Here is a 121,896-nt window from a genome sequence, read left to right as displayed (position 1 = left end):
GAAATAGTAAAATTGAACTAATGAATTATAGAGTTTCAGATCTTTTTTAAGTTGAAAATGTTTTGATTTTATATATTCAAGTGTTAATATATAAGCTATCATCTTTTTTTTTCAAAAAAAAAAGAAAGAAGAAACAAAATAATAAAGCGTACAATTGCAAGATATCTCCCTTTAAATCTACTTGTTAGGAATCAACGAGTGAGATGGAAGATCGAGCCGCGCTGCATAGAATTTCAGATGTAGCAGATCCCCTAACATAAAAAACAAGCTGGCACACTTGTGCTACACTCGTCCAGCGAAGAAGGGCCCACCAACTCCTCTACCGGATCTTAAAGGCCACCACTGTCATACAATCCATCCCACGTCATCCTCTTACCATCGCCCTCGCATTCTAATGTTTACGTGTCGGTCTCTGAAGGGCAGACTACCATCTAAATGTCTTCCCAACTCAACTCGGGATCCAATCCAATCATGTTGGTTTTTGGCGACCGGCCCCAATTATTATAACAATTCATTTACAACACCGCAGGTCCAAGTCCACCGCCACCAAGGCACACCAATTCCATCATCCTCCGCCGTCTCGCGTTCCTCCGCCGTCATGCCTTCCGAGGCCGTTTGTTTCCTCCTCCTCCTATTACTCTCCCTCCTCACCCCGCCCTCCCATGGCCGGAGCATCCCTCGCCGGAGCATCCCTCGTCGCCACTGGATCCCCTCCACTAACGATTCCCCTGTCTACCTCTGGCCCCTTCCCAAGCAATTCAACCACGGCGATGGTATCCTCTGCGTGGATCCTGACCTATCGCTCGACCTCCAGGTACCCGGAGACTACTTAGAAATCGTATCTGATGCGTTCGAGAGGTATAAAGATCTGATTTTTACGCACTGGGAGAGGTCCGCTCGCCGGAGCTCCGCAGAGTACGATGTCGCGAAGATGACGGTGATCGTTTCTTCAACTAATGATACGGTGGGGGTTGGTTGGTTCTGCAATTGTTTGTTGGTTGTTTTGTTTATTTATTTCGTTGTTTTGGTGGATGGGATTGATCTGTTTGTAAGCAGCTTCAATTCGGTGTCGATGAGAGCTATATGCTATACGTGGGTAGAGGAGATGGGCTTTCAGTTGTTAAAGGAGCTACGATCGAGGTAATGATAATGCTTTATGTCATGCTGTCTCCAACGGTAGAACTGCATTCATAGTCCACAGTATTTTTTTTTTTCAAAAACTCCATACTGATTTATTCTGAGTAGGGTTATTAGTGTGGTTAAGCGAAGTACAATGCTTAATTCAATCACCATTTCGAAAGTAAATAATCTTAATGCTCATTGTCATAATGCACTGTATAATGCTAGTAAGATTTTATTCTTTTCAACGAAATTGATATAAAAAGTCAAACATTGTCTCTGGTTTTGTTGATAGCGCTGGTTAATTTATGAGCTTGGTAATCTTGTATAAATCATGACATACAGGATAATCGAACATCTTATTAGTTGTAACACATAATTGAATAAAAGTAGTCAACTAAAGTTTCTCCTCTGGAAAAGCAAACTGGGATTCCTAATCACGACTCTTCAACATGACATGACACAATATTTTCAACCTCACTCTTTGCCAACTTCATCACAGGACAGTTTTACCTTTTCATATGTATGAATTTTTACTAACATAAAGAACTAAGTTTTTGGGAAGATACTAGATGCACATATGTTAACTAGATCTAGTATTGTGTGTAATTACACATATGTTGTACTTTAAGTTTTCGATTTTAATTTTGTGAGTTCCGGTGATTAATAAAGGTATTAGATGTTTATGAATAAATGGAGAAATTAATTCTGGGAGCATTTTGTAACCTTAGAGATTTATGGATTTAATCCAATTAGGATGCTACAATCATTTAGTCAAGATGGTCAGAATGAGTAAAATTTGTTACTCCAAACTTTTAATTTTATTAAATTTCTAGTTGCTATTGGATTATATTTGGAGGTAAGGAAGTTAACTGGAAGAAGATTATTTATTAAACATCAGTTGATCTTGGAATGCTTTTAAACATGCCAAAACTTGTCAAGTGCTGGCTTGGTATGGTACCAAAACAAAACCATTCCAGCAGAATACTGAACTCCGAAGTAGAGTGATATTTTAAAACTTGATTAAAAATATTTAAACTTGCAAATAAATATTTAAGGTAGCACTTACAAGTAATAAACTATTTAATAGTGTCCTTTAAGGTTTTAAGTCACTTTAGTTGATTTTAAATACATCTCAATGAACCAAACAATTTTTCTTAAACTTATGTATAATGCATATGCAATAGGCTACCATAAGCAGTCACTATGCTACCACCACTTTGAAATCCTCCTAAACAGCAGAATGTGCTATTCCATATTCATCTAATTGTTTCATTTCTTTTCTTATTATTGAAATCACATTTCTTATATGCATCATTTTTCTCCATATTCAGGTTTCTAATTTAATCTAGTAAAATCTCATTAACTAACACAATATTGTCTACACATAATGACACCACAAACAGGTTTGCTTTTAATATGATTAGCGTGCTCATCTAGTACTAATATAAGAGAATAGGGACTAAAGTTGTAGGCGGGATCCTCTGGACCGCGACCGCCCGCTCCTGGACTAGGGGCCGCTCATAGGTGGGGTTCTATGGACCCCACCTGTATGAATTGGTCCATCCTTTGGATCAGAAAGTGCAGTCCAGAGGATCCACACTACTAAAGTTGGCCCTTTATATAACCTACAGTTACAAGAAGATCAAATGTCACACTCCCAGTAGCTTTAGTACTACATAGGTGCATTATGATGTCCTTTATCATATCAATCTAATTAATAAATATTCTTTTCTTCTCTACAACTTATCACAATGTTTATTTAGGGAGTATGATGAAATTAAATTAATGAAATTCATATAAATAACACCATTTTTCTATATTTTCCCATCAATTTTAATTGGAAGCAATGTCAAAAATCTATATATTATTTATCCTTGTATGCAGTTAGTTCAATGGCAAGATAAAATCCTTGTAGCCACGGTTGTCAAGATTGCAAACCAAACCTTAGGATCTTATTATCCTGTCATCCAAACTAACCTAAACAATCTATATCCCTAGTGGGATTTAAATTGGGTAAGAATTTACAAATCTATGACCCGTTCCTATTTTGCTTACCGTTCATATGTAGAATTTTGTTCCTAACAACCTTAACTAGAGACAATATAAATTCCCTTTAACTCATTACAGGTATCCTTTTTAGTTATTGCCATTATCATACATCATATATTTATTTATAGAAGTTGTTATTTGCTATATAAAGATTGAATGTATCTTTGTTTTTGCCAAATATGCATCCCAAATATAGTTTTAAAAATTAATTAAATTATAGGATCTCATGATCCCATGCCCTAATTTTACGATATGAACTTATGAACCTCTTTTGGTTGCTAAGTAGTATCTGGATCTTGACTACCTTACTTGTGTGCCACCCATGTCAACCGTGCGATGAAATATTATGCCGCATTGACACTTGGTACATATTTTGGCCGACATCGTCATCTGTTAAGATGAATTCAAGTACTCTTTGTTCTTTTTATCTATTTTTTTTTCTAAATTTCTAATTCAACTGATTATTTAATTGTATTATCTTATATTTCAAATTAAACAATTTAAATTGAATAAATTATAGGAGTAAGCTTATAAGTATTCATCTCAACATGTGAATAAAAAATCAGTATTTATTTTTTAAGTCCACTATATAATTGATATAGTCTTATTAGAAGTAGAAAATCTAAGTGAAGGAAGCCCATCTAAATTTATGTCATCAATTTTTAACACATGCCGAAGCGTGTCATGTATCAATACAATATAACAAAACTTTAATTCAATTCACTATCTAATTGCTATAATATCTCTCTGGAAAGAAAATAAACTGAAAGAGTATTAAAATGAGTAAAACCCATCTAAATTCATCTAGGCATATGATTTAGTGTGTGTCAAGAGTCGGCACAACACCATGCCAAAGCTATACCATAAATGTACTGATGATTCCTTAAGCCTCATCTCTTTCATATAGTTCTCTCTTTTGTTTGTTACAATCATGCACTCGAAGAGTTGCATTTCATCAAATATTTTGTTTGTCTACTCTAACTACTCTTTAGTGAGCTGATAATCATGCATATCAAAAGATTACTGTGATCTTTCTTCCATAATTGATGAAGTTCTTTATATTTTTGAAATTGACTTTTTTTCTCCAGCTTGCTATAATTGTTAAATGTTTCATATCTTTGCAGGCTAATACTATTTACGGGGCTCTGCGAGGCTTAGAGGTATTGTTGAGATGCTAGTCAACTTAGTTAAAGCTTCAATATATTGACAACTTTTGTATGCTGTGGTCCTCTTATTTAACCTTTATTGATATATTTTAACTCTTCTTAGTGTTACTAATGCCTTCATTGAGAATATATGATAATATATCAAATAATACAGACAATAACAGACCCTTGATCTTGTTAGTCCTAACCAATGCATGCCATTTTCAACTTTCTGCATCTAGGTATTGGAAACTCGAGCTAAATTTGTAGAGTAAATACAACAAAAGTTGTAACACTCTAGTTTGTTGAGTACAATAACTTATTTTTTACATTTTATCAAAAATAGAACATAATTTTCTTTAATCTAGAACTTTTCTTTTGCCCTAGTCACTTAATCATCGAAGAGAGCATGAATACCACTAGTTTCCTGGGTGCTTTTGTCTGAGGCAAACATTCACCATCATCATTTTTTTTTTGTCCACCTGTCCTATGCATGTTGAGGTCTAATAATGTGTAGCTAAGCATGCAATTTTTTTTCTATGCATATGCCAAGTCAATAATATGTGGATCTAAGTATTCTACACAATAGCTTCTAAAATTTTTGGTACATGAACAACAGTATCAAGTGTCCACTTAGAATATCAGATTCAAGTGTCAAGTGTTTGAGTCTGACATGCTTTCATAAGGTATAAATGGTAAGTCTAAGTATTAGTGGTACTCTTTGGCCTTTTAGGTCACTTGAACAGTGCTGAAATGATGGATGCTCTGAAGTAATAAGGCTACTTGTCTATTAAGGCACATCAGCATTCACTATTTTAATACACTAAATGTTGTTTCCTGAATGTAACATGATGTAAAAGGATAAATAAAGGATACAAGAGGAATAACTTTTTTTCACACCAGATTGATAGTCCAAAATATGTATGAGCATCTGTATAGTGCAAACTCACGCTCATTGATGGTGTTGAGGATAAAGGAAAAAATTGAGTCTTTTGACAATCATATACACATATAAACATCAACTTAGTACATATTTACTGGTTCTGGTATACAAGCTCATGGAATTTGAAACTTCAATCCTATGCCATCATGTGGCATACACATCTTGGACAAACAACATTTTGGAATTCCCGAAGTGTTAAAAAATGTTCCTGTACAACCCTTCCTATTTCCTAAATCCTCTTAGAACTTCCCTCTCTCATAGAGCCCCTAGAAGTGTCAATCAGCTCTTTGCTGCAAACTATTGGCAATATATATGGCATAGAACATACTTGAATTAAGATGAAAAATCATGTCCAATTTCCAAGCCATTAGGGTATATTATATGGATCCCACCGTTTCTGTTCAAAGTCATTTTATATTTTTTAATTGTGTTTAGTAGAATTTTTGTAGTCTTCCTTCATCCCTCACACTTTCACGCTGTTGATTCAACTAGTGTCTTTTGACATATATTGGTATGGAGTTTGAAGAGGAGAGTTGGATGAGAAGAGAAGAAGAGAGAGAAGGTTGAGAGAGGGAGAGTAAGAGTTCCAAGAATCAATTTTCTATCATAATTCATAACAACAAATTTCCTTAATATATACGTCTTCATCTATATTTTGGTTATAGTCACAATTTAGCTCACCGAATAACAATTTATTTTATTCTCTGAATACCTATTTGTTTGTTGATTGCAAATCATTTCGTGTTTTCTAGGATAGCATAATTGTATTGCAAGTCTACACCTGTTACATTTCATTCATGGCAAGGTTTTCCTTCTCTCCAAAACATTTATTTGTAATGAGTGCTTGAATGTTTAAAATATGCTTGGTGTTATCTCAGTTTTTATGCTATTGAACCGGTGAACTCATATTTTTCATGTTACAAATTGCCTAACATTTCCATTCATATCAACCAACAGAAAACCATGCTCTTCATCTGCTCTTTTGCAAGAACCGGAAGTTTTTTCATGAAAGTTCACGTTCTGTTTTATCCAGATACGTGAAAATGACTAAGATTCTTGCTGATTAAACTAATTCAATCTAGACTTTCAGTCAATTATGCATACCCAACTACGAAAATAAAAGTGTTGAAATTCAGAAAGCGCCATGGTCCATCAAAGACGAACCTCGATTTAACTTCCGAGGGCTTCTAATCGGTAAGGAGGTTATGTATCTATTCAACTTTGCGAAGCTCAATTTTCATACTTCCCATGTCAATACTGATGTTTTCTTCATATATCAATGTGGTAGACACCTCACGGCATTACTTACCTGTGAATGTGATTAAGCAAGTGATTGATGCTATGTCCTATGCTAAACTTGTAAGGAACATTCATTTTAGAAATTTATGGCTTCTATTTCACTTATTCATTCATTTGAACATTTCTGTATCATATATTGTAATTTCTAACACTGAGAATGGCATTCAGTAGAATGTTCTTCATTGGCACATTTTAGATGAAGAATCATTCCCTTTAGAGGTACCTTCATATCCAAATTTGTGGAAAGGTTCTTACTCAAAGTTGGAGCGATACACAATTGAAGATGCTTATGAAGTTGTTGAGTAAGTTACTATGATCTGCATATGTCCACTAATTGCAATATTGGCTGTGAATATGGTTCCATGATTCCATCAATGCTAATAGCGGGAATAAGCACAAAGCTTCCGATTTAGTTAGTATGATCCTTTGTAGTGCTTGCAAAGGTCTTGTTATCAAATCCTTCATCAGCTTGGTGGGGTTTCTCCTTTTCTTTCTCTTCAAAATAGCTGGAATAAGCATCCACTTGATTCTTTGTTGAATCTGGTTCATCAAATTAGTTCTTATCTAATGGGTTCACGACACAAAGTTGTTGTCTAATATGGAACACTGCATTTGCTTGTTGGTCTCGTCCTAAATTTTATCTATTTCTTTTTCTGAAAAAAATATGTAGTTAGTTTCCCGACGTGCAGCATGTTGTTCATGTTTCTGAGTGGCAGTGGTATTTTTTTATTAAATTCATTGTATACTGGTTACATGACATCTACGATTCATGAAATTTCAAGGGATGAGATCAGATGGGATGTTACTAAATTTGATAAAAACTTCTCAGCTTTTTTAGGATCACATTTCTTTCACTTAGACCATTATGATTTGAGGAAATTAAACTTTATAACTAATCTTTTTTGCATTTATTCCATCCTTATGTCCATGCAGGGTACACACTCATAGAAACCGTCATGTTATGTTCCTACTATCCTAATTTCAGTGGTCTAGCCTTTATATTGTTATGTTTGTTCCTAACTTTCTATCTGATTTAGATACATTCAACAACTCTAGTCACATTATAAGTTATCCTATAATGATAATTACTTTGGATGAAACATGTACTAAGAAGGGATGAATAATAACACCCAGGACTACTTGATGTGATTGATTGGTTGAGTGACCTGGTTCGCAATTTGGCAGACTCCACATATCATGGTTTGAAATATTGTGTCATATCGCTCGAAACTGATGAAATTTACTTGTCTAGCATGGGACCGACACTATCGGTGCGTCATCGCGCAACCTCACGAGGTCATTGCAAGTGCAGAGGGTGTCGTGACTCCGCGGTTGCCCTCTCTGGGGTGGCGGGGGTGGCAAGGGGCGTGATGACCCTTTGTTGGGGGCACGGAGGTGTCGTGACCCTCCATGTAGGATCGAGGAGTGTGATGGAGGGGGGAATATCACTCATTTAAAACTTTCTTCTTCTTTTTCAAAACTAATCAGAATGCAACGGAATAAAAATAATACATAAGAGATACATTGTTTTCTTGGTTCACAGTCTACAAGATTGCTACTGTAAGGCCTATGATTCATTGGATCATTTTCCGAATATGCAACCTCTAATTTTCTACTTCCGAAAAATCTTTCGGAGACGAAGAAACCTCTCACAATTGAAGCAGTATAGTAACACTTTACTATACCTCTATTATAAATGAGAAGCAATACAAATGAAAATGTTACTAACAACTTTTAAATGTAGAACTTCGGCATTATCAGAGAGAATCGACGTGTAAACGGGCAGAACTTGCTCGAATGAAGAGATGAATGAAAGAATTGAATGAATGTTTATTTTTAGCCTCTACCATCGAGCTTCTTTTATCAGAGGTTATCAATCGACTGGACACCATTTCTGGTCGACTAATCCAGATTGGATTGCGCCAAATCAACACTTGAATTTTGCTTTTTTCGGTCGACTAATCGCCTGGAATGGTTGACCAATCGCCTGGAACGGTCGACCAATCCCTAGCTTTCCTTACTGCTTCGATCCGATCTGCTTTTTCGGTCGCCTGATCCTCCAAAATGCTCCACTGATCCCGAACTTCCTTTCTAGGGTTTGATCGCATCCTGCTCATCTGCTTGTCTAGTCGCCCGATTTATTAGTCACTTTTGAAGTCGGATCATATCCGTTCGATCTTATCTCAAGTACTTAGTCTACCAAACCTTCTTGTTCGGTCACTCGAATCGCCCGGTCGCTTGAACTATCTAGTCATCCGAAAGTACTATTTAGTTGACTGAAACTTTTGTTTCTTACAAAAACAAAGTTAGTCCAACAAGTATAGTAATTATGCAAAATAAAGTTAAACTAACCCAATTTATAATTTTATGCATGTTCTAATGATGACAGTTAAGCAACTGTTTTGGCTTCGAAATTCAGGTTGGTTTTTTAGTCAGATCAATGCCTAAGATTTGTTCCAAGATTGGGACACGTTCTCACTGTCTTCTTCTCATAAGGATTTCTCTAGGACTTTCCGTTTTTACCTTTATGCCAAACATCCGATCTTCCTTTTTGATCAACCCATCAAGGTTTCCCCTACTTGATGTCTGGTCTTGCTAACCCATCAAGTGTGTTCAATTAGATGTTCAGTTTATCAACCTATCTAGTTTGCCTAGTGTTTGGTGCTCCTGATCCACTAAGACCTTCTTAGTTAGTGCCCAATTCTCCTGACCCATTAGGACTTTGCTGCCTAGTGTCTGGTCCTCATGAGGTCTTTCTCTGTCAGCACATTCAACACTTGGGTATCAAAACGTGAGTTTGATTATCTGGTGCTGCCCAACATTTTGCCTGCATCAACACTTTGTGCCCGAGGTCACTTGTTAAGGGTGCTGCGACCATGCAACGACCTCCTTAGGACATGGAGGGTGTTGTAACCTTCGACGACCTCCATTGAGTCACAACTCGCGATTGTTTCTGTGATATTTTGTTTAAAGTTATTTTATTTTTTATAAAGATATTTTTTATTATATAAATAAATATAATATATTATTAATAATAGTTATAAAATATTAAAAATTATTTGACTTTTTAAATAATTTTAAAAATTAATAAAATAATTAATTTTTTAATATATATTGAAAATTTAATATGAATTTAAAATAATCTATTTTTTTCAAAATATAATTCTTAAATATCTTAAATCTATAAATACATTCAAAAATTAATTTAAGATTTTCAAATAATTTTATTTCATCTCTTAGCTTTTTAAATAAAAAAAAGGGCAGTCCGGTGCACGAAACTCCCGCTATACGGGGTCCCGAGGAAGGATCCATTGTACTCAGCCTTACCTTGCTTTTTGCAAGAGGTTGTTTCTAGGATTCGAACCTGTGACCTTTTAGTCACAAAGCAACAACTTTACCGTTGTGCCAAGACTCCCCTTCTTTTAAAAAAGGGTAGTCCGGTGCATGAAGCTCCCGCTATGCGGGTCCCGAGAAGGATCCATTGTACACTGGCACCGCAACCGCGAGGTTGTCGCGACCTCAAGGCAACCCCGCGAGGTCGCCATGAGATCGTCGAGGGTGTTGTTACTTCACGGTTGTTCTTTGCAAGGGCGCAGAGGGTGCGACGAACCATGGACGGCGCAATGCCCTCTATGGGATCGTAGCTCATGGCTGTTGTCATGATTTTTGAAGGTTATTTTTAGATATTTTTTATTATAAATAAACTGCTTATTATTATATAAATAAATATAATATATTATTAATAATATTTATAAAATATTAAAAATTATTTTTAAAATTTTAAATAATTTTAAAATTAATAAAATAATTTAAATTTTTAATATATATTGAAAATTTGAATGTGAATTTAAAATAATTAAAATTTTTAATATATATTTTGAAGATTGAATGTGAATTTAAAATAATTTTTTTTTTCAAAATATAGTACTTAAATATTTCAAATAAATTTTTAAAAATTAAAAATTTACAAATATATTAAAAAATAATTTAAGATTTTCAAATGATTTTATAATTATCTTTGAGATTTTCAAATAATTTTATAATTTTAAATTTAATTTTGAATTTTGAGAATTGCTTAATTTTTTAAATAATATTTATAAAAATTTAATAAGTATGATCTTATAAGAAAATATTGAAATATAAACATAACAACTCAAAATATAACATCAATAGTGAGCATATTTAATAATAAAATATTAATAAAATTAATATACACATATTTAAAAATTAAATAAAATTCTGAAATTGTATTGGCACAACACAGATACTGAGACCGTATCATTCCGTTCCAAGATCAAAACTCTGGCACGGGTTGAAATTTTAAACCATAGGTAACATTATACTAATAAATAAAAATCTTATTTGACTAGTGGCGTAAAAACAATTCTTATAATACTATTACGAAGACTATCTTGGTTATCCTTCATAGTTAAATAATTTTAATATTACTAATTTTTATGTTGCACAACTTTGTAGAAGGTCTAATTAATTTTAAATATGTATAATTATTTTTAAAAATGTAGATTTGGTTCTGCCTTCCAAGGAAATTCCAAGTTATATAAGGAGAGGAGATCTAACATTTTTAGTTGATCCTTTTACCATCAAGTGACTCTCTTCAAATTCTTTCTGCATAGTTTTTTTTCTTTACTATGCTAGCCCTCCACCATGTAACCTCTTTTTGCTCTTGCACGACAAGGCAAATGCATTTCAGTCACTCACTAGATCCACCAGATATTGAAGACCAAGTCATCTGCCTTATTGATAGTTAGCCTGTCCAAGGAGATCTTATAACCCAAGTTGAAGTTCTATCTAGACCATCCCAATGTTATTAGCGAGGTTCCTCTCATGTACTTTTGCTGAACTCTTCGTGTTTCTTTCCATTATATATTGTTTTGAATACGCTCTCTTTTGGGAAGATGAATATCTCTCTTTCCTTACTAATTTCGTCCAATATATTTCCATCCCTTTACTAAGCTGTTCTTGTCTCTGTACCTTCCTACAGTGTCTTCTATCTTTCTTTATCTCTTAATCTGTTGTTATCCTTTGGAAATCAACTCTATTCTATATGGATATTTTGTTCTCAGTTTGCTAATTCTAGCAAAGAGTCAACTGTGTTATCCATCTCCCAGGAAGACTTGGAGAATATAATTGTCTCAATTTGTTACTTCAACAAAAGGTTAAATCAAGGTTCAAAATCTTGAGGTTGAAGTGGTTATTAGTATGTGTTCTTTTAACTCCTTAAGTTATGTTTTCATTTCATTATGGTTGTATCTTAAAGTTTGGATTAACTTTTCTAGTTCATGTAACAAATTGGTAACTAGTATCTATGCTTCATCTTAAAGGGAAGTGTTAGAGGAGTTGAGTAATATGATTATTGGTGTAGTAGATTTTGTCCCACATTAATATTTTGTGATTAGGATTTCTATATTGAATCCTTAATGTACATATTATTATCCCTTTCTGGCATATGCAATACAATATTTTCCTTTGACCAAAGTTTATAACATGAAAGTAGTGCAAGAATTCCACAAGATGATTCTAAAATATGGATAGTCACTATAGATCGCAAAGATGGATAGATTACAACAACAACAACAACAACCAAGCCTTTTCCCACTAAGTGGGGTCGGCTGTATGAATCCTTTTACGCCATTGAGCTCTATCTCCTATTATATCATCATCTATATTTAAATAAATTTTATCTTGTTTTATTGTTGCTAACCAAGTCTTTTTTGGTCTTCCTCTTCCTCGTTTTATATGCATGTTTATCATAGTTTCACATCGCCTAACTGGAGCATTTATTGGTCGTCTATCTTAAACGTGTCTCTCTGAGTTTTTCCTCAATAGATGCAACTCCTACTTTCTCTCTAATGCTCTCATTTCTTATTTTGTCCATCCTCGTATGTCCACACATCCACCTTAACATCCTCATCTCTGCAACTCTCATCTTCTGCTCATGTGCTCGAGTCATAGCCCAACATTCAGCTCCATATAACATTCAGCTCGAGTCATACCAGGATAGATTAAAAGTAAGATATATAGGAGATGCCAGAAGTAAGTGACATATCAATGAATATGGATTCAGATTACTATTGGATCATAGCTAATTTTTTGTTACTTCCTATTAGATTGCAAGAATATTTTTTTGCCAATACATACTCATGAAACTTTTTTGCATATTGTTCTTCTAGGCGAACATTGTTTCTCGTATTCTTATTATCATTTACTTTCAATCCCATATTTTGTTTCCTTAGCTTTTATACTGATATATTTTTTTTCTCACTTCCTGCGTGCAAATATTGTGGTTGAAAGCTTTGCAAAGAAAAGAGGTATGCTTGCTTTGCTTTTGCCATTTTCCAATTTAAACTTCTTGATACTTATTCATTCTCTCTGCAAGCTAGGAATGGCATATATTATTTATTTTATTATTGTTATTTGTTGACAATATGTGCTTGCACAATTGAACTTGTAGTTAAGGATATAGAAATGACTCATTTTCCCCTTTCAGGAATCCACATTATGGCTGAAGTTGATGTCCCTGGGCACGCTGAATCCTGGTATGTGTACTACTTGAGCATCCAATATTATAACTTGTGATTTGTGATCTTAATACGTAGTACAGATTTTATAATTTCAATCCTTAGCATGAGTTTTCAAGTTATACGAGTCATAGCAGTGTGGTGTTTAGGATTTTTTAAACCATTACAGTTTGGTGGTATCACCCCATACATACTTTTCCAACAAGGAAGTGCATCAAAATCAAGTTGTTCTCTCTATATTAAATATTCTAGATACAATGTTAGTAATGATATAAACACACCCTACACCTATTGTTTACACAATTACATATGGGTTCAAAATACTCCACCCTCAAATTGATTCATAGAAACCCAACTTGTAATAAACATATGCTACTATAGACCTCAGCAATTTAGTCAATAGACCTACCTGCTGTGACTTATTGTTGGAATTAACAAAAGTGATGATGATTTCATTTGTTTTCACTTTCTCTCTAATAAAGTGACAATCAATTTCTTATGCTCTTATCAAATACTTTGATATGATTTGAGGTTATATGTGTTGCAACTTAATTGTCACTAATGTTACTAAGGCCATGATTTGGTTTTTGAGAATAAGGTTATCCCATAATAAGACATAATAAGCAAATGTAGATTGTGTGTTTGTACGGGAACTTGCCCAATTTGCATTGGAGTATCTCACAATCTCATCACAAAATAACTAGCTTTTCTTGGCGTAGTTTTCAAGGAATGTAGATTCCTCATAAATGCTACTTAATGGTCATAACATGAAGTCTCTAGAAATCGATGGATCATACTAACAATAAATAAAATGTCATTTTTGTGACTTTAAGATAATTCAATTTTCCTATGATCCTATCAAGCTTCTAAATTTTCTAAGGTCACTCGGTGATTCCCCTTGTAGGATCTATGGGAATATCTACTAGTTTAGCCCCTAACACGTTAAGCCCTTCAAGCATATATTAAGTATATAATTGTATTATAAAATGTAGATATTTTTGCTTGAGCGAACAACTTATACATCCTCATAAAGTACTTGTGATTATTTAAATCTTCAAAGTGTGTTTGTTTTGTAGGAAATATTTTCTAAATTTTTAGTGTCTGCTGCAATAGAAAATATGGTCAATGGGAAATTTCTTTTAGTCAATGGAAAACTTTCTTTTGGCCAAAAACATCATTTGAGGAAAATGACTTTCTTTGAAAATGAGCAGAAGTCATTTTCCTTTCGCACCCACAAGCCCTTCAATCTATCATTAAAGCCTTATTCTTCCTCCACTCGCTTCCCTCATCTATAAAGTCTATTAATTCAGATTGATTGGTAGATCATGTAGGATAAGATAGTTGGACTAAGTGGTTTAGCCAATTTGGACACAGGTTGTTTGGGTGTTGGTGGATTTGAGTGTGTCTATTGGTCTAGGTAAGCCTAGTTACTAGTTGAATTGGACAAGCTAGATGAGCTAGGTTGGTGTAGCCAGATACGTTGGTTGGTTAGACTTGGGAAATTAGTCTAAGTGTGTCTATCCAGTTGGGCTTGTTAGTCTAGGTGAGCCTAACAATTTAAGTGAACCTGATGATTTGGTTTGTTTGAGAGGGTTGGTTAGCTGATCGATCCAATCTGATCAGGCAATGGTTTATATGGGTTATTAATGCTTGTTGGTCTGATTTGGTCAACTCAAGTAGGGGTTCAAGAGCAGTGGTCAAGTTGGCTAGGCCGATCAGCGGTGAGTTGGCCAATCAATCGGTCCGGGTGGATTAATTGGTCATAGCAGGAGGGTCATGCATGACAAACTTAAAAGTTGTCAAATTGTCTAGGACAAGTGACAAGTTAGACAAGTTGGCTTGATCGATTGTTTCGGCCAAAATTTACTAATGGACCTAGAGAGCTCAAAATGATATGAAATCGGGTCTTATGTGTTCGTCTGAACACGAATAAAATTTTTTTAGTGTAGCAATCGATTCCAGACATTATAGTGTTGATTAATACTGTCCAAATCGATTGCTATATTGTAGCAATTGATTGGGGTAGGCGTGAGCGAATGCGGAGGGGCCAAAAACAAAATTGGGTACATGATTTGGTAATTTTGAAACTTCCCTATGTGATTTGGGTATTTGGCAACTTTGACTACGTGGTTCAGTAATTTGTCGTATGAAGATTGATGGAGAATGCCATGGAAAGATAAAAATGACTAAAAGCTATTAGAGAATTAGTCTTGATCGAGATGTTAATAAAAGAAAAAAGTTCAGAACTATCTTTAAGTAGAAAACATCATGTTATTCTAAAATAGTCAATGATGAAGGGTATAAAGGATTTGAACTTTAAAAGTATAGTTGACATGACTTGGGCCTTAGACATCCGAATGCACCAAAGAAAAAGGTTCAGAGGTACATTTATGGACGCTCATAAGGAAAGGAGACTTAAAAATTCAGAGATCTGATAATTCCACTAATAGAAAATAAGTTGAATAGAAACTCGAGAATATAGAAGATAAATGACCAATATCCTTAACTAATGAGTGTGCTTTACTGGTTATATCGACATTATTCAGACCCAGAGAGCATGAGACTAGTGAAAACAATGTGTTACTAGAAGCGTGCTTAGAAGTTGCTCGGTCTAGGTTTGAAGTGGACGATGTAGATGTATGCAATAGATTATTAGTAGAGGGACCTCCTTAGACCAATGAGGTAACTAGCTGAGATGATGCACTGATAGTCACCTGGAGTTATAGAAGTTAAGAGTATTCCTCAACAGAAAATGTAATTTTAGAGAACCTGACATGCTTAAGCCTGCCACAGTAGTACACTTAGGTCTCTTCTATCCTCGTGGACGACCACCTCTACCTCATCATTGGCCACCATGACTACCCTATGATTCTGTAAGAGGTGAATAAACTATCAAGGCATATTTATCTATTGCAGGATCAAAAGAGGGAGTAATAGTTGAGACACGTTATATTCACATATGCACATTGAATAAAGGAGGAATTGGAAAAATACCTAGGATCTAAGATTTCATAAACTCTAATTCATAGCGAATAATGTGAACCATGATGGTAAGTAGTCAATCTAAGTGATCCCACATTTTCGAGCATTTAAAGTGATCAGATGGATATCTCTAGAAGTGACCTATGAGTGGTCATCCTCTTGTCATCCCGATGTAACTTAAATAGATTACTAATGGCATTATATGCTCATAGATCCCACCCATATAAAGAATCCTCACCTATATTCACATCTTATTATAGGAAAAACAAAAGTTCAAGATGCTTATAAGACTTGGGTCAATCAACTTCCATAGAATAGCCAGTAATTGGGCATCCATCCACTCCCACGAAGAGCGAGTGGACTTAGGGATCTCGACAACTCAAGTAGTAAGGTGCTCTAGTTGGCTTTGACCTTCAAAACCATACTCGAATTACTATGACTAAGTACAATTCCTTCATTGAATTTTCCCATCATGATGATTCCATGCCTTAACATAGTGGAACAATCCCCACAAGAGGCATTGAAATAGTTGTAGAGGACTCTGACATGCTGAAACGTGTATTGTTGTTCACAAAAGAAGAAATTAGGCTAGCCCAAACAAAAGAAAACCAAAATGCTGGATTCATGGCTGGGATGGGCTCTAATTGCCTCTATTGTACATAGTAGGGTTAGTCTTGTCGAAACTGGGCTAGTGGTAGCATAGAAAGAAACATATGGCTAGTTGATTGCATGATGGCAGACATTGGTAGCGGCACGTTGACATTAATTGCATGATGGTGCATGCAAGTTAGCGTGTTCTCCAAAAGGGTGAGAAAACAATCATTGGTGGGTCGACACTCACATGAACCCAACAACGTCAGCGTGAAGAAATGAGACACGATTGACGACATGCACACAAAAATTGGAATGGTTTGTAAAAGCTGGAAGGGTTGTCAATGCTCTAAGGATGGTGCGAACGACACCTAGTGTTTCAAAGATGGGGAACTTGGTAGGGTGACATGCAAAAGTTGGATAACTCCACAAAATGACACATTCGTAGTTGGTTTTAGGTTGAATGACATTGGAAGATTTGTAGAAGTGGATTGGAGGGCTGTTGGCGCGTAGAGATTTAGTTGATTATTAGTAGCAATGACACGATGAAGAGATAGCTTTGATAGCATGTTAAGTGGCAGTTATTTTTATGGGTCCAAAATAAAAGTCAACACAGACATCACCTCACTTGTATGGGGTAGAAACTGACCTCATGTGATTGGCATTGGGTATTATAGGCATGTCTTGAATTGCATTAGGTAAGATCAACTTGAGAACCAATTGCCCCAAGAATGATCCAAAAAAACATACACATTTCATAATTTAAAATAACACCAAAAACAAGAAAAACATCATTGATGTTCTATCAGACATTTTCAATAACTAGTTTTCTTTAGAAAATCACATGAATTTTTCCATAATAATATACAATTATCAATGTCAAGAAATCTAGAACTGGTCCTACACAGTAAAGCATAATCATGTTGTTTTGACCTACTCCTATTAGTGATATATAGCTATTCAAGTTGCCTTTAAATAGTCGAAATCAATGTTAGTTGGGTTACTAAAAACATTCTATGTTGGTGAAATAATAGATGATAAAGTCAACTGAAGGAATATTATATGCATGTGTCACTATATAGGTTAATAGGTTAATCAACAACGCAGAGAGATTAATTTCCAACAATGGTACAAATGCCTTCTCTTGCAAGAAAAATAAGGTAATACACTAAGAGAGTAAATAAATTAGGATTACACAGCCCTACCAAGGTTGTTTTGTAATGTATTTGTATACCTTGACATAGATACCATAAAATTCTGTCCTATAGATCCAAAATTGGTACCAGTACTGAAATCTTAACTTGGCCGGAATTATTTTTTGTTGGTTTGAAGCCTTGAAAGCACCTTTCATAGCAAACTACCGTTTACTGAGATATCAGGTGTACATCATCTAAGTGAGAAGGTTGGGATTAAATAGAATGCAGCTCACTAATCAATTATTCTAAAATGAACCTAGTTTTTTAATCATATTGACATAATATGTTTAAAACAAGAAGTTTAAATTCATGTCACAACTAAATTGACTGAATTTAACCATAATTAAATTTCTAATTTGTGTCTAGTAAACGACTTTTGAATGGGAAGCATTATATGCTTGAACTCTAATCTAGCGTTCATTGCATGTTGTATGTTATGCATAAGTTATAAGCATGTAAAGTTGTCTGTTAGTTTGTATGTATTGGCTAGTGATAGGTTTTGACTATTCCATGCAGGGGTTCTGGTTATCCTGATCTATGGCCTTCTGCTAATTGTACAGAGCCCCTGGATGTGAGCAAAAATTTTACTTTCGAAGTAATTTCTGGAATTTTGTCTGGTGAGTTATATATATATATATATATATGTTCCCTTATATTATCTCTCAACAATTGTCTGTTTTTTTTTTTTTTTGAATGATCTTACTTTATATAGCTTGAAGTTGCAACTTATTTGTATTCCAATTCCAGTTAGTGAGTACTTCTGTGTTGAAAAACCAAATTTTCACCCAATAGTTCAAATAATGCTCGGTGAACTATGGTTAGGGTGATGCTCTGAGTGAGCTCCTCTTGGTTGCAGACAATTCTATTGGCACACCTAGTTATAGGACCATGTTGACAAGATGCTAGGCAATGCTTATAGTTTGTCCTCGCATAGTATCATTGGCAAACATAGATGGTGATACACAATAAAAAGTCAGTAAGAATCTCAACAATTCATATGATTCATACTGTGACAGTTCACAATATCTCATAAATATAGTTATGGAATAATAAGTTCACAACAAACCAATGAAAGACAAAATTCCAATTGCAATAGTTGAGATGACATAGAGTAACAATAGTGATAGTAACCCCTAATGAAATGAAGGAACAAGGTTGGACAAGAAATAAGGTGAATAAAATTTACCACCTCTTAAGTGTAGCCATTTTTACATGAATACAGCTCTTTTTCATTAATCTTTGTCATTTGGCATGTATACTTAGGCTCTACACACAAAGTTGGCTGAATCAAGGGATCACCTTCGGTGTAAATCCAAATTATCTTGCTAAATGTGATAGGCGTAATGATCATGAAATTGTAGTGTTGTTCGGACCGTTAAGGAATCTACTGGAGAGGGGTGAATTACAATTCTCCAGCAAATATAAACTTATACTCTTGCTAATGCAATAGCAAGGATGCACACATAGATAAAACTTAGCGGAATCGATAAAGAAAGCAAGTCAATTGATACTAACACTAACAAGACGACAAACATGGTTCAGAACCCTTATTCCTTCTCCACAGCCTTTAATTCATTAGTGAGTCACTTTTGAAAGCCTATTATCTTTTTCTTATTGCGGATAACTTTCAGAGGTAGAGAAACCTTTTACAGCAGCAAACTTTACAATAGAGCAATGCATAGAAGATTATGCTAAGAGTACAAGAGAAAGGCACAAAAGATTTAAACAATTAGTATTTTGCTAGTCTTCAAATGCTCCTCTTGGTCCTTTTATAGCCTTCAATCTTCTTCAATTTCACTTATTGTTCTGATTTTCTATTGCTGCCAATTAGTCTACTGGATCCACCATTAGTTGATTGTTCTCAATTGCTTTAGCCTGCAATTTATCAACGACTACCTCAATAGACTAGATTTCACCATTAATTGTCTAATCTCTTGTAGACACTAGGTCATCCGACCATTGCAACCCAATTTTGTCATATCAATGACCACTGGCTTTGTTGAAGCATTTTGTTCACGGGCCATCAATCCTATTTCGATTTAGTTTACTAGTCAACTGGAACCCATAATTAGTCGAGTGAAACTCACAATCACTTACATGAACTCAATTTGACAATCAACTAAATTCAATTAGTCGACTGAGCTCCGATTAAAAAAATATTGTTTGTGAGCCATCAAATCTGAGTCGACTCCTTGGTGAACTCAACTCACTAATCGACTAGAATCACCTCAAGGCTAACTCCTACACTACTACTATCATTTTGATCGAGTCTTCACCTAAGCTGAGATCTACCCTCTCTTGAGGATTCATGTCTCTCAACTCTCACAACTTACCGCGCTTGACTTCATCATCAAAATCATCTATGTTAGGTTCTCAAGTCCCTTGTACACCAAGCCTACAACTTGTTCCACGTGCCATTCTCCGCTCTTCCACTATCTAATTTTCCTTTTTTGGACTACCATTAATGTTGCACCTCGATGCTCCTCATCTTGCAGTCCCTCAGATGCCTCAACTTTCCTTTTTCAATCTCTAGCGGACCTCGAGTCACCGAGCCAACCAATTTCATCATGCTAAGTCAATCTCCATGAGTTTCTCTAACACCCTTCAATGCTTCTCATCTTGTGGTTCCTCGGATGCCTCATACAGCCTTTTTGGAATTCCATCGAACCTCTAAGCCATTCAACGTGTTGTCTTAGTCGCACCAAGTTCCACACTTGATCTCATTGAGTTACAATCTCCACAAGTTCCATGTGTGTTTTGCCAAGCTCCCGCAGAATTTACAAGTTCCATGTGTGTTTTGCCAAGCTCCTGCAGAATTTAACACGCATACCAAATACAAATGCAACACCTAATTTAAACTCTTTGCACAAACAAACTTAGGCTCCCCTAACATCTAACCTAATATCCTAGAGCCAGGAAGAGGAGAATAAGATTCCCAACTTAAACCTTTTCTTTTTTTCTCCCTTAACACATAAAAAAGATGCACCAATAATCTCCTTTTTACGGCTTAATACATCTAAAATGATCACCAATTATTCAAAGTCCCCATATGGATTATAACATGAATATCCAAGTTATCATGATCAACCATATTAGAATATTCCTGTTCTAAACATTCTGCACTATTCTAGTTGATTGCCTATCAGGCACTAGACGACTGAATTCAAAGTGAGTCGATTAGTTACTGATGTAGAAACTTAAAAAATTCCAATTCTTTGCAGAGAGGTTTGTTTCACCTATATCTAGATGGGAAAATAGATTTTTTTACCAAAAATGCCACATTTCTCAAGCTTGATACATTCTCAAAACTAGCTAAAAGGTTTAAATTTTCTTAAGTCATAGTTTTGACCCCATTTAACTTATATGCCAAATACATACTGAAATGCCCCCATGCATTAATTTATTTGACATCAAATATAATTAAATCCATTTCATGCTATTTACACATAACTCTAATGTTCTCTTGCTTGAAAACTACTCTAAGGTGCCAATCATCAAGCATAAAGCTTTTCATTCATTCCAAAATCTATTAGCACACCCTAGAATCCTTTAATATGCCAAACATCCTTTCTTTGGGATCCAAAATCTATTAGTCCTAATAGGGTTCAAAAAGCACCTACTAAAGGTAGCCTCTCGAGTCACCCTTCTAAGTTCAAATGCATTCCCAACATTTCCAAACTTAGATGGCTCACTTGTACTATAATCAATGCTACCCTAACACATAATGATATGTTGGCCCTTGATGATAATAGTTTGTACCCCAAACTGAACCTATGATACTTTTAAGTCCTTAGACCAATTTGTAAGCCTCTAAAGGATCCATTCTAGAAGTCTTGCCTTGACCATAAGGCTAGATTTTCTAACTCTGAACTCCTTAATGTTGAATTCTCATGCTTTCCTTGCATGTTCTTGGACCTAAACATGTGTCTATCCTTCTTGGGTTATTTTCCTAGTTTTTATCTATTGCCCTAATTTTAGGTAAAATATAATCATGATACGTAAAATCAAAGTTATGGTTAGACAATTGAACATATGAATTATGCATCGGTACCTTTCAAATTAGGATTTGACATTGATAGTTTGGTTTTACCTTTAGACCTCCCCTTGATTTGAGCTTCCAACTTGTCTCTATTATTTTATGGTCTTTTTCTTCTTCACTACCTCCTTTAGGCACTTATGTAGTAGTGACCTGGTGTCTTGCATAGCATGTGAAACAAATAATGTGATCTTTGTTCTTTGTTTTCTTCTTCCTACCACTTGGATTAGTAAAATAATTTAATTCACCAAGCTTATGTTTTTTTACCTTTATCTCCTCGGCTAGTCAACATTTATTTTTGGAATGTCCTCCTCTCATTGCATCCAAAGTACATATATAATATGCTCCTTAGACTTGAACTGAGGAGCTTGAAGGATTATCTTCCGTATCACTTCTTCCAATGACTTTGAGTCATCCTTATTCCTTGAAGAGGATGAAGGTTCTCCACTTGAATCTTGCAATGAAGGTCTTCTATCCTCATTGATTACCTTAATGAATGGAGCTTGAATTTCTTCCTCTTCTTTAGTTTTTTCTTGCACTTTCACTTTTTGGATTTATTTCTCTTGCTTAAGATTCCCATGATTCATTCTAAAACTCTATGGAGTTTTTGCATTTTCCAATATCATCCAAGATATTTTTGGCCATAACCAAAATCATTGAGATCATGGTCTCCATATTTCCTTCACAGAGTTCGGCTTGAAGTTTTGTCCATTTTCTTCTCTTGATTCATTTTTCATATTCATCTCTCGGTGTTCCATACCCCCATAATATGGCAAGACATCTTCTAAAATTGATTTAAAAACTAATATTCCATCTTGTCTTTCTTCATACGGTGGAATGCGAAGAGCTATCTTCTCCATGTCTTGGCTTCCAATAGCAAATCCATTTGTTTATATAGTCTTGGCTCCATTTTACTTGTTGATACTATTTATCAGGGTGGTAATTCTAGGGGTGTTAATTCGGGTGGGTCAGGTGGGTTCGGGTTAGGTCGAAGCAAGAATATTATAAAAAATTCCAACCCGAATCCAAACTCAATCCGAAATCGTAAACCCGAACTCAGATAACGTGACCAACCCGAATAGCCCACTCAACCCAAAAAAACCTTTTTTAAAATTATTTTTTCTATAATTCTTCACTTTTATCTCAAAATTTCATTATTGTTATACTAACATTCAACTATTTATGTACATAAAACATCTTAATTTTTAAAATCAAAATTTGATTTAACCTAAAAAAAAACCCTCTAAATCTTAAATCCGAGTCGACCCGAATCCAACTCGAACCTAAACCAACCCAAAAAAACTCCAACTCCCAACTCCCAACTCCCAACTTAAACCCAAAAACCCCCTAATCCAAACCCGATATTTTTCTGGTCAACTAGGGTCAGGTCCATTTTTGACACCCCTAGGTAATTAAATACTTTTTCCCTTAAATTGGCAGTAAAATGTGAAACACCCTCTTGGTGGCCCCTCCAAGGTGACCCCCTGTCTAGAAGGGAGGTAAATCATGGGGGGGCTTCGCCTAATAACGGTAGCGCATGTAAGGAGGGGTTGAGGAAACCAACGGAGCATTCCGCACCCGTTGGAAATCGACCCAGCAACACCCCTGTATAAACAACTGCGCGAGCCCGTGGGGGCGCTTTTCCCTTAAATTGATTTTACAGTAAGTGGTTAGTCCTTCCGAGTTGTTGGAACTTTTGACACTACTTTGTGGGAATCAGCTGGGGGTGAATAACAATTGACTTGCAAATACAAACTTATACTCTTTCCAATGCTTTAGCAAGGTCAAACACATAGATTAAATGCCGCAAAAACTATAAAGAAAGCAAGTCAATTAGTACCAACTGTAATGTCATTCAGAATCATTGTTCCTACTCCACGACCTATAACTCGTTGGTGAATTACTCCCAAAAGTCTATTGTCTTTCTCCTTTAGAGATAACTTTTAGAGATGGAGAAACCTTTTACAACAAACTTTATAATAAGAACTTAGAGGATTAGGATAAGAGTACAAAAGAAAGCCTCAAAAGATTTAGACATTCAGTATTTTGCTAGCCTTCCAAGTGCTCCTCTTGGCCCTCCTTTTGTGGGCTTCAAGATTCTTTAGATTTACTTATTGTTTTGTTGTTCTATCACCATCGATGAGTCGTCTGGGTCCACCATCAGTCAACTAGTTACTGATCGCTTTAGCCTACAACATGCCAATGACTATCATAGTCGATTAAAATCCACCATCAATTGGCTTGGACTCCACCATTAATCGGCTCCACCATCGATCGACCGATTTCCTTTAGACCCTAGGACATTCAATTGTTGCAACTCAGCTTTCTTGCATCAGTCGATTGAAATCCAACATCTACAAACAAAAGAACCAAACTTAATCAGTTGATTGCTTAGTCGACTAGGCTAGGCTTCGAATAAAAACATTTGGAAGTCATAGGCTCGAGTCGATTCCTTAAACGATTCAACTCATTAATCGATTGGAACCACTTTTAGTTGACTGCATACAACATCTTCTCTCATGAATACACGTCTTTCAACTCTTAAGCACGCACAAGAGGTTACCTCCACAGCTTGAGTTCGCCACCAAGGTCATCTCCCTTACTGTCCTCAAGTCCCTTGGATGCATTGAGTCCACGACTCAATCCATATACCATCATTGACTCTTCCCCTACATTGCTTATCTTTTTATAGTGGTTGTCAACATTGTGCCTCAATGTTTTTCATTTTGTTTTCCCTCAAATGTCTCGTATATCTAGTGGACCTCGAGCCACCAAACTAACTAACTTGACCGCAAGTCAAGCTCCACGAGTTGCTCCAACACACACCTTAATGCTTTTTATCCTAATCCCTCTAATGAATATGCATCCTTCTTGGAACTCCATGGACCTCTAAGCCATTAAGTATGTTTCCTTGGTTACGCCAAGTCATTATCCACACTAAACTTTCGTCGAGTCATGAGCTCCTTGTGTGTCTTGCCATGTTCCTACAAAACTTAATACACAAATCAAATATAAATGCAAGGCATAACTTAAACCCTTTGCTCAAACATTAAAATCCAAAGTCGAAACAGACCACTTAGAACATGATTACTACAGCAAGTGTCCTAGCCATGCTTAGTTAGAACCTGACTTTTATAAACCCACAACATTTGTAAGGTAATTTGATTACAAGTTAAGTATTAGCAAATACCAAAACCCCACATTTTATAATATCCCTAAAAATTAGTGACTAATTGTTAGGCATTAGTGGAACCTCACACAATCAAGAAAAGTGTGAATCATATTAATTGGAAATTGATTAATATATAAAATCACAACACTTTTGTAGGCTTAATATCAACTAAACAAATATCCTTAATTAGGAAGCACAATTATGGTTTGAAGTATGGGACCATGTAGATCAACTCTAGCGAAATTTATCATTCCACTTGTCAACCAGCATATGAAATGCTTAGCACTAGCAAGAAGAGAGGAATAAGCTATTATCCTTTTAAGCTATTTTAAAACATGGCAAAGTCGTAGCCATGCTTTAAAATTTTAAACTATCAGGCGGCACAAGCGAAATTTGTTGTTTCGCCCGTTGCTTGTGCCGCCATCCTACGGTGACCTCTACGAGGTCATGGAGGCTACCGTGATCCCATGGTGACCTCCGCTCGCTCTCAAGGGCGCTTGATCTTGCAATTTTTTTAAAAAAATATTTTATTTTTTAATATTTAGGTTAAAAATTTTATTTTAAAAATATTTTTAATTAATATATTTTATATTTAAAAAATACTAAAATCATATCGACATGACAAGATACCGAAATTGTATCGTTCTGGTCTGATATGACTAGAAATTATAAATGACATAACGAGTGCTTTGGCAGTTATTACTATAGGCGATAACGCATGGGAACTGTAGTTGGTCATGTATGACAATTGCGGGTCAGGAAGGGTAGACAAAGGATACTTTAAAAAGAGGGAAAAAATAATACTTTAATTAGGAAATCCTAATTAAATTGACTAATTGATCCTTAACCTTATAAAAACACACTAATTCTAATTAAATACTCTTCTATATAACTTGCTTTAGTTTTAAATAGATCAAAAGAAATCCAAATCGAGTTCGGTTTAATCCACTTAATCTTAATCATCATTTCTACTTGATTAGCTTTATTTGACCTTGAACCAAATTCCACTCGACTATAAAACTCAAAATATTTATTTCATTTATCTTAGTTACATATCTAAAAACTTTTAAAAAATAATTTGGAATACACAAATTTAGGGGGCATTTGGTTTAGGGGAATAAGAGTAGGGAATGAGAATAGCAATCATTGATTGTCATTGTTGATGTTTGGATTATAAGAATAGAAATACAAATAAGGGAATGAATCCTTATTATTGGGTAATGACTCATTCCCATGTCTCCTCCCTTCAATGAGTCATTACTCTATTTTCAACAATCAAAATATTCCTTACACCAAAAATACCCTTGACCCAAAACTAAAATTTTCCCCTTTAATATCAAATATCAAAATATATATTTTTTCACATCACTTTCTCTCTCCTTGTTCTCTCATTATATTTTCTCTCTCCTCATTTTATCACCCACTTTCTCTCTCCTTAATCTCTCTCATCACATTTTCTTTCCTCTTTTTTTCTCATGACACTTTCTCTCCTTAATATCTTCCATATTATTGGGTAATGACTCATTCCCATGTCTCCTCCCTTCAATGAGTCATTACTCTATTTTCAACAATCAAAATATTCCTTGTATCAAAAACACCCTTGACCCAAAACTAAAATTTTCCCCTTTAATATCAAATATCAAAATATATATTTTTTCATATCACTTTCTCTCTCCTTGTTCTCTCTCATAATATTTTCTCTCTCCTCATTTTATCACCCACTTTCTCTCTCCTTAATATCTCTCATCACATTTTTTTTCCTCTTTTTTTCTCATGACACTTTCTCTCCTTAATATCTTCCATCACACTCTCTTCCCTCTTTTTTTCTCATTACACTTTCTCTCTCATCGTACTTTCCCTCTCCTCAATCTCTCACATAACACTCTCTTTTCTCTTTCTTCTCATCACACTTTCTCTCTCATCATGCTTTCTATCTCATCACACTTTCTCTCTCCTCAATCTCTCCCATCACACTCTCTCCCTTTTTTTCTCAACACACTTTCTCTCTCATCATGCTTTCTCTCTTATCATACTTTCTCTCTCATCATACTCTCCCATCATATTCGCTTTCCTATTTTTTCTCATCACACTTTCTCTCTTATCATACTTTCTCTCTCATCATACTTTCTCTTTTTTTTTTTCATTACACTCTCTCTCTTCATCTTCTCATCATATTTTTTCTCTCATCATACTTTCTCTCATCTTCTATCATCATACTCTCCCATCACACTCTTTTTCTTCATTTTCTCTCATCGCACTTTCTCTCTCTCCATTTTTTTCCATCATACTTTCTCTCTCATCATATTTTTCTCTCACATCTAATTTTTTCTCTTATTTTTCTTTAAGGGTAAAAAATGAAATTTTAATTTATTCCGATAGAAAATATTCAACTAATCAAACATTGCTTTTAAAAGTGATATTCATGCTCATACCTATTTCCATTCTACAATATTATGATTCCCATTCCAATTCCTATTCCTAGGAAAGAACCAAACGCCCCCTTAAATGGGATAAACTTAGTATCCAACAGTGGTGAAGTTATTTTTTATAACAGTGGAAGAGACCAAGAGAAATTATATGAGTAAGCAATAAGAAAACTATAGTTTGATGAGATCCTATCGAGCTTCTTGTCCTTCTTTATTTTTTTTCTCAGTTTTGATTCGAGCATTAACAACATGGTTCACATAACACTTTGATTAAATAAAAATGTAATTAAATAAATTTAAAATTATTTATTTATTTATTTTTAATATTCATTTTATTGGAATCCTGGAAACAGCCTCTTGCAAAAAAGCAGGGTAAGGTTACGTACAATGGATCCTTCCCCGGGATCCCGCATAACGGGAGCTTCGTGCACCGGACTACCCTTTATTCATTTTATTGGAATATTTTATGATTGCAAGATACATGAACTTCTTAAACAAAATTATTTTTTTTAAAAGTAACTCTGTTCTCAAATTTATATGTATTTTATTAAAAGATTCTTAATTTTTAATTTAATTCAGTCAAGTACAAATTGAGTTTTATATATTTAAATTTTGAAAAATTTCATAATTATAAAATTAAGAAAATTTAATTATAAAATTTAAAATGTAGTTTAAACTTAAAATATAATATTTTAGGTTTTAAAATGTGGAAAATTTTAAATCTCCTTATTTTTCGTCTACTAATAATTATAATTATATAGACTAAATAAAAATCAAATTAAAATTAAATGATAGAATTGTAAATATAAAAAATGACATAATACTTGTAATTGTAAGCATGGTTTAAAATTTTATACTAGACCGAGTGAGATAGTCAAAACATATGGTTCTGGTAGATTGCCGATAATCGATATCACTTGATATAAATAATGTCTCCTTACTATGCTTCTTCTCTTTCCTCCTAGAATTTGCATTACATCACTAAAACCATACATTATAATGTCGACTAATACTGAAATATCATTCTCGTCAAAGTCTGAAACTCCAGCATAACTTAAATTTTTGATAATTAAAGATAAAAATTAAAAGTAAATGATTACAAGCTTTTTTTAATTCTAAAAACTGTGATCAAATTAATCCAAAAAAGAGACTAAACATGTATTAACAATCTAATTAATTATCAACTAAATAATAAATAAATTATAACTTATGTTAAGTAAGAATTAATTGTATTATTATTATTAATTCAATTACCTAGGAATAAAAAACGTACCGACATGACACAATAAGTAAAAAAACTATATTGTTCCGGTTAAAAATTGAAATTCTCGTGTGGCTCAAGAGTTAAACCTAAAACACAATAATCATAAAATGTCTTACCAAATCAAAAGCACTTTTGAACTAAAATTAGAACAATTAGCCAAAATTCAATTACAATTTAAAATTGAAAATTTTATTTCTTTTTGTTTCATTTTCTCCCTTTAAGAAGAATTTGATTCACTGTGTAGTGAGATCAAACCTTCCAAATCATGCATTCTGATGCCACGTGACTGGTGAGTGATACTCCATTTTTCAAGTAGCTAACATTCAATGCGTCTTTGGTAATCAATATGTATCTATTTTAAAAGTCCTCTCCAGTGAACCAAGTATCTCTAGAAGCTTCCATGAGAAGACAACCTGGTCTAAGTATTTACTATGTGTTCAATTTAATAAACAGGCTGTGTGGCGGAGGGGAGCACTTGTACTAGAATTACAGGAGTCTGACCTTTAGGGAAACTAATAGACGAGGAAGGCTTGAATTTCTCTTGGTATGGTAGTGAGTCTTCGATATTAAAAATAGTTTAATCTTTAAATTACATGGCAAGTTAATAACATGTATTAGCGCCAATCTTTTTCACAATGCAAAAGACACTAGAGGAATGAGATGATGCTTTTTGAAGCAGATTTTAGGAGCATGATACAGTAAAGTCATAGTAGTACTAAGCCTATATTATGATTGTTTTTCTATTTACTACTTTTCCCTGTTTCCTGGAACTGTGTTTCTTTTGCTGTTATACACTCCACTTGCTGCTGCAAGTGAAAGTTACTCTGTTCCTCTGAGAACAGAGATTGTGTAGTTCAAATCATTCACATCAAGAATACACTTTTTCAAGTTTAGCATAGCAAATACTAATTAAGGGAATTCTGGAGATCCTTATGTAAAGGATCATGGTAGCATGCATGGACACACTAGTCTGTCCATAGTCCATGCTGGACATTTGGTCGCTTACTTGAATGCTACTGGTATATCATACCTACCTAATTTTTATTATTATCTTCTAGTTCCTGAACGAGGAGTGTCTTACATGGATTCAAAATATTACAAAGTTGAAGATTTTCAATTTTATTTCTGACCATTTGATTGATGTTCTGTTGCAGATATGAGAAAGATCTTTCCATTTGAACTTTTTCACTTGGGGGGAGATGAAGTCCATACTGGTCAGTTTGCTTGTTGTGTATCTTTTGATAGCTTTTGCACTTTTATGAAACGTTTTACTATCATACTTAGTTAAACAAATGATTTGGAAGAAATTTTAGCATTATAGAGGATCTCGTTATTTTGTTCTCGTATTGCTTTCTTCAAGGAACAATTGCTTGAGCATAAGTAAACAGTTCAAGGCTTCTATTTGATTTATCCACAATTCTTTGTCCATTAGAAATTATCTTATTATTGTCTTAAGATGTAAAATGGAAAGAAAATATAATCACCATTAGACAAATCTTAAATTGTTTGGCATAGTTGAAGTGAAAACCATAAAAATTAAATTATTAAAAGAAAGAAAACTAGGGTCGTAATAAGCAGCAAAAGATGAAAACTTAAAGAGCTTGGAGCAGAAAAATTTCCCCTCTATTCGAGGAGAATTCTCCTTATATCCCCATCATACAAGCTGATTTTTTGCTCTTAAAATAGCTAAATTATTATATACAAATCTGCAAAAGATAGCCTACAACCGTATCCTAATTAATAAAAGATTTATAATCATAAAAGTTGTACATTGCATGGTTTAAAATCTCCAGCCGTATCAAAGTTTTGATTTATGATAGGAGCAATACGGTTTTGGTACTGTATCGTGTATCGTGTCGTGCTGATATAATTTCGATATTTTTTTAATATAAAATATATTAATTAAAAATAAAAAAAATTAATCTAATTATTTGAAAATTAAAAACACAAATATAATTTTTTTTTTTAAAAAAAGGAAAAATATGGGATGGTTTGTTAATATGGTAAATAAATAAATAAATATTTTATTATATATTTTTATAATTAAAATAAATAAAAAATATATATTAAATTAATAGAATATTATTAGGCTTCCACTCCACGATATTGGTTGTGCTGATGCCGAGTGGCTAGCGGAATGGTAAATTGTCTATTTTGTCTGGCATAAAATGAAATTTTAATCCATGGTACAATGCATAGATTAAAATCTCATTTCGTTTTGTTTCGTTTGATACGGGCAAAATATTTCATTTCGCTCATGGACTTGCACCGACATAGGAACACCTCTAGTGCTGGTGCACCCCTTGGACGCATCGCGCTGCTTTGGCAATGTGTTTGGAGGCATCACTAGGGCACGGTGATGCATCCGAAGGCGTCGCGTGCGCCCGACAACACCTTTGGAGGCAACGTGCGGGCCCAACAATGAGTCTAGACATGTCACACTAGCCGGAATAGGGTGGGGGTCGAGGGAAGGTTTTAATTTAATTAACTTATATAAATAGTTTTAATCAGCTCCTACCATTAGGATAATTCAAATAGGCTTAATTAAAGTCTAATAAAATTATCATATTAATTATATATATATATATATATATATATATTAAAAAATATTTTATTTTTTATTTTAAAAGATGTAGATTAAATTTTATATTTAAAAACTATCGAAACTATGTCGGTACGATACGATACCGAAACCATATTGTTCCGATCAGGGATCGATACCTCGGTGCGGCTCAAGATTTTAAATCATGGCACAATGTATATAATTTATTGGCTTTAAATAACCAGCTAATGCATAAAATGTGTTGTCATTGTGCAACTAATGCATATAATCTGCACTTTAAATGACTACTTAATTCCTTTGACATCCCCTCAAATTGATCTATAAGTATAAATTTGTTGACAAAGGAATTTATGGCATTGACATGTTATGGATTTGGTGAAAATATCCACGATCTGTAGAGTTGTAGAGATATGTGGTAGAGTGACAACTTGGCAATCACATGCCTCCTGGATAGAGCGGTAGTTGGCCTCTATGGGCTTCATGTGTCTGTGGCAGACATAGTTGGCAACAATTTAGATGGCACTAGTGTTGTCAACATGTAGTGGAGTAGGTTGAACTTGGGAGAAACCAAGCAGTGCAAGGAGACCACACAACCAAATGTTCTCACAGCTTGTAATAGACATGCCATGGTACTTGCCTTAGTAGATGATTTAGAGACAATGTCTTGCTTCTTGCATTTATAAGAGATAAGAGCATCACCAAGGAATGCATACCATCTTGCAGTAGATTTCCTAGTGTTTGGGCAGCTGGCCTAATCAACATCATTATAGGCTTGTAGTTGGAGTAAAGAACTAGTAGGAAAGCATAGGCCATGACTAGGTGTGCCAAAGATATATCTAATGATGCGTTGGACATGGATAGGTGAAGATGCGAGGTGCTTGTATGAACTTGCTAATGGTATGAACAACATGAGATATTGTTTGAGTGATGGTTAGATGGATAAGATTACCAACCAACTTCGAATATAAAGAAGGGTCCTCAAGGAGCTTACCTTTGTCACGTTGATATTTTACATTAATTTCCTTAAGTGTGTCAAGTGTCAACAGATATAGTGTTCGTGAGTCCAGCTAACTAAAACCAAATCCAAGATATACTTGTGTTGATTCAAGAAGATATCTTGAGGCTGATGATGCACTTCTAACCCTAAGAAGTAGGCGAGTTGACTAATGTCTTTCATGTGGAAAGTAGTATGCAACAAATTATGAATTTCAAAGATAGCCTCCATATTGGAACCAGTGTTAACTGTGTCGTCAACATAAACAAGTAGGAAAACTATTCTCTTAGATTTTATTTTGTAGAAAAGGGAGAGATACTGACTTTTAGTAAATGAAAAGTCAAGGAGAGTGGACCGAAATGTTTCCCTACAAAGAGCGTTTATTTTGCAAACTTCATTTGGTAAGGAAGCAGCATGCCATAGGGAAGTTTCATGTAAACTTCTTCCTTGAGATCAACATGTAAGAATGCATTCTTGACATCCATTCGATATAAAGACTATGCAACAAGGGCTAGTAATGTTCATACGGTGGTCATCTTGCCGACTGGTGTGAAGGTCTCATTGTAGTCTAGGTCATACTCTTGCATGTTGTCAAGGACTTCTAACCGAGCCTCGTAGCTATTTATGAATCCATTGGAACTAAGCTTGATAGAAAGCACAAACTTACTACCAAGAGGTTTCACTGATAGGGGGCATGGAATAATACCCAGCTCTAATTCTCTTTTGTTTCAATAGCTTTTTGCCAACACTCATGTTCCATTGCCTGTTTATCAGATGTGGGAATAGGAATACAAGACAAGGTGGCTATCGAGGATAAAGAAGGGGTGATACCATACCTATCTGGCGTTCTACGAAGTATTGTGTCTGAGTGGATGACGTGTGGTTGCTGGATATGTAGAAGTGTCATTTGATGTGTTGGACTTGTGTCGTTGATATAGTATGATAGACTTCAAGCTGCGGGATCTGCAGAGAGTGAGTTAACAATGACAAAACCAAGAAAAACTGGAGATAAAGGAGAAAGTGGGTCACAGTAAGTGAAAAAATTATATACTGATTTAAAAAAACACATTTTGAGAAACCTGAATACTACACAAATTGGGATCACAGCAAAGAAAACCTTCTGGTGTTCTAGAAAAGAAAATTGAATGGATTTTAGCTACGAGAGAAAGATGAACATAAGACACAACCAAAGGTATGAAGGTTAGAATAATTTGGGATATGACCAAATAATTGAAGTGAAAGGAGAACATGATTGAATGAAGGAGAAGACAATCTGTTGATGTGGTGGAGAGAGCTTCACATCAAAATCAAGAGGGCACAAGTGGCTCTAATAAAAGGTTGTGGACAACATCGAGAAGGTGGCGATTCTTTCTTTCAACTACCTCATTTTGTTGTGAGGTTGAAGGGCAAAATTGTTGAGAAATTATGCTATTGGTTTGCAGAAATTCTGAATAAATGAAACATGTACTCATACCCATTTTCAAACCAAATAATTTTGATATTGACAGAAATTGAGTTTGTATATGTGCATGAAAAGGCTGAAAATTGAAAATACTTCATCTTTAGAATACAATAACAACAAATAAGTATTTATCTCATTAAATATGGTTGGTTATATAGATCCTCTTCCTCCATTGAGCTCAATCCCCTACTATATCTACATCTATATTTAAATGAATTTTATCTTGTTTTATTGTTGCTAACCAAGTTTTCTATGATCTCCCTCTTCCTCTATTAATGTGTGTATTTGTCACGATCTCACATCATCTGGTGCATTTATTGGACGCTAAGTATGCGGCCATACCATTTTAAAAGCATCTTTCATAGCCTTTCATAAATATGCACAACCTCGACTTTCTCTCTAACGTTCTCATTTCTTATCATGTTTATCCTCGTATGTCTGCACACCCACCTTAACATTCTCATCTTTGCAACTCTAATCCTTTGTTTGTGTGTTAATTTCATAACGCAACATTCAACCCCATATAACATATTAAATCTAACTTCATTTTGTAAAACTTCCCTTTAATCTTTAGAAGTACCTTATGATCACAAAGAGAACACTTCCATGTCTATCATCTTACTTGTATCTTATGTAAAATATCTCTATCAACTCCTCTATTCTTTTGTAAAAACGATTATTTCATATATTCTATTTTTACTCTACTATACCCAACACCTTTACTTCTGGTGTTTTGTACCAAGATTTGAGCTTAACATTTACACATTCACATGTCTTATTGACTAAACCAATGTTATATGCAAACAATATGTATCATGATAATGTGTCTTGGATGTGTCTAGTGAGTCCATCCATGACTAGTGTAAAAAGATATGAACTTAAAGTTGATCTTTGATATAACCTATGAAACACTTCAATTAACCCTTACCATTACATTCTCATACATATCTTGAATTGTTTCAATATACACTACGATAATATCTTTCCTTTTTAAAATTCTTCACATAATTTTCCTCTGGACTCATCTTTAATTATTTCAATATATACTATACTAATATTTTTTTTTCTAGAATTCTTCCCATAAATTTCTTCGAGATTGACATAAGTTTTTTCTAAGTCAATGAATACTATATTTAAGTCTTGCTTCTTTTCTTTATACTTTTCAATCAATAATGCAAGAAGATGTATAACTTCTATCGTTAACCTTTTAGGCATGAGTCCAATTGATTTTCAGTCATCTTGATCTTCTTCTTTAATTTTTTTTCCATCTCTTTTTCTAAAGTTTGACAAGGAGCCTTGGCGCCATACTCAAGTTGATGTAGTGTGACCTTGTGGTCACAAGTTCGAGTTGCGAAAATAATGAGGGTAGGATACTCAAGTCTAGATGCTATCAGGTGGTGATTTTGTGTAACCCCTTTCCCACCACCTTCCATGGCGAATGGATTAGTCCATTCAGATTTTGCGTCATCTTCATAGGAGTCTCACTTGGGAACATCAGCGTCATCTTCTGCATCCTGCTCCGACGTCTATTCCGAGTTTATATGCTGCTCCAGATCTTGTGGCTATGCGCCCATAAGTTCCCCGGCCCCAAGGGAGACTAAGGCTCGCCCTCTAGGCTCTATGACGCATGTTCTGTCAGCAGCCAGGTCGAAGCCGGCTGCACCAGAAGTTTTTCTTCGGAGCATAGTTGCTGTCTCTGATAGTTGGTGCACTAAGATATAAGGAAATTCTTCAGAGGTTGAGGCTTCCTTCTCTTCTTGATCATCATCCTGATAAGAGAATACGCCAAGTTGCTTTTCAATTAATACAACAAGAGTGTGGAAAGAGCGGACTTCCTCTTCATCACTTTGGATCTCTTCATCCTTTTGATTATAATGAGGAGGCCGGCTAGTACTTGCTGCCATATAGTTAGAAAAGCTTCTATCGTTAACCTTTTAGGCATGAGTCCAATTGATTTTCAGTCATCTTGATCTTCTTCTTTAATTTTTTTTCCATCTCTTTTTCTAAAGTTTGACAAGGAGCCTTGGCGCCATACTCAAGTTGATGTAGTGTGACCTTGTGGTCACAAGTTCGAGTTGCGAAAATAACCTTTTGTAATACAGGATAAGATTATACCCGTATTGGCGAAAGTTTCGTGCACTAGACTGTCATTTTTTTACTTTTTTTTTTAAGTTTCGTGATCATAACTTAATACCCTTGTAATTTGCAAAATCTTGTACGTCTCCTTTATTTTATATAGGGCCTAGAGTACTTATCATCCACTGAACATATTTTTTGAATTTTTAATATTAGGTTGAATAACTTCATAAGCTATTTGATATCCTACTTTCCTAAGAATTTCAATATCTCTATTGGAATATCATCTAACCTAATCGCTTTCTCGTTTAGCGACTATTCTACTTTTCAAATTTGAATTCTCTAATAAAATTTAAGTTTTTAATACTCCTCTAACCTACTTATGTTTCCTAAGCTAAGTTGATCACCTAAAAATTCATTAAAAAGGTGATAAAAATACTTCTTTCATTGTTCCTTTATTTCTTCATCTTTAACTAGTATTCTATTAGATTCATCTTTAATGCATCTTGTTTGAGTAAGATTTATTATTTTTCTCTCTTTCACTTAAGCTATTCTGTAGATATCTCTTTTCCCTTCTTTTGTATCAAGTTGTCGATACAAGCATTCAAAAGCCTCATTCTTTGCTTCACTCATTGTTAACATGGCCTCTTTTGCCCTTGATTTTTATAGTAACCAGTTATAGGTATCTGACTGCAGAAAGACAAATTCTTCAAGGCTCGTTTGAAGGCCGCATCCTTGCATTCCTGTTCCAGGAATTTATAAGCGAATTAGACTCTAGGGATTATTCCTACTGTTAATCCTGGATATTTTTCGTCAAAAGATGCTTTGACCTTGTTTCCAAGGTCGCTTGGCATTTTAAGCCAGAACTTCTCAGATAGTTCTGGCCCTGCGTACATTCTTCCTGTCTTTGCCGCAACTCTCATGTAGTCATTCATGTATTGAATAATATTTTTGACGTTGTCGCACGAGAGTTTTTCCAAATACCTATAGGCGGCATCTTGAATTGCTGTGGATCCTTAGGCAGGATCCTCCGACGAGAAAACCCTTCGCATTTAGGATATTATGTTTTGGGTTCCTTATCTGCCATCACCAATATTGACTAGGGCTTCATATTCTGCTGGATAGCTCATACGCCATTGGATCCACGTGATCTTCTCAATTTCTCCAAGTAAATTTTCCATATATTCTATCTTATCCCTTGGATCCGTAAAGGCTTGCCTTGCAATGTGGTTTTTTGTGATAGATTCCCACCCTGAAAGCACATCGTCAAAGAGGCCTAATTGTTCTGGTATAATAAACATAGCTCCTCCTTGTTGTTGTGCGGGTGGGCGTGCCCATAGTTCATTATTATATCCGCTCTTGAACTTTGTTTTAGGTGGTTGCTGCTCATATATAGGTTGTAGCCTGGACAGTTGGGGATCCACACTTGTAGGAGGGTACCCGGGTGGTCCCATAGCAGTATATTCCGGAGGCCTGTAGGGAGACATTACTGTGCTTGTTGAGTAAATTTGTTGTTGCTCTTCAGTTTGCATAGCTTCTTCCAAACGCCTGAGGGTAGGATACTCAAGTCTAGATGCTATCAGGTGGTGATTTTGTGTAACCCCTTTCCCACCACCTTCCATGGCGAATGGATTAGTCCATTCAGATTTTGCGTCATCTTCATAGGAGTCTCACTTGGGAACATCAGCGTCATCTTCTGCAGATTCTGGGTAAGGCTCCGTAAGACTTGCAAGGTATTGTATTTGTTCGAGAAAGTCGTCCTCGGGCACAGAATCATCTATGGAAAGGTCCTTGGACCGGACTGTAGAAGCCCATGGACGTGCATCTCCTGCAAGGTTTTCCAGAGGATCATCTGGCGAGGATTCCTTCTCTACAAGTACTGCAATGGCGTGCTTTTCCTTTGGTAATAATTTATCAAATATTGTAGAGTTTTGTGAGGGTGTTGCATCCGTTGAGCCAAATCCTGCTATACTTCGTCGAGTCCGGGATAAAATTGGGACTGGTATAACATCTGGGAGAATAATTTTTTCAAAGATTATTTGAGCGACGCAGTCTCCTTGATTAATGTAGACCTTTTGGTCTGAATGGTTAAAAATAAGAATTTTGATTTCTCCTCGGTAATCACAATTAATGACTCCTGCTCCGACGTCTATTCCGAGTTTATATGCTGCTCCAGATCTTGTGGCTATGCGCCCATAAGTTCCCCGGCCCCAAGGGAGACTAAGGCTCGCCCTCTAGGCTCTATGACGCATGTTCTGTCAGCAGCCAGGTCGAAGCCGGCTGCACCAGAAGTTTTTCTTCGGAGCATAGTTGCTGTCTCTGATAGTTGGTGCACTAAGATATAAGGAAATTCTTCAGAGGTTGAGGCTTCCTTCTCTTCTTGATCATCATCCTGATAAGAGAATACGCCAAGTTGCTTTTCAATTAATACAACAAGAGTGTGGAAAGAGCGGACTTCCTCTTCATCACTTTGGATCTCTTCATCCTTTTGATTATAATGAGGAGGCCGGCTAGTACTTGCTGCCATATAGTTAGAAAAGCTTAGGGAAATTCTTCCATCCATAAGATTGCGGCTATTTACTTCAGATAGTTGCATAGGAATGGAGATTCGAGGGGGGCGTAAAATCCAGTTTAATCCTTGGGATGTTGTTGTGGAATAACGCCTTCCCTGGAGAGCTCAAACACCATGGCTTGTGAAGTAGTCGACAACTCCTTGTACTTCATATGTGAAGCCTACGTTTGGTGTGTTAGAAAGTCTCCCCACCAGGACTTAACTAGGGTTAAGTTCAACTTGAGAGCAAGAGGCATGTTAGGATTCATAATTGATGCTTTGATACTATAGAGCTGAAAAACATGAAAAACTTGAGTAGAGAGAGTCTCCCCTCTCTTTGAGGAGATTTGCGCTTACATTGCCATCATGCAAGCTGATGGCCTTTAAAATAATTAGACTATCATACACAAATCTGCAAAAGGTAATCTACATCTATATTCTAATTAATAAAAGATTTACAAAATCATAAAAGCTGTACAATGTATGTAATTTGTCAGCTTTAAAATGGAGCTAATGCATAAAATCCGTTGGCTTTAATTGACCATATGATACATAAAATTAGCCTGCTTTTAATGTGCAAATGACCTGATAATTCCTTTGACAAATATGACAACTATCTAACACACTACTAAATAAATGTCTTGTGCGAGTATAGATATTGAGCAATGTTTAGCTTTTACAAAATAAAGAAATCACACAATTAGAAAAGAAAGGTACGACTCTCTAAGATGCACAACAAGAATAAAGAAGATGAAGGTTTTAAATCTTGTTCTGAGCTAGGTGTCCAGGTTTCAGTTCCTAGCTGGAACAAGATATTTCAATGTCGTGCTGTCCCAACATTGCTGCATGGTGCCGAAAACACAAACACCTAAGAGGAAGGAATTGATGAGGAGTGGAAAGAAAAGGAAGAAGATTAGTAGGAGAAAACAAACATAACATTCTAATGACCTAACCTCATTCAGCAGTCACCTTGGGGAACTTGTTGATTTTCAGATAGCTCGAGGAAGTCTTGTGCAACTTCATTGTCTCAAACAGGTCGTGGAAGTTTCATCAACATCTTAGATAGTTTGCAAAAGTATCAACGCCGTCTAGAGGTCCTGGAAGCTTCGTTGTTGTCTTGGACAAGTTGTGGAACCTCCACCATCATTTGAACAAGTCGAGCTTTGTCGTCATCTCAGATAGGTTAGGGAAACTTCATTGTCATCTCAGACATGACATAACTAGAGGACAGATTGAAGAGCGTTATTGTTCTTGATGGTCGAATAAAAGTCATCTCATGAAAAGCAATTAGCTCATAGTTTATTTCATGAATTGAGCAAAACTCAAAATCTTCGAATTTTTTTGTAAGAATGAATTTGATAACATCTTGCTGACTTGAAATTTATATGGTGCTGCATCCTTAAATTTCTTTTATATTGCCACTGAGTTGTCTCAAACGGTTAACTAGATGAAATCCCAAATGTCTAGGGATCCTTTCCAACCAAAAAAAAACCTTTATATTTGAAAGGATGCATTTTTATTAATTTTATTTTTATTTCCTTTGAACCACAGTTATTAGTTGAAACTAACGTATCTGACATGAATTCTACTACCTGACTCGTATTTGTATATGCCTTACAGATTGTTGGTCTTCAACTCCTCATGTCAAGCAATGGTATGTCAGTCTTTTCTGTAATTAATTTAGGATACTTGTTTTGTGATATACTTTTGTTCTGTCAGAACTATAAATGATGTGTATACGTAGTCTTTCTATTTTCTCAGTATATATATTTTAAAATTTGAAAAAGGCTGGTATATCGACTGAAAACACTATCATGCAAACACAAGAAGAAACTTTGTACTCGTTATTGTATGCTATTCTTTTATTTTTCATTTCACCTTTTTCTTCTCAAAAGTCAATAACTTTCTATGATGTTTTAGTACTTATTTGTTGATTTTGTCTTCCTTAATTTTCCAAATTGGCCAATTCCAATCGAGATTGGCCGAGCTCAATCGATATCAGACTTTGCAACTCCAATTTCATCTCAGACATCATCTATGATGAAGAGACTGTTCAGCAAAATCATATAGATTTAAAAGAGAAGGTAAAGAAGTGACATTAAAGTTATGTAACTTTGGAATCATTTAATTATAAGAGAAATCATTTGGTTCTGATGAAACTCTTGTTCTTCAAGGTATTGTTTGACTTAATGAGCGATCACTAGATTTGTCTTTTCGGTGAAATCCTTTTGAAAATATTAAGAATGCTAGAATTAGACAGAGGGAAAAGGAAAATTAATTGTAAGTGAGAGGTGGAAATGAATGATTGACCGATTTTCCTTCTATCCAAGGAAGTTATATAATGTATTTGTGCTAAGGTGTTTTAGTGTATGTGTGGTGTGACTCCTAAGTGAGGCACATGAACCACTAAAGTCTAAATATAATAGATTTTAATTTAATTAACTATTTAATTACTAGTTTTATTTTATAAATAAATAGACTAAGTTAAATGGTATTAAAGGAATATAATAGATCTAAATTCATCTTGGCACATTTTGATGCATGCTGAAGCATGTTGAGTGTATAATATCATGTCGAAACCATATTATCTTGTTAGAGTACCAAAACTTATAGAATAAATGATACGATACTTTAAATGTTACTTCATCCCATTCGTGACACTTATTTTGGAATTAGTAAAGGTGTATTCAATAGTACAAAAAGTACAAATGCTTGTAATATTTTATAAATTATTGCTTCAAAATTTAAATTGAAATGATATGAATTTGTATTTAGAAGTAAACAAGCTAAGTGGGTGAGGATTATAGGATTAAAACGCATTTGAATGCATGCTTGGAAGCCTGCTGAATGTTGGCACAAGACAACATTGTAACCACATTATTCTATATGAAGATTGAAACTTTGACATAGTATAAAATTTTAAGCCTTGTTCATCAACTCAAATTTTGTATCGAGCTGAGTGGTAAAGTTGAAATGTAACTTTTCAGTCGACTATAAAAAACTCTGGGTGACATGTTTAAATGATACAAATATATATTTAGACGACCAATAAATGTTCCAGTTAGGCGATGTTGAACTATGACAAATGTGTATATCAAACAAGGAAGAGGAGGATCAAAAAAAGACTTGGTTAATAAGAATAAAACAAGATAAAATTTATTTAAATATAAATAATCATATAGTAGGGGATAGAGTCCAATGGCGTAGAAGGATCTATCCTAGTGGGATAAGACTTTATTGTTGTTGTATAAAAATCAATATTGATCGACATTGGTTATCTCTACTCTACCAATTAAGTTGATACTTAACATTCATTGACACACTTCAGTATGCAGTAATATTAATATTTGTGCTCCTGGGGCAAGGTTGAGTTGGCTAGTGCGAGGTAGAGTTGCTACAATAGGGCAAGAGTTAGAATCTCGATAAAGCCGAGGAAAAAGCCCTCCCCGCACTAGCCAACTACAGCTTCCCGATTTACCTTCTCACAGATGGTCGTGGGGTCGACCGTGTGGAGCCGCTGGGGTGGCAGATTCCACCTTTTGCTACAATATTAATATTTGTTACTTTTTGTTGTAGCTTTGCTTTGTTTTTTCTAAATTCTAATTCAATTAATTATAGCATTCTTATACTTTTAGTTTAAGGGGAGCTTAGCGCAATGGTAAAATTGTTGCCATGTGATCAGGTGGTCGTGGGTTTGAGTCACGGAAACCTCTTACAATATAGGATAAGACTGCGTATAATAGACCTAGTCCAACCTTTTCTCGGGACCCATATTAGTAGAAACCTCTACCCTTTTTTTATACCTGTAGTTTTGTAAATAAACAAGTTATTTAGAAGATAATTATAGGAGGAAAACTTAAATGAATTCATCTTGACTCACTTTAAAGTAAAAAATTAGTAAAATCATTTATAATTCAAACTTATTAATGTATAAAGTTTAAGTGATTGATGATTAAGTAAAACTCATTTAATTTTTTTCTGGCATGTTTTGATAGTTGCTGAAGTGTGTCTAATTTCAATAATATGGTATAATATGTTTAAATTTATTTGATTATCTAATAGTTATATTATTATTGTATAAACTGAGAAGAAGATGATTAAAGGAATACAACCTATTTAAATTCATCTATTTTGATGCATTTTCAACATAATACGATGCTAAAATCGTCCTATACTTGCAAGGATCAAAGTGTTAACATCAAGGTTTAAAATCTTGAGCTGTGTCAAAACAAGTCTTTGACTCGAATGATACTTTTTTGGTATCGTGTTCATGTTTCGATGCATGGTGCTGGTAATGGATTGAAGTTGAAGAATGGAGATGAAGCATAGAAAGGAAACATTGTCTGTGTTAGTATGATTTTAAATCTGATACCATATCAAGTGAAACAGTCGAAACATATATTTCCGTTCTTTCTAGTAAATTATTGAAACTTGATATTGCTCAACACACACTGGAAAGATAAATTATTGAAACTCAATATCACTTGGCATGGATAATGTCTCATTCCTTTGCTTTATCTTTGACCTCCTTTAACCTCCAATCAATCATTGACGCCATGCATTGGACCATTGGTACGATATTGGAACAACATTTTCTAGCAAAGACTGGAATTATGACACAACTCGAGATTTTGAATCTTGATGCTGAGCGGTATTGAGTTTCAATAATTTACTAACGATATGTTTCGATTTGTATGATACGCGATTTCAAATCATGGTTGACATGTTTAAACGTTGCCCCTAAATATGCGGTTACCATTGTCTTCTTCTTCCTCCATCCACATCCCATTTTCCACCTGCACTGTCTATCATCATTTTGGCAAGGCCGCCATACTCCAACTTGAAATGAGATTTTAAATTTTATTTCCAATCAAAACCCAATCCTCAAGTGAGAATTTTCTATTTGTTTAGGACACCCTTTGATTGCTGACTTCTTATATCTGCCTCGGAAAGATGCCATCTTGATTTTCAATTTATTCACTTGGTGGGATCACTATTTTGTTGGTGGGAGAGAATGAGGCAAAATAAAATAAACTAATTAAAATTAAGAAATTGATCAAGGGTGTGAAATACATTATAAATTTTATTTGACTTTCTTAACTGAACTTAGTTTATTTTGTCCAGATCATAATTAGACTTGGATTATTGTGAAGGCTTATATGAATGGCTTCAACCTATTGTTTGAGACCTATTGTTCTTCAATGAAGTTATTGTATCTCCTCGCTCTTGTCATGTGAGTGTCCACTGAAACACACTACTTCAATTGGAACTTTTGAATGCTAGAAACAACATATTCCATAACTTGTGGATGTTAAACTAGCTTTCCTCTCTTCATTAATTCACTTTTTCATCTTTTCATAAGCAAAAAGTTCTAGAGTAGGCACAAGATTTTCCTGTTACAACACTGCTAGTCTGTCCAACTCTATCGTCCATCTGTTAGAGTTTTACCTTTCCAACCGTTTATTCATGTTCATTTCAAATGGAAAATGACATCCATCATATTGATTATTCACAAATTTAAATTAACAGCACTTTTACCTCTTTGTACAGGCTTCAGGAGCGAAACATGACTAATAAGGAAGCATACCAATATTTTGTATTGAGGGCTCAGAAGATAGCTGCAGATCTTGGTTGGATTCCTGTTAACTGGTACGTTTGTTATTCTTTCTTAATTCATTTTATTCCACCTATAATATAGAAGGTGATGGGCAATAACATTTCAATATTAATCACAGTTTTTTGATTCACTTTTTTTTCATAATCAGGGAAGAGACATTCAATACATTCAACAAAAGCCTCAATCCACAGACTGTTGTACATAATTGGTTTGTTGCTTTACCACACAGTTTTCCCATTCTTGTGTATCTAGTTTATGCCTGTTCATTCTTGTTAAGGTCTGTACATGATTGGTTTCTTACAGGTGGGGTCCTGGAGTCTGTCCAGAAGTGGTTGAGAAGGGTTTTAGATGTATTGTAAGCAACCAAGGTGTCTGGTATCTTGATCATCTTGATATCCCATGGGAGGACTTCTACACCAATGAGCCATTAGAAGGGATAAACAATACGGCACAACAGAATCTTGTGCTTGGTGGTGAAGTTTGCATGTGGGGAGAGATGGCTGATACATCTGTTGTTCAGCAAACAATCTGGCCTCGTGCTGCTGCAGCTGCAGGTATGTAGAATAGTAATTGATATGTCACTTAGGAACTCCAACTAAATATTCTCACTAGATAAAAGTATTCATAAAACACAGCTAGTAGGCTTATTCCTGAGTTTTAGATAGGGTTAGTTTTGTTTAAGAACTAAGAAATACAAAACCTATAACCCATAACAGTATCATAATAAAATATTCTCTCTCTCAACTTAGTTTTGAATATGATTCCTCTTCTACACAGTTAGATTAGGCCAACCTTCCCTGTACCATCATAACTCCTAATTTTCCTTCTCTATGGAAATTTTACTCTCTCACTCCATCTTCCTAATTCTCCTTCTCTATAAAAGTTTATGATAACGTTGCAAGGTATTGAACAATAAGAAATATCTTCTTGAAGATAAGTTATCGCACGGAACATCCTTCTGCAAAATGAGAATGGATCTTTTGCAAGAAATTATTATGTATGGATGTAAACCTATAGAGGCTTAATAAGCTATGATTTTAGGATGATGCCTTTAAAAACCTCCTGATGTTGAAGACTAGTAAGCGAGAACATTTTCATAGTACTAAGTGATATATATTTCGCAGTCAATGTTGTGAGTTTTCTCATGCAACAATCTATGAAGTGTCATGACAAGGTTGTGTCAAAAATCTTCAATATCTTAATGGAACTCGATGTAATGGGTTATTTTACAAGAAGCATGGACACCTAAATATTATCAACTTTTATAATTTTGATTTTGTTGGATCGGATATTACTAGAACATTGACCTTAGGATTCTATACTATATTGAAGGCAAACGTGTAATGTGAAAAAAATAAAAAACCAAATGTGGTAAGCATGATCTAATGTTGGAGATAAATAAAGGTATTGCAAATAGAATATGTGGATAATGTGTATAGTCTACTTTGGCTTTAGCATTACAAAACTAAATGATATGCCTTGTTCAATAAGAGCATCTACAACAACATCAAATATTTCTCACAAATATTTGTGGTCCCCACGTCCATATCATCAATCAAATATCTTACTCCTCAAATATCCTAAATTCCACAATCAAATATTCTTCCAACTAAATATTTATAGGTCTCACCTACTAAATATCCCACGCTCAAATATTTCAAATTCCGCAATCAAATATCTCATCAACTAAATATTTATAAGTCCCACTATCATTTTATTAATTTACATCTAATTTTATTGAAGGGGAGCCTTGGGGCAATGGTAAAGTTGTTGCTTTGTGACCTAAAGGTTACGGATTCGAATCCTAGAAACAGTCTCTTGCAAAAAGCAAAGTAAAGCTGCATACAATGGATCCTTTCCCGTGACCCTGCATGGCGGGAGCTCTGTGCACCAGACTGCCCCTTTTAGCTAACCCCACCTAGTGGGATAAGGCTTGGTTGTTGTTGTACATCTAATGTTATATTTAAAGAAAATTAATTATACTTATCAATTTTTAATTTAATATATTTTAATATTTATTTATATTTTGATAATTATTAAATATAATTAATTTAATAATAATATTTTATTTAAATATAAGGAGACATAAATTTTTTAAAAATAATACAATATACACGAATATAAATATTTCATAGATTCAAAATTGAAATATTGAAGTACAAACCATAAATAAAATATAGAATGATAAACCATAGAAATTAAAAACCATAATTAGTTAATAAAATAAATAAAAATTCACTACATATTCAATCTTTTCTTCAGTTGCTCACATATCGCTAGATGGTTCTGAAGTTGTTCATTTGTCATGCCTCGTGTGCCCTTACGAGGAGTTGATATGCTTAGATGAGTTGGTCCACTTTCTTACTGTTATTATACTCCTCCAAATGTGCTACTGACTATTGCATAGTCTTATTCAATTCATTAATTAGGCATACTCTTTCTTTACCTTTCCTCTTTGCTGATTTTTGTCCCATTGGAAGAGATCGGGTTTCTCTATCATCCACATCAATAGTTGTGTTAGGATTTGAAGAGTCAATATATGCACCTGATGATTCTAATGTTCTGATTGAGGAGCGTACATCGGACTATCTTTTACAATCATCCACACATGTTCATGTTGGAAAGTAGATTTAAAAGTACTTTGTATTCTTCATGAGCCCACACCATTAAATCCTTGTCACTTCATCTGCTTGGTCGATCATTGTTCCATTTATTGTAGATTTCATTATATCTATCCATGATCTTTTTCACCGAAGCTCAATGCGATTTTGCTTTATTCACAGTTATCTTTTTAGCTCCCTTATCTCGATTGGTATTATAGTATGTCATCACCCGTTTCCAAAAAGACTCACTCTTCTGGGCATTACCAACTATTGAATCTTCGCTCATGATTGTGTAGGTTGTTGCAAGGAGCTTATCATCTGCTATTGTCGACATTGTTTGTTTGCTGTGATCTCCATCTGATTCGTTGCTCGTCTCAGCTGTTTGATTGACTATTTGAGATGAGAATGAAGGAAATTGTGAATCGGGGGTTGCATGAGATGTTTCTATACCTTTATCACTATCACTTGCATCAACAGTAGCTCTTCGCGATTCATTCGATTGAATCCTCAGTGATTGAAGCGAATTAATTCCATGAGATGGAGTTTGCATGAAATATTGGGTATTCTACCAATATTCTCGGGGACGTGTATAAAAAGATGCTCGAGGGGCGCTACTCGAAAAATTTGGATAACTTTAAAAATTATGATAATATGGTGGTGGGTTTGGAAAAGGTTGGAAATTTTGTGGGTGTTGTGTGGGAAATGGAAATAGAGGAAGTTGTAGATTGGGAAGAACTTGAGAATTTTCTCCACTTGAATTTTCGTCAATATATGGAGAATTCAATAAATCCCCGAAAATAATGATCGGAATTTCTATCCATTTTTCTCTAAATTTTGGATACTCGATGGTTTTTTGGGTTGAAAGATGAATAAAAAAATGAGATATATATAGAAGAAAAAAAATACCGTTATCCAACGTTCTAAAAATTGAATGTTGAATTAAATTGACCGTTACAACGTTTACCTTCAACATTCAACTTTTAAAAAAATTAAAAAAAAAAAACAACTGCTACCGCAGCTGTAGGCGTGTGGGAGGGCCCACCACCTGTTGCAGCAACAGCTCAATTTACTACTTTTTTTTTGTTTTTTATTTTTTTTAATGCCACGTAGGATACGCCCAGTGATTTCTAAATATCCCCATCTCTATCCATCGGAATGGGGGATATTTGAGATCAGGGATATTTGGAGAAATATCCCCTCCAAATATCCCCTATTGTGGTTGCCCTAAGAGAACTATCTATGTTGCCAATGATTTGGCGCTCCACAAATTCGCTAAATTAGGAACTAAGAAGATTAGCATGCCATACACTTTTTCCATGCACATTTTTCAAAGAATAAATTTTTGACACTATTTTTACCAAATCTCTTCTTAAAAAGACTGGGTGCAAATAACCTAATCCACTTTTGTAATTTAGATTTATTAGATATTATAGTCTATTAGTACATGGATTGTAATTTTAGTTTAGACAATAAAAATGATATCAAGTGTTCTTTTAGCTAGATTAGGAGAGGTAGAATTAACAGAAAAAAATAATGAAGGTTGAATTAAGAAAAACAAATGTCAATGTGATGACTTAAATATCTATACCATTTTTCAAAAAGATATAACAACAATCAAGCTTTTGTCCTACTAAGTGGGGTCGTCTATATGGTCCTAAATCAGAATGATACGAGTGTTGTGCTAATATAATTTCGATTTTTTTAAAAAAAATTAAATATAGGTATATATTAATTTTATTAAATTTAATTATTAAATAGGCTCACTATTAATGTTATATTTTAGTATCATCTTATAAGAAAGTCTATTAAATTTTTATAAAAATTATTTAACAAATAAGTAATTTTTAAAATTCAAAACTAAATCTACAATTATAAAATTATTTGAAAGACAAAGATAATTATAAAATTAGTTGAAGGTCTTAAATTATTTTTTGAATGTATTTGTAATTTTTTTAAAAAAATTATTTAAAATGTTTAAGAATTATATTTTGAGAAATTATTTTTAGATTATTTTAAATTCACATTCAATTTTCAATATTTATTAAAAATTTAAATTATTTTATAAAATAATTTATTAATTTTTAAAATTATTTAAAAATTTAAAAATAATTCTTAATATTTTATAACTATTATTAATTTTATATTATATTTATTACTATTATATAATAATTAATTGTTTATTTATAATAAAAATAGTTATTTAAAAAAAAAAATGTAACCTTAAAAGAAAATTCATTACAACCCAACATCAGGTCCTTTATAACTTGACTTCTCTTCATATGTCTAACATTCAATCCTCCTTGACCTGTCAAGACTTCCCTTCTTATCTCTAATATCATATTTTTCATAATTTATTAGGACTTAATTCATTGTCAAATATTTAGTCCACTATGATCTACTTGGATTTCACTCATGCCGACTCCCTATTGAACTTTCATCTACTAACTATCTAGTGTATCATGATCCATTTGAACTTTTCCCCTGACAAGGATCTTGCTCAACTATCAAATATATTGATCAAATATTAAAACTCAATTAAAGCTCGATCAACCTTGATTAGTGGTCAATTGCACTAACATAGCTTACATGGATAGATGCGTGTTTATTTGTGACTTTATTCCCTTCAATATACTCAACAAATAATCTTTGAACATTTCTTTAAAAGGATGTTTGAAATAAATCTAAAAACCTTCTTTTTGTTTAGTTGTCCTATTCTAGTATTTCTTAAAATTTTTTTTTAGTTGTTTCTAAAAGCCGTTGAGGATTTTTAGTTTAGTTGCCAGTTTTATTTCGCATCTTTGGTTCGTGAACACAATTATGTTTTCCTTCAGAGCGCTTGTGGAGCCCCTTGGAGTCAACCTCCACCGGTAACCTCAACACCACCGTGTTGCCGCGCTTACATTACTTCAGATGTTTGTTGAACCGCCGAGGAATAGCTGCTGCTCCAGTGACCAACAAGTATGCTCGAAGCCCCCCTTATGGTCCTGATTCCTGCTATGTTCAATAATTATCAATCTACATACATATGTCTGTTCACTCGTAAATATTGCCAGCTCTGTTGTTTATGTGGCTTTTACTTTTCTTTTTTGTGTTTTTTCTTATTATGCAAGTTGATTGGAATGCGCAATAAAAGTGGTTGATCTTCTACGCTGTTCAATTTGATTCATAACGGAATAAGTCATTTGTCTTCTTGGACCTTTAGCTTTGCTGATTTCTTATTTGCATTGCATTTTTATTGTTTTTTAGTGATCTTACTTTCTTCTAGACACCACCAAAGTCCAAATCAGTATTCCTGGTTGAATAAATACGAATGGCGGCCGCTATTACGTTCCTGTCCGATCTTCCAGATTCTTTAAAGTACACAATCATCAATTTTATCTACAAATACAAACTTTGGTATTTGATATGCTGAGTGAAAGTTGACCAAAGTCATCGACTTGGAATTTCATTCTTGTTTTTTTTTTTTTTCAATTTGGTGGGATCAGTTCACGCCCATGCTGATTTGAAAACCACCCTGCTGCAGGTAGAGATGTAGAGATGTCGGAGATACATGGAGTGACTTGGCCTGTGGCAGCAGAACTTTGAGCGTTGGTGCGATCATTGCAGGCAGTTGTCATCTGGATTCAGCATAAGTAGCCAGATTAAGCCGGGAACAGTTGTTGAAGTGGTGGTGATGATGATGATGATGGCGAGGTGATGATGCTAAGGTGGGGGTGTTGTCCAATCCTTGGGGACGGGTTGTGAGAGATGTCTGAGGTGAGTATAATCATCTTTTATTATAATCATCTTTGTCCGATCCATGCCATGTGTTCCAACTTGAACGGCGTGGCTTGACCTATGCATACTAGAGGAAAATGTTAGAGGATGTCAGAATTATTCAACAATGTGCGAGTAGTGATAAAGTTGGGAAAGCAAAACTGACTAAAAATTGTGAAGAGAGATTCTAAACTATTAGATGATACATGCACTTACTTAGGTACTTATAGGTGTAGATCATGACTACCCTCGTCGAGGTGTTTGAGAAAATAGAAACTGTTTTGACTATTTCTCAACTTAATTATCATTAATTATGTTAACCTTGATCTTGATCCGACTTACCCAGATCGCTAGATAACATCTTCTATCAGTTGTCTAGAAGCAGCTTCGGTCACCTGCATGCTTCGGTCTTCCTGACCTAGCTATGGTCGTGCCTAGAACTATCGAACTTTGCTTCCCTGCAATAGTTGCACGTAATGAGTATGATATAAGATCTTAAATTACTCGTACTTACTTTGGGTCTAAATATTCGACTCCCAGCTGACCCATCCAAATTGACTTGTCAAGCTATAGCTCCTAGTTGATTCCATTTGAAATTTTTTGTCAAGCATTTAGCTTCCAGCTGACTCCACTTGGACTTTTGTGTCAAACCTTTAACTTCTAGCTAAGTCCACTTGAACTTAATCCACCTTGTTCTCAACTAAGATTTTCTTGTTGGTTCCCAACTAAGATTTAGTTCATTCTTGATTTCCAATCAGGACTTCGGTCATTACCTAGTTCCACTAGGACTTAGTCACATGTTCATGCACATTTGATATCAACTTGTTAGATCTTAACAAACTTATTTTTAACCTTAGTCGTACATTAAAACTTTGGGTTTAATATTGTACTCCCAGCACCTACAAAACCTTGGCTTTGGGACATCATTAGCTTACCTCAGTTCTTCTTGACCTACTAGGACATAAGTCAAAGTATTTAATTTCTAATTTACTTAGCTTCATATTTGTTTCTTAACCTACTTTGACTTCCGTATGTTAAGTATTCAATCCTCGACCTACTATGTAGTCCAGTTGCTCAGTATTCAATCCTTGATCTACTATCATTATTGAACCTACTATACATGTTAAATTCACTTGGGGCCCTGGGGTTATGGTGCAGTGGATGGGCGTCTAATTGTCACCCAGACATCCATGATTTGATTCCTAGCTACGACGTATTTACAAAGATTTTTTCTCTAAATAAGACTTGCAATCAAGGGATGTTGGGCTTTTGGGTTGCTCGTCGCGAGCACCGATTTATCCTTGAGGTCTGTGGGAAACTTCCGTGAGATCAGATCGATCATCTTGGATTCGACATTACATGACCTGATTAATTATTTTAAATTCACTTGGGTACTTGACACATAAAATCATGACATCAACTTAAAGTTTGCTCAAACACCAAAATCATATGCTTAGGAGTATGATCACACCAACAATTAGTACAATAACGCTTATCTATAGATCATGTACCTTTGGATGTTTTTGCCCACAATTAACCTAAATTGAACAATTTTAGAGAACTAAAAAGTTTTAGTTTTATTCATTTGTCTAAAATTGACACTTTAAGCTTGTATCTACAACAGCTTTGAAACACTTGTAATTTAGTGCAAATACTAATTATGTGCAGATCCACATTGAGATGCTTTCACCTTTAATCGATAAAAATTGGATTCTTCAAGTTCATTTTGTTTAATTTATCTAAAATCAACCTTTCCTATTATTTTTGGACAAATATTGTTAAAAAAAAAAGTCATTTGTACAATATTACTTATTTGTTGATCCGAGTAGCTTAGGAATGTTTCTGCCAAGAACCAAAATAAATAAATAAATGATTATAAAAGTAAATTGTTTAATTTTAATCTGTTCGATTTATTATAAATCCATATGATTTATTTTTTATCCGCAAATATAGTTTAAACATGTAATTAGAGTAATGATACTTGAGTACAAATTCAATACCTTAGCATATGCTTTTGCCCACAATTAAAAAATGTAAAAGTAATTTTAGCTAAAATTGCTATAAAATGTTGAATCAGTTTTGAAAAGAAGATTTGAGAAAAAGACATAATCTAGCAAGGTCATTTTCAAGGATGATATTTTTACTGGGAGTGGCGCATCCTCTCATATGAGGATGGATCTATAATAATAGTCTCCTCGGATGAGTCTACTGGTTAGTATATGAGGTGTTGTCACAATGAAGTCTGGGATTTGAATCTCGACAAAGCCGAGGTAAATACCTCCCTTATGTGCTAGTCATTATTCTAAAAGCTAGTAGTCGCCCGTAATTTACCTCCTCCGTGTTGACCTTGGGATGGGTTGACGAGGGCGTTGGGGGTGATCGTATTCGCCTTTTGCCACAATGGATCTATAATAATACTCTTCCATGTTGGTCCTAGAACGGATTGACGGGGACACTGAAGGTGAGTGCAATCATCTTTTACTATCATTGTGGCAAAAGGCGAATACGCTCGCCCCCAACGCCCCCGTCAACTCGTCCCAAGGCCAACACGGAGGAGGTAAATCACGGGCGGCCATTAGCCTTTGGAATAGTGACTAGCACATAAGGGAGGTATTTATCTCGGCTTTGTCGAAATTCGAACCCCAGACCTCATTGTGGTAACACTTCATGCGCTAGCCACTAGACCCATCCGAGGGGACATCTTTTACTATCATGGATCTATAATAATAATGCCTAAAAGCTTATAATCTTAGTAATAAATCAATGATGGGCAAAATTCCATCATTTATGTTTTTATCAGATTGATGCTAAAAAAAAGTTAAATAAGCATATTTGTACTTCTTTTAAAGTGATATATCCAAAATACTTTTATATTATTTGATTATTCGATCATGTAAAAGCTAATTACTAGCTTCTACAATTGTAAAATCTAACATCTAATTTCTACAACATGTAAAAACTAACAAATAACTTTAAATACATTATCAGATATTTGGTCATCTAGTAACTAACTTCTACAACGTGCAAAAGCTAGCAGCTAACTTCTATAAGCATTTAGCTTCTACACATTGCAGATACTAGTTGTTAGCTTCTACAATGATGATTTTATATCATTTTGACTTTGATATTATGAATGATAACCTGATTAAAACAATATTTCAACGAGCAAACCAAACAATGAAAACTCATTACATTTCAAATGAACATAATTTAATCATAATCAAATGTGTAGAAACTAGCATGTAACTTTTACAACTTGTAACAACTATCGACTATCTTTTATAATGTATAGAAGCTAGCCGATAGCTTCTACACATTGCAGAATCTAGCCGATAACTTCTACAATTTGAATCCAAGAGTATTTTCGTTTATACTCATTTTTTTTAGAGGAGTGCTCATTATAAAAAAAAAAGGCAAAATAACTTTAAGCCCCTCTGTGTTTTCTGTCAAGTTATAGTTTGCCCCCTTATATTTAAAAATGAACACTTCACCCCTTTTACCTCAAGTTAAAATGAAAAAATTGGCAATAACTAAAATAACCCTGAAAGAGAATAAAGAGAATAAACTCTGATTTTGAATGTTGAAAATTTACATGTTGGCCTAAACCCTAATTCTGAACGTTGAAAAAAAATGGTAATGACCAAAATAACCTATTACTTTTGATCCTGTCTGAAAGCTGAAAAGACGGCTAGTTGGGAACGTGGCTCTGGTGTTGATTGGAAGAAGACTCCAGGTTGTCTTGTAAAACCAAGAGTGTTAGTGCCAGGTCAGGGAAGGGGCCCCTGACATTAGCCTCTGATGCTCAAGTTAGTCTTCGGTTCAGGAGGAAAGAGTAGTAGTAGTGAACAGTAGCAGAGAGCGTGTAGAATAATGAAGCATCGCATACCTTTGCCTGTAGATGAAGATCTCCTTTTATAGTGTCATTGTAGCGTCTGTGCATGCATCCCAAAGCATATGTATGTTTTCCAAAACTTCCTAAGAAAAGACAAGTCAAAAAGTATCTCTGATACCTTTCTTTAAACGAGCACGCAAATATCTGATGTGATAGGCTAGAAGCTTCTAAAGAATGATTTACCTACAGAACATTCTCTGTTGTCGGCGGTACAGACTTTCAAAAGAGTATGATAAGACGTGGGTCCCGCTATAGGCCAACCGAGGGCCACTCGGTTGGAACGTCATCAACTCGATCATGTTGAATAGAGCTATCGACCTATTCTTCACTCGATCTTACTGTTGCTGGAGAGATGTATTGCGTCCGATCAAACCTAAGGTCTGATCGACCAGGGCGGTGGATCGAATAACTTAGCATTTGGTAACCTCGACTACAAGTGCGAAGGACAGCCGCTCGGATGGTTTGGTCAATCCTTCACGTCTGACCGACTCTCAAGGCCCGTTCAGCCAACTTTGCCTGATCCGCACTCCACAGTCTCATAGTCCATCTAAACCTGCAACTTTTATCATTTGACTTTGACTTCCACGTCAGCTGATCCTTACTACTTTGATATCCATTAGATGGTAATGATTTTGGATTTATGTGGTATATTAAAATGTTTGAGCACTACCCTTATAGCCACAATAGATTATAAACTTCCTTCCTAGATTTTATAATGTCTTTGGTGTGCGTATTGGTATAATTTTATCATATCAACATTTCACTCAAATTTCATTATATGCCACATTTGATTATGAGCAAAAGATTTTTAATGATGAATTTTATTTTATCTTCATTTAATTTTGATTCATCAATTTAAAATTTTAACTCATTTTTAATTGAGTGAGGATGGTGGAATGATTTTTTTTTTTTTATGATGATTATCCATTTTTGAATTTTCTGTTATTTATGGTGTTTTTTTACATATAATAGATGCATGGATGAAAAGGACGTCTTCATAATTTTTACGCAATAAATACTAGTTCGGATCCTCTGTCCCGAAATTTCTTTGTCTCCATGTCCCACTATCGATCAGATGGTCCAGATTACATCTCAAGGCATCATGACATCTTTAAGATGTGTACACTATCCTTATGATGTGCAAAATATTCTTGAAATATAATCTGGATCATCCGATCTACAGAGAAATATGGAGACAGATAGATTTCGGAACAGAGGATCCGAACTACATAAATACATTCCAAAATTCAAATGTCCAATAGAACAACAGATCTCTTTCTCCGAGCCGCCGTCGCATTGCCGTTACTTAATTTAATTATAAATTTCAAAATTAGAATTCATAGCCCTCGACGACTGGTCAATTTCTCTCCGTCAAACTGGGACCACCCCCGACCGTTCCAAAGTCCAGTCAAATGCCGTTCCACTCGCCACCTGTCGCTCTCGATCCTTCGTCCACATTAGTCCAGCGCATCATCGCCTTTCCAAAACTACTGTCCCCCCACCCCCACCCCCACCCCCACCCGACGAGGGTTCCTCTTCCTCTTCCTCTTCCTCTTCCTCTTCCTCCTCCTCCGCGCTCTCGCTCTCTCTCTCTCACTCTCTCTCTCTCACTCTCTCTCTCTCACTTTCTTCCGTGGTCGGAGGTCTCTTGATGCAAGATCGGTGGGTGTTCGGATGAATTACTGCTGCTTTTGCTTGCCAGCGTTGGAGGCATCGAGAAAATAGCTACAATTCAATATTGTTTAATCAGAATATCCTTTTGTTTTGGTATGCTGCAGTTTTGCGGTACCACTTCGATCGGCATCACTCGGCGATTGTGAAGAATGAGTACTTGATTCAGAGCGGCAATTGCGCAATGGGTAGCGAACGAGGTGCCTCCGGCTCGATGCCCGATGGTATGAGCTTTACGAGGTCAGCATCATGGTCCGCTTCCCGGACGTTGGCGCAGGATCCTGCCTTGGACTACTCTTCCTGTGACAATAGCTCTGGATATGGCTCACACCGCTGCTTCCCTCTTCCCCACACGCCCAGATCTCAGAGCCAAAAGGCTAGACAGGGTCTCCCGCCCCTTGCCATCGTTCGCCGGCGCTTGGACGAGTGGCCTAAGCCTGGCTCTGATGATCTTGAAGAATGGCCTCAGCCACCTACCCCCAGCGCAAAGGCGGAAACCCACAAGCCGGTGGTTAATGTCATGAAATTGGAGCTTCCTTCCCCGTGTTCAAAAGGTAGGAGAGATCAGCTGGCCTTCTATGATAAGGAATGCTCCAAGGTCGCGGACCATATCTACTTCGGTGGAGATTATGTAGCTAGAAACCTAGAAATTCTTCAAAAGCATGAGATCACCCATGTTTTGAACTGTGTTGGCTTTGTTTGTCCAGAATACTTCAAGACCGACTTTGTTTACAGGACTCTTTGGTTGCAGGACAGCCCAACAGAGGACATAACAAGTATTTTGTATGATGTGTTTGATTACTTCGAGGATGTTCGGCAGCAAGGTGGGAGGGTGTTTGTCCATTGCTGTCAGGGTGTGTCGCGATCTACTTCTCTGGTTATAGCTTATTTGATGTGGAGAGAAGGGCAGAGTTTTGACAACGCCTTCCAATTCGTAAAGGCTGCAAGGGGGATTGCTAATCCCAACATGGGCTTTGCTTGTCAATTGCTACAATGCCAGAAGAGGGTCCATGCGATCCCATTGAGCCCCACTTCAGTGCTCAGGATGTACCGAATGGCTCCACATTCCCCCTACGATCCTTTGCATCTTGTTCCTAAATTGCTAAATAATCCTTCTCCTGCAGCTTTGGATTCTAGGGGAGCTTTCATCGTGCATGCTCTTTCATCCATCTACGTATGGATTGGTAGTAACTGTGAATCTGTAATGGAGAAGGATGCACAAGCTTCTGCCTTTCAAGTGGTAAGGTATGAGCGGGTTCAAGGGGAAATTATGGCAATTGAAGAAGGGGAGGAGCCCTTTGAATTCTGGGAGGCCTTGTCCAGTCCACAACTTTCAGAACATGGAGGCAGAAAGGTCAGTGAGGACCTGATGAAATCAGCTGCTAAGATGATAGTCGGTGCAAGGAGAGTTGAATCCTATGATGTTGACTTTGGGCTTTTTTATAGGGCTCTCACTGGAGGTGTCATCCCACCATTCTCTTCTTCAAGTAATGGTCAGGAGACCCAACTCCCTGCCAGAGAAAATAGCTGGAACATATTGAGGCATAAGTTCCTCTCAAGAGACGTCTTCAGAGTCTATTCAGATACTGCATCAGTCAGAGATATTGATCCACATGGAATCAGAAAATAAATTTTAGCTGTAGATGCTTTAGCATCTCCTTCATTCCGGTCTCCTAGTTCTGTTTCTTCTGGCTCCATTAGTTCCAAGTGTAGTTCAGAGTCTCCTTCAGTTTCACCATCTACATGCTATTCCCCTTCCCCTACTCTGTCACCTGCTTCACATAACATTCCCAATAATTTTTTGTCAATCAGTATCCATTCTTTCCAGCACTCCAGGACTGTGGAACCACTGAAACCATGCACAGAACAAGTTTATTCTTTGCCAAAACGTCTTTGTAGTTCAATTTCTGAAAGAAGGGGACGTTTTATTTCTCTGATATTGCCTGTATTACATAGTGGTGCTCCACCGTTATCACCAACGGGTTTAAATTCAGCATTTGGAGATCTAGAAACTGATCAAATGGTATTTCATGATAAATTTCTATAAAAAATGATGAACCATGTAACACCAAACTTAGGGTTACCGGCCGGCTCCACTTAGTTTGCCACCAGCCGCCATCTGATGCTTTAGGTTGTGCAAATAGTTTAGAACAAAAATTGCACTTTGGTCTAGAGGAATCATTGAATAGTACATCAGAGAACCTACAAATAGACAACCTTAGGAATACTGATATATCAATTCATGGTATGACAGGATGTACTGGCACTAGACTAGATATTCTGATTTCTACAAAACTGCTAAGTGTACCGCTGGCCCAATTTGGAGAAGCTTACTACATTTCCCATGGAAGATTTTGATTTAGAAGTATTTATGATTTTGATTTCCGATACCAGTCAAAATCCAGATGAATATAAGGTTCTGGTTCCGTGGATAGGTGGTCATTTTAAACAGAGAAATAGATCAACCCCATTGAAGGATGACCAATATGACACTGAAATTCCAATTGACTGGCATCAAGTTGGTCGTAATTTTCTTGATGCAACTGGCCTTCCTAAAAATCTCCAAATAAAGGTACAATTTATCACATCCAAATTCTGTTTCATTCAATAACATCTGCACACTGTTGTATACACAATTCTAAATTATGTTTTATCCAATAACATCTGGATTCTGTTGTATATGTAATTGTAAATATTAGTCAGAATATACTTTTGATGCTACTTAAGTATGTCTTTAAATCACTTTCTGCATGTGTATTCATCCAATATTTCTAGTAGTGAAATGTGAACTTGCAAAGCAAATATTATTACTACTCTTGTATGAGTTTTATTTATCTGCTGCAAAGTGATTCTTTTTCTTCTTTACTCAGCAATCCTTCCTTTGTGCTGTTATGGTGACTAGATTCATAGATACTTGTAGGCCAAGCAGAATGTATCATATAATGTTATTGCTATTTGTAGAGTTAAGCAATCACAAATTTCAACTAAAATAAGATTTAACTTCCATGAATGATAAAGACAACTATAATTCACCTGGCAAAGTGCTCACTTTGGATGTGAGAGGCATAGGGTTTGATTTCTTGGACCTCGAGTACATTGTTAGGATAAAACCTATGAATCTCTATTTGATTGCTGTTGCTCTTTGAAGCTTGAAATTGAGACATTCTAGTGCATAATGCATATAAAAATAAGTTGCACTTTTGTTTCTGTTTTTCTGCATATATACTGTACGAGTTGCCTTGTTAGGTGTCTTTCACCTGTATGAGGTTAACAGTAGCGCAACAAAACTTATCAAACTATTATCACACAGGTTGAACAATATTTATATTTTTAATTACTTTTGCTTCACCAAGTTGTAATTTACACATTCACAGTTTCAGTTTTTGATCTTGCTTACCTAGAACAAATTATTGTATGTTTGAGCTATGTGGTAAAATTGTCAAAGCTTAGCAGAATGTGAGCTACCTATAGTAATTCCATGAGGCTTATCAATATTGTTGATGAGCTTCGGATCATGTAATTGTGATATAGGAATCACTTGGTCAAAGCTAGGATTGTATCATTATGTTTCCTTCTTAAGATATTGTGTATAATCTGGGACTTTTGGAAGTTCCATCTTTATCCTACAATGAATCACGGTTTTGATCACGCTGATTTACCACTACTGAGGCCTGTAGTTGGAATTTGTTTCATAATTAGGTGAAGGAACAGGAGGCAGGGCAGCTGTTTGAACTGTTGTCATCCACTTGATGCCATCTCACTGACAATTTCTAGGCGTCTTGCGAAATTGTGGTTACCTTCCATCAATATTTTGGCCTGCAAATAACGGGTCAGTGAATATAAGACTTGAAAAACAAAGGTATTCTGCGGCACAATAATTGCCATGGAAATCATCTTCCCACTCTTGTCGTTGTCTTGTTCCTCTTGTCTCTCGACAAGAAGTGGTTGCCTTGTAAGGCATTTTGTGATACTTTTGGAACGCTGCTGACTTGCAATACATTGTTAGTTATCTCATCGCCTTTCCACTGTTAAGTATTGCATGAAACTTCGGATCCATTAATTCTGTGTATTTGGAGGATTAAGTGTCCGTTAGGTGGGCTGATACAAGATTAATAACAACAGATAACGATTTGCCATTAAAGAATTAAATCCTAATTAAGTGATATAATATTTGATGCATGAAGGGATTTTTAGTTAAATGGATATGGATTAAATGTGTAGATTCAATCATTCGGTTCGTTAATATTAATGGACTATTAATGGATTGTGGGTTTCTTGGTGGATGGTCCTTATAAGATAAGCTTGGTATATAAAAAGAAAAGATTTATTCAATTGAGAATGTTCTGCTACTCTTTTTCTTCTCTGGATTCTTCCCCATTGAGATCAAACTTTAGTTGCCGTCTATTTCTGCAAGAGATTTTTGTTGCATTGCAGGAATCTCTCCTATGACAAGTAAGGGATACAATGACTTTTGCGATGGATAGGTCGGCCCATTGTTAGCTATTGTATTGATTTTAATTTTGCCTTAAATATGATGACAGTTAGATCATGTAGATGATACATCCTTTAGTTTGTTTTTGATATATTACTATTGCTTTCAATTTTTTGGCAATTTAGAAATATACATTGATTTTTTATTCGATTCCATTTGGATGAGTGAATCAATGTATTAATGTGGAATAGAGCAACCCTAGGATATAACCTACATTTCGAGTTTTTCACACCATCCACTAAGAACGCAAATAACAATGGAATTTTAGGATTTTTGGAGTTGAAAAATTGTGTAGAAATCAAGTTTTCAGATATCAATCAACGGGTGAGTTTCACCAATCGATTGGTAATTGTAAAATTAGGCACTGAATGGGCTAGAGTCGATTGGGCAGATTGACTAGTATTCATCAATCGATTGCCATAAGGACCAATTGAATGATAAGTCCAAAGTTGTGCATAGAACGATTTGAAATTGATTGGGCAGATCGACTATTGTTCACTAATTGATTGCCATAAAGGATCGACTACTTAACCTGGGTCATGAACAGAAACTCGTGAAGTCGATTGGGTAGATTGACTAGTCTTTACCAATCAATTGTCATAAGGACCAATCTGCTGAACCTAAGGTCAGGCACAAGAGGTCAAGGAGTTGATTGGGCAGTTTGATTGGTGTTCACCAGTCAATTTCCATAAGGACCAACCGATTGATCTTCAAACGGTTGTCTATAGAAGGTCTCTAAGTCGATTGATGGGATCGACTGATGTTTATCAGTCGATTACTATGAGGCGTCAATCGACTAATGTGGATGATCTCGTTTATAGAATCTTTCTGAATTGACTAGGGAACTCGATTGATGTGGAGCAATCAACTGCAATTGGTGGGTCGCTTGTTGTGTCTTGAACTTGACAATAAGGAGTATTAGTCATGCCTGAGCAATCGACTACTACTAGTATCAATTAGCTAATATCAATCAATTGATATCTAATTAGCTAAGTTTTCAACAGGTTGTTTGTATTTTTCTTCAGGCTTACTACTTAGTTGAACCAATATTATTATCAAAGCAAGAACTACTAGGGAGTCTAGGAGTATTTGTGTAGATGGATGATTCATGCTAAAGATGGTTGACTCAAAGAAAAACCATTCTTTATACCGAATGTATGTTTAAGTAAGCTCACAAATCTAGTTTGACTTCTAAGTCATGCGTATAGTGTGTCGACCTAAAGGGAAACACACTGTGGTTGATTAGAAGTGTTATGAATGATACTTGAAAACATAAGCAAACTAAGAAAGTTCATGCATAAGGTTAATCATGCCCATGATGGGTTGGCCCAAAGAAACACTTTGTATGGTAAATAAAGTTATAAGTTGTTTGGAGAGTACCACGTACAAATTGCATTTAGTCCAAAAATTTAATGTAATGTTGTACTAAATATCTGATTTAATGTCCATAGAGTTGCATATTTTATTTGTTGTATTTTGTTACTTTACAACTATAAAGATGCATGCTTTGTTTAGTTACATTGAGCTATGCTTTTTATTTTTTTTTATATAGTACTCTGTTAATCTAAACAACATCCTTGTATTTATTGTTACAAACTTTGGACAATGAAAGAGCATATTATGATTTTATTAAGTTGCATGAATCTAGACTTTGCATTTAGACATGATTGCCCTGCACCTTTGACCAATTATTCTACTGTGGATCAAAAGGTGATTCTTGATAAGTAGGAGCAAGTAAATCACACTAGTCTTATAATCACGAATATGTCAATTCCGAAATTCATTAGGGGTTCGATAATTGAGAATGAGGATGCTAAAACCTTCATTAAAGAATTAGCAGACCGATTCACCTCAAATGAAAAGGTCAGGGCTACCATACATTTTATGAAGTTGGTGTTCATGAGGTACAACGGGCAGAATAGCATAAGAGTACATCATGGAGATGTTGAACTTGGTTACAAGGCTTATGATACCAAAGTTAGAAATATCTGAAAACGTTCTTGTGAATATCATCCTAATCTTTCTACCAACACAGTTCACTCTCTTTAATATAAGTTACAACATTCAAAAGGAGAAGTGGACACTAAATGAGTTTATAGTTCAGTGTGTACAGGAGGAAGAGAAATTGAGGCATGACACATCTTATAACGTTCACTTTGCATCCTCATCTCAATATTCGAATAAGAAGAAGAAAAATGATAAGAGTAAGAGTAAATAATTTATAGTCACTAAGATTTTAGGGCATAAGGTATAAAAACAATAAGACTCAGACTCAAGTTATTTTTTTTTTTTGTAAAAAGAATGGTCATCTGAGGAAGGATTGCCCAGATACGTTAATTGGCGTGTCAAGAAAGGTAAACTTTTTAACTTTGTCAGTTCAGAAGTTAATCTAGCTACTGTCTCATAACACTTGGTGGATAGATATGGGTGTAACTACTCGTATAATTGTAACTATGCAGGATTATCTCAGGAGGCAAATTAAATTTGGAAAATATTTTTCTAGTGTTGTCATTTACACTGAACTTAATTTTTATTTCATGTTTGAATAAATTCAGACACACTTGTTCATTTGGAAATCGAAAATTTATTATTTTTTTTTCAAATTCTATTTTGTGTGGTACGAGTTCCTTGATTGATGAACTATATAGGTTGGATATTGAAACTCATATGGATAATATTGTACTGAATAGTAGGAGTGAGGCGTGGTTTGACGAGTGAAAATTCATCTATGTTATGATATAGACATTTAGGACACATATCTAAATAATGTCTAGAAATGTTAATATCATTAGAAATTTTCAATTTCCTCGATATGTCATATTTTAGAATATGCATTGAGAGTATCGAGGAAAAAATGATTAACAAAAGTAATAAAAGTTCAAGATGGAGTCATTGAGTTTTAAGCTAAACATACAAATATATGTGGATCATTCTCTAAAATTTTTTGGAATGGTCAAGTATACTTTGTTAGTTTTATAAACGACTATTCCTGATATGGATATTGTACTTAATTCACAAGGAAGTCGCAATCCCTAGATATGTTCAAAACTTTCAAAATTGAAGTTGAAAATCAACTTGGTAAGAAGATTATGACTGTCATCTCATATCATGGTGGTGAATGCTACAGTAGATCTGACAGATCAGGTGAATAATATCTTGCGTCATTTGCAGAATATCTTATAGCATGCAAAATCATGGCGCGCAATACACCATGCATAGTATCCCTTAACAGAATATTGTAGCAGAGCGATGAAACCAAACCCTAAAAGACATGGTGAGGAATATGATTATATTTTCTTCTCTATCGAAGTCTTTATGGGGGTGAGACACTAAAGATTACGGTTTACTTACTTAATAGAGTTCCTAACAAGGCAATAACGCAAACCTCATACGAGTTGTGGACTGATAGAACATTTAATATTAGACATCTACATGTCTAGGGTTGTCCAACTTAGGCTAGACCCTATAGGCCTAATAAAAGGAAATTTGACTCAAGAATAGTTAGTTGTGATTTTGTAGGATACTCTGAAAACTCTATGAGCTTCAAGTTTTACAATCTCTTGAGTAGATCCTTTTTTGAGACAGGTAATGTTAAATTCATTAATGATGGTGGGAATGATAAAGTTAGGAAAATAGCATTTAAGAAAAATTTTAATAATCCTAATACGATAACTATTAATGCAGCTGATAGTGAAATGATTATCTTTCCACATACAATTGAAATTGCACAACTAGAAGAGGTAGTGGACCACAATATTCCTATATCACCTCCCATTCAAGTGGAGGGGGTGTCGGCTCAAATAGAGATATTTCCTACTATAGTTGAGCATGACTCCCAACCGCCTTAAGGTCAAATGTCACTAAGAAGATCCATTAAAGATAAGAGATCTACAATGTCTCGTGATTCTATATATCTCCAAGAGCATGAGTTTAATATAGGGTTGGAAAATCATCCCACATCTTTCCAAAAAGTCAAATAATATCCTCATCCGAAAAAATAAATTGAAGTCAAGAGGGAAAATATGAAGTTTATGAAGGACAATGATGTTTGGGAGCTGGTCAAATTGTCTGAAGGTGTCAGACCTGTTGATTATAAATAGATATTTAAAACCAAATGATATTCATATGTCAAAAGTATAAAGCTCACATAGTCACCAAGGGATTCACTCAGAAAGAGGACACTGATTATAAGGAGACTTTTTAGTTGGTTTCAACAAAAGACTCTCTTAGAATAATCATGACACTTAAAGTTCATTATGATCTAGAGCTACATTAAATGGATGTTAAGACTACGTTTCTCAATAGAAATATTGAGAAAACTATATAAATGATATAGCTGAAAAACTTTGAGTAGGGTAATTCAAACCATTTAGTATGTAAATCAAGAAAGTCCGTTATAGTTTAAAGTTACAAGCATCTCGTCAATGGTATCAAAAGTTTGATCAAGTGGTTTATACGGTTAAAGGAGAATCTAACTGATTAATATTTGTATATCAATTTAAGAAGGAGCAAGTTTATTATATTTATTTTGTATGTGGACGACATTTTACTGGCAAATAATGATAAGAGTTTGCTAATAGAAACTAAATCATTTCTATCAAATTCATAAAGTTACAAGCATCTCGTCAATGGTACCAAAAGTTTGATGAAGTGGTTTATACAGTTAAGGGAGAATCTAACTGATTAATATTTGTATATCAATTTAAGAATGAGCAAGTTTATTATATTTATTTTGTATGTGGACGACATTTTACTGGCAAATAATGATAAGGGTTTGCTAATAGAAACTAAATCATTTCTATCAGATGAATTTGAAATGAATTATCTTGATCATGTATTCTTTATCTCAGACATACAAATGATTCATGATCATTCAAAGTGTACACTTGAACTATCACAAAAGTCTTATATAGAAAAAAATGTTCTTTCGGTGTAACATACAGAATTATACTCCTGACGACCCTTGTGTCAAAAGGTGACATACTTAGCTTGTAACTTTGTCAATGTCATGAACTTGAGATTAAGAAAATGCAACAATTCCCTTATGCATCGATAGTAGGGAGTTTAATATATGCTCAAGTATATACACTTCCAGATCTTGCATACATTATGGCGATCTTAGGCGGATATTTGAATAATCCTGGACTAGAGCATTAGAAAGTTGTAAATAGGGTTATGCAGTATTTGTAAAGAACCAAGGATTACATGTTCATATATCGGAGATTAGGTTATCTAGAGATCATTAGATATTAAACTTCGATTTTATTGGATGCTTAGATAGTACGGGATCAACCTCATGTTATATTTTGATGCTGACAGGAGGGAGTTATATCATGGAAAAACGTTAAATGAACTCTAATAGTCACTTCCACTATAGAGGTGGAATTTATAACCTACTACGAAACTTCCAACCATGGGATGTGAATATGGAACCTTATCACAGGGTTACAGTTCAATGGGAGTATTACCAAACCATTAAGAATCAATTGTGATAACAAATTTATAAAATTATATTTTAAGAATAATCGTAGTTCGTCGAAGTCTAAACATATCGACATAAAGTTTCTAATGGTTAAAGAAAGTTTAGAGTGGTCAGATTATGATAAAACATATAAGGACAGATTCCATGTTAGTGAATCCGCTCACTAAGGACTTGTCGCCCAAGGTGTTTCATCAGCATGTATTAAATATTAGGATTTTTTTCCTTTTGATGAAGTACTAATTTGGTGGGAATTTGTATTTTGGTGTAATGCTTTGTTCCGGTATAGAAATCTCACCATGATGACACGACAGCAAACCACCTCAGCATAAAGAATGATGATGTTGCTGTTTTCTTCTAGATTTCTATTTGTAACGCAGTGATTCCTGCGGAGAGTAACAAACATCAAAGGATTCGCCGAGAGTTGTCCCGATGAAACCACTCTGATGCCTAGCAAAGTAATTAAGAGATGTTGAGTTAGAGAGAGCCCACTTGCACTTAGCATAAACTTGACCTTTTTTAAGTGTACGAGGTACTCCGGTAAAGTGAGTAAGAGATCATGGGCGAGTGGGGATCAAGACGCTGCCTACCTCGACATAAGACGGTCGGTAGATCAAGAGGTTTGCGATTCGACTGATCGAGTCAGCTCAACAAGTCAAACTGCTCAAGAAGTTGGGAGGTCAGTGCAACAAGTCGGGAGTCGGCTTGAGAAGTCGGTGACTTTGATAGGTTTGCCACGTGGAGTCTATGTTGACCAAGTCTTGACCACACCACCCAACCTCTTTGTTGACGGGGTCCTTCCACGTGGGCCATGTTGTCTCCATCGCATCACAAGCATCTCCCTCTAGTCGAAGGAGGATGTAGTCCGATTGACTAAACAATTATCTTGTCAACAAACGTCAAGGTTCATGTGACTGAGTAGCTCAAGATAGAACTGAAAAGGAGGACCACAACATATATTAAAAAATGGAATACATATGGTCATATTTGGTGTGAAGACAATGAGTTGAAGCCTGTCAAGGGTTGATCGAGTCCTAGCCGAGAGAATAAGTAGCCGACTCTAGCCCCAGCAGAGAAAATGCTCAATCTATAACCATGTCTAAGTCAGGAGCGTATAATAAGTTTGATCTTACGACTCCCGAGTACCTGTCAAATCGACGAGAGAGTAGCTCAGTCTGCGACTATATATGACTCGGGCAAAATAGATCGATCTGTGACTATGTCCAAGTTGGGAGAGAAATATCTCGTTTGCACGACTCCCAAGTACCTATAGAGTTAGAGAGAGAATAGTTCGCTCCGTGATTATGTCCAAATCAAGATAGAATAGGTTAATCGCGACTATGTCTAAGTTGGGAGAAAATAGGAAGCTCAATCTAACATCTCCCAAGTATCTGCGGAGTCGGAGAGAGAATATGTCGATATGCAACTATGTCCAAGTTGAGAGACTAATAAACTTGATCTCACGATTCTCGAGTACCGGTTGAATCGAAAAGAGAATAGCTTGATCTATGATTATATTTATGTTGGGAGCGAATAGGTTGATCTGTACGACTATCCGAGTCGGAAGGAAAATAGTTCAATCTCACGACTATAGCTTGATTAATGAGAAATTTTTTTAATATTATACTGCAACTGAGTTTTAAACTTTAAATTCCTAATTGATATATGTGAAAATTACTAATAAATTTTGACATTTTTATGTGAAAAGGAAAAAAATACATTATCGTAATTTAATTTTAAAATTCATCAAATTAATTAAGAGGTCCAGATTTTTAATACAATAATAATAAGATAAACCCATAATTATAGAAATACATGCTGTTGAAAAACACTCAAAGGCCTAGAGTTGCACTTACATTCAGCGTAGCTATATGAGCCTTGGAATGTTCAGAGACGTCCACCCATATCAGTAGTGTCTTGTATTTGTAAGACATTTGATGGTCTAGGGAATTGCAGGGGGAACTCCTCCGTTCATTCTATTTGATATGCTCATTACATACATACCTTAGTGGCTACACCATCAATTGATTGAATTGTAAAGCCTAGAATAAGGATAATTGGTCAGTTTACCCTACCTTCTCAAAATATATGGTTGGATCAAGAAAGGCGCTAGAAGGAAGTGAATAGCATGCTTCGTATGCTTTTACAAAACGTTCGAAAAACCACCGAGTCGTGCAGCGGAATTTAAAAGACAATAAAGAATACAATGATTTTTTACTTGATTTGCAGCCTCGTGGCTACTACTCCAATGCCCGTAGTTAGTTAGATCACTTTCGTTGAACAATCACTATCAAATCGATTCTTTTACAAAAGATAGATTGGTAATAAGACTACCAACTTTAGCATAAAACACACAAGAAGAAAGCAAGAGTAATATAAACTAACAACTACACACGTTACCAAAGTCTAGGTTCATTTGATCTCGTAGCGGTGTTGTGTCACTGTCATGTCATGAAGCTTGAGCGCGGTAGAGTATCATGGTTTCGGAAGTATAATAGAGCTTGAAGCATAAAATGAATGAGTACATGAAGTTTCTGATCAATGCTTCTTTTATAGTTTGACCTATGCTCCTGAATCAATTTAAGGCGCCTCTAACGGCCCTTATGCAATCCAATCTTGTCATCGTGATAGCCTTTCTAGTACAGGTGCCTGGAAGTGATAGAGACATCTGAATAGTCTAGGCACATGGACGTGATAGAGGTGCCTGGATCCCATTTTCTAAGTTGTTTCGTTAGTTAGCTTCATGCATCACAGTGTTAGTGTAATATATAAATATAATTATTATTGATAGCTCTCCGATCTATTTGGTCTCAACTTTAGATCTCTCATGAGATCTTAGGTTGGACCTACGCATACTGCTCTTTTTCCGAGAGAGTGTCTTCACCACTCCACTCAAGAAAGTTTACCAAATGTTAAGCTTAGTTCACTCGGCCTGCTTGGACTTTTGCTCAGTCTGACCTTGACTCTTGGAACTTCCTGCTAGATCTTCGTCCCTCAACCCTTAGGACTTCCGTCTGATATCCTCGATCTGTCAAGACTTCCGTCCAGCCCCTCTGACCCAAACTTTCTTTCATAGCCGCAACGAAGACTTTTTTTACTTAGCTTCAACTAGAATTTTCTTGCAAGTTCAATCCACATATTAGAAAATCACATGACTTAACTTGAACTTATTGCCAAGATTAAAACCTCAAGTTCCTGCACCAGCACGTATAAATAATTTAGGATGATATAAATTAAGGTGGCCCGCGTATAAAAAATTGGGGTGAGGGACTCAAAACAACATTCCATCAAAGGGAGCTAATTAATCTTGTTTAAGATCAGTTGATTAAGTTCAGCAATCAAATTCTCACTTTTCAATAATTCAAGAATTAGAATCTTATTCTACCACGCAACAAATAAAGAAATTTACACACACAAAAAAAAAAAAAACAACTTTCGAATCTTTCAATTGTTCAGGTCACCATATTATTCTCTGAGCTTGACACAAAATTCCTTTTTATCTGAAATTCCGTCAAAGGGAGCAAAGCTTTTAAAGCTACTTGTTAGTGGATGAGAGTGCGGGTCTTAAATCATATCCTTTCTGTCACAAATAAAGCAAAAGACAATTGATAAAACCGATTGAGAAATCATAGTTAATAATTTCATCAAGTGGTGGTAGTGGCAATATAAAGCACAGGTTCTTCTAATTTGTTTCTTAGCACGTAAGAAAAGAAACCAGAATTTGAATGTCTTTTGGCACTGAAAGTACTGTACCAAGTCATCACCATTCACAACTGAGAAAAAGGAACAGGAAAGAGAGATGGACATTATTAAAGCAGTCTGCTGTCTCATGGCTATAAACTATAGGGAAACTTAAAGGAGTGATAAAGCATCTGAAGGGATAAGGAGGAATTTTTCTTGGAGCAAATTGCGGGAAGAACAACACCAGCACCGGGGGAAACAGAGAGACGGGGTGAGGGTTGTTTTTCTTTGGGGGTTTAAACAAGGGGGCACAAAAAAAATCATTTTTCTAGCAGGCAAAGAGTGGGAAGAACATCAGCACCACATGGAGAAGTCGAGAGGAGGAAAAAGGAGGTATTTTTGAGATCAAAAGCATTCACAAGCAGGAGCCGCCGCCGCCAGTGCAGGTGGAGAGAAGAAAAGGGGGAAGCGATTTCGACATCAAACTCCTAGGGTTCTGAAGGGAGAAAAAAAAAATCGATTTTGAGATCCAAACAAAGACTAGGGTTTGATGAGGACGTACCGATTCAGCAACTCCTTGATCGGGTACCTGAACCTGTTGACGCTACTAGCGTCGATCCCTCTGATCGGCAGTGGTCTCTGGCTCTCGCGGAGTTCGGCGACGTGCGAGTCGTCGCTGCAGACTCCGCTCCTGGTGCTGGGCTTCGTGGTGCTCATCGTCTCGCTCGCCGGCTTCGTCGGCGCCTGCTTCAACGTGGCCTGGGCTCTCTGGCTCTACCTCGTCGTCATGCTCTTCCTCATCGTGGCCCTTCTCGGCCTCACGGTGTTCGGATTCGCCGTCACCGGGGGCGGGGGCGGCGTGGAAGTCCCCGGGCGCGTCTACCACGAGTACCGCCTCGACGACTACTCCGGCTGGCTGAGGCGGAGGATCACGGAGCCGCAGTACTGGAAGACGGCCATGGCGTGCGTGGTTGGGTCGAGGACGTGCGCCAAGATCGCGTTTTGGACGCCATTGGATTATCTCCAAAGGGACCTCTCGCCTATTCAGGTAAATAATTATCTTTCTAGTTCGGCAAACTCTACTAAATTTCAAGATTTCAATTTTCCAACTTTAAAAAACTTATTTATCTTTAAATTTAATGAAGACCCTTTAACCATTTTTTATATATATTACTAATGAGATATTAATTAATATAATAATATAATATAGATCTAGGGTAAAAGATAAAACCATCACTTGGCGGATCCTCGAAATCATATAATATAGATGAAGTTTGTTGGGTTGATGTATAAAATTAACAAGTAAAAATAATTCACTGCTTGTTAACAAACCAGCCAATAGGTAATAGGTGATAATAAACCTATAAAAATAATTATTATTAGATCCTGTTGAATATGATGAATTATTATTCGACTAAATCTGAAATAAAATACAATCAATATAGATGTAATTAATTATCTGAACCCAATACAAAATAAAATTACATATGATTTATTTAAGTAATAAACTGATTTTAAAATTTTTATATATAATTAATTCACTAAACAGTTTAATTAGTTTTAGATATCTTGAAGTGAATTTTAAAATTATACAATTAGTTCTATATCGATCTAAAAGATATCATCTGCAGGACATGATTAACAAGATTGTAACATCATTTGTTACATCTAAAACATCCAATATATACATGTTTTTCCCCATGCTTTGGCCACTTGTACTAATGACTAGTAGTCATCCGTGATTTATCTCCTCCGTGTTGACCAAGGGACGGATTGATTAGGGTGTTAGGGCGAGCGATAGCCTATTTTACCACATAAAACATCCAATATATAGCCCTCGGAATAGAACAGCAACAAGAGGTAGGGCAGTATACTCACACACTCATGGTTCAATTCCCAAGTAGAGCAATATTACATCCATTGTGCTCGAACTACTGGAACTGCTAGGCTGCCATGTCAGGAGCCGTTGTGCTTCTAGATTTATTCAGTGGACGAATTAGGGGAAGACTGACCACCTCCAAAATTAGTTGGGATCAAGAGCCAGGTATTCTGGATTAACAAAAAAAATATAATATATATTAAAGAACCAACTAAAACTAAAAATAAGAGCCAATAAATACAATATTATCATGTTCAAAAAGGATCACGCCATAAGAACTAGCATGGATTGTAAATGAAAAAAATGTTCATGAGGTGTTTGGCTTGATAAGAGCTTCATTATAGTCGATCAATACACATAAGGTCAATTAAATGAACAAGCTTAAACGTATATATTCAGCTTGTTCATGTTTATGAATAAAGATTATGAATTGTTAGTGAACAATATTCACGAACAAAGTTTGTGAATCATATTTAATAACTAATAAAAAAGCTTAAAACTATTAAATTGTAAAACAATTAAATAAGTCTTATTTCAACTAAGAGCTCGATAATATTTAAACGAACCGAATTCTAGCTAAGCTTGAACCAAGCTTAAACTCGTAAAATAGAAATCAAGTCAAGTTTGAATAACTATTTCGACAGATTAGTTCATTTTAGGCTCGGATTAGCTCATCGAAAAAGACTAGTGGTCGTGTATATTAATTCTTCTGTATTGGCGTATGCAGTCCGGCTGTTGCAAACCGCCAACATCTTGCACCTACAATGCTGGGGCTGCCATGGCAGCTCAAGACGAGGATTGCTATCGGTGGAACAACGCAGCCAACGTCTTGTGCTACGCCTGCGACTCATGCAAGGCTGGTGTCTTGGAGCAAGTTAGGAGGGACTGGCACAAGCTCTCCATCCTCAACATCGTTGTCCTCATCTTCCTCATCTCCATCTACTCTATCGGCTGTTGCGCCTTCCGCAATGCCCGACGCGCTGAGTCTGAGTATCCATATGGCGAGAACCGCATGTCCAAGATACACCCTCGATGGGACTACTACTGGTACTGCTTCATCTGCCCCAACTCAATTGCTAAGCTCAAAGACTCACCTTGTAGCTAGCATTACCTTACACTTGAGTGTAACAATTGAGTTGTCAATCATTTTCTTCGTATCTTACTTTCCAGCTGCGTATAGATCGATACTGATCAGTTGTAGTTTTCTTTTAACTTGCAGGTGGAGATGGTTCCGAGACAGAAGAGAACAAATCTATTAGCGATCGACTTTGATGCTGCATTTGATCGATGTTAATTAAGTACAAATCTAGAGAAACAGAAACTCAGTTTTTGTAAATTAACAGAGCTAGCTACATTTGTCTATGGCCATGGTTAGTGAAGGGTGCCTTGACCCTTTATGTTGCCTGTTTTGCTTAAGGAAAGGTTTTCTAAATTTTTTATATGGAACTTGCTTAGTTTCTATATTTTATATATGAACTCTCGGTCCTTAGTCGTGTTAAATGAAAGAGATGAATATTTCATACCTATAGAGTATATTTGTGATTATTTTGAAGAAGAATTTTAGGATAAAGTAGATGCTTTGGACCAACTATGTATGATGATCTGTCTTAGATATGATGATGTTTCGGACCATGGCTAGCCATTGAGGCATTCTCGGAAAAGTGTTGATGGCACTTCTAAGTATGTCAAACCATTAATTAATTCTAGAATGAAAAATTTTCACCTTTTTCCCCTTTTCCACATTGAGGTTATTTTCGGCTAGTTCCACTAGCCTCTTCTGCAACTCCAATGTGGGCTCGTATGCTCCAATTCATGCATGGGGAGTACACTTAATAGATGATATTTGGCTTCGTCTCTTTGCTTCTTCATCCATTGACTCTCCGCCATAATTTCTCACTAACATCCCTAAGCATCTCAAAATAATTCTTCATGATTAATATTGTATCAAAGTCAATTTTAAAAAATACCTTCATTCCTGGCTTTCTCGAGAGTTCTCCTTTAAACTTTGGTAGATTGATATATCATAGTCTTGTGCTTTCAAGACAGTCAAGAAAAGAGCGAAACCTGATTTAATATCAATTGGTATAGAGGGGGGAATACGGATTCTTTCAACCATGTTAGCATATAAATAAAATATGCAATGAAATTAAATACTAAATGAAATATCATTGCTAACATCAACATTTACATGGTTCAAAACCCGGTTTATGATCCTTGGATGGATCATTCCTAAATGCTCTCTATACTTTCCTAGATTCTATATTTGTGCTAATATTCATCGGTCTATAGAGTTCATATAATATAATATTATAGTTAATTTGTGGCAAAAAGACGAATACGTTCGCCCCCAGCGCCCCCACCAACCCGTCCCAGGGTCAACATGGAGGAGGTAAATCACGGACGGCTACTAGCCTTTGAAATAGTAACTAGTACAAAAAGAAGATATTTACCTCGACTTTATCGAGATTCGAACCAAACTAATAGAATAATATTATAGTTAAATGAACTATATGGTAGTATGGTGCATTGGACTTATTTTTAGGCATTGATTTGCGACCCAAACTAATTTTGCCATGACTAGGCCTTAAACTTCCTAGAATCATGTTCAAATTTCTGGATCCATTAGAAACTTTTATAAAATCTTTTTCATATTGTCATGCTTGGCTTCAAAACTTGATTTTCTAATTTATTATCTCTAGGGTTTTAATGTGTATTTACAATATTATGAAGAATAATCCTTGTTTTAAACTTTTCTAAGTTGATTTTCGGTTTCTTAGAGATGTTCTTGGATTCTTCTATTGTAAATTGAACTATGCAAACTTGGACATGAGTGAGAAATTGTCAGCTCATCTTTTATGTCTTAAGCACTCCTTGGTTTGAGCTTCCTTGTTCATTTCATTCAAAGCATTTGTTTCTCTTCTTCTTTCCTTTCTCTCCCATTCTCTCCTTGTCTTTCCATTCATCTACAAATTTCAAGAACATTCTTCTTTTCTTAACCTGTGTCCACTCTTTTTTCAGTGACCCTTGTTGAATTCGAAGTAAAATTTTGTGGTCTTTCTTGCAACTTGTAGTGGCTTCCTTCATTTTAATTTCTTCTTTCCCTCCCCTACATCCAATATATGATCTTTTTATTCACTGGTTTACCTTTCAATGTAGAACCTAATAACTTGAAGAGGTGCCTCAAAGTCTTTCTTCCTCAATTTTCTTCACTGTGCAATCAATTCTTGATGATGTTAAGTCTTCAGTGTTCAAATATACATTTAAAGAGGGTCACTCATCCATAGTTGAGGCTTGATCTTCATGCTTGACCTCATAGTTTTAGCATTGTGGATATGATGTCCACAATATATAGTTTCTACCTCTTCAATCATTTTAGGAGTTTGAGCTTCTAATTCTTGTATGAGATTTTCATGAAGAAGGTCAAAGCGAGCCAAGTGAGAAGGCCTATCTTGGCGAGTGTGCTAGTCGGTCTAGGCTAGCTGAGCGAACTAGTTGATCCAACCAGCAAAGAGGATCACTCAAGTAAGCAAAGTAGTGTTGGGTGGGCAAGACATGTTAGCCAAGCTGGAGGAACTAAATGGGTTGGATGAGTCGATCAGGCAAAGCGTTCTAAGCAGTACACGTTTGGTGGTTCAAACGGGCTACTTAGGTTGGATGGTTCTAACAAGCCCTAGCTGGATAGGCCTGGCAAACTGAACGAATTGAGTATATTGAACTAGTTAAGTAGGTCAAACACACAAATCATTCTTTCATCCATTTTCCCATCCACTATTTCTTCCATCTGTTTTGAGTTAATAAGTAGCTCACTTGATAATCCATAGACATCTAGTGTTAATTTTTTTAAAAAATTTAAGATTGAGGGTATGAGGTTTAGTATTTAGACTAAAAGAAATGAATTTTTTTTTAAAGTACTAAATACCTATAGGTTGCCTGTAGATGGGTGAATAAGATAACAAAATTATATATAGAGAGACGAATGATATGTTATTCATCTTATGTTGCACACCCCGTGCACACCTAGTGTATTTTTTTGACTTCCTAAATCCTAAATATTATATCCTAAATCCTAAACCCTAAGACATAAATCTTAAATCGAAACTTTTTTAAAAATTACACTAGGTTTGCACGATTGTGCAACACAAGATAGGCAACCTATTAAAATCATATATATATATAGAAAGAGAGAGAACAATAATAAATAAGTTGCTCACCTTTGAGTATGTGCCTCCATGCGCAAGTGAGAGCAACTGGCCATGCTGCTCTCACTCACGTGCATGGGGCATGCACCCAAAGGTGAGCAACATTCCATTCTTTCTCTCTATAATTTTGATATTCGACACGACTTATCTTGGCACCTACGTGGCCACCTGATGCAACCTAAACTTGAATTTTTAATACATCTCTCATCTGCATACGTGATATCTTCTCTCTCTTACATGCAACATTGGTGTTAGTTTATAGAAACCAACACCGTGTTGGTACTACTTTACACAAATCAACACCAAGTTGGTGCTGATTTCAACAAATCAGCACTACATTGGGTACAAACCAACACCAACATCATTATTGGTTTCAACAAATCAACATCACATTAGTACTAGTTTCATTTATTGTTAGTGCTAGTTTCAGGTTTGTTGAAACTAGCACAAATATAGTGTTGATTTGTTGAAACCAATAATAGTGTTGTACAAACCAACACCAACATAGTACTGATTTTATTTGTTGTTGGTGCTGGTTTGTTAAAAGCAACACTAACATAATGTTGATTTATACAAACCAACACTAACGTGGTGTTATTTGATATCTTACGCACCTTACCTTGGCACACACCCAAAGGTGAGCAATGTATCACCATTCTCTCTTTCTCTATATATATAATTTTGATATCCTAGATACCCTATGAATAAAAAAAAAAAAAAATTATTTTTTTATTTAATATTATAACTCAACCCCTAAACCCCTAAATCATAAAAATAAAATCTTATTAGCACAACCGAAAGCTAAAAAAAATGACCGAAATGCCTCAGATCATTCGAGACGCCTCGAACATATTAGGGCACATGGTCAAGCGAGACGCTAATGAGGATGTGTAGGGTAACAAATGTTTATATATATATATTTTCCATGGCTTTTAATTGGTGAACATTGTCTGATGGTCAACACAATTAGTGATTTTTTCCACCCTTAATTATCAAGCAACCTTGAGCTACTACTCTAAAGAAAGTAAACAAGCAACAGCTGCCAGCAACAGAAAGGCGAAAGGGAAATAACACCTAAATAGCATAATTCTTGCTTAACCAAAGCCTTTCAACGACCATACTTGATTTCTGACGACGATGCTGCTTTAAGAATCAGCAGTGAGCTGCTGCTGGCTCGGTCACACATCAAGGTTTGCTCCCCTTTCAAGCAATCCAGCTGGCTGGCCGGTTGGCTGTACCACTCCATCAAGTGATCTGTTCTGGTTCAAAAACCACCACCTTTCCTCAGTACGAATCATGCCATGCTAGCTACCATAAATCCACCTCCCCGGCACCATCCCACAATGCACCACTGGAATTAATTAAGTGAGAGCTTCCGATCGATCAAGCGCGCGACTGAAACTAGCTAGCTAGCCAGCCATGAAGCACTTGTTCCCAAACTCTTGCACCATTTTTTCCCTTCTGCTTCTTGCTGCCTTCTTCGCTTCCCAAACTCGTGCTCAGACTGCAGCCACAGCGCCGGCCCCTGCAGGCCCCAAGAACATCACGGCCATTCTGGAGAAGGCCGGCCAGTACACCACATTCATCCGCCTCCTCCGCAGCACGCAGCTAGGCGACCAAATCGACAACCAGCTCAACAACTCCAATACCGGCCTCACCGTCTTCGCTCCCACCGACAACGCCTTCTCCAACCTCCCTCCCGGCACGCTCAACTCCCTCTCCGACCAGCAGAAGGTCTCCCTGCTCCAATTCCACGTTCTGTCTACGGCCATCTCGATGCCACAGTTCCAAACGGTGAGCAACCCGGTGAGGACACAAGCGGGGGATTCTAGCGACGGCGAGTTCCCGCTGAACGTGACGACGACAGGAAACCAAGTGAACATCTCCACCGGGGTGGTCGACACCCCCATTTCGAACACCATATTCTCGGACAACAAGCTGGCCGTGTACCAGGTGGATCAGGTGCTCCTTCCTTCGAAGATATTCGGAACCCCAGCGCCTGCTGCAGCTCCTGCGCCGGCCGAACCGGAGAAGGAGAAGAAGAAGAAGGAGAAGCCGAGTAGCGTTCCTGAAGCCGAAGGGCCTTCGAAATCGAGCCCTGTTACTGATTCTGATGCAACTTCTTCAGCTTCGAACTTGAAGTGGAGAGGCGGCATTGGAATTGCAGCCGCAATTATTTCACTCTGCTGGAGCTTCTGAGTCCTACCAAGCTACTCCATTTCCGCCCGAGTGAAGTTAATTTCGTGAAGAATGAGGGCTGAATTTTCTGCTTTCTTCGCCGCCGCCACATTTATCATTTCTTCTCATTGCTCTCTTGATTTGGATTTTTGTTCTTGGAATATTTTGTATTATTTTTTGCTACAAATATATAATTAATATCGTTTAAGAAACAAAAACAGAAGAGAGACAATCAGATACGGTAAATCTAAATAGGTCTTGGCCCGATTAACTTTGAAAGAGAATACTAGATATTGAATCAGTGTTATTGTGTGGGCTAAAGCGCATGTCAACTAATCCCGGGTCAGGACATCTAAAGATTTCCGGATAGGTGTCTTCGAGGCTTAAACGTCTCCGCCACATAGGTCTCATAGATCTCGGCCCAAGGGTTTGGGCTTCTAAGATCTCGATCGCCTAGGTCTCACCTTCGGCCCTAGGGTCTCGATAACATAGGTCTTGGCCCTTTAGATATCAGGTAGACAAGATACGAAGCTTAGTATAAATTGTAAGAGATTTCCCTATATCGAAAGGTGTTCAGAAAAGAGAAATGTTGAGACATAATCTTTGATGTAGCAACCTTGAGGGTTGTGAACTGAGTAAACAAGTTTATCTTTGTCTTATCTTATTTGTTTTTCATTACTTTCGTTGGGTACTTTGTAGATAAAAATATATAATGATTATTTGGGTGAAGAAGTATCTTATTTATGCTTATATTATTTTATTGATAATATAAAAATCAAAGATTACAAGTGCTCTCGAAATTTTGATGATACTCAATTGATAGATGCATAGATGCATCAGAACCTCTTGTAACATAAAAGTCAACTCTGATTATTATGTTAATGACTTCTGTTAGATTATATATATTTATTTATTTATTATTTTTAGAATAATTTGATTTTTTTTTGTTTTATATTTAGAAGTTTCAGGTTTCTTAATTGATATATATAAGACCTTATACTCTATATTTCAAAACATCATTTTTGAATTTAATAATATGGCTAATTTTTTCTTTTTACATAGTATCAGAGCAAGGTTCTCCTTCTCTGACTTAATTTTGCCGCCTCCTGTTATTACTTTTTGTTGTCGCTATCATCTCCTATTGCTGCTATCAATTTTGACGTCGGCATCTTGTGCTGCCTGTTGATCCCTTTGGCGATCGGCTAGAGGAAGATGAATAGCCTGCACAATAAAAATACAAAAATACCTTTCTTGACTTTATAGTTTAACAATAATCAACACTTGCATAAAAGAAATAAGAAACTAAAAAGGAAGAGGCACAACGGGCTTTACTTGGTTACAATCGGAGAGGTTGTTAATCCAAGAAAATTGAAAACTCATTAAACTCTCCTTCAGGAAGAGAAGCCTCTTTACAGCAATTAAAGCACTAGATCAAAAAGCTAAACCAAAAGAGAAATGATTACTAGTGCTCTATTTTAGCTTCTGGGAGCAGGGTTATATTTATAACCCTGGTCGGGGTGCCTAGAAGGGTTCCAGGCAACTGGGAGGATAAACTTTTATCCCATCGCAATGGAACGTGCCACGTTGCGTTCCGGATAAAATCCTGCTCCGGACACCTGAATTTAGAAAGTCAACATTCTGTTGACTTTTTATCTTGGCCTTCTGCTCCGGTTTCACTCACATTGGTCCGGATCTTCCGCTCCGATAATGCTCACTTGGGTGATTTCGGCCATCCGGAATAGGGCTCACTCGAACCCATTTTCGGCCTTCGAGCAATCTTCCGCTCCGGCTTCTTGTCCCTCAAAAACATCACGCGCCTCCTTCTCATCCGCCAACGTATTCTTCTGCAATACCTCGTCCTTCGGATGCACCGAGCCCGTCGGCTCTCTCTCATGTCGTCCTTCTCGCTAGCTGCGTCTTTCACTCGACTTCCTGTGCTCCTAAGTTCTTGCACACTTAGACACAAGGGTTAAATACTAACATGACCTAACTTTACTTGGTTGATCATATCAAAATTACTACGAGGTACTTACAATCTCCCTCTTTTTGATGTGAGCAAAGCCCAAGTTAAGTTAGGTAAAACCATAAAAAATAACAGTTATAAAATAAGATTTTTGCAAGTACAAAAATTAAAAATTGTATTACCTTGTCGATCCCGTAATCTGAAGCTCCCCATGAAGTTCTACTTTCTTCCGATGTCGCTTTCCCTACATCGATGCTCATTTCGGACGAGCTTGCTTCGTCTTTTTGGTAACTTGCCACTAGCGCAAGTCCGACGAGGGCTTCTATCTCCGATTCGGACGACGTTTCATTCCACGTCGCTTTGAGATTTCTATGCTTGTCAGTTTGAGCTGGCTTCTTGTTCTTTTCCTCGTCCATGCTCTTTAATTTTGAGCAGTTGTCTTTGACATGTCCTTCTTCATTGCAATGGTAGCATCTTATTTTTTTTCTTATACCCTGCACTTGATTAAATTTCTTAGTTTTAAATAACTTTTTAAATTTTCTTACCATCAGTGTCATTTTGTCGTCATCGAGAGAAGATTCAGAATCCTGTTCGTCCATTTTTACCTTTAAAGCAATGTTATGCTTTGGCTCCTTCGTCAGATCTGCACATCTTGTTTCATGGACTTCAAATATTCAAAATAATTCTTCTAAAGTACTTGATTCTAGATTCTTAGATATATAATAAGAATCTACTAATGATGCTCATTCAGTAGTCCTAGGAAATGAATTAAGCGTGTACCTTAGCAAATCTAGGTTGCTTACCTTTTCTCCAAGATTCGTGAGTCCAGTGATGATTTCCTTTATTCTTGAGTGAAGATGTCCAATAGTTTCTCGTTCTTCTAATTTAATGTTGTTAATCTGGTTCCTGAGCAGATATCATCTCGCGAGTTTTGCCTCTGAGGTCCCTTCGTGTAGTTCTAGGAATTTCTCCCAAAGCTCCTTTGCTGACTCGTAGGCTCCGATCTGGTTGACTTCTTGTGGCGGTAAGACGTTTAGTAAATAGAACTCTGTTTTACCATTTACCACGAAGTCGGCATGTTCCTTCTTCGTCCATTGGTATTCTTCTTTACCCTTAGGTGGTACAAAATCAAATTTCATTATTAAAAGCAAATTGAAATCTGTTTTAAAGAATACCTCCATCCTTTTCTTCCAGTTCGCGAATTCTCCCTTGAACTTTGGTGGGTAGATGCTTGGTCTGGCCATCTCGTATGCTTTGTTTGGTGGTTAGTCCTCCTAAAGTGAACCCGCTCTGATACCACTTGTTGATCCCTTTAGCGGCCGGCTAGAGAGGGTGAATAACCTGTACAATAAAAACACAAAAATACCTTTCTCGACTTTATAGTTTAACAATAATCTGTTGGATCGTAAGCGTTCGATAGAAGGGGGGTGAATATCGATTAAAAAATTATCAAAAATATGCAGCGGAAAGAGTAAAGCAAAAAGAAATAACACAAGTAATTTTTACTTGGTTCGGAGCTTGTGTTGACTCTACTCCAAGGCCCGCACACAAGGATACTTTCGATGGGTAATTCACTAGCAATTCGAAATTATTTACAACTTAAAGTATACAAAAGCTAATGAAAGAAAAATAATACTGACAAAAAGAAGAATGAAAAGAAACAGATGTTTTAAAATAATTTTTAAGTTAAACTAATTTTTAAAATATGTCTTAAAATAAATTTTGAATTAAATTAATTTTTTAAAATATGTTTAAAAATAATATTTAAGTTAAATTAATTATTAAAATAATTTTCAAAATATCTTTTAAAATATTTTTTGAGTTAAATTAATTTTTAAAAGAATTTTTCAAAGAATTTTAACACTAATTTTTAAAAGAGTTTTTTAAAATAAATTTTAAAGAATTTTAAGATAATTTTTAAATATTTTTTAAAATAATTTTAAAAGAATTTTTAAAATAAATTTTAAAGAATTTTAAAATAATTTTTAAACAGTTTTTGAAATAATTTCAAAAGAGTTTTAAAATAAATTTTAAAGAGTTTTAAAATAATTTTTAAAGAATTTTTGAAATAATTTTGAAAGAATTTCAAAATAATTTTTAAAGAGTTTTAAAATTATTTTTTAAGAATTTTAAAATATTTACTAAAGATTTTTTGAAATAATTTGTAAAGAGTTTTTGAAATAATTTTTAAGGAATTTTACAATAATTTTTGAAATAATTTTTAAAGAGTTTATGAAATAATTTTTAAAGAATTTTTGAAATAATTTTTAAAGAATTTTAGAAATAATTTTTGAAATAATATTTAAAGAAATTTTAAAATAATTTTTAAAGAGTTTTGAAATAATGTTTAAAGAATTTTTAATATATTTTTTAAAGAATTTTTGAAATAATTTTTAAAGATTTTTGAAATAATTTTTAAATAAATTTTTAAAACAATTTTTAAATCAATTTTAAAGAGTTTTTGAAATAATTTTTAAAATAATTTATAAATAGTTTTTGAAATAAATTTCAAAGAATTTTTGAAATAACTTTTTAAAAAATTTTGAAATAATATTTAAAGAATTTTTGAAATAATTTTTAAAGAATTTTTTAAAAAGTTTTTGCAAAAATTTTTAAAGAATTTTTAAAATAATTTTTAAAAAATTTTTGAAATAATTTCCGAAGAGTTTTAAAATAATTTTTAAAGAATTTTAAAATAATTTTTAAAGAATTTTTGAAATAAATTTTAAAGAGTTTTTGAAATAAATTTTAAAGAATTTTTAATATAATATTTAAAGAGTTTTTGAAATAATTTTTAAAGAAGTTTGAATATAATTTTTAAAGAATTTTTGAAATAATTTTTAAAGAGATTTTGATATAATTTTTAAATAATTTTTAAAAGGATTTTTAAATAAATTTTTTATAGGATTTTTAAATAATTTTTAAAATATTTTTTAAAATATGTTTTAAAATAATTTTTGAGTTAAATTAATTTTTTAAAATATGTTTTAAAATCATTTTTAATTTAAACTAATTTTAAAATAATTTTTAAGTCAAATAAATTTTTTTAAAATGTTTAAATTAATTTTAGAGTTAAATTAATTTTTAAAATATGGTTTTAGATAATTTTTAAAATATGTTTTAAAATAATTTTCAAAATTTTTAAAAGTTTTTAGCACAATTTTTTAAAGTTTTTAAAATAATTTTGTTTAAACAAATGTTAAAGTATTTAAAATAATTTTTAAATAAATTTTAATGTTTTTAAAATTTTTTAAATAATTTTTTCAAGTTTTTAAAATATTTTTTTTAAAGTTTTTAAAATAATTTTTTTAAAATAATTTTTAAAGTTTTTAAAATAATTTTTTCAAGTTTTTAAAATAATTTTTTCAAGTTTTTAAAATAATTTTTAATGTTTTTAACATAATTTTTTATATATTTTTTTAAATTTTTAAATAATTTTGTATAAATAATTTTTAAAGTTTTTAAAATAATTTTGTTTAAATAATTTTTAAATTTTGTTAAATAATTTTGTTTAATTAATTTGTAAAGCTTTTAACATAATTTTTAAATGATTTTTTAAAATTTTTAAAAATAATTTTGTTTAAATAATTTTAAAGTTTTTAAAATAAATTTTTAAATAATTTTTAAAATTTTAAGATAATTTTTAAAGTTTTTAAAATAATTTTTAATTAATTTTTAAAGTTTTTAACATAGTTTTTTAAATAACTTTTTTAAGATTTAAAAATAATTTTGTTTAAATAATTTTTTAAAGTTTTTAAAATAATTTTTAATGTTTTAAAAATAATTGTTAAAGTTTTTAAAATAAATTTTAAAGTTTTTAACATAATATTTTTAAATAATTTTTAAAAGTTTTTAAAATAATTTTTAAGGTTTTTAAAATAATTTTTAAAGTTTTTAACATAAGTTTTTAAATAAATTTAAAGTTTTTTTAATAATTTTTAAAGTTTTTAAAATAATTTAAAGTTTTTAACATAATTTTTTATATATATTTTTAAGGTTTTTATGATTATTTTGTTTAACTAATTTTTAAATATTTTAAAATAATTTTTAAATTTTTATAATTATTTTGTCTAAATAATTTTTAAAGTTTTTGAAATTATTTTTTAAAGTTTGAAAATGATTTTTAAATTAATTTTAATTTTTTAAAATAATTTTTTAAAGTTTTTAAAATATTTTTTAAAGTTTTAAAAATGATTTTTAAAATTTTTAACTTAGTTTTTAAAATTTTTCAAAATATTTTTGTTTAAATAACTTCTAAAGTTTTTAAAATAATTTTTAATGTTTTTAACATAATCTTTTATATAATTTTTTAAAGTTTGTAAAATAATTTTGTTTAAATAATTTTTAAAGTTTTTAAAATAATTTTTTAAATAATTTTAAAGTTTTTAAAATAATTTTTAAAGTTTAAAAAATTAATTTTTAAATTTTTTTTAAATAATTTTAATTTAATTTAATTTAATTTTGAATTTTGAATTTTTAAATTAATTTAATTTTTAATTTAATTTCAAATTTAATTTAATTTATTTTAAAATTTAATTTTTAATTTAATTTCGAATTTTTTATTTTATTTTATTTAATATAATTTAAATTTTATTTAATTGATTTCTTAATTATCTCACCCGATCTACGTTTTCAATCAAGGAATTCTATAATTTTGTGAGATGGATTAGGTTCAGTTTTAGGGTTTGGTTTAACTTTGTGTTAGATTCATATTTAGCTTTGGTTCCAACAAATAGACATTCTCTGGATGAACTTCTGGGCTATGATGAGTCACTTGGACATCATTAGAGTAAACATGTCTTCGAGGTTTTCCAAATAGTACTATCCACTGGACTTAATATAAAACCTTGGTCTAACTGGTTAGGATCCATAAAGGGTAGCTTCGGTTTGTTCCACTTAGCCAAATGCACTAGGTCGAAGCCATATCTTCCTAGACATGCATAGACTAATCTTCCTTAACGTACTATCATCCAAAACTTCACCAGTACCATAGGTCAAGTTAAACTTGGTCCCTTTCTAATTAGTCCTAATTACCCTGCCGGGTAGGTTAGTTTGGGTTACCTTGTCGGGTAGATTAGTTTTGGAGGTGCCAGCTATTTTGGGGCCTCCCCCTGAATTGTTGGCCTTTATTTTCTTTTTGGTTCTTGGTTTATGTCTATTTTTTTATAGTTATAATTGACTTGGTGATATTCTAAGTCTTGGTGGGGTTTAAAATATTTAGATTTTGAATTTGTTGGTCTGAGTTTGTATTTTGGTTTTTAGTTGATTCATTTGATTTTACATAATATATTTTTTCTTTGGGTATGTCGTATTGGTTAAGTCTTACTTGAGTGGTTAAACATGCATTCGGAACCCAAGCTTTACTTGATTATTTGTGTTGAGTTATTAACGATTTAAATGTTTTATTCGAACTTGACTTGTAGCCAAGTCCAGTTTTGTTGTAAATTACTTTTTGATTATTTAATATTAGATCTAAATTCTTAGATCTAGTTGTAAATTTTTCTAACATTTCTTTTAATTTGTTAATTTATATTTTTAGTTATAGATTCTCCTCCTCAAGTGTTAGATCTTGAGTTGGACTTGATGTTGTGCTTTGTTCCTTGAGGTTTTGATTTTCCTCAAGGAGTTTTATTTTCATTTTCTAATGTTATCAATTTCTTATTCAAGCATGAAATAATTTTAAAGAATTTTTTATTTAAATTAACATTTACCTTGTCGGGACCTTCGGAAACGAGTACGGACTCGTGGCTCGATTTGGGTTCGGACTCGTCTTCCGATTCTTCGTCCGATTCTTCTTCGAGGGCCATCAGCACGAGGTGGCTCTGGTGCTTCTGATCTTCGGCCTCCGATTCGTCCGAGGAAGAGTCATCCCAAGTCGCTTTGAGAGCCTTCTTCTTGGATGTCTTTGTCTTGTCGCTCTTCATTTTCGGGCACTCGTTCTTGTAGTGGCCCTTTTTGTTGCATCCGAAGCAGGTCACATTCCTCGGTTCGTTTGGGGAGTTAATCTTTTGCAGGTCCTTCTTGCTGAAGCTCTTCTTTCTCCTGGTGAACATTTTCCTTACCAGGTTCACCAGGTATTCTTCATCTTCAGTCTCCTGATCAGACTCTTCTTCGGGTTCAGGCTTGTTTTTAGATCTCTCCTTGGAGGAACCTGCAAACAAACCTACACCTTTCTCGGTCCCAGCGTTAGTTTGCTCATGCAATTCTAATTCACAAAAAAGCTTGTCTAATTTTAATTTTGATAAATTTTTAGAGATTTTGTAGGCATCCACGATAGATGCCCACAAATTGTTGCGTGGAAAAGCGTTCAAGGCATACCTTATTAAGTCTCGGTTCTCCATTTGATGTCCTATTGCGTGGAGTCCGTTGAGGATGTCCTTGATCCTCGCGTATTCTCCTTCCTGCATTTTAATGTTAAATAGCTTATTTAATAACAAATCATGTTTCGTTTCCTTGGCGTCGCTCGTTCCTTCGTGTAGCTCAATCAACTTGTCTTAAAATTATTTTCGCATTCTGGTGTGTTCCTACCCGGTTCAGCTCTTCTTTTGTCAGTCCGCATTGCAACGTGTTGAGTGCCTTGTAGTCCGTTGATGTTTTCCTTTTCATGTCCGGAGTCCACTGTTCCGGGTCCAGTGGAATTCCGGAGTTGTCAACTAGTGCTCTGTAGCCTTTTGTGACGTTGAACCATTGGTCAAAGTCCGTCTTCAGGTAGACCTCCATCCGCTTCTTCCAGTATGGAAAGTCATCCCTGTTGAACAAGGGAGGATGTACTGTGCTGAAGCCTTCAATTTGAGACATCCTATACACAAGAAAAAAATAGACAAAAGAATGTCCCAAGACTAGGTCTTGGATTAGTAGTGCGGGATAAGATAGAAGTAATTTAAAAACTGAATTGGTGTTGCACCAATTCAGATTGATTACGACGGAAAAAGTTTTCAAAAAGGTAATAGTACTAGTTTGGAAAATTTCGAAAATCTAAAAATCGAAAAAAGAAAAGAAAAGAAACACAATTAGTTTCACCCCCTGTTTGATTGGTGGTTGCACCAAATCAGAGCGGTACCTGCTCTGATACCACTTGTTGGATTGTAAGCATTCGATAGAGGGGGGGTGAATATCGATTAAAAAATTATCAAGAATATGCAGCGGAAAGAGTAAAGCAAAAAGAAATGACACAAGTAATTTTTACTTGGTTCGGAGCCTATATCGACTCCTACTCCAAGGCCCGCACACAAGGGTGTTTTCAATGGGCAATTCACTAGCAATTCGAAATTGTTTACAACTTAAAGTACATGAAAGCTAATGAAAGAAAAACAATACTGACAAAAAGAAGAATGAAAAAAAAGAGAGCGTTGTCAAACTGTCTTCACAGCGTCGCAGGAGCACCAGAGAGCGAATCGTGAGTTGTTCTGACTCCAGCCTTGACCCTCCTTATATAAGAGGTTCGGGGCGCCTGGAACCTCCAGGGTGCCCTGAATATGACGTAGCCGACCCAACCAGGGCGCTCCGCATGGCGAGATGACATTGTGGATACAAGTTCGCCTCTGGGTGCCCGGATCCTCATTTTCTAGCAGATTCCTTCATGCAAGAAAACGTTACTCCGGAGGCAAATATAAGATATATCCTGCAACACAGAGTATTAACACAGTTTAAAATTAAGCAGAATATTAATTAGATTCCGTCTCCTCGAGACCGGAATCTAGTCACAATCTCGACTTAGATATCCGAAATGGATCTAAGTCGGATCGACGCCTAATGTTCCCTTCCCGGGAACGCGTCCTCACAGTCACTCTCCTCCAGTGACTTACCTTCACTTACCTGCCAGACGTCCGGTCAGCCCTTCGACCCGTCTGGACTTCGTGTCAGTTGCCTGGTCAGCCCGTCGACCTAGCTAAGCTTCCCTGCAACACTGAGTTAGCACAGTATTAATAGAATTCAAGTATAACCTAGGGTTACCTCCTAGGGTTGCCTAGCTTCACTCACTAGAACTTCCATTGTCTGGCTTCACTCACCAGGACTTCCTCCACCTAGCTTCACTCACTAGGGTCTGGCTTCACTCACCAGGACTTTCTTCACCTAGCTTCACTCATTAGAGCCCGACTTCACTCACCGGGATTTCCACCACCTAGCTTCACTCACTAGGGCCCGACTTCACTCGCTGGGACTTCCACCGCCTAGCTTCACTCACTAAAGCCCGGCTTCACTCACTAAAGCCCGGCTTCACTCACTAGGACTTCCACTTTGCCTAACCTTTGGTTAGGACTTACCTTTACTAGTCATCTAGTCCTGACTAGACTTCTCTCTCCCAAACATCAAGTCATGTTTGGGTCAACCCTTGGTCATATTGTCAAACATCGAAACCCTAGAGGTCAATTGCACCAACATAATCAACACTTGCATAAAAGAAATAAGAAAATAAAAAAGAAGAGGCACAACGGGATTTACTTGGTTACAACCGAGGAGATTGTTAATTCAAGGAAGTTGAAAGCGCTCATATAGGTTTGTTATCGTTTGATATTTCAGGTATATCTTCATCCTTATGGATTTTGGACTCTGGTGCCTCCCATCATATGTCATCTAATTTATCATCTTTTGTTTCTTTTTCTTCCCGTTCATCTATATCTATTGTGACTGCTGATGGTACTCTTATGTTATTAGTAGGTGTCAGTTCAATTGTTACATCTTATTTATCTCTTACTAATGTTTATTATATTCCGAGTCTTACTTTAAATCTTGTTTCTATTAATCAATTATGTGAGTTTAGATACATAATCTCTTTTTCTTCATCCAATTATTATGTTCAGGACCTACAATCTCAAAGGCTGATTGGGATAGGTCGTAGGCAAGGATGACTCTATGTTTTAGATCAACTCAAAGTACTAGAAGTTGTAGCTTTAAGTATGGATTTATCATCTTTTCATCTGAATCGTTCATCTTCTGATTTTTATTTGTGGCACTCTCGTTTAGGTCATGTTTCAGCATATCGTTTATAGTTTTTAGCTTCTACAGGAGTATTAAGACCTTTAAAAAGTTCTGATATTTCTAATTGTAGTGTTTGTAAATTGGTCAAATTTTCTGTTTTCTCATTTTCTAAAAGTCTTTCTTTTTCTTCTGCTCCATTTGATATTATCTATTTTGATGTGCGGGGACCCTCTCCTATTCCTACAAAAAGGGGGTCTAAGTATTATGTTTCATTTATTGATGATGACACCCATTACACTTGGGTCTATCTTATGAAACACATGTCTGATTATCTTACCATTTTCAACAACTTCAGAGTTCTTGTGAAAACTCAACATTCTAGTGTCATAAAGTATTTTCGTTGTAATTTAGAGGGTGAATACACTTCGAATCTTTTTTTACAATTACTTGCTTCTGATGGTACTATTCATCAAACCTCTTGTACAAATATTCCTGAACAGAATAGTGTGGCTGAACAAAAACATAGGCATCTTGTTGAAACAACTCATTTATTTTTATTATCTACTAATATTCCTAGTACCTTTTGGGGGGAAGCAATCCTTACCGCTTCTCACATTAATAGAATTCCAACCTCACACAATTTAGGCTTGCCATCTTTTGAAAAAAATGTATGTGCATGCTCCTCTCTATTCCTCTGTGCGTATTTTTTGTTGTACTTGCTTTGTCCTTTATCCACATGTTGAGCATAATAAATTAGTCTCTCGGTCTGTTCTTTGTGTCTTTTTGAGTTATGGTATTATTCAAAAAGGATATCATTGCTTTGATCCCGTTAGTCAAAAATTGTATGTCTCTCATCATATTGTGTTTCTTGAGCATATTCCATCTATTACAGCTAGTTCACATAATATGACAAAGTCAAATCTGCTTTGTATTGATCCTTTCAATACCGACACTGAGGAAGTTTCACCCACAGCTCCTACTGGTAGCTCAACTGAATCTGATATTTTGGTTCATGAGATATCCGCTCCACATGCTCCTCCTTCTGCTACTACCCAATCATCTTCTGAGGTTACAGATGATCCTTCACTCCACCGCCGGTAATCCACTTATGTTCGTAAGTCTATTAAACTGTCAAATTTTGCTTACTCTTATTATTCTCATTGTTTTGCTTCATTTGTTACACTATTCATTGTCTTTCTGAACCTGTATCCTATAGAGAAGCTGTTTGTAATCCACTTTGGTAGAGTGTTATGGTTAAGGAACTAACTGTTTTGTATTAGACTCATACATGAGATTTGGTTCCGTTGCCACCAAGAAAATATACTATTAGTTCTCGTTGGATATATAAGATCAAAACTAAATCTGATGGATCTATAGAGAGATATAAAGCTCATTTTTTTGCTAAAGGTTATTCTCAGAAGTATGACATGGATTATGAGAAAACATTTGCTCCTATTACAAAATGACGACTGTTTATACTCTAATTACTATTGCTTTTGTTCGTTGATGGAGAATAGCTCAGATGGATGTCAAGAATGCATTTCTAAATGGTGATTGATCATGTCTGAAAGCTTGATGTGATGAAGAGCTAGGGATTGCAGGTGGGGACTTCGGAGAGAAAATAGATGACGACTCCGGGGAAGAGGAATAACAACAGATCTGAGAAAACCAGAGCAGATCCCGAAGAAACCCAATCAGAAATACCTTCTAGTGATGAGAGTAGCGAATTGAAGCTAGATCCGAGAAACCCAAAGCTGATCTAGGGAAGACTCCGACGAGTTAGAGCACCTTGACGAAGAAAAACATAGCTCACTGTTCCGACAAATGCTATCACCTCCTGCACACCACGGAACTAATCAACCAGACGTCAGTGACCTAAGACCGGGGTGGGAATCCCTGGCTAGGCCCTTCGACGCTCAAGTTAATCCTCTGTTCTCCGGCGGATGAAAAAGAGGAAGTGCAGTAAAAATGGAATGGAACTAGGGTTTCAGTCCTGGTGTTATCCGCGTACCTGGCCAACGGAGAGGATTCCCCTTTTTATACCACTTCATATAACCTCCGTCGTCATGAAATGGACCCCATTTTGTTAGAGTTTGTTATGAGATGACGTAAGTACCTGCAATAATAGTTTAAGAAATCTTTTTTGTACCCCAGATGTACCTCCTTTGTCGCCTAGCGCTCTTACAGAAGTTTCTAGAAGTTGTTTCCCACCAAGTTGTCATATGATCATATATTATTTTTATACATCAGATATATTCAGTTATAACGCTCCTCACTGGTTATGTTTATGAGTTTTAATGGATGTAAGTATCTTTATACTCGGCCAGATTTTTCCAAGATGATCCCATAATAATAGCTTTATAAAGGTGCGTGTTGATATACCCGCTCGGGATTATATTTCCGAACATATTATGTCTATGTCTGACCAAATATTCCTGAGTCGAGTTCCTTCTGACAATCTTGATTTGTATGTCGGCTCGATCGTCCGAGATTATATTGTCGAACGAGTTATGTGTATGCTCGATCAGGCTTATTCCTCCGAGCGTGTTAAGTCGGGTCCCTCTTGACAACCTTGGTTCACATGCCTGCTCGATCACCCAAGATTACACTACCGAGCGAGTTATGTGTGTGCTCGGTCGAACCTATTCTACTGAGCGTGTCATATCTATGTCTAACCAGATGTTTCCCGGCTAAATCCCTTCTGACCATCTCGATTCGTATGTCTGCTTGATCGTCCGAGATTATATTGTCGAACAAGCCATGTATATGCTCGACCAGGATTCTATTACCGGGCGAGATATGTTTGTATTGTGTTGATGCTCGCTCGGGCCTTGCCTATCGAGTCATGTTGGGCCTTATGACAGGCAATCAGTCTTCGCTCGACCGACTATGGGAATTACTTAGGAACGTACACCTTTAAGCTCGGCGGGGCTCCGCTTGCCGAGCGTTCTTAAGTTCGTTGCACCTTTGTTATTTTAACTTGGTCGGTACTTTATGCTCGGTCAAACTTATACGATTGGGTGTATCCGAACGCGCTAATCCTATGTATGTTTTAGTTTAGTATTCTCGACCGGCCTTACATTATCGGTCGATATTTTCTGCTCAATTGAGGCTTCCCTGCTGAGCGCAGATGTGCTTGCTAATACTTCACGCATTTGGACTCGTCCGGTGCTACATGCCCAGTCGGTCCTACGTCTTTGGCCGAGATTTTCTTATCGAGTGCATTTGTCTTGCCCGGGGCCTCCCTACTTCTTCTCTCTTCTCCTTATATCCCCTTTCTCGCTATTGTACTAGATCCACTCCTTATAATCCATATAAGTGATCTTTATGAAGAAGTTTATATGACACCTCCTCCTGGTATTTCACACCAACTTGGTGAAGTTTGTAAAGTGCTTTATGGTCTCAAACAAGCACCTCGTGCTTGGTTTGAGAAGTTCTTTACTGTGATTACTTCGCTTGATTTTCATCGTAGTAATCATGATTCAACATTGTTTGTCAGATGTACAAGTGTAGATCGTATTCTGTTATCATTATATGTTGATGACATAATTATTACTGGTGATAATTCTGATAGAATTGCTTCTTTAAAGTCTGAGTTGGCTTGTTGTTTTGCTATGGAAGACTTGTGTATACTACGCTACTTTCTGGGCATTGAGGTTTCTTATTCCCCGAAATATTATCTTTTATCCTGGTCAAAATATATATCTGATCTGTTTGAGTGTGCTCGTCTTACTGATAATAGAGTCGTTGATACTTCTATTTAGACTAATGTTCGATATTCTCCATCTGATGACTCACCTTTGTCAGATCCTACTTTGTATAGAACTATTGTTGGAATCTTGGTTTATCTCACCATGACTCATCCAGATATTGCATATGTTGTTCACGTAGTTAGTCAATTTGTCGTTGTACAAACTACAGTTCATTAAGATGTTGTTCTTCGTATTCTCATGTATCTTTGGGACATTCAATTTCAAAGTCTTTTATTTCCTTCTATTTTATCTCTGGAGCTACGTGCATACTCTGATGTTGATTGGACTGGAGATCCTATGGATCGCAAATCTATTACTGGCTTTTGCGTTTTTCTTGATGATTCCCTCATTTCTTGGAAGAGTAAGAAACAAGATGTTATTTCTAGATATTCCACAGAAGCTGAGTATCGTGTTATGGCTTCAACTACCTGTGAGATAATCTGGTTGCGTTGGTTGCTTGCGGATATGAGTATCTCTCTTCATGAACCTACTCTATTATATTGTGATAATCAGAGTGTTATTCAAATTACAAATATTAAAGACTATTGATTGCATATTTATTAGATATACACATAACAACAGTGTATATTGATTTTTTGTGTATAAATCACAAATACTAGATATACACAATAACTCGATAATAGAATCGAGAAATGCCTCGTTCTTCGAGCATGTATTTCCATATAAAACCCGAGAGGATGCTAGCTCCTTAAAATGGGCATATGAAATACAAGGTGAAGAATATGATGATAAACTAATCGATATTGAACTTAGACGGAGAAAAAGATCTTGGGTAGAAAAATCCTATGATTTAGATTTTATCACTTTCATATTGGAAAGAGAGCCCCGAAGTTACTCCGAAGCAGTAAGTTCTTCTGATGGACCTCACTAGAGAGAGACAATTGCATCTGAGATAGAATCTATCTTGTAAAATCATACTTGAGAATTTGTAAATCTTTCTCTCGGAAGTAAACCACTAGGTTGCAAGTAGATTTTCAAAAAGAAAGTGAAGTCTGATGGCACATATTGATAAGTATAAGGTCAGATTGGTAATCAAAGGATACTAATAACGAGAAGATCTTGATTACTCTAATACGTATTCTCTCGTGTCGAGAATAACTTCCATTAGAGTATTATTGGTTATAGTTGTTCTATGGAATATCGAAATACATCAGATGGATGTAAATACAACCTTTCTAAATGGAGATTTAGAAGAGGAAATCTATATGGAGTAACTTGAGGGGTTTTCTATACCAAGTCAGAAAAATAAGATTCGTAGATTGGTAAAATTATTATATGGCTTAAAACAAGCATCAAAGTAGTGGCATGAGAAATTTGATAATGTCATGAAGGAATGTGGATTCAAAATTAATGAGTATAATAAATATATCTACATGAAAGCCACAAATAATAACTACGTCATTTTGTATCTATATGTAGATGACATACTTATAATTGGGAGTAATGATAAGATAATCAAATCCTTTAAGGATATGTTAAACTCAAGATTTGACATAAAAGACATTGGTCTAGCTGATGTGATTCTAGGAATTAAAATTCTTAGATCAACAGAATGACTTATTCTTAGTTAATCTCATTATGTGGACAAAATTCTTAAAAATTCACCAAGGGTGATACTACGTTGGCATGAACGCCGATAGATATGAGTCATCATATATTGGAAAATCGAGGTGAAAGTATCTCTCAGGTAGAGTACTCTCGAGTGATTCTAAGTTTGATGTACCTGATAAGTTGTACATGACCAGACTTGGCCTACGCAGTAAGTAAACTGAGTAGATACATGAGTAATTCTGATGTTGAGCACTGGAAAGGGATAACAAGAGTACTGAGGTACTTGAGGTATATTTGTGAATATGAACTGCACTATATGAGATATCTTGTTGTGATCGAAGGATACAACAATTCGAGTTGGATATCTAATATAAAAGACTCTAAGTCTACAAGTGGATATGTATTTACTCTGGGAGGTACAGTCATTTCCTAGAAATCTTCTAAGCGAATGGTAATAACCAGATCCACGATGGAATCTGAGTTTGTAACTCTTAACAAATGTGGTGAAGAGGTTGAATGACTACGACAATTCTTAGAAGATATTCTGAAATGGTCAAAACTTGTACCGACAATTTACATATGTTGTGATAGTCAATCAGTAATCGGTCAGGTACAGAGTCATCTGTATAATGGTAAATCTAGACATATACGTCGCAAACATAATATCATTAGACAACTACTCTCAACGGAAGTTATCGTGGTTGACTTTGTGAAGTCAAAAGATAACCTAGCTGTTAACCAAGGGGTTAAACAGAGAGTTAATTATAAGCTCATCACGAGGGATGAGCCTGATGCCGATGAGAAATGTGTTGGGGCAATTTCCCTAGGTCAAGTTTGATCAATTTGACTAAGCTTGAGTTGAGTCAAGCTTGAGTCAGGGTTTGAGTTTTGATGTTTGACAATATAAGGAGATTGCTAGAGAAATCGTCCGATTGTGGAGATGGTTAAAGGATTGACCAGGTTGATGAGAATACAAGTCAAGTAGGTCAAGGTTGATAGAAGACTTGACTGGGAAAGTCCTAACTAGAGGTTAGGCATTTGGAAAAGTCATGGTGAGGAGCCAGGCAACGGGAAAGTCCTAGTGAGGAGCTAGGCAGGAGAAAGTCCTGATGAGGAGCCAAGCAACGGGAAAGTCCTAGTGTGGAGCTAGGTAGGAGAAAGCCCAAGTGTGATCTTGGCAAAGGAAAAGTCTTGGTGAGGAGCCAGGAAATTGGAAAGTCCAAGTGTGATCTTGGCAAAGGAGAAAGTCCTGGTGAGGAGCCAGGCAATTGGAAAATCCAAGTGTGATCTTGGCAAAGGGTGTAAGTCCGAACATGTGGTCTTGGCAAGATAAGTCCTAGTGTAACTTGGCAAGGAGAACCCGACAACTAGGATGAGGCCGAAGGAAACTTCTGAAGGCAAGACGTGAAGGATGTGGAGATATCCTAGGGACGCGAGGCTGATGGAGGAGGCTAGTTTGAGATTGGTTGGGTGTGGCCAAATGCTAGGCATGGAGACCCAACAGGTCACGGTTGACCTGGAGTTGGGTTGGAGACTTTGGACTTGAGATTGAGTCAAGTCCAGGATAATCAATCAATTGGGAAATCAATTGAACCAGGGTCCAATCGATCAGCCGATCGATTGGAGTGTGCTGCGAAGGAAGAAATGGCCCAATTGATTGGTCGATCGATTGGGAGAATGAGTCGCGAGCACAGAGGTCTTCCCAATTGATCGGGCAATCGATTGAGAATCTCCAATCGATTGGTCGTTCGATTGGAGCTAGAAGTTCTCGCGCGTTCGCGAGAATATAGAAAGCATCTGAATCGATCGGTGGATCGATTCAGAATGTCCCAATCGATTGGGATTCGACCATTGCGTAGGATGCAGGTGATGGACGGCTGGGATTGTGCGGAGCTGACGTGGCGATCGATTAGGGTTGATTTCAATCGATTGGGAGCACAGGATATAGCCGTTGCGGAGCGTTTTTATCTGCAAATCTTTACGATTTCTTCCTGCGATTTCTTTGCGATTTTCAGCGACAGTCTCCAGCATTCACTGCCAGTTCTTGAAGGCTCTTGAGAGTGTTCTCTCAAAGTTCAAGAGACAATAACAAGCAACAAGTAAGCAAGAAGAGAGTGTTTTTACTTGTATTTGTATTTCTTCTTATTGTGTGAGTTGTTTGTGTGTGTGAGAATTTGTACAAGGCTTCTCCGCCTTCAACTGTGACCGAGAAGGAGGGTTTTCATTAGTGGAGATAGTTTTTCGTATGTGGATCCTTGGATTAGTCACCTCTTCTTGAGGTGGATACCAAGTAAATCCTAGGTGTTAGCATTGTGAGTGTTTGTTTTCGAGTATTCCGCTGCACAACAACAAGACGAAGCAAACAGACGCAAGCGCAACGAAACGCTATTCACCCCCCTCTAGCGGGCACATCGGTCCCAACAAAATGTTGGTACAAAGGAAACCCAACCTATGAAAACTGGAGATCCCAAGAACTAGATTTATAAGGACAACCTAATTATACTGACAATGTTGCTTACTGTGGGTGAACGACCCAATGGATCAGTGAAGGATGGAGGTTGAGCACATGACTTTTAATGATCCAAGTAGAGTAATGAGGAATACTCTTAAAAGATCACCTATGTGAAAAGGAAGTGGGGCCGCTTCGAAGAGCATTGGATGCACAATTCTTATAACTTCTTGTTGGGGATTTATATAGTCGGCTAGAAGGGGGGTTGGAAAGACGGTGCCCCCAAATCGATTCTTCCTATGTGTTCATTAGTGCACACACAGAAATACAATATTAATATGAATACGAAAGCTAAAGACAAAGAAAGACAAAGCAAACCAATACACGTTGATGTAACGTGGTTTGGAGATTAGGGCGCCTACTCTATGACTGTCCGTAAGGTGGACGATCCCTATCCGTCGGTGGATTAGCCCCCGACAAACTCCGGCTATCTCAAGCCTCCTTGTGGATAGAGAAACCTCACCACAACTCCAACCAAAACCTCTTGGAACGTAAAGAACACTTGAGCACTTGTTGACTACTAATTAGGGTTAACCACCACTAATTTCGTCAACCTTAACCAAGCTTCCAAACCTTGGTTATATAGGTCACGGGTTGGAAAAACTCCGCCTACCAGTCGACTGATCAAAGTACCAGTCGACTGTCCTCTGTGGAGATTCAACCCTTACAACCCAACAGCTCGATACCAATCAACTGGTGAAAATACCAGTTGATTGCTCCACATTGGTTGAGCGAACAAAAGTATTCTGTTCGCTCCTAGTCGACTGCCCAGTCGATTGGTACAGTCGACTGTCATTTCCATCAGTCGACTGGTACCCCGAGTACAGTCTCTCAGCACTTGGACCCTCACCCTTACAACTCACTTGACTCTTCTTCGTTGCAGCCTTGACCTCTTGCCTTCAAACCTACTTCATTTGGCTCTCGTCCCTCGGATGCATTTAAGCCAGCGGCTCTTCCCCAATGTCATCTTTCGCGTATGCCTCGAAGTCGCTTCCATCGGCCCTTATCCTTGTTGCCTTGTCCACGGTCACTCAGATGCTCCATCCTTTACCGGACCCGAAGCCATCAAGCTGAGTCATATGTGTATCCTGCAAACCTGCACACTCACATAAACATATCAAATACAAGAGTGAACTTAACTTAAACCCTTCACCCAAACACCAAAACACATGGTCACATGGATCATTTGGATTGCTCCAAAAATCTCCCCTTTTTGATATTTGGTAATACATTTAAGTTAAGGAAAACATAATAGCAAATAAACATGCTAAAAACAATGGACTTATGTTGCCAAGGATACACACTTGGACTTACACCGCCGAATGGACTTACGTTGCCAAGGCTACATACTTGGACTTACACCGTCGAATGAACTTACATTGCCAAGGCTATACACTTGCACTTACGTTGTCAAGGCTACACACTTGCACTTACGTTGCTAAGGCTACACACTTGGACTTACACCACCAAATGAACTTTCATTGCCAAGCCTACACACTTGGACTTACACCGCCAAATGGACTTACGTTGCCAAGACTACACACTTGGACTTACACCGCCGAATATAAAATACAAACATGTATTGGAACCTATCACAAGGCTCCCCCTACACCTATGCTCCCCACTGAGCTAGGAATTTTACTACAAGACTATTTAAGAGCCTATCACAATGCTCCCCTACACGTATGCTCCCCATTGAGCTAGGAATTTCATACAAAAGCATTTAAGGTTTTCCCAACTAAACCTTACTTCTCCCCCTTTGCCTAACATTAAAAAGCTCCAACAATATCCCAATTGTTGAAACTAGTCATCCAAATTGACCCTAAACTCGTGTATTAATCCCCCATGAATCTCATACACATATACGAGCTGACTTGGTCAAATCCAACGCTGAAAAATAGTTTCAAGCTGGTATCAATTGACTGCCAGAAGTACCAGTCGACTACCCTTATTGAAATAAACACACAGAAGCATTCTGTGTTTAATATACACTGTTACCAGTCGACTGTTAACTGTACCAGTCAACTGGCACCCTAATTCCAGCCTAATCAACATTTTGAACTCAATTTCAGAAATGCATAAAAAATTCCACAAACATCCAAAAATCCCTAAATTTTGGGGAGAGGTCTGTTTTACCCATGTCTACTTGTGAAAAATACATCTAAAAATGTGTCTATCTCCAATCCCAAGATTGACACAAAACTTAAAACTAACTAAATGGTTCAATTGAACCTTGACCTAAAGTCCTAGTTTTGGCTTCCTCTTGATGTATTTGCTCATACTAAACCACAATGCATCTCTAGCATTGGTTTATATGACATCTATACATCCAAAACTAATTATCATGATATATAACCCCAATGTCATATTTCTAAGCATGAAACACAACTCAATTGTGCCAATTCCCTAAGGTTGAGACTCAAATCAGTCTCCAAACCTTTTGGCATATTTCATGACTCAATCTAGACTCCCAGTTAAACCCACTTGAGATATATTTGCCATGGGTCCCAAATTAACTCTTTGAGCTCCCCCTAGAGCTCTTAACCTTGGTCACCTCCTTAGGTGACTCATTCACAATTGCTAGACCACATCGGTGCACCTCCGGTGACACTTGGCCTACAAACCTAACCTTTTTAATCTTGGACACTTTGTCCTTAGTTAATGTCTTCTTATCATTAAATGGCTTTCCCTTGCCATTTATTGACTTCTCCTTGCATATTCATATGCAACCCTAGTATAAAATTTTCCCTTAGCATTGGAGAATTTAGATCGGTATCCCAAACCCGATCTATCATTGTTGGGTCTTTGGCTACCCAACACCATACTTAACCCTCTAAATCCAACATTGAATCTATTTAGGGTTTTCTCCAGTTGATCAAGCTTTACCTTCAAAGTTTGATTTTCCCTTTCTAGGTTCCTAAACTTAGAGCTAACATGTCCACCGTGGACATTGTAGGTGCAGCGGAGGCCGGCAAGAGGGGGGTGAATTGCTGAAATAAAAAATAAACTATACCCTCCTCGGATTTCAACTCAGAAAAGCAATAGTAAAATAATAACAATTAAATCAACAGAGATAAAAAGAGACTCAACAATTAACCTGGTTACAACCAAGGAGGTTGTTAATCCAGGGCAATCAAAAAGCGCACTAGAAGAATCTCCTTTGCTGAAGGCGGAGAAGCCTTTTACACACTAACGGCTCCGAACTATTGCTAGGAATTAAGTACAGAGTTGAATGTAGAAGTTGTTCTCACTTTCCTAGCTCCAGGGGCCTTTATATAGGTCCTGGAAATCTTATCCCGAGAGTCCAAGGCGCCTCCAACAAGGTTCAAGGCGCCTCCAGCTCGGTCAGCGGATAAAACTTTATCCGCAGCGCAAACGGTCAAACTGACCTGGCTCAAGGCGCCTTAAACAAGCCTTTCAAGGCGCCTTCAATGTTGAAGGCGCCTTGAATATGTTTAAGGCGCCTTCAAGGTTCCTGCTACAGTAATTTCTGCTACAGTAATTTCAGCCTCTTTTGTCTCTTTTTCTTCTTCGCTTTGGCTTCCGAAACTCCGTTCTTTTGGGTGATTGCGGCCAACCGAAATAGGGCTCACCCGAACCCAATTCCTGACCTTCTCCTCGAGCAGTCTTCCGTTCGGCTTCTCATCCCTCGAACGCCGTGCACGTTCTTCTCGCTCCACCGGAGTACTCTTCTGCAGCTCTCTCGTCCTTCGGACGCATCGAGCCCGTCGGCTCCCTTCCCGTGCCGTCATTCTCGCTAGCTGCGTCTTCCGTTCGACTTCCTGTGCTCCTAAGCTCCTGCACACTCAGACACAGGGATCAAACACAGCAGGACCTAACCAACTTGGTTGATCACATCAAAACACCCACGGGGACCAACAGACATTCCTATACCTATACTTTCTAGGCATGTGTCTCCTCTTCTTGGAATTTTTGCCTTGGTTCTCCTTAGGTCTACCATTTCTAGAGTTATCATGAATGAGTCTCCTAAGGTTATGATCTACATTGACTCTATTTCTATCATGATATTTAAATCCAATATTTTGCATGGGTAAATAATAGAAATTATTTCTAGCATGCATGGGAGAATAAACATTTGAATTACGATTCAAATTTGGGTATACCTTTCTTACCCTTGAAGCTCCTTCTTGACTTAAGTTTTTCTTCTTCTTCTCCCATGTCTTCAAATGCTCTAACTTCTTGAGCTCTCCCTTCTTGAGGCATTTGATGTGGTAGTGGCCCTTTTCCCCACACGTGAAGCACACTATGTGTCATTTCTTCTTCTTCTTCTTGGCACCATCATTCCTACAACCCACATTATTATCTAAAATAATTTGAGTAGATTTAGGTTTTACCTTCTTCTTACCCATTAGACACCTACTCTTGTAGTATACATTCTCATTGCACCCGAAGCATATTATGTGGTTCTTTAACTTCACTTCGATGGAGATGCTTGCAAGGTTGATTTCCAAGATTTCCTCTTCACTTGTCTTGGACTCTTCTTCAACCCTTGAGGATGTTAATGATATTTCTGTTGGCGCAGCGGGGCCGGCAAGACAGGGTGAATTATCTGTAAAAATAAAAACCTTCTTTTGGTTACAACTTAGGTGGTTGTTAATTCAAAGGCAATGAAAAGCTCTAAAAGATCTCCTTCGTATAGGCGGAGAAGCCTCTTACAATCGTTAAATGCACACACAGTTGCTAGGAAAATAAAACAAGAGTTGATTTTAAAGTTATTGTCTATTTTCTAGCTCCAAGAGTCTTTTTATAGCTCATGGGAAACACTATCTGTGGGTGGAAGGCGCCTCCAATAGGCAGGAAGGTGCCTCCAGCGAGGCGCCAAAGAATAAAACTTAATCCCTTGGCAACAATAAGATTAGCCTGGTAGAAGGTTCCTTTCATAAGGCTAAAAGACGCCTTGTACTGCTCATCGACGGCGCCTTCTAGTCATGGAAGACACCTTCCACAGTGAGACGCAGAGGCACCACGGAGACGCCTCGGAGGCACCTTCAATTCCCTTTGAAGGTGTCTCCAGCAGCATCTTCGGTCTTCTTTCACTCTTCTGCTGCTCTGATCACCTGGGTGATCGCGACCATCCGAAATAAGACTCACCCGGACTTATTTTTCGGTCTTCTCCTCGAGCAGGCTTCCGCTCCAGTTTCTCGTCCCTCGGAACGTCACACACGTCATTCTCGTCCACCGGTGTATTCTTCCGCAGCACTTCATCCCTCGGATGCACCAAGTCAGTTGACTTCCTTCCCGTGCCATCCTTCTCGCTAGATGTGTCTTTCACTCGACTTCTTGTGTTTCTAAACTCCTGCACACTTAGATACAAGAGTCAAATACAATATGACCTAACTTAACTTGGTTGATCACATCAAAACTACCACGGGGTCCAACAACTTCCTCATCTTTCTTTTCCTCGGATGTGACCGAAATCACTTACTCTTTCTCTTTTGATATTGAATTGGTCTCTACATCCGATTGATCCTTCTCCTCCTCTTGAACCACTTCATCCCCTTCTTCGAATTTTTCCTCCTCTTGTGTAGGCATGAGTTCTTTCCCTAGAACTTTCTTCACTTTGCTCCACAATTCGTGGGCATTCTCGTATTTACCTACATCACTTATCACATTAGGAGGCAAAATATCAATTAAAATCGATATTACATTTGAATTTGCCTTTGCCCATAACGTTTGCTCTTTCGTCCAATATTGTGATCGGAGTTTCTTCCCTTTCTTATTTTTTGAGACTTCTAACGGTTCCTTGATCACCATCATGATGTCTCAATTCATGTCGAAGAAGACCTCCATCTTCATCATCCAATATGTGATGTCTCATAAGCCTCCTCCTTCAAACTTTGGGGGTGTTATCAAGTTGGCCATCTTCTTGCTTCCTCGGCGATTAGTCCGAAGGAGAACGTTTTCACTCTGATGCCACTTGTTGGGGATCTTGTATGGCCGGCTAGAAGGGGGTTGGATAGACGGGGCCCCCAAATTGATTGCTTCTTACGTATTCGTTAGTGCGCAAGCAGAAATACAATACTAATATGAATACAAAAGTTAAAAACAAAGAAAGACAAAGCAAACCAATACACGTCGATGTAACGTAGTTCAGAGATTATGGCTCCTACTTCACGGATGCCCGTAAGGTGGACGATCCTTATCCGTCGGTGAATTAGCCCTTATCAAACTCCGGCTCTCTCAAGCCTCCTTGTCGGTGGAGAAACCTCACCACAACTCCAACCAAGACCTCTTGGAACACAAAGAACTCTTAAGCACTTGTTGACTACTATTAGGGTTAACCACTACTAATTTCATCAACCTTATCCAAGATTCAAGCCTTGGTCATATAGGCCACGGGTTGGAAAACCCTGCCTACCAGTCGACTGGTGAAAGTGTTAGTTGACTTGCCTCTGTGGAGATTCAACTGTTACAACCCAACGGCTCGATATCAGTCGACTGGCGAAAGTACCAGTCGACCGATGCACACTAACCGAGCGAACAGAAGCATTCTGTTTGTTTCTAGTTAACTGTCCAGTTGACTGTACCAGTCGACTGCCATTTCCATTAGTCAACTAGTACCCCGGGTACAATCTCTCAACACTCGGACCCTCACCCTTACTACTCACTTGACTATTTTTCATTGTAGCCTTGACTTCTTGCCTTCAAACCTACTTCCTTTTGCTCTCATCCCTCGGATGCATTCAAGCCAACGACTCTTCCTCAATGTCATCCTTCGCGTATGCCTCGAAGTCGCTTCCCTCGGCTCTTATCCTTGCTGCCTTGTCCACGGTCCCTCGGATGCTCCATCCTTCATCGGACCCGAAGCCATCAACCTGAGTCATATTTGTATCCTACAAACCTGCACACTCACATACACATATCATATACAAGGGTGAACCTAACTTAAACCCTTTGTCCAAACACCAAAACACATGGTTGCACGGACCATTGGAATTGCTCCAACATTTCTCACAGAACCAGAAGTGTTCATGGCCAAGAACGAACACACTCATGAGAATTGAGTTGAATCAGGGAGAGTCTTGGATGAGATATGCCAATGCTTGAATAAATGGTAGAACAGTTCAAGGCCATCGGGTCTATTATCAGCCAGTAAGCAAACAGATCTTCACAAGATAAGGTTTAAAGGGTAAAACCTGCTTGTCTTATACTAGACTCAACTTCTGAATATTATCATATATCCTATATCCATTCATGTGGAGGATTGTTCAATATATGTGAATAGAGAAGAGGTGGAAGATGAAAGAAACACTCCATTGTGAATGAGACTTTACTCCCACATTGGGAGTTTCAAGGCATATTAGTTAGTTTATATTAATTCACATACATTGATGATATGAACAAATGGATAGGGAGAGGCTCTTTCTCATACATGGGTGTGCAGGGGGGGGTGCAAATCCAGGGTCCGTATTGCATTGAACAATGTTAACTCGTGTGCAAGCAGGACCTGCGCACACCGAATGCCGGACCGATCGGGGCAAAATTTATCTAAGTGGAACAACTAATATTTTACCACGTGGATTCTTTTTGCTGCTCAAGAATGTTGGTGCAACCTTAGGTCAAGGTTGACCTAGTTGACCCGACTCGAGGTGACTTGACTCGAGTTGTATTTTGATGTTTGACTTGGAAAGATTGTCGGTGCAACCTTAGGTCAAGGTTGACCTAGTTGAGTTGCATGTTGATGTTTGACACTCGTGAGAGAGTTCTATTCTTGATGTGAGACAAGAATAGATGGTTGGGAGATTATTGGTGCAACCCTAGGTCAAGGTTGACCTGGTTGACCTGAAAAGTCCAAGTATGGAGACTTGGCACTGGAAAAGTCCAAGCAGGGAGCTTGGCACGCGAAAAGTCCAAGTATGGAGACTTGGCACTGGAGAAGTCCAAGCAGGGAGCTTGGCACGGGAAAAGTCCAAGCAGGGAGCTTGGCGCGGGAAAGTCCTAACTGGATGTTAGGCGGTTGGAAAGTCTGGTGAGTGAAGCAGGCGGTGGGAAAGTCCTAACTGGATGTTAGGCGGTTGGAAAGTCCTGAGTGAAGCGAGGCAGTGGGAAAGTCCTAAGTGGATGTTAGGCGGTTGGAAAGTCCTGGTGAGTGAAGCGACGGTGAGAAGTCCTAAGCGGGATGTTAGGCGGTGTGGAAATCCTGGTGAGTGAAGCCGGTGGAAAGTCCGGTGAGTGAGGCACGAGGAAAATCCAGATAGATCAAGGGTGATCGGACATCCGGTGTTGAGAAGTCCAAGTGAGTGAAGCTTGGCATATGGAGTCGGAGAGGGCTCGGTGGCTCGTTCTCCGACTAGGTTAGAGAGAGCACTCTAAACCTAGGAGTTGGATCGATCTGCGACCGATCCGGTGATACTCGATGTTTCTGATCGGTGCGGTGACCGATCGATTCCTCGATAGCATCTGTGGAGTTCTGATCGGTCCACAGGCCGATCGGCGACGATCAGTGAAGAAGCTCTGATCGGTCCGAGGACCGATCAGTGTATGCCTGATCGGTCTCCACGACCGTCGGAGGCAATCGCGATTCTCGTGAGAGGCGGGAGGCTGGATCGGTGCGGGGACCGATCAGAATGACTTGATCGGTCCACGGACCGATCGACTCTGATCATCTCCGATCGGTCTGCGGACCGATCGAGCAGTTGCGACGCAACGGCTAGTTTCTTCGTTGTCTTCTTCGCAGGTATAAAGGGGTCGAGGGCTGCTGCTGCACAAATACTTCTTCTTTTCTTCTAGAACTTCTGTTCTTCTGCTGCTGAAGCTTCTGCTTCAACTGAGCTTTGATTGAGCTCGCCTCCGAAGCTTCGCGCCAGTCGCCGACCAGCTGCTGCGTTTGGGTTGTGAAGTTGCTGCTTCACCTCCAGTCGACAAGAAAGCAAGCAATTGGTAGAGTGCTATTGTATTCATATTGTATTGTTTTTCTTACTGTTCTTGTACTCTTTATTTGCTGTTGCAAACGTTTGTGGCGAGGTTTCTCCACCCACAAGGAGTATATTGTATTAGCCGGTTCTCCGGGGACTCATCCACCGACGGATTGACTGGACTCGTCCACCTTACGGACACGCCGAGGAGTAGGAGCCCTAATCTCCGAACCTCGTTACATCCTTGTGTTAAGGTTTGGTTTTCTTCTCTTTCGTTTCTTTGTATTTTCCGCTGCGCTAACACGTTTTGTAGAAAGAAACGACGATTTGGGGTCGGCTATTCACACCCCCCTCTCTAGCCGAGTACGAATGATCCTAACAAAGAAGGTAACACAAGAAGGTAAAGGAAACATTAACCATTGTTTTTGTAACCTCTCATATCATTAATCCCTGAGTATTAAATGACCATTACTTGTCATTTAATGTTGGGAAGGGATAGTGCCCCTATATAAAGAGAGATCATGGTCTTAAGCAAAACACACAGACAAGAAGCAGTAGCTCTCCACCTCCGTTCCCCTCATCCTCTGTCGTGCAACTCTTGCTCGGCGGAGTGTTTGTGATAGTAGTCGGGTACCACTCAGTTTGTCATGACCATAAGTGATTGGTGGGAATCATAGTTAACCGTTGTATCTTGAGAAACAGATGATCTGAGTAAACCTCAACGTACAACCGGAGGTGGGGTGAATCTGTTTCAAAGAAACTGCGACCATCGCAAGTCTCAACCGACCGCTCAGATTCTCTACTTGACCGGCCACTTGCCTGCTTCGTTCGTCTGGCCGCACGCTTGCTCGATCGCTCGATTTTTGCCTGGCCGGCCAAATACTCGCTCGACCACTTACTCACTCGGTCGCTTGGACTGCTCAGCTTCTCATCCTGCTCGACTGCTCTACTTTACCCAATCGACCGCTTTGCCCGGTTGGACTCTCTGTTCAACCTCTCTGCCAGCTCAGCTGATTTACCACTCGCTCAACTCTGCCTAATACGCTACACAGCTTGGTCGGCTATACTGCCCACTTGGCCGATCTGTCTACTCGACTAGTCTGCACTCAGCACTTGGCAGAAACCAACCCCTGCTAGCAGTCTGAGATTATCAGCTCTAATCATTTTAATAGATAAGTTGAATTTAATTTTGTGTATTTAAATTTAGCTAATTCTCTAAAATCTCCAGCATATTGTTTGACACTAGACTGTTGTGTTGTGGTGGTTTGAAAAAGATGGAGGAAAATTCAATTGAGGAGCCCTCTTTTTTTTAGCAACCCAGGAAGCTCACGTCGGTTAGCGTTCGGTCTCCAAACTCGTAGACCACCAGTCGATATAAACCTCCCCTCCAGTCGAGGTCAAGCGCATATCGATTCTCCTTCGGTCAATATCAAACTTCTCCTAGTAGGGGACATAGGGGTCGAGCGCATATCGATTCTCCACCGGTCAATAAAGCACTCACCAGTATTTCTTTAAGTCACCGAAGAAACATCTTGAACCATCCGATTAAATCGTTGAATGTTATCTTTCACATTTTTCTTGGTTTTTTATTTTAGGTTGAATAAACTGAGTGACGTCTTGTGATATCTTCGACTGTTGAAGAAATAGTGTAAAAATACTATCTTAAAATCTCCAAATGATTGTATGAAAGAAGTGGAGAGTCAGTCGAATCATCTTTATGTCAAGCATGAGAGTGTAGCTAAGAACACTCGATACTTGATGTTATCATAATATTGGTGCAGCAACCAACAATGTTACATTCTCAAACGTGCACAAATGGTCTTTGGGATATGTTGTCCTATTATATTTCTCGATCGTCGTCACTTGAAAATGATGTGATAATATATTTTTGAGGATATATTTGGAGAAGGGGTGCTATTATGTAGGGGTGAATATTCGGTTAATTCGGTCCATAAATTAACCGAATTAACCGAAAATCGATTTAGTGTTGGCTAACCGAATCAAATCAAAATTTTACTAAAACTGAATTAACTGAATTAGTTATTTCAGTTAACACCGAATTAACTAAATTTATTTAAAATAATAATAAAAAGAATTTATACAAAATTAATATCAAATTAATCGAATTAATCGAATGCTCACTAATATATATGAAGCGTAAATTAAGCGTTTTGTATTTGATTTAACCACCACATTAAAATTATCCATAATTTAAATAGGATCAATCAACCGTCTAATCCTTAAACTATGCCTCTTTGCCCCCAGGGCGTAGCGCAGACGGTGGGCGCATGGTATCTCTGGCGTAATGGTTAGAGGTCGATTCTCAGGAACTGACGACCTGAGGTTTACCCCGCCATGCGCCTATGGTCTATGTACCTATATGAACCTCCCTCCATATCCGTGGGACCGACACTAGGGGGACCGCTAAAGTAACAGATCTACCTTTTCTTAAACTATGTCTCTTCGTTACATCAATTGTAACAACAATACACATGCTCTATAATTCCCTACTAATAAAAATATTTTCAAATTAAATATGTTAATTTGGTTTAAATATCTGATTTCACACTTTCATGTAGAAAACTAAATCAGATTTTTGTAGTCCTCTTTTTGACTCACTTAAAATCATATTTTAAGAGAAAAAAAACAAGTGGATAATACAAATGGACAATTATTAAAATCAATCAAATTGAGATAAACCGGTCATTACTTTGACCGAGGAAAAAAAAATGTTGACCGAACTTTGAATTCGCAGGCAAGTGGGCCAAGCCAACGAATAATTTATTTTCTCAAAAAAAAAAATCTTAATTTGCAGAATAATTCAAGCGGACCCGTTTGACTTGGCAAATCCGATCCAATTATTTATTTTTCTTCCCTTTATATATTTTTAATATTTATAGTTTTCCCCCGCGTGGGCCTTCGCCTTTTAATTTTTTTCATTGTGCTCCGAATTTCGATATTCTCGTTCCTTTTTTAATTCCATCAACTCCCTAAAATTTAATGCCAAGTGACCCACTACTCTACCTTCCCATGAGGCCATGGGACCCACATCAGTTTATAAACGAGAGGCCCAATTGAAGGGTGCCGAGTTTACGAGTGCTGTTGGTATGCCATGTAACGGCGACAGGCGGCATCGTCAGAGTGGAGTAGGAAGAAGGCACTTTGCTTCGCGTTTGGGACCTTTTGACCCGTAGACCTTTCATTTATAAAATTTCAGATTAGCCCTTCTCGAGGACCGTTTTATCATCAACACCCATGACGCGTTCCAAATTTACGAAATTGGGCTTGCCGGAGGGTAGGAAGGTGATTTTCGTGGAATTAGTGATCCATTCGAAAAGTTGTACGGTCTACAAAAGGGACGCCATGGCCAAGCTTCCCACCGCAGCCCCTCCCTGTTGTCTCCGCCCTCGATTTGTCCCCGACGCAGCTCCGGTGGGCAGCTTTCCTTTCTAATGGTCGCGTTTGATTTGGTCTTTTGATTTTGCTTCTCATTACGATTCTTGGTTTTTGTATAGTTGGAAGAGCGGATATGTGCAGCGGCCGCGGGAAGCGCTCCGCTCCGACCAACGGCAAGTCAGAGGCGGAGATGTCAGCTTTGCTTCTGGAGCTTGCCTCCTCGAACGACCTCGTCGCCTTGAGGCGGGCGGTGGAGGAAGACGGCTACCCTCTCGATGGCGCAGCCCCCTGGTACGGCCGCTCCCTCGGGGGCTCCCGAGGGATGATGATGGGCTTCCAGCAGCGGACCCCGCTCATGATCGCGGCGCTCTATGGATGCACGGAGGTGATCGAGTACATCCTCTCGGTCCTTCCTGCCGAACCCGTTCGCGGTGCCGTTTCCGACGGCGCTACGGCCCTCCACTGCGCCGCCTCCGGTGGGTCTCCCTCCTCTCTCGAGGCAGTGAAGCTCTTGGTCGGCGCCTCTTCCGATTTGGTGGACGCCCTTGATGCAAAAGGAAACCGACCTGGCGATGTCATAGCGAGGCAGTTCTCTAGTGCCATCGCCAAATCCCTCGAAGTGATCCTGAAATCTCCTTCTTGCCCTAGGGTTTCGTCGCCGCGCAAAGAAGAGCAAGTTAAGCAAATGGAGAAGAAGGAATACCCTCTGGATTTGACGCTCCCGGACATTAATACTGGGATCTACGGCACCGACGAGTTCCGGATGTATACTTTCAAAGTTAAGCCATGCTCCCGCGCCTACTCCCACGACTGGACGGAGTGCCCCTTTGTGCACCCCGGAGAGAACGCCCGTCGCCGTGACCCAAGGAAGTACTCCTACAGCTGCGTGCCGTGTCCCGAATTCCGCAAAGGTTCTTGCCGCAACGGCGATGCCTGTGAGTACGCTCACGGTGTGTTTGAGAGTTGGCTCCACCCGGCCCAGTACCGGACTCGTCTCTGCAAGGACGAAACTGGTTGCAACCGCCGAGTGTGCTTCTTCGCCCACAAGCGAGAGGAGCTGCGAGCGGTGAATCCCTCTGCTGCATCGGTCGCCGGAACCGTGTTGTCGTCACCGAGATCGTCGCCGCCTGCTCTGTCCTCATTGGACATGGCCACGGCTTTGATGCTGATGCAGCAGCCAGGCTCTCCGATGTCCCCCTCGGTTTCTTCGGGGCTGGGGGCTACAGCGCCGTGGATGAGTCAAACAAACAACATGACGCCCCCCTCGGACTTGCAGCTGTCGAGCAGCAGACTCAAGGCTTCCCTTAGCGCCAGGAACTTGGACTTCGACCTCGACATGCTTGGACTCGAAGGATACAAGCAGAAACTTGTCGATGAGATAACCAAAACGACCTCTCCTCAGGCCAACTGGGGAGCAAAGGCCCCGGAATACAGTGACTTTCCCGTCGATCCCTCGCTGCTTCCAAAATTGAAGGGGCTGTCTTTGAGGCACACTGGACCTCAGTTGCAATCGCCCTCCGGAGTCCAGATGCACCAGTCTCAATTGCTCTCTGGATTCGGAGGCAGCCTGTCATCTTCCCCTACCGTTAGCGCAGTATCGTCTTTCGATCACTCGATGGCGAAGGCCATCATGAACTCGAGGGCTTCTGCGTTTGCCAAGCGCAGCCAGAGCTTCTGTGACCGTGGGGCGACAGCCAGTCGCCAGTCCACTCTCTCTGCGATGACTACCGCAGTGATGGCCACACCACGGCCAGCCGCACTTTCAGATTGGGGTTCGCCGGATGGGAAATTGGATTGGGGCATTCATGGAGAAGAACTGAACAAGCTAAGAAAATCTGTCTCCTTTGCCCACCGAGGCAACCAGGGGACCCCTAACGGGGTTTCTACAGCCACCGTGGCTGCCGGAGACAATGAGCCCGATTTGTCCTGGGTTCATTCTCTGGTGAAGGATGGGCCTGTAGCTACCGGAGGACAGATCGGTGCTGGCTACCAGCAGAATGGATACCAGGACATATATGCACCTTGGGCGGAGGAACACATGGTGACATAGATGATCAACAGCTGACTGACGGTGAACTTTTCTTTCACTCCGACGAGATTTTTCTTCATCGTATTCTTTGAATGCATCATTATTATTATTATTATCCTTTTATCAGGAATGCCTAGCGCCTAGTAAAAGAGTATTCACTGGCTAAACAAAGGCATCCTGCATGTTCTTTCATTCATACGTAGCTTAATTAATGGCATTGGTATATGTATGTATAGAGGCTTGTTAAGTTGGCTCATCTTAGTTGTGTAATTTCGACGACAATTTCAGAATAAACAGACCTCAACATCTTCTATTGTTCTATAATATCCTATGATATTAGGATATTATCATAACAGCACTATTATCTGAATATGTCAAGGATTTTCTCCGAACTGATGTTTTTGTCTTTGCCTGTTGTTTCCAGCATGAGCGAACAAGTTCCTCTTTCATAAATGCCACACACTTTCTCTACTGTTTCCTGGCTAATGAACACCACTCACTATATTCGCACCGTCCAATGTGTTCTACTACTGTAAGCTACCACTTGGTAATTTTAAATTTATCAAGAGCATATTTCCCTAGTTTTGGGAATTGATTCTTTCACAAGAACCTGGTCACTGCTCATTGTCTTTTGCGGCACTTCATATTCAAATCTCTTTAAAATTCCATTAATTCCTGTCCTGTAGTTTATCGAACCATTCAGCCCTCAGTCAAAGATTGGCAAATCTTCCCGGATGATATTAAATGCATGTACAGTGATAATGACATTTGTGGTCCTAGTGAAAGAACTTCAACCTATTTATTGTCTGCCATCATAAAGAAATGCATCCATTTTTTGTGAAGGAGAAATACACAGCAGGTTCTGAACTTCTCTCCCTACCTACAGTCGCCTTCATTGCGCAGATAATGATACAGAAGATGTATACCATGAATTCTCAACCAGATGCGATTCTCTTTAGACATTTATTTTCCTTTTACATTTGAAGAGTCTGGTCAGAAATTGAGAATTATTCCTTAGAAGGGAAACAGCTTTCTCATTTACCATTGGAACTGAGTTTTCTTGGATGTTTCATGATAACATCAAGACAGTTGATCTAATGCAGTGGTTATAGTTGACTGGAAATCCCCTGGTTGGCAAATACACCATCAAAACAGGATTGATTTCTAATTATTTTCATTTGCAATATTTCAAACCTGATATTGCTCGGGGCATGGGAAATTCACAGGTCAAATTTTTGACTTGGACAAAGTCAGTGGAGCTGCTGTGTCTTATGAAATCCTTTCTTTGCTTTGCTTTTCACATTGAAATAAATATGATCATTTGGCTAAAGGCAATTTCGAAGAATATTCAAAGATATTGGAGATAAGATATAGCAAAGGTGGATGGGAGATGACCAAGCCAGCAAAAAAGAATCCGCCACCAGCCGACATTTATGACTTTGAAAATTTGTTCTTTATTCTTGCTGGTGGGTTCTGCTTTTTGTTTAGTTGACTCTGCATCATGTTCTAAGTTTTCGATCCTTTTTCTTCTCTTTGTTTTTTCACTAACACGAATGAAATTACTTGTTTTTTTTCGGGACCAATGGTGCAGAGGCCATCTTGTCAGTTTTTAAATATTTAGGGACATTTAATTTAAGAGAATAAGTGTGAAGAATGAAAATAGTAATTATTAATTGTCATTAATTAAATTATATGAATGAAAATAAAAATAAAAAATGAATTTTTATAATTGAGTAATGATTTCTTATGCCCCTACTTTAATGACACATTATTCTATTTTTTACAATCAAAATATTTCATTATTCTAAAATATCATTATTTAAAATTAAATGTTTTCCTTTAATATCAAATATCCAAATATATTTATTTAATTTTTTTTTCATATCACTTTCTCTCTTATTCTCTCTCATCATATTTTGTTTCTCATTATTTTATCATACACTTTATCTCTTTTCAACCTCTTCCATCACAGTCTCTTCTTTCTTTTTTTTCATCACAATTTTTTTCTCATCATACTTTCTCTCCCTTTAATTTCTCCATCATATTTTTTTTTTCTCATCGCACTTTTTCTCTTATCACGCTTTCTCTTTCATCGTACTTTTTCTCTCCTCAATTTCTCTTATCACACTCTCTCCTTTTTTCTCAAGACACTTTCTCTCTCATCAATCTCTCTCATCACACTCACTTCCTTTTTTTCTCTCATTATATTTTTTCTCTTATCATATTTTCTCTCTCCTCAATATTTCTCATCACACTCTCTCTCCTTTTTTTTCTCATTACACTTTCTCTCTTTTCTTCTTCTCTCGTCATATTTTCTCTCTCATCTTCTCTTATCATGCTCTTTTTCATTATACTCGCTTTCCTCATTTTCTCTATCACACTTTCCCTCTCTTCATGCTTTCTCATTACACTTTCTCTTTCATCATATTTTCTGTCTCATCATTCTCTCATCATATTTTCCTCTCATATCTAATTTCTTTTCTTATTTTCCTTTAAGGGTAAAAAAAAAGAATTTTGATTTATTCCAATAGAAAATATTCAATTAATCAAAAATTACTTTTAAGAGTGATATTCATGCTCATACTCATTCCCATTCCATAATACTATAATTCTCATTCTGATTCCTATTCCTAAGAAATCTATGGTAGAAAATTATCTTCGGAGGAAGAGAAGAGAAAGAGCGAAGAAATTCCTTTCTTTGCATGCTTCTTATTTTGAATAAGGAAGATGGATACATGTGATTTTGCAAATAAAAAAAGGGTACATGCATCATTTTCTTAGGTATATGGTGTAATTTTATGAGTTAAAAAGGGTACATACATCATTTTTTATATGATGTAATTTTGTAAATGAAAAGGGGTATATGTGTCATTTTTTTTTTCATCAGTTGATTTCCGTCCAATTTTGAGATGATCAATTTTGACTCCAAAACTATTCGTTGATGGATTACGTTTATTTTTCATCTAAAAATTTTAATGAAGTAAATGACGAAAATTTTTCTACTATAATTTTTTTTTCTTAATTTTAATTTTCACTCCCCCAAGTAAATTGACCATTAAATTATTAATATAAATTAGATAAAACGTCTTCTCTCTCTCTCTAATATTAAAGGTCATTAAAAGCATGCCTCATTCAAATGCGTATATTAAATTAGTTGCTCGACAGATTTTAATGAACACTATTATATGAGGTTTTTTTAAACTATAAAGCTTTATACCTGTGTTATAAATTAAAAATAATTAAAGAATATACAAATTTTAAAATATTATAGATAAAAATTATGATAAAATATTTTTTAAATAATAGAGTTTAAAAATTTGCAAAATATAAGTTTAGGAGTGAATTATTTTTTAGAAAAAAATGAAATGAAAATAGAAATATGATAATTTTAGTAAAAAAATTATATGTTATTTAAAATTAAAACTGTAAATAGTTATTTTTTATGCGAAGTAATTGTAAATTTTAAAATATAATTTTTTTTGATAATTTTATAGAAAATAACTCAACATTAAAAAGAATCTTTAAAAAAACATTAACAGAAATATTGCTTTTCCATAAATATAAAAATTTGAGTATAAAATCCGAACAGACAAAATTTACTAAAAAGAATTTCTAATTAAAATAATTTATATCCTGATAATTCAATACTTTAAGAATTTTAATATATAAAAGATTTTAGAATCCAACATAGGTTCTTATCTATTAGATTTACTAAAAATTTTAGAGATATATAATTTTTAAGGATTTTTTTAATTTATCCTTGATGTTTTCTAATGTACATGTTAATTATATCATTATTTTTTAATTTTGATTTTTGAAAGATATTCGAATTTAAGCATGCATAGTCATTTTCTAGTTTTTCTATTTCTGCTTTCAATTTTTCATTTTCTGTTTTTAGATTATCAAATATATCTAAGAGGCATGACTTTACTAAGTTTAATTTTAACCTAGCATTATCTTTTTCTAATTGTTCTATATTCTTTGAAAGCATTTTAATAAATTAGAAAGATTGTTTGGGTGAAAATATGCGTACCTCATTTACCTAGTGGTTTGATGCTCCCCCTTTCATTGCAACTTTCTTCTAAGGATCCTCTCCTTTTATCGATGCTCATCTCTGAGCTGCTTTCATATTCTCCTTGATGGTCTGCCATTAGAGCTAGTTCGGCTTAAGCTTCGATCTCGAACTCGAAGGATGATGATTCATCCCATGTGGCATTCAAGTTTTTGTGCTTCGATTTTGTTGGTATGTTGCCCTTGTCTTGCTCCTTTTTCTTTAGTTTAGGAAAGTCATTCTTGATATACCCTTCCTCTTGGCAGCAGAAATCCCAGGGAGGTTTTGATGTGATTAACCAAGTTAAGGTTAAGTCTTGTTGTGTTTTGATGTCCTGTGTCTAAGTATGCACGAATTTAGGAGCACATGAAGTCGAGTGAAAGACGCAGCTAGCGAGAAAGACAGCATGGGAGAGAGTCGATGGGCTCGGTACGTCTGAGGGACGTGGCATTGTGGAAGAGTACGCTGGCAGACGAGAAGGAGGCGCGCGACGTTTCTGAGGAACGAGAAACCAGAGAGGAAGACTGCTTGAAGGTCGGAAGATGAGTTCGGGTGAACCCTATTCCAGATGGTCGAAATCGCCCAATCGAGCGGAGCTGGAGCGAAAGAACTGGACCTAAGCGAGCGAAATTGGAGCGGAAGACTCGGACGAAAAAGTCAATCAGGGGTTGACTTTTGGGTCCGGGCTCCCGAATCACCTAGACGCCTCGCCTAGGGGGGCTGTGTCGACCCAGTCCGGGCGCCCAGAACCCTTCCGGGTGCCCAGAATCATTCCGGGCATCCGGACCAGAAACTTTATCAAAACGCGATGTCGCGCGATCCGTTGCGATGGAGATAAAATTTTATCCCCCTCCAGGCTCCTCGAACCCTTTCAAGTGCCCCGATTAGGGCTATAAATATAGCCCTGATCCAGTAGGTAAATAGCAACACTTGTAATCAATTCTCTTTCTATTTAGCCTTGTAATTAAATGCTTTAACTATTGTAAGAGGTTTCTCCGTCTGAAGGAGACTTTTAGTGAGTTTTACTTACCTTGGATTAATAATCACCTAGGTTGTAATCAAGTAAACGATCTGCCTCTTTCTTTCTTTAATTAAGTTTCTTTTTATGCAAGTGTTTCTTAATTTAGCTTGAAAAGATGAGAAAGGTTTTTATTTTTATTTCAAGCTATTCACCCCTCTAGCCGACCGACAAAGGACTTACAACTAGTATCAGAGTAAGGACGCTTCAAAAGGACTAACCATCGATCGAAACAAAGAACCAATGGTCGGACCAAGCCTCATCCTACCAAAATTTGAGGGGGAATTCGTGTATTGGAAATGCCAAATGGAGATATTCCTAAAAATTGACTTTGAAATTCTTTTAATAATCAAGTACGATTTTATAGTTCCCAAAGATCAGCAAGGTATAGAAAAAGAAGAATATTTTTGGACGAAGAAGGAGCAAAGTGATTTCGTAGCTAACAGTAGAGCGAATATCACTTATTAAGTGTATTACCGCCTCAAGAAGTAAATCGCATCGGAAGCTACAGATCGGCATAAGACCTCTGGGAGAAGTTCCTGAAACTCCACGAAGAAACATCCGAAGCGAAGCTAGCACGACGATATATTCTTTGGAACAAGTTAACAAACATCCATTTGGAAAAAGGTGAGAAGGTAGCCCAACTGCATACAAAGATCAAGGAGCTGATCACCGGATTGGGCAACCTCGGTGAAATGGTAATCAACCGAGACTCAGTACGCTACACACTAAACGCCTTTCCCAGAACCTCTGAATGGATTTCGATCGTAGATGCCTACTATATCTCGAAGAACCTGAAGGTAAGTACCCTAGAAGAATTATTTTCAACTTTAGAATTACATGGGACTCGATGTGCAGATACAAAAGTAGAGTCAAGTCAGAATCTGGCACTAAGAGCCCACAAGAAGAATGGACCTGAGTCATTCTCAGATATGGAAGGAGACCAAGAAGCGTATATGGTAAGAAAGTTTAAAAAAAAAAGTCTAATAAATTTAAAGAATTACAAAACAGAAAAAAAAATAAAAAAAAAACAAAAGGAAGGTTCGATACTACCAATGTCAAAAATAAGGACACATAAAGGAGAATTACCCGAAGCTTAAAAAGGAAACATACAAAGGCCCCAAGCAAAAGAAGCACAAGAATCTCAAGGCCACTTGGGACAAAAGCTCATCATCTGAGTCAAAAATAGAAGCATACGTTGGACTAGCGTTGATGGCTAGTCACAAAGAGCAAAGCTCCTCAGAAGCCAGTATCGATGAAGGGGGAGTGACATCAGACGAATGCAGTAAAGTAGGGGGAGAATCAAGCTTCAAATCTGATATGGTAAGTGAGGTATACCTCTTACCTCCTGATCAGCTTAGCTTTGGCATTAAATCTAAGACTAAATTAATGTGCAAATTAAAAACCAAAAAGTAAAATTTGAAAAAAAAAAAAAACTTAGAAATAAAAAAAATCTTAGCAAAATCTTGCTTAATAGAGGAGCTTGATAAATTGAAAATGCTAATTTAAAGGAACAAATAAAAAAATAAAAAATTCTGCATGTCATATCCTAGATATTATTAAGGACTAAATTGGTATTTTAGATACCATAAGGGTCAAATTAGAAAGTTATCATCAAAATATGTTCCTAAAGATACTTGATCAATCCAGTAGGAAAAAATCTATATTGGGTTCCCAAATCCTGCTTAGAATAAATTATTTTTTTTAAAAGTTACAATTTACAGAAAGAAAATTAAATATTTAATTTCTTTTGTTCTAATATCCAAAAAGGCCCAGCGCCTAGCTATAACTAGAAGCCAATTATTGAAATAAATGTTTAATAGACTAACTGTTAAATAGATAACTGTTATAAATTTTTTTTGCCCAATCTAAAAATATTTATTAATTACTCAAAAAGGTAGTTTTTAAAATTTAAGTTTTTTTTAAACTTACTTTCTGCTTAAGTTAACTCTTTTGTGTAAAATTTTATATCTACTTTATATATATCTGTTCAAACTCATATTAAAATTTTTAGAATTTTTTGATACTTAAAAATATTTTTCAAATTATTTTTTCAAAATGTGTTTATAACTTATTAAAATCCAAATTTTGTTGAAATTTAAACTTTCATGATTTCTTGGATAATCGTTATAATAGTATTTTTCCCTTAGACTTTGTTTTGGACTTATTTCCTAGTCATTTTAAAGTATCTTATTTTTATGTGATCAAAGAGGGAGAAGTGGAGGTTAAGTCTAGGGGGAGAGTATTAATTTAATTTTTTCACATTGCAAAATTTATTACCTGGTTATTAGTTGTTTATGTTCTTTTTACCCTAACTTAACTTGAGTTTTTCACATCAAAAAGGGAGAGATTGTAAGTATCCCAGGGAGGTTTTAATGTGATCAACCAAATTAGAGTTAGGTCATATTGTATTTTGATGTCCTGTGTCTAAGTATATAGGAAATTAGGAGCACAGGAAGTCGAGTGAAAGATGCAGCTAGCGAGAAGGACGGCACGGGAGAGAGTCGACGGGCTTGGTGGGTCTAAGGGACGAGACGTTACGGAAGAGTACGCTGGCGGATGAGAAGGAGGCGCGAGACGTTTCCTAGGGATGAGAAGTAGGAGCGGAAAACTGCTCAAAGGTCAGAAAATGGGTTCGGGTGAGCCCTATTCCAGATGACCAAAATCACCCAAGCAAGCAGAGCCGGAGCGGAAGAACCAGACACCAGCGAGAGGAACCAGAGCGGAAGACCCTACTAAAAAGTCAACCAGGGGTTGACTTTTTTGGGTCTGGGCACTTCGAGCACCTCAACGCCTCGCCCGAGGGGGGGGGTTGTGTCAACTCGATCCGGGCGCCCAGAACCCTTCTGGGTGCCTAGACTAGAAACTTTATTGAAACGTGACGTGGTGTGATCCGTTACAATGAAGATAGAATTTTATCCCCCTCTAAATGCCTGAAACTCTTCCAAGCGTCTCAATCAGAGCTATAAATATAGCTTTAATCCCAGAAGCTAAATACCAACACTTGTAATAAATTCTCTTTCTATTTAGCTTTGTAATTGAGTGTTTCAACTGCTGTAAGAGGCTTCTCCACCCGAAGAAGACTTTTAGTGAGCTTTACTTGCCTTAGATTAACAACCACCTAGGTTATAACCAAGTAAACGATCTGCCTCTTTCTTTCTTTAATTAAGTTTCTTTTTATGCATGTGTTTCTTGATTTAGCTTGAAAATACGAGAAATGTTTTATTTTTATTTCAGGCTATTCACCCCCTCTAGCCGGTACCAAGGGACCCTTTCTTTTGCTCCAAAAGTACTTTTTCGCCTATGACTTATTAAATTTATTATATTTAATAAACTTACTAAATTTTCTTACCAATAATGCTGCTTCATCTTTGTCGATTGATTCTTCGGAGTCTGGACCTGGTTCACCTTTCAAGCTAGCCTTTAGTGCTATGTTGTGGGTTGTCTTTTCTTCTTTATTCGTAACCTTGCATATCTTGATTCGTGAAGTTCAAAAGTGGAAAATAAATTTTCTAATGAATTAACTTCAAGGTCTTTAAATATAAAAAATGAGTCGACTATAGATGTCCACTCGGGTGTCGTAGGAAATGCATTTAAAGTGTACCTTAATGAATCTCGATTTGTTATCTTTTCTCTGAAATTCGTGAGTCCGGTGATGAGTTCTTTGATCCTCGAGTGCAGATGTATGACTATTTCACTTTCTTCCATCCAGAGGTTCGTCAATTGATTCTGGAGCAAGTCCCGTCTCGTGAGCTTTATTTCGGACGTTCTTTCTTGTAGCTCCAGAAACTTCTTCTAAAGTTCCTTTGTGTTAGTAATAGCCCTAAGAGCAGATGATTAGGCTTATTGGGTTATTGAGTTAATGGTTAATTCAATATAATAATCCAACCTATTAAGAGGAAAATAAAAAGAAGTTTAATCCGAATTAGACTCATTGAGTTTGACTCAATTGGATCCAATTATTGGATTGAGTTTAATTTGAATTAGATTCATGGAATCAATTTGAATTGATGTCCATGGAGTCAATTGGGATTGATAAGCTTCAATGAGTTAGACTCATTGGGTGAACTTGAATTCACCAAGGAAGAGGAAAGGTCAATTTTGACTTGACCAAAAGGGAAGAGGAAAGGTCAATTTTACCTTGACCAAAAAACTCTTCATGAAAGATGACTAAGAGTCAATTCATGAAGAAGATCAAGAGGCAAAAGGGAGATCAAGAGCCAAATGGACTTTTGGTATTCCATGGGAGTACAAAAGGAGGAATTTTGGCCATTGATTGTAAGAAAGTTCATTTTTTGTCGTCTTCTCCTTCCTCTTCTTCTTCCTCTTAGTCGATCCTTCCTCATGGCCGAATCATCTTGTGTGGCTAGCACCACAAAGTTGGTTCTTCTCCGGATCGAGAGTTCGTGAGACAAACAGAACATGTTTGTGTGGATACCGTAGAGGTACGGGCACTTGATCACGCTGAGATCTGTATCCAAAGAAAGGTTGCTGCTGGGATTGCAAAGGGCACGCATCAAAGGTATATTTCTTTCATGTAAGACTTAGTATATGTTTTTCTTTCGCATGGATCTTCTGGAGGAACTAGATGTTTTCTGCTGCGCTTTCGTGTGTTTAGCGCCCTAGTTCCTTACACTTTGCTGATTGGTAATCTCCGATCCGATTGATTTCCTGATGTGGAAGTACACTTAGCAGGTGAAATTCGGCTCGTCCGTTCACTACGAAGTCGGCTTGATCCTTTTTGGTGCACTGGTACTCTTCTTTTTTGACTCCTTGTTGGTATTTTGAGGCTACAAAATCATATTTAATAATTAAGAGTAATTCAAAATTTATTTAAAAAAATACCTCCATGCATTTTTCCCATGTCGCGAAATCCCCCTCGAACTTTGGACGGTAGATTGTTAGTCCAGCCATCGTCTCGGTGCTTTAGTCAACGGTTAGTCCTTCTGAGGTATTCTGTCTCTAATACCATTTGTTGGTGTAGCAGGGCTGGTAAAAGAAGGGTGAATTGCCTACAAAAAAATAACTCATTCTCGTTCTTTTGATTTGATCAGTTGCACAATTAAAATAACAATAATAAAAGAAATAACAACTTAAAAAGAGTAGGTAAAAGGCCAGAGTTTTACTTGGTTACAACCTAAGTGGTTGTTAATCCAAGGCGTTGAAAAGTACTAGAAGATCTCCTTCATTGAAGGTGAAAATGCCTTTTACACACGTTGACAGTTCAAGAATGATTAGGAAAGTTAATACAGAAGTTGTTGAATATTTCCTAGCTCTAAGGGTTTTTTTATAGCTCCTAAAAAATCTTATTCGTGGGTGGGAGGTGCTTTCAAAAGGGTTCAAGGTGCCTTCAAGTGGATAAAATTTTATCCATAACTCAACGACAACAAACGGTCATATGAGGCTAGTACTGTTCACTGAAGGCGCCTTCCAAGCCTTTGAATGCTCCTTCCAAACGTTTGAAGGTGCCTTCGTACTATTCATGGAAGACCCCTTCCAAACCTCTAAAGTGCCTTCGGTACTGTTCATGGAAGATGCCTTCTAAGCCTTTGAAGGTGCCTTCGACATTGTTCATCTGAAAATGGTTAACTTCTGTTGTTAACCATTTTTTGCTCTGCTTACTTGGACGATGCTCTGACCAATTGAAATTGAGCTCACCTGAACCCAACTCTGGTCTTCTCCTCGAGCAGCCTTCCTCCCTGGCTTCAAGTCCCTCGGACCGCCGTGCACGTCCTTCTCATCCACCTGTGTACTCTTCCGCATCATCTCGTCCTTCGGATGCACCGTGCCCATCGACTCCCTTCTTGTGTCATCCTTCTCGCTAGCTGCGTATTTCACTCGACTTCTTGTGTTCCTAAGCTCCTGCACACTTAGACACAAGGATCAAACACAATAGGACCTAACTAAACTTGGTTGACCACATCAAAACTACCCCAAGGTACTTACAAAATCTC

The 121,896-nt window shown here is 36.6% G+C and overlaps 5 protein-coding genes, 1 long non-coding RNA gene and 1 pseudogene across 7 annotated transcripts; 6 read left to right on the top strand and 1 right to left on the bottom strand.

Annotated features, from left to right (window-relative positions):
* The first annotated feature begins 531 nt into the window (after positions 1-531).
* On the top strand, positions 532-52,047 carry LOC122006959 (beta-hexosaminidase 1-like). 2 transcript variants are annotated; one of them, XM_042562666.1, is made up of 16 exons: positions 532-964; positions 1,057-1,140; positions 4,296-4,331; positions 6,342-6,453; positions 6,548-6,618; positions 6,730-6,860; positions 12,871-12,887; positions 13,067-13,115; positions 18,383-18,483; positions 29,919-29,978; positions 40,031-40,064; positions 43,961-44,059; positions 44,176-44,235; positions 44,331-44,581; positions 49,462-49,588; positions 50,154-52,047. In XM_042562666.1, exons 1-16 carry the CDS (start codon positions 599-601, stop codon positions 50,155-50,157), a joined length of 1,602 nt encoding a protein of 533 aa, XP_042418600.1. In that variant the 5' UTR covers positions 532-598; the 3' UTR covers positions 50,158-52,047. The 2 variants fall into 2 exon arrangements, with proteins under 2 accessions (XP_042418600.1, XP_042418599.1); XM_042562665.1 differs by lacking the exon at positions 50,154-52,047 and having other exon boundaries at positions 49,462-49,836.
* A 3,112-nt stretch (positions 52,048-55,159) lies between these two features.
* Positions 55,160-58,379, top strand: LOC122006958 (annotated as a pseudogene).
* On the top strand, positions 58,252-60,084 carry LOC122006960 (the record flags this gene model as incomplete). Its single annotated transcript, XM_042562667.1, has 2 exons — positions 58,252-58,521; positions 59,649-60,084. Coding segments are annotated over 2 exons (321 nt in total), but the record flags the coding sequence as incomplete, so codon positions are not given.
* Positions 60,085-69,276: 9,192 nt separating this feature from the next.
* LOC122006957 lies at positions 69,277-70,302 on the bottom strand. The gene is made up of 2 exons (XR_006118810.1): positions 70,164-70,302; positions 69,277-69,500 (listed from the first exon to the last, which is right to left on the bottom strand). It is a non-coding gene; the product is annotated as an uncharacterized LOC122006957 (long non-coding RNA).
* Positions 69,513-73,002, top strand: LOC122006955 (tetraspanin-6-like). Its single transcript, XM_042562662.1, has 3 exons — positions 69,513-70,649; positions 72,208-72,527; positions 72,700-73,002. The coding sequence occupies exons 1-3, from the start codon at positions 70,152-70,154 to the stop codon at positions 72,737-72,739; spliced, it is 858 nt and encodes a 285-aa protein (XP_042418596.1). The 5' UTR covers positions 69,513-70,151; the 3' UTR covers positions 72,740-73,002.
* Positions 73,003-76,996: 3,994 nt separating this feature from the next.
* Positions 76,997-78,067, top strand: LOC122006956 (fasciclin-like arabinogalactan protein 11). Its single transcript, XM_042562663.1, has one exon. The coding sequence runs from the start codon at positions 77,099-77,101 to the stop codon at positions 77,876-77,878; it is 780 nt and encodes a 259-aa protein (XP_042418597.1). The 5' UTR covers positions 76,997-77,098; the 3' UTR covers positions 77,879-78,067.
* A 30,655-nt stretch (positions 78,068-108,722) lies between these two features.
* LOC122006954 (zinc finger CCCH domain-containing protein 33-like) lies at positions 108,723-111,192 on the top strand. The gene is made up of 2 exons (XM_042562661.1): positions 108,723-108,880; positions 108,964-111,192. Exon 2 carries the CDS (start codon positions 108,978-108,980, stop codon positions 110,892-110,894), a length of 1,917 nt encoding a protein of 638 aa, XP_042418595.1. The 5' UTR covers positions 108,723-108,880; positions 108,964-108,977; the 3' UTR covers positions 110,895-111,192.
* The last annotated feature ends 10,704 nt before the right edge of the window (positions 111,193-121,896 follow it).

Source organism: Zingiber officinale, chromosome 7B (genome assembly GCF_018446385.1).
Source record: "Zingiber officinale cultivar Zhangliang chromosome 7B, Zo_v1.1, whole genome shotgun sequence".
Lineage (NCBI taxonomy): Eukaryota > Viridiplantae > Streptophyta > Magnoliopsida > Zingiberales > Zingiberaceae > Zingiber > Zingiber officinale.
This window is presented reverse-complemented; position numbering and strand designations above follow the sequence as displayed.

What these genes read in the sequence shown, in the direction of transcription:
- LOC122006954 (XM_042562661.1), top strand. Translation starts at nt 108,978, where the DNA reads ATGTGCAGCGGCCGCGGGAAGCGCTCCGCTCCGACCAACGGCAAGTCA.
- LOC122006959 (XM_042562665.1), top strand. Translation starts at nt 599, where the DNA reads ATGCCTTCCGAGGCCGTTTGTTTCCTCCTCCTCCTATTACTCTCCCTC. An exon ending in ACTCCTCATGTCAAGCAATG is followed by an intron (nt 40,065 to 43,960) that starts GTATGTCAGTCT and finishes CTCTTTGTACAG; the next exon opens with GCTTCAGGAGCGAAACATGA. An exon ending in TCGTGCTGCTGCAGCTGCAG is followed by an intron (nt 44,582 to 49,461) that starts GTATGTAGAATA and finishes GTTTTCCTTCAG; the next exon opens with AGCGCTTGTGGAGCCCCTTG.
- LOC122006956 (XM_042562663.1), top strand. Translation starts at nt 77,099, where the DNA reads ATGAAGCACTTGTTCCCAAACTCTTGCACCATTTTTTCCCTTCTGCTT.
- LOC122006955 (XM_042562662.1), top strand. Translation starts at nt 70,152, where the DNA reads ATGAGGACGTACCGATTCAGCAACTCCTTGATCGGGTACCTGAACCTG. An exon ending in GGGACCTCTCGCCTATTCAG is followed by an intron (nt 70,650 to 72,207) that starts GTAAATAATTAT and finishes TGGCGTATGCAG; the next exon opens with TCCGGCTGTTGCAAACCGCC. An exon ending in CCTCGATGGGACTACTACTG is followed by an intron (nt 72,528 to 72,699) that starts GTACTGCTTCAT and finishes TTTAACTTGCAG; the next exon opens with GTGGAGATGGTTCCGAGACA.